Genomic DNA, 144,179 nt, shown 5'->3' on the forward strand with positions numbered 1-144,179 from the left:
TCGTAAGCCAAAAGAACAAAGCTGGAGGCATCACGCTACCTGATTCAAACTATACTACAAGGCCACAGTAACCAAAACAGCATGGTACTGGTACCAAAACACAGATATAGACCAATGGAACAGAACAGAGCCCTCAGAAATAATACCACACATCTACAACCATCTGATCTTTGACAAACCTGACAAAAACAAGAAATGGGGAAAGGATTCCCTATTTAATAAATGGTGTTGGGAAAACTGGCTAGCCATATGTAGAAAGCTGAAACTGGATCCCTTCCTTACATCTTATACAATAATTAATTCAAGACGGATTAAAGACTTAAATGTTAGACCTAAAACCATAAAAACCCTAGAAGAAAACCTAGGCAATACCATTCAGGACATAGGCATGGGCAAGGACTTCATGTCTAAAACACCAAAAGCAATGGCAACAAAAGACAAAATTGACAAATGGGATCTAATTAAACTAAAGAGCTTCTGCACAGCAAAAGAAACTACCATTAGAGTGAACAGGCAACCTACAGAATGGGAGAAAATTTTTGCAATCTACTCATCTGACAAAGGGCTAATATCCAGAATCTACAAAGAACTCAAACAAGTTTACAAGAAGAAAATAAACAACCCCATGAAAAAGTGGGCAAATGATATGAACAGACACTTCTCAAAAGAAGACATTTATGCAGCCAACAGACACAAGAAAAAAAATGCTCATCATCACTGGCCATCAGAGAAATGCAAATCAAAACCACAATGAGATACCATGTCACACCAGTTACAATGGCGATCAATAAAAAGTCAGGAAACAACAGGTGCTGGAGAGGATGTGGAGAAATAGGAACACTTTTACACTGTTGGTGGGACTGTAAACTATGTTCAACCATTGCGGAAGTCAGTGTGGCAATTCCTCAGGGATCTAGAACTAGAAATACCATTTGACCCAGCCATCCCATTACTGGGTATATATCCAAAACACTACCCTGCTTTGTGATGTGTGGATTCATCTCACAGTTTTAAAACTTTCTATTGTTTTAGGACGTTGGAAACACTCTTTTTTTTTTTTTACAGATTCTGTAAAGGGACATTTGGGAGCCCATGGAGGCCTGAATATTCCCAGACAAATACTAGAAATTATATTTATCCCAGATAAATATAAATTTTTCTGGGAATTATTATAATATTCCCAGATAAATACTAGAAAAAAGCAATCTGTGAAACTGCTTGTGATGTGTGGATTCATCTCACAGAGTTTAAACTTTCTTTTGATTCAGCATGTTGGAAACACTTTTTGTGGAGAATCTGTGAAGGGACATATAGGATGACTTTGAGGCCTATGGGGATAAATCAAATATCCCCCCAAAAAAGTAAAAAATAAAAAGCTATCTGTGAAAATTCTATGTGATGTGTGTGGATTGACTTCACAGAGTTAAACATTGTTTTTGTTTCTGCAGGTTTGAAACACGCTTTTTCTAGAATCTATGAAGTGACATTTGGGAATGCATTATGGCCTATGGGGAAAAATCAAATATCCCCAGAAAAAAACTAGAAAGAGTCTAGCTGTGAAACAGCTGTATGTCATGTGGATTCATTTCACGGACATAAAACTTTCTTTTGATTCAGCAGGTTGGAAACCCTCTTTTGTAAAATCCCCAAAAGGACATTTGGAAGCTCATTGAGGCCTATGGGAAAAACCAAAAATCCACAGGTAAAAACTACAAAGAAGCTATCTGTGAAACAGCTTTGGGATGTGTGTATTCAACTCACAGAGCCCACTGAGGCCTATGGGGAAAACAGAATATCCCCAGATAAGAACTAGAAAGAAGCTCTCTGTGAAACTTCTTTGAGATGTGTGGATTCATCTCACAGAGCTAAAACTTTTCATTGATTCAGCATGTTCAAAATACTTTCTGGAGAATCTCTGAAGGGACATTTGGGAGCCCATTGAGGCCTTTTGGGAAAAACTGAATATCCCCAGATAAAAATTAGAAAGAAGCTATCCACGAAATTCTTTAGTGAGGTATGAATTAATCTCAAAGAGTTAAAACTTACTTTTGATTCAGTAGGTTGGAAACACTCTTTTTGGAGAATCTATAGAGGGACATTTGGGAGCACATTGGAGCCTACGGGAATAACCATATATCCCCAGATAAAAAGTAGAAAGAAGCTATCTGTGAAAATTCTTTGGAATATGTGGGTTCATCTTATAGAGGTAAGTCTTTCTTCTGATTCAGCAGGTCAGAAACACTCTTTTTACAGATTCTGCTAAGGGACATTAGTGAGCCCATTGAGAAATAAACAGGTAAAAACAAATATCCCTAGATAAAAACTAGAAAGAAGCTATCTGTAAAACAGCTATGTGTTGCATGGATTCATCTCACAGAATTAAACCTTTCTTTTGATCCATCAATTTGGAAGCACTCTTTTTGGAGAATTCGTGAAGGGACATTTTGATGTCCATTGAGGACTAGAGGACAAAACAGAATATCCCCATATAAAAACTAGAAAGAAGCTATCCATGAAACTGCTTTTTGATGTGTGGATTCATCTCCCTGGGTTAAAACATTTTTTTTTTTTTATTCAGCAGGTTGGAAACACTCATTTTGGAGAATCTGCGAAGTGACATTTGGGAGACCATTAAGTTTTATAACAAAAAACCTCATAGCCACAGAAAAAAATAGAAATAAGTTTTCTGTGAAACTTCTTTGTGATGTGTTGATGCATCTTACAGAGTTAAACTTTTTTCTGATTCAGCACTTTGGAAACACTGTTTTTGGAGAATCTGTGAAGAAACATTTGGGAGCCCACTGAGGCCTATGGCGAAAAACCAAATATCCCCAAATAAAAACTAGAAAGAAGTTATCTCTGAAACTGATTTGTGATGTGTAGATTTATCTCACAGAGTGAAAACTTTGTTTTGATTCAGTATTTTGGAAACACTCTTTTTGGAGAATCTGTGAAGAGACATTTGGGAACCCATTGAGGCCTATGGGGAAAAACCTAATATCTGGAGATAAAAGCTAGAAAGAAACAATATGTGAAACTTCTTTGTGATGAGTGGATGCATCTCACAGAATTAAACCTTTGTTTTGATTTGGAAGGGAGGAAAACCTCTTTCTGGACAATCTGTGTAGGGACGTTTGGGAGCCCATTAATGCCTATGAGGAAAAACAGACTATCCCCAGATAAAAACTAGAAAGAAGCTATCTTTGAAACGACTTGCCAATGTGTGGATTCATCTCACAGAGTTAAAACTTCCTTTGCTTCAGCAGGTTGCAAACACACTTTTCAGAGAATCTGCTAAGTGACATTTTGGATTCCATTGAAACCTATAGGGAAATATCGAATATCCCTAGATAGAAACTAGAAAGAAGCTTTTGGTGAAATTGCTTTGTGGTATATAGATTCATCTCAAAGAGATAAAGCTTTTTTTTATTTAGCAGGTTGAAAACACCCTTTTCAGAGAATATTCTAAGGGACATTTGGGAGTCCATTGAGGCCTATAGGGAAAAGGTGATATCCCCAGGTCAAAACTAGAAAGTAGCTATCTGTGAAACTTCATTTTGATTTGTGGATTCACCTCATAGAGTTAAAACTTTCTTTTGATTTAGCAGGTTAGAAACACTTTTTTTGGAGAATCTGAAAGGGACATTTGGGAGCCCATTGAAACCTATGGGGAAAAACCAAATATCCCCAGATAAAAACTAGAAATAAGCTATCTGTGAAACTGCTTTCTGACGTGTGGATTCATTCTACAGAGTTAAACCTTTCCATTGATTCATCTGGTTGGAAACTCTCTTTTTACAGCTTCTGAGCCCACTGTGGACTAAGAGGAAAAAAACCAGTATCCCCAGTTAAAAACTAGAAAGAAGCAATCTGTGAAACTGTTTTGTGATGTGTGGATTCACTCACAGAGTTAAACGTTTGTTTTGATTCAGTAGGTTGGAAACATTCTTTTTGGAAAATCTGTGAAGAGATATTTGGGAGCCCATTTGGGCCTATGAGGGAAAACTGAATGTCCCCTGATAAAAATGAGAAAGAAGCTATCTCTGAAACTGCTTTCTGATATGCAGGCTCATCTCACAGAGTTAAACTTTTCTTTTGATTCAGCAGGTTGGAAACACTTTGTTTGGAGAATCTGCCAAGGGACATTTGGGAGCCCATTCCGGCCTATGGGAAAAAATCAAATATCCCCAGATAAAAACTAGAAAGATGCTATCTGTGAAACAGCTTTGTGATGTGTGGATTCCTATCACAGAGTTAAACCTTTCTTTCAATTCAGTAGGTTGGAAACATTCTTTTTGGAGAACCTGAGAAGGGACATTTTGGAGCCCATTGAGGCCTATGTGGAAAAACTGATTATCCCAGATAAAAAGTAGAAAGAAGCTATCTGTGAAGCTGCTTTTTGATGTGTGGATGCATCTCACATAGTTCAAACTTTATTTTGTTTTAACAGGTTGGAAACACTCTTTTTGTGTACTTGGCGAAGGGACATTTTGGAGCCTATTGAAGCCTGTGCGGAAAAATTTAATATCCCCATATAAAAACTACAAAGAAGCTCTCTGTGAAACTGCTTTGTGATGTGTGCATTCATCTCACAAGTTAAGAATCTGTGAAAAAACATTTGGGAGCCCGTTAAGGCTTATGGTGAAAATTCGAATATCCCAACATAGAAACTTGAAAGAAACTAATGTGATATGTGGATTCATCTCACAGAGTTAAACCTTTGTTTCAGTTCAGAAGGTTGGAAGCTGTCTTCTTGGAAAATCTGTGAACTGACAATAGGGATCCCATTGAGGCCTATGGAAAACAAAACAGAGTATCCCCAGATAAAAACCAGAAAGAAACTATCTGTTAAATTGCTTTGTGTTGTGTGGCTTCATCTCACAGTCTTAATCTTTCTTTTGATTTAGCAGGTTCCAAACACGTCTTTTTGGAGAATCTATGAAGAAATATTTGGGAGCCCAATTAGGCCCATGGGATAATATGAAAAATTCCCAGATAGAAACTAGAAAGAAGCTACCTGTGAAACTGCTTTGTAATGTGTTGATTCATCTCAGAGAGTTAAACATTTCTTTTTATCCAGCAAGTTGAAAACACTCTTTTTGGAGAACCTGTGAATGGACATTTGGGAGCCCATTGTGGCCTATTTGGAAAAATCCAATATCACCAGGTAAAATCCAGAAAGAAGCTATCTGTGAAACTGCTTTGTGATGTGTGGATTTACCTTCCAGAAGTAAACCTTTCCTTTGTTTCAGCATGTTGGAAACACTCTTTTTGGATAATCTGTGAATGGACATTTGGGAACCCATTGAAGCCTATTGGGAAAAACAGATAATGCCAGAAAAAACTTGAATGAAGCTGTCTGTGACTTTGCTTTGTGATGTGTCGATTCTTCCCAAAGAGTTAAAACTTTCTTTCAATTTAGCAGTTTGGAAACACTCTTTGTGGAAAATCTGTGAGGGGACACATGGGAACCCATTAAGGCCTATAAGAAAAAGTTGAATATCCTTTGATAAAAACTGAAAAGAAACAAACTGCGAAACTGGATTGTGATGTGTGATTTCATCTCAGAGAATTAAAACTTTCTTTTGATTCATCAGGTTGAAAACACTCTTTTCAAAGTATCTCTGAAGGGATATTTTGGAACCCATTGGGACCTAAGGGGGAAAAAAAAAACGAATATCCCCAGAAAAAAAAACTCAAATGAAGCTATCTGTGGAACTCGTTTGTGATATGTGGATTCATCTCAAAGAGTTAAAGTATTCTTTTGATTCAGTAGATTGGAAACACTTTTTGGAGAATATGTGAAGGGAAATTTTTGAGCCCCTTGTGGCCTAAGGAAAAAAAACGGAATATCCCCTGAAAAAAACTAGACAGAAGTTGTCTGTGAAACTGCTTGAAATATGTGGATTCATGTCACAGAGATAAACGTTTCTCTTGATGTGGCAGGTTGAAAACACTCCTTTTGCAGAATCTATGAATGAACATTTGGGAGCCCATTGAGGTGTATGGGGAAAAACTGGATATCCTAAGATAGAAACTCCAAAGAATTTATGTGGGAAACTGATGTGACATGTGGATTCAGGTCACAGAGTTAAACCATTCTTTTGATTCAGCAGGTGGGAAACACTCTTTTTGGAGAATCTATGAATGGACTTTTCAGAGCCCATTATCACCTATGGGGAAAACCGAATATCTCCAGATAAAAACCAGAAAGAAACTGTTAACCTGCTTTGTGGTACATGGATTCATCTCACAGAGATAAACCTTTCTTTAGATTAAGCAGGTTGAAAACACTCTTTTTGGATAATGTGTGAAGGAACACTTGGGAGACCATTGAGGCCTATGGGTAAAAATGAAATATCCAAAGAAGCTATTTTTGAAACTGTTTTGGGATGTGTGGATTCATATCACAGGGTTTAACATTTATTTTGATTCAGCAGATTGGAAACATTCTTTTTGGAGAATCTGCAAATGGACATTTGGGAGCCCCTTGAGGCCTATGAGTGAAAACCGAATATCCCCATACAAAAACTAGAAAGAAACTACCTGTGAAACTGCTTTGTGATATGTGGATTCATCTTACACAGTTAAAACTTTCTTTTGGTTCAGAAAGTTAGAAATATTCTTTTGGCAGAATCTGCAAAGGGACTTTTGGGAGCTGATTGAGGCCTATATGGAAAGGCTGAAGATTCTGAGATCAAAACTCGAACATAGGTCTTCATGAAACTCCCTTTTGAGGTGTGTGAGGTGTGGGTTCATCTCTCAGAATTAAAACTTTATTTTGATTAAGCAGGGTTAGAAACACTCATTTAGGAGAATCTGCAAAGGGATATATTGAAACCCATTGAGGCCTATGGAGAAAAACAAAATTACACCAGTGAAACAATAGAAAGAATCTATCTGTGAAACTGCTTTGTGATGTGTGGATTCATCTTACAGAGTTAAACCTGTCCTGTGATTCAGCAAGTTGAAAACACTCTTTTTAGAGAATCTACAAAGGAATATTTGGGAGCCCTTTGAGGCCTATGGAGAAAAACTGAATATCCCAAGACAGAAACTCAAAAGAAGCTATATGTGAAAGTGATGTGAGGTGTGTATTCACTTTACAGAGTAAAACCATTCTTTTGATTCAGCAGGTTGGAAACACTCTTTTTGGAGGATCTGTGAAGGGACATTCAGGATTCCATTGAGGCCTTTTGGGAAAAACTGAATATCGCAAATACAAACTTGAAAGAATCTATCTGTGAAAGTGCTTTGTGATGTGTGGATTTATCTTTCAGGGTTAAACCTTTCTTTTGTTTCACCACTTTGGAAACACTCTTTGTGGAAAATCTGTGAAGGGACATTTGGGAGTGCTTTAAGGCCTATGGGGCAAAACCGAAATATCCCGAGATTAAAAACTAAGAAGAAGCTATCTGTGAAAATACTTTGTGATGTGTGGATTCATCTCAGAGAGTTAAACCACTCTTTTGATTCAGTATGTTGGAAACACTTTTTGGAGAATATACGAAGGGGCAATTTGGAGCCCATTGTGGCCTATGGGGGAAAAAAACTAATATCACTGGATAAAAACTAAAAAGAAAGCTATCTGTGAAACTGCTTTGTGATGTGTGGATTCATCTCACAGAGTTGAACCTTTCCTTTGATTCAGCAGGTTGAAAACACTCTTTTTAGAGGATCGGCAAAGAAACATTTGGGAGCCCTTTGAGGCCTATGGGGATAAATCTAATATCCCATGTGAAACTGATGTGATATATGTATTTATCTCACAGTTAAACCATTCTTTTGACTCAGCAGATTGGAAACACTCTTTTAGGAGAATATGCTAAGGGACATTTGGGAGCCCATTTACGCCTATGTGGAAAAGCCAAATATCCCCAGATATAAACTAGAAAGAAGCTACCTGTGAAACTGCTTTGTAATGTGTGGATTCATCTTACCAAGTTAAAACTTTCTTTTCATTCAGCAGGTTGAAAACACTCTTTTTAGAGAATCTATGAAGGAACATTTGGGAGCACTTTGAGGCCTATGGAGAAAAACTGAATATCCCAACATGGAAACTCAAAGAAGCTATGTGTGAAAGTGAGGTGATGTGTGGATTCATTTCACAGAGCAAAACCCTTCTTTTGATTCAGCAGGTTGGAAACACTCTTTTTTAGAAAATCTGCAAAGCGACATTTGGGATCCCATTGAGGCCTAAGGGGAAAATCCGAATATCCCAGATAAAAACTTGAAGGAAGCTATCTGTGAAAGTGCTTTGTCATGTGTGGATTTATCTGAAGTTAAACCTTTCTTTTGATTCACCAGGTTGGAAACATTCTTTGTGGAAAACCTGTGAAGGGACATTTGGGAGCGCTTTTAGGCCTATCGGGCAAAACCGAAATATCCCCAGATAAAAACTAGGAAGAAGTTATCTGTGAAACTGCCTTGTGATGTGTGGAATCATCTCACGGAGTTAAACCACCCTTTTTACTGAGCAGGTTGGAAACACTTTTTGGAGAATATACAAAGGGACATTGGGAGCCCATTGTGGCCTATGAAAAAAAAACACTAATATTCCTGGATAAAAACTAGAAAGAATCTATCTGTGAAACTGCTTTATTATGTTTGGATTCATCTCACAGAGTTGAACCTTTCCTTTGATTCATCACGTTCAAAACACTCTTTTTAGAGGATCTATGAAGTAACATTTGGGAGTCCATTGAGGCCTATGGGGAAATACCTAATATCCCATGATAGAAACTTGAAGAAGCTATCTGTGAAACTGATGAGATTTATGGATTTAACTCACAGAGTTAAACCATTCTTTTGATTCAACTGAGTAGTGGTTGCTTTTTTAAGATTTTAGACCCTGCATTTTAGTTTAGATCACTATCCCCTAACCACCCATTTTTTAATTATTTCCCTAAAAATACATAATGTAATGAAAGTGCTTTATAAAAAATAAAATTATTTGAAATCACTTTTGCATAATTATTTAAAAATATTTTAGTAAACATAAGCACACAGGAAATCAAAGATAGGTGCCGTGATCCTAAAATAAAATAAGCTGTGGTAACAAGGCAGTGTAACATGACACAGTGTAATGTGAATGGCAGGTACCTTTGACTAGTTTAACTGAAATATTTATGAACAGATACACCTCTTCAGATATATGTAACTGTATTCCTAAGTTACTCACAGATGCTGTGTATCACAAAACAAGAAGCTCTCTTACATAAGTTATGTGCTTCCATTTGCCCTCAGCATCTACAATGAGGCTCAAAATAACTGAGGGAAGGCAAATCTCAATTTTAGTAATAGGTCTATACAACATTAGCACTTTTTAAAAAGCCTGTGACATTAGCATTTAAGATGGATATGTCTATAGTGCTTCAAGTAGTTTTCATCTCTGAAATCATTTTAAAATCACAGAATTTGAAGTTATATGCTAGAAAGGACCAATGACCTTACATGCCATTTAATGCAACACTCATTTTACAGATCCCAGGAAAACACACCTTAAAACTAATTTGTCCAAGGCCCCACAAAGTAGGTGCAGGGCATCGGGGTGTTCTTAAAAGTTTCCCAGGTGACTTCAATGTGCAGCAAGGTTTGGAATGATTGAGTTGGAGTGAAAAATCAGAATCTTCTGGGATGCTTTTCTTCACATAAAGATGCCTCACTTCCATCCCTATTTTCCTAAAAGGCTTCTCAGTGCCTAGAGATAGAGGGAAAGTGGAGATGGGAAGAAACATGTGTATGCAGACATGTATTTTGAAAAAAAACTTTGCAAAACTGATCCCAATGAGTTCCACTTATCCCATTGACAACAGTGCACTACTAACTCGTGATGAACAGTTTTCAAAATCTTTTCTTGAAGCCAATTTGCCCTATTAATTTGCTCAATAAAACTTTATTTCACCAATAGTAAATACACCAAATGATCATTACTCAAACTTTCTGATGGCAAGTTAAAACTTACTTTACTTTCAAAATAGATTTCTAAAAATTAGAATAATGAGGAAAAAAAGCATGAAATTTGTTTGAGCAGGATTAATCTTCAAAGCTACTTTTGAATTGTTGCTAACACATCAAAATCTTTTCAATTGAAAGGAAGCCAGGGATTGTAGCCAAGTAGTGTTTTTTGGTGCCAAGAAGTTTTTTGGTGTTGTGGTTTGTGTGTGAGTGTGTGTCTCAAAAATTTAAGAGATGGCTGGGCACGGTGGCTCATGCCTGTAATCCCAGCACTTTGGAAGGCTGAGGTGGGTGGATCACCTGAGGTCTGGAGTCCAGCCTGACCAACATGGAGAAACCCGTCTCTGTTAAAAAAAAATACAAAATCAGCCAGATGTGCTGGTGTGTGCCTGTAATCTCAGCTACTCGGGAGGCTGAAGCAGGAGAATCGCTTGAACCCGGGAGGCACAGGTTGCGGTGAGCCGAGATTGCACCATTGCACTCTAGCCTGGGCAAAAAGAGTGAAACTCTGTCTCAAAAAAAAAACATTTAAGAGACTTGGTTGACTACAGACATTTAGTGATTACTCATTAGGTCCCAAATCTCATGACTGGAGATAAAGTTTGAGTCCAGTTTTTGCTGAAACACAATTTCATCTCAATTATTGTTATAAGAAAGGGAGGAAAGTGACATTATGCATGTAAACTTGCCATTTCTAATTAAAGTTAAAGTTACTGATGATTGAATTAGCTAAAAAGGCTAGTGCATTCAAAACAAAATTGTTTATACTCTGGTTACATTTATGGGATGAAAAGTAAAATTAAAGATAAAGACATTAATATTCTAAATTAGCACTTTCCAAACTTTAAAAATAACACTCATAACCAAAGGAGATTATAACAATGTACACTGGACAGCCTCTATGGAGTTGGTGGTGGTGTTGGTTGTTGTTCCTTTTAAAATAAACTTCATCTCAGGGTGCTCTCAAAGCACATCTTTGTGGCACATGAAGTGTTCATGAACAATGGGAGAAACTCAAATGCAGATACACAGTGGTGGCAGAAGAGAAAAAGCTGTTCCTTCTTCCAAGACTAATGTCCAAAGTAGTACACATTGATTTAGGCCTGTAACACATTGAGAAACTAATTTTTCACAAAAAGACATTCAATAAAGGGAACCTATCCTTCTCACTGTGTTCAACATTGTTTTAAGGTATAAAGGCATCAAATAAATAGCTACACTTTTTCTGGGATTGCTTATTTGCTAACTGATTTTTCCTTCCACCCTGACGTCTAAGATTAAAAGAGAAATTGATACTTAGTATCAGTATATAGTGGACTCCAATTTTTTAAACTGATTGCAGAAGAGTACAACCAAAAGGTGAAGTACTTTTAGAATAAGGGAGTCTCTCCCTTGACAGTATAGCTGTACTCACAATTTTAATGTCATTGTTGGATGAGGCTGGCTGGCAGTGCTGTCATCAAGGAATATTTTCAAGCATGAACTGTATTGTTGAGTAAAATACTCAGTAGATACCTGAAGGGGAAAGGAAGTATAAGTTAAACTTATCAAAGTTTATTTTTTCTTGGTGAAAATGTCAAATGACAAAGCACTAAGATATTTCTTACACTCCATGAACTGCCTGAGTGTGGTATTATATGCACTCTATAGAAAACCCATTGGAGGCTCTTAACTTCCAGAGATGGTGTTGGAGACATGGGTTATAAAATGCTTCCCTTAATATGGTACCTGTCATCAAACCTAAAAAAGGATCTCATGAATTCCATTTATAAATAATGAGAAAAGTTTAAAATAAGGTTTCATTGTTTTTTTCTACAGCAATATAAAGCAGCCGAGAACTTCTATTTCTATTATTTATTTACTATGATAAAATGTAATGTACTAAATAATACTGGTACAAGAACATTTTATTTCAATGAATACAAGACTATTGCATTTACTAAGTTACTAATCCTAAACGTATTATTTCAGGCAATATTGTGACAAAACAAGTGTTTCAGATTCAGAGGCTCTGTGTGCCAGGGCTACTAGACCACCAACAAGGGAGGAAGCCATAGGTTTCTCTAGTCCTGTTTTCTTATGCGGAGGATAAAAAGAATATCACTTAAATATTCTCTGACACCCTGAAAACAGACGACAAAAATGACAATTAAAAAAATTTAACTTTCACTTCATGTTTAAATAAGACTGCCATGACATGACTCAAAGGAGACTCTCAGGGAATACTTTCCATTCATTTCAAAAGTTGATTAATGTCATTCTATAAAAATCATCTAACCTGCACCTAGGCATTTTCCTGCTCTACCCCTGCTCTCTGCCTAAAATAATGCTGTTCTCTTTCCTTGTTTCAGCAAGCTTGACTCCATCTACTCTCTTGGATCTCTTTGCCAGCAGCCACACCAAAAAATGTTTTTTGGTACACTACTTAGTCAAATTCACCACTAGCTACAAGATACTAATTCTTGCAGAGTATTCACCTCATGAGAAAGTATGCCTCTACATAAGAGTAAAGGAGGACACTTGTTCCTACCTCCAGCTGCTGAGCATAGAATTTTGAGTAAATCAAAAACTTCAACAAGTGTTTGACAAATTATTTCAGATATAATTTGGAAGGTACAGTTTACTACATTTAATTACAACAAAAACACTACTAACAGTTTGCTGTTTATAGGTATTATTTAAGGTAGTCACGGCGGTTCCAAGATGGCCAAATAGGAACAGCTCCAGTCTACAGATCCCAGCGTGAGTGATGCAGAAGATGGGTGATTTCTGCATTTTCAACTGAGGTACTGGGTTCATCTCATGGGGGCTTGTCAGACAGTGGGAGCAAGACAGTGGGTGCAACCCACCAAGCATGAGCCGAAGCAGGAGAGGCATCACCTCATCCAGGAAGCACAAGGGGTCAGGGAATTCCCATTCCTAGCCAAGGGAAGCAGTGACAGACGGCACCTTGAAAATCGGGTCACTCCCACCCTAATACTGCACTTTTCCAGTGGTCTTAGCAAATGGCCCACCAGGATATTATATACCGTGCCTGGCTCGGAGGGTCCCATGCACCCATGGAGCCTTGCTCATTGCTAGCACAGCAGTCTGAGATTGAACTGCAAGGCAGCAGCGAGGCTGGGGGAGGGGTGCCCACCATTGCTGAGGCTTGAGTAGGTAAACAAAGCAGCCAGGAAGCTTGAACCGGGTGGAGCCCACCACAGCTCAAGGAGGCCTGCCTGCCTCTATAGACTCCACATCTGGGGGGAGGGCATAGCTGAACAAAAGGCAGCAGAAACCTCTGCAGACTTAAATGTCCCTGTCTGACAGCTTTGAAGAGAGTAGTGGTTCTCCCAGCACGGAGTTTGAGATCTGAGAATGGACAGACTGCCTCCTCAAGTGGGTCTCTGACCCCAGAGTAGCCTAACTGGGAGGAACCCTGCAGAAGGAGCAGACTGACACCTCACACGGCCAGGTACCTCTCTGAGACAAAACTTCCAGAGGAATGATCAGGCAGCAACATTTGCTGTTCAGCAATATTCGCTGTTCTGCAGCCTGTGCTGCTGATACCCAGGCAAACAGGGTCTGGAGCGGACCTCCAGCAAACTCCAACAGACCTGCAGCTGAGGGTTCTGACTGTTAGAAGGAAAACTAACAAGCAGAAAGGACATCCACACCAAAACCCCATCTGTACATCACCATCATCAAAGACCAAAGGTAGACATAACCACAAAGATGGGAAAAAACAGAGCAGAAAAGCTGAAAATTCTAAAAATCAGAGCACCTATCCCCCTCCAAAGGAATGCAGCTCCTCACCAGCAACAGAACAAAGCTGAATTGAGAATGATTTCAATGAGTTGAGAGAAGAAGACTTCAGACGATCAAACTGCTCCAAGCTAAAGGAAGAAGTTTGAGCCCATCGCAAAGAAGCTAAAAACCTTGAAAAAAGATTAGACAAATGGCTAACGAGAATAAGCAGTGTAGAGAAGACCTTAAATGACCTGATGGAACTGAAAACCATGGCACGAGAACTACGTGATGAATGCACAAGCTTCAGTAGCCAATTTGATCACCTGGAAGAAAGGGTATCAGTGATTGAAGATCAAATGAATGAAATGAAGCAAGACGAGAAGTTTAGAGAAAAAAGAGTAAAAAGTAATGAACAAAGCCTCCAAGAAATATGGGACTAGGTGAAAAGACCAAATCTACACCTGAGTGGTGTACCTGAAAGTGATGGGGAGAATGGAACCAAGTTGGAAACCACTCTGCAGGATATTATCCAGGAGAACGTCCCCAACCTAGCAAGGCAGGCCAACATTCAAATTCAGGAAATACAGAGAATGCCACAAAGATACTCTTCAAGAAGAGCAACTCCAAGACACATAATTTTGAGACTCACCAAACTTGAAATGAAGGAAAAAAATGTTAAGGGCAGCCAGAGAGAAAGGTCGGTTACCCAGAAAGGGAAGCCCATGAGACTAACAGCGGATCTCTCAGCAGAAACTCTACAAGCCAGAAGAGAGTGGGGGCCAATATTCAACATTATTAAAGAAAAGAATTTTAAACCCAGAATTTTGTATCCAGCCAAACTAAGCTTCATAAGTGGAGGAGAAATGAAATCCTTTACAGACAAGCAAATGCTGAGAGATTTTCTCACCACCAGGCCTGCCTTAAAAGAGCTCCTGAAGGAAGCACTAAACATGGAAACAAATGACCAGTACCAGCCAATGCAAAAACATGCCAAATTGTAAAGACCACTGATGCTACGAAGAAACTGCATCAACTAACAAGCAAAATAATCAGCTAACATCATAATGACAGAATCAAATTCACACATAACAATATTAACCTTAAATGTAAATGGGCTAAATGCTCCAATTAAAAGAAATGGACTGGCAAATTGGATAAAGAGTCAAGACCCATCAGTGTGCTGTGTCCAGGAGACCCATTCCACATGCAGAGATACACGTAGGCTCAAAATAAAGGGATGGAGGAAGATCTACCAAGCAAATGGAAAACAAAAAAAGGCAGGGGTTGCAATCCTAGTCTCGGGTAAAACAGACTTTAAATCAATAAAGATCAAAAGAGACAAAGCCATTACATAATGGTAGAGGGAGAAATTCAACAAGAAGAGCAACTATCATAAATATATATGCACCCAATACAGGAGCACCCAGATTCATAAAGCAAGTCCCTAGAGACCTACAAAGAGACTTAGACTCCCACACAATAATAATGGGAGACTTTAACACCCCACTGTCAACATTAGACAGATCAACGAGGCAGAAAGTTAATAAGGATATCCAGGAATTGAACTCAGCTCTGCACTAAGCAGACCTAATAGACATCTGCAGCACTCTCCATCCCAAATTAACAGAATATACATTCTTCTCAGCACCACATCGGACGTATTCCAAAACTGACCACATAGTTGGAAGTAAAGCAATCCTCAGCAAATGTAAAAGAAAAGAAATTATAACAAACTGTCTCTCAGACCACAGTGCAATAAAACTAGAACTCAGGATTAAGAAGCCGACTCAAAACCACTCAACTACACGGAAACTGAACAACCTGCTCCTGAATGACTACCAGGTACATAACGAAATGAAGGCAGAAATAAAGATGTTCTTTGAAACCAACAAAAACAAAGACACAACATACCATAATCTCTTGGACACATTTAAAGCAGTGTGTACAGGGAAATTTATAGCACTGAAAGCGCACAAGAGAAAGCAGGAAAGATCTAAAATTGACACCCTAACATCACAATTAAAAGAACTAGAGAAGCAAGAGAAAACACATTCAAAAGCTAGCAGAAGGCAAGAAATAACTAAGATCAGAGCAGAACTGAAGGAGATAGAGACAAAAAAAAAAACCCTTCAAAAAATCAATGAATCCAGGAGCTGGTTTTTTGAAAAGATCAACAAAATTGATAGACCACTAGCAAGACTAATAAAGAAGAAAGGAGAGAAGAATCAAATAGATGCAATAAAAAATGATAAAGGGGATACCACCACTGATCCCACAGAGATACAAACTACAATCAGAGAATATTATAAACACCTCTGCACAAATAAACTAGAAAATCTAGAAGAAATGGATAAATTCCTCGACAAATACACCTCCCAAGTCTAAACCAGGAGGGAGATGAATCCCTGAATAGACCAATAACAGGCTCTGAAATTGAGGCAATAATTAATAGCCTACTAACCAAAAAAAGTCCAGGACCAGACTGACTCACTGCCGAATTCTACCATATGTACAAGGAGGAGATGGTACCATTCCTTCTGAAACTATTGCAATCAACAGAAAAAGAGGGAATCCTCCCTAACTCATTTTATGAGGCCACCATCATCCTGATACCAAAGACTGGCAGAGACACAAACAAAAAAGAGAATTTGAGACCAATATCCCTGATGAACATCGATGCAAAAATCCTCAATAAAATACTGGCAAACCAAATCCAGCAGCACATCAAAAAGCTTATCCACCATGATCAAGTAGGCTTCATCCCTGGGTTGCAAGGCTGGCTCAACATACAAAAATCAATAAACGTAATCCAGCATATAAACAGAACCAAAGACAAAAACCACATGATTATCTCAATAGATGCAGAAAAGGCCTTTGACAAAATTCAACAGCCCTTCATGCTAAAAACTCTCAATAAATTAGGTATTGATGGGACGTATCTCAAAATAATAAGAGCTATGTATGACAAACCCACAGCCAATATCATACTGAATGGGCAAAAACTGGATGCATTCCCTTTGAAAACTGGCACAAGACAGGAATGTCCTCTCTCACCACTCCTATTCAACATAGTGTTGGAATTTCTGGCCAGGGCAATCAGGCAGGATAAAGAAATAAAGGGTATTCAAATTAGGAAAAGAGGAAGTCATATTGTCCATGTTTGCAGGTGGCATGATTGTATATTTAGAAAACCCCATCGTCTTAGCCCAAAATCTCCTTAAGCTGATAAGCAACTTCAGCAAAGTCTCAGGATATAAAATCAATTTGCAAAAATCACAAGCATTCTTATACACCAATAACAGACAAATGGAGATCCAAATCATGAGTGAACTCCCATTCAGAATTGCTTCAAAGAGAATAATATACCTAGGAAACCAACTTACAAGGGATGTAAGGACCTCTTCAAGGAGAACTACAAACCACTGCTCAATGAAATAAAAGAGGACAGAAACAAATGGAAGAACATTCCATGCCCATGGAGAGGAAGAATCAATTTCATGAAAATGGCCATACTGCCCAAGGTAATTTATAGATTCAGCGCCATCCCCATCAAGCTACAAATTACGTTCTTCACAGAATTGGAAAAAACTACTTTAAAGTTCATATGGAACCAAAAAGGAGCCTACATTGCCAAGACAATCGTAAGCCAAAAGAACAAAGCTGGAGGCATCACGCTACCTGATTCAAACTATACTACAAGGCCACAGTAACCAAAACAGCATGGTACTGGTACCAAAACACAGATATAGACCAATGGAACAGAACAGAGCCCTCAGAAATAATACCACACATCTACAACCATCTGATCTTTGACAAACCTGACAAAAACAAGAAATGGGGAAAGGATTCCCTATTTAATAAATGGTGTTGGGAAAACTGGCTAGCCATATGTAGAAAGCTGAAACTGGATCCCTTCCTTACATCTTATACAATAATTAATTCAAGACGGATTAAAGACTTAAATGTTAGACCTAAAACCATAAAAACCCTAGAAGAAAACCTAGGCAATACCATTCAGGACATAGGCATGGGCAAGGACTTCATGTCTAAAACACCAAAAGCAATGGCAACAAAAGACAAAATTGACAAATGGGATCTAATTAAACTAAAGAGCTTCTGCACAGCAAAAGAAACTACCATTAGAGTGAACAGGCAACCTACAGAATGGGAGAAAATTTTTGCAATCTACTCATCTGACAAAGGGCTAATATCCAGAATCTACAAAGAACTCAAACAAGTTTACAAGAAGAAAATAAACAACCCCATGAAAAAGTGGGCAAATGATATGAACAGACACTTCTCAAAAGAAGACATTTATGCAGCCAACAGACACAAGAAAAAAAATGCTCATCATCACTGGCCATCAGAGAAATGCAAATCAAAACCACAATGAGATACCATGTCACACCAGTTACAATGGCGATCAATAAAAAGTCAGGAAACAACAGGTGCTGGAGAGGATGTGGAGAAATAGGAACACTTTTACACTGTTGGTGGGACTGTAAACTATGTTCAACCATTGCGGAAGTCAGTGTGGCAATTCCTCAGGGATCTAGAACTAGAAATACCATTTGACCCAGCCATCCCATTACTGGGTATATATCCAAAACACTACCCTGCTTTGTGATGTGTGGATTCATCTCACAGTTTTAAAACTTTCTATTGTTTTAGGACGTTGGAAACACTCTTTTTTTTTTTTTACAGATTCTGTAAAGGGACATTTGGGAGCCCATGGAGGCCTGAATATTCCCAGACAAATACTAGAAATTATATTTATCCCAGATAAATATAAATTTTTCTGGGAATTATTATAATATTCCCAGATAAATACTAGAAAAAAGCAATCTGTGAAACTGCTTGTGATGTGTGGATTCATCTCACAGAGTTTAAACTTTCTTTTGATTCAGCATGTTGGAAACACTTTTTGTGGAGAATCTGTGAAGGGACATATAGGATGACTTTGAGGCCTATGGGGATAAATCAAATATCCCCCCAAAAAAGTAAAAAATAAAAAGCTATCTGTGAAAATTCTATGTGATGTGTGTGGATTGACTTCACAGAGTTAAACATTGTTTTTGTTTCTGCAGGTTTGAAACACGCTTTTTCTAGAATCTATGAAGTGACATTTGGGAATGCATTATGGCCTATGGGGAAAAATCAAATATCCCCAGAAAAAAACTAGAAAGAGTCTAGCTGTGAAACAGCTGTATGTCATGTGGATTCATTTCACGGACATAAAACTTTCTTTTGATTCAGCAGGTTGGAAACCCTCTTTTGTAAAATCCCCAAAAGGACATTTGGAAGCTCATTGAGGCCTATGGGAAAAACCAAAAATCCACAGGTAAAAACTACAAAGAAGCTATCTGTGAAACAGCTTTGGGATGTGTGTATTCAACTCACAGAGCCCACTGAGGCCTATGGGGAAAACAGAATATCCCCAGATAAGAACTAGAAAGAAGCTCTCTGTGAAACTTCTTTGAGATGTGTGGATTCATCTCACAGAGCTAAAACTTTTCATTGATTCAGCATGTTCAAAATACTTTCTGGAGAATCTCTGAAGGGACATTTGGGAGCCCATTGAGGCCTTTTGGGAAAAACTGAATATCCCCAGATAAAAATTAGAAAGAAGCTATCCACGAAATTCTTTAGTGAGGTATGAATTAATCTCAAAGAGTTAAAACTTACTTTTGATTCAGTAGGTTGGAAACACTCTTTTTGGAGAATCTATAGAGGGACATTTGGGAGCACATTGGAGCCTACGGGAATAACCATATATCCCCAGATAAAAAGTAGAAAGAAGCTATCTGTGAAAATTCTTTGGAATATGTGGGTTCATCTTATAGAGGTAAGTCTTTCTTCTGATTCAGCAGGTCAGAAACACTCTTTTTACAGATTCTGCTAAGGGACATTAGTGAGCCCATTGAGAAATAAACAGGTAAAAACAAATATCCCTAGATAAAAACTAGAAAGAAGCTATCTGTGAAACAGCTATGTGTTGCATGGATTCATCTCACAGAATTAAACCTTTCTTTTGATCCATCAATTTGGAAGCACTCTTTTTGGAGAATTCGTGAAGGGACATTTTGATGTCCATTGAGGACTAGAGGACAAAACAGAATATCCCCATATAAAAACTAGAAAGAAGCTATCCATGAAACTGCTTTTTGATGTGTGGATTCATCTCCCTGGGTTAAAACATTTTTTTTTTTTTTATTCAGCAGGTTGGAAACACTCATTTTGGAGAATCTGCGAAGTGACATTTGGGAGACCATTAAGTTTTATAACAAAAAACCTCATAGCCACAGAAAAAAATAGAAATAAGTTTTCTGTGAAACTTCTTTGTGATGTGTTGATGCATCTTACAGAGTTAAACTTTTTTCTGATTCAGCACTTTGGAAACACTGTTTTTGGAGAATCTGTGAAGAAACATTTGGGAGCCCACTGAGGCCTATGGCGAAAAACCAAATATCCCCAAATAAAAACTAGAAAGAAGTTATCTCTGAAACTGATTTGTGATGTGTAGATTTATCTCACAGAGTGAAAACTTTGTTTTGATTCAGTATTTTGGAAACACTCTTTTTGGAGAATCTGTGAAGAGACATTTGGGAACCCATTGAGGCCTATGGGGAAAAACCTAATATCTGGAGATAAAAGCTAGAAAGAAACAATATGTGAAACTTCTTTGTGATGAGTGGATGCATCTCACAGAATTAAACCTTTGTTTTGATTTGGAAGGGAGGAAAACCTCTTTCTGGACAATCTGTGTAGGGACGTTTGGGAGCCCATTAATGCCTATGAGGAAAAACAGACTATCCCCAGATAAAAACTAGAAAGAAGCTATCTTTGAAACGACTTGCCAATGTGTGGATTCATCTCACAGAGTTAAAACTTCCTTTGCTTCAGCAGGTTGCAAACACACTTTTCAGAGAATCTGCTAAGTGACATTTTGGATTCCATTGAAACCTATAGGGAAATATCGAATATCCCTAGATAGAAACTAGAAAGAAGCTTTTGGTGAAATTGCTTTGTGGTATATAGATTCATCTCAAAGAGATAAAGCTTTTTTTTATTTAGCAGGTTGAAAACACCCTTTTCAGAGAATATTCTAAGGGACATTTGGGAGTCCATTGAGGCCTATAGGGAAAAGGTGATATCCCCAGGTCAAAACTAGAAAGTAGCTATCTGTGAAACTTCATTTTGATTTGTGGATTCACCTCATAGAGTTAAAACTTTCTTTTGATTTAGCAGGTTAGAAACACTTTTTTTGGAGAATCTGAAAGGGACATTTGGGAGCCCATTGAAACCTATGGGGAAAAACCAAATATCCCCAGATAAAAACTAGAAATAAGCTATCTGTGAAACTGCTTTCTGACGTGTGGATTCATTCTACAGAGTTAAACCTTTCCATTGATTCATCTGGTTGGAAACTCTCTTTTTACAGCTTCTGAGCCCACTGTGGACTAAGAGGAAAAAAACCAGTATCCCCAGTTAAAAACTAGAAAGAAGCAATCTGTGAAACTGTTTTGTGATGTGTGGATTCACTCACAGAGTTAAACGTTTGTTTTGATTCAGTAGGTTGGAAACATTCTTTTTGGAAAATCTGTGAAGAGATATTTGGGAGCCCATTTGGGCCTATGAGGGAAAACTGAATGTCCCCTGATAAAAATGAGAAAGAAGCTATCTCTGAAACTGCTTTCTGATATGCAGGCTCATCTCACAGAGTTAAACTTTTCTTTTGATTCAGCAGGTTGGAAACACTTTGTTTGGAGAATCTGCCAAGGGACATTTGGGAGCCCATTCCGGCCTATGGGAAAAAATCAAATATCCCCAGATAAAAACTAGAAAGATGCTATCTGTGAAACAGCTTTGTGATGTGTGGATTCCTATCACAGAGTTAAACCTTTCTTTCAATTCAGTAGGTTGGAAACATTCTTTTTGGAGAACCTGAGAAGGGACATTTTGGAGCCCATTGAGGCCTATGTGGAAAAACTGATTATCCCAGATAAAAAGTAGAAAGAAGCTATCTGTGAAGCTGCTTTTTGATGTGTGGATGCATCTCACATAGTTCAAACTTTATTTTGTTTTAACAGGTTGGAAACACTCTTTTTGTGTACTTGGCGAAGGGACATTTTGGAGCCTATTGAAGCCTGTGCGGAAAAATTTAATATCCCCATATAAAAACTACAAAGAAGCTCTCTGTGAAACTGCTTTGTGATGTGTGCATTCATCTCACAAGTTAAGAATCTGTGAAAAAACATTTGGGAGCCCGTTAAGGCTTATGGTGAAAATTCGAATATCCCAACATAGAAACTTGAAAGAAACTAATGTGATATGTGGATTCATCTCACAGAGTTAAACCTTTGTTTCAGTTCAGAAGGTTGGAAGCTGTCTTCTTGGAAAATCTGTGAACTGACAATAGGGATCCCATTGAGGCCTATGGAAAACAAAACAGAGTATCCCCAGATAAAAACCAGAAAGAAACTATCTGTTAAATTGCTTTGTGTTGTGTGGCTTCATCTCACAGTCTTAATCTTTCTTTTGATTTAGCAGGTTCCAAACACGTCTTTTTGGAGAATCTATGAAGAAATATTTGGGAGCCCAATTAGGCCCATGGGATAATATGAAAAATTCCCAGATAGAAACTAGAAAGAAGCTACCTGTGAAACTGCTTTGTAATGTGTTGATTCATCTCAGAGAGTTAAACATTTCTTTTTATCCAGCAAGTTGAAAACACTCTTTTTGGAGAACCTGTGAATGGACATTTGGGAGCCCATTGTGGCCTATTTGGAAAAATCCAATATCACCAGGTAAAATCCAGAAAGAAGCTATCTGTGAAACTGCTTTGTGATGTGTGGATTTACCTTCCAGAAGTAAACCTTTCCTTTGTTTCAGCATGTTGGAAACACTCTTTTTGGATAATCTGTGAATGGACATTTGGGAACCCATTGAAGCCTATTGGGAAAAACAGATAATGCCAGAAAAAACTTGAATGAAGCTGTCTGTGACTTTGCTTTGTGATGTGTCGATTCTTCCCAAAGAGTTAAAACTTTCTTTCAATTTAGCAGTTTGGAAACACTCTTTGTGGAAAATCTGTGAGGGGACACATGGGAACCCATTAAGGCCTATAAGAAAAAGTTGAATATCCTTTGATAAAAACTGAAAAGAAACAAACTGCGAAACTGGATTGTGATGTGTGATTTCATCTCAGAGAATTAAAACTTTCTTTTGATTCATCAGGTTGAAAACACTCTTTTCAAAGTATCTCTGAAGGGATATTTTGGAACCCATTGGGACCTAAGGGGGAAAAAAAAAACGAATATCCCCAGAAAAAAAAACTCAAATGAAGCTATCTGTGGAACTCGTTTGTGATATGTGGATTCATCTCAAAGAGTTAAAGTATTCTTTTGATTCAGTAGATTGGAAACACTTTTTGGAGAATATGTGAAGGGAAATTTTTGAGCCCCTTGTGGCCTAAGGAAAAAAAACGGAATATCCCCTGAAAAAAACTAGACAGAAGTTGTCTGTGAAACTGCTTGAAATATGTGGATTCATGTCACAGAGATAAACGTTTCTCTTGATGTGGCAGGTTGAAAACACTCCTTTTGCAGAATCTATGAATGAACATTTGGGAGCCCATTGAGGTGTATGGGGAAAAACTGGATATCCTAAGATAGAAACTCCAAAGAATTTATGTGGGAAACTGATGTGACATGTGGATTCAGGTCACAGAGTTAAACCATTCTTTTGATTCAGCAGGTGGGAAACACTCTTTTTGGAGAATCTATGAATGGACTTTTCAGAGCCCATTATCACCTATGGGGAAAACCGAATATCTCCAGATAAAAACCAGAAAGAAACTGTTAACCTGCTTTGTGGTACATGGATTCATCTCACAGAGATAAACCTTTCTTTAGATTAAGCAGGTTGAAAACACTCTTTTTGGATAATGTGTGAAGGAACACTTGGGAGACCATTGAGGCCTATGGGTAAAAATGAAATATCCAAAGAAGCTATTTTTGAAACTGTTTTGGGATGTGTGGATTCATATCACAGGGTTTAACATTTATTTTGATTCAGCAGATTGGAAACATTCTTTTTGGAGAATCTGCAAATGGACATTTGGGAGCCCCTTGAGGCCTATGAGTGAAAACCGAATATCCCCATACAAAAACTAGAAAGAAACTACCTGTGAAACTGCTTTGTGATATGTGGATTCATCTTACACAGTTAAAACTTTCTTTTGGTTCAGAAAGTTAGAAATATTCTTTTGGCAGAATCTGCAAAGGGACTTTTGGGAGCTGATTGAGGCCTATATGGAAAGGCTGAAGATTCTGAGATCAAAACTCGAACATAGGTCTTCATGAAACTCCCTTTTGAGGTGTGTGAGGTGTGGGTTCATCTCTCAGAATTAAAACTTTATTTTGATTAAGCAGGGTTAGAAACACTCATTTAGGAGAATCTGCAAAGGGATATATTGAAACCCATTGAGGCCTATGGAGAAAAACAAAATTACACCAGTGAAACAATAGAAAGAATCTATCTGTGAAACTGCTTTGTGATGTGTGGATTCATCTTACAGAGTTAAACCTGTCCTGTGATTCAGCAAGTTGAAAACACTCTTTTTAGAGAATCTACAAAGGAATATTTGGGAGCCCTTTGAGGCCTATGGAGAAAAACTGAATATCCCAAGACAGAAACTCAAAAGAAGCTATATGTGAAAGTGATGTGAGGTGTGTATTCACTTTACAGAGTAAAACCATTCTTTTGATTCAGCAGGTTGGAAACACTCTTTTTGGAGGATCTGTGAAGGGACATTCAGGATTCCATTGAGGCCTTTTGGGAAAAACTGAATATCGCAAATACAAACTTGAAAGAATCTATCTGTGAAAGTGCTTTGTGATGTGTGGATTTATCTTTCAGGGTTAAACCTTTCTTTTGTTTCACCACTTTGGAAACACTCTTTGTGGAAAATCTGTGAAGGGACATTTGGGAGTGCTTTAAGGCCTATGGGGCAAAACCGAAATATCCCGAGATTAAAAACTAAGAAGAAGCTATCTGTGAAAATACTTTGTGATGTGTGGATTCATCTCAGAGAGTTAAACCACTCTTTTGATTCAGTATGTTGGAAACACTTTTTGGAGAATATACGAAGGGGCAATTTGGAGCCCATTGTGGCCTATGGGGGAAAAAAACTAATATCACTGGATAAAAACTAAAAAGAAAGCTATCTGTGAAACTGCTTTGTGATGTGTGGATTCATCTCACAGAGTTGAACCTTTCCTTTGATTCAGCAGGTTGAAAACACTCTTTTTAGAGGATCGGCAAAGAAACATTTGGGAGCCCTTTGAGGCCTATGGGGATAAATCTAATATCCCATGTGAAACTGATGTGATATATGTATTTATCTCACAGTTAAACCATTCTTTTGACTCAGCAGATTGGAAACACTCTTTTAGGAGAATATGCTAAGGGACATTTGGGAGCCCATTTACGCCTATGTGGAAAAGCCAAATATCCCCAGATATAAACTAGAAAGAAGCTACCTGTGAAACTGCTTTGTAATGTGTGGATTCATCTTACCAAGTTAAAACTTTCTTTTCATTCAGCAGGTTGAAAACACTCTTTTTAGAGAATCTATGAAGGAACATTTGGGAGCACTTTGAGGCCTATGGAGAAAAACTGAATATCCCAACATGGAAACTCAAAGAAGCTATGTGTGAAAGTGAGGTGATGTGTGGATTCATTTCACAGAGCAAAACCCTTCTTTTGATTCAGCAGGTTGGAAACACTCTTTTTTAGAAAATCTGCAAAGCGACATTTGGGATCCCATTGAGGCCTAAGGGGAAAATCCGAATATCCCAGATAAAAACTTGAAGGAAGCTATCTGTGAAAGTGCTTTGTCATGTGTGGATTTATCTGAAGTTAAACCTTTCTTTTGATTCACCAGGTTGGAAACATTCTTTGTGGAAAACCTGTGAAGGGACATTTGGGAGCGCTTTTAGGCCTATCGGGCAAAACCGAAATATCCCCAGATAAAAACTAGGAAGAAGTTATCTGTGAAACTGCCTTGTGATGTGTGGAATCATCTCACGGAGTTAAACCACCCTTTTTACTGAGCAGGTTGGAAACACTTTTTGGAGAATATACAAAGGGACATTGGGAGCCCATTGTGGCCTATGAAAAAAAAACACTAATATTCCTGGATAAAAACTAGAAAGAATCTATCTGTGAAACTGCTTTATTATGTTTGGATTCATCTCACAGAGTTGAACCTTTCCTTTGATTCATCACGTTCAAAACACTCTTTTTAGAGGATCTATGAAGTAACATTTGGGAGTCCATTGAGGCCTATGGGGAAATACCTAATATCCCATGATAGAAACTTGAAGAAGCTATCTGTGAAACTGATGAGATTTATGGATTTAACTCACAGAGTTAAACCATTCTTTTGATTCAACTGAGTAGTGGTTGCTTTTTTAAGATTTTAGACCCTGCATTTTAGTTTAGATCACTATCCCCTAACCACCCATTTTTTAATTATTTCCCTAAAAATACATAATGTAATGAAAGTGCTTTATAAAAAATAAAATTATTTGAAATCACTTTTGCATAATTATTTAAAAATATTTTAGTAAACATAAGCACACAGGAAATCAAAGATAGGTGCCGTGATCCTAAAATAAAATAAGCTGTGGTAACAAGGCAGTGTAACATGACACAGTGTAATGTGAATGGCAGGTACCTTTGACTAGTTTAACTGAAATATTTATGAACAGATACACCTCTTCAGATATATGTAACTGTATTCCTAAGTTACTCACAGATGCTGTGTATCACAAAACAAGAAGCTCTCTTACATAAGTTATGTGCTTCCATTTGCCCTCAGCATCTACAATGAGGCTCAAAATAACTGAGGGAAGGCAAATCTCAATTTTAGTAATAGGTCTATACAACATTAGCACTTTTTAAAAAGCCTGTGACATTAGCATTTAAGATGGATATGTCTATAGTGCTTCAAGTAGTTTTCATCTCTGAAATCATTTTAAAATCACAGAATTTGAAGTTATATGCTAGAAAGGACCAATGACCTTACATGCCATTTAATGCAACACTCATTTTACAGATCCCAGGAAAACACACCTTAAAACTAATTTGTCCAAGGCCCCACAAAGTAGGTGCAGGGCATCGGGGTGTTCTTAAAAGTTTCCCAGGTGACTTCAATGTGCAGCAAGGTTTGGAATGATTGAGTTGGAGTGAAAAATCAGAATCTTCTGGGATGCTTTTCTTCACATAAAGATGCCTCACTTCCATCCCTATTTTCCTAAAAGGCTTCTCAGTGCCTAGAGATAGAGGGAAAGTGGAGATGGGAAGAAACATGTGTATGCAGACATGTATTTTGAAAAAAAACTTTGCAAAACTGATCCCAATGAGTTCCACTTATCCCATTGACAACAGTGCACTACTAACTCGTGATGAACAGTTTTCAAAATCTTTTCTTGAAGCCAATTTGCCCTATTAATTTGCTCAATAAAACTTTATTTCACCAATAGTAAATACACCAAATGATCATTACTCAAACTTTCTGATGGCAAGTTAAAACTTACTTTACTTTCAAAATAGATTTCTAAAAATTAGAATAATGAGGAAAAAAAGCATGAAATTTGTTTGAGCAGGATTAATCTTCAAAGCTACTTTTGAATTGTTGCTAACACATCAAAATCTTTTCAATTGAAAGGAAGCCAGGGATTGTAGCCAAGTAGTGTTTTTTGGTGCCAAGAAGTTTTTTGGTGTTGTGGTTTGTGTGTGAGTGTGTGTCTCAAAAATTTAAGAGATGGCTGGGCACGGTGGCTCATGCCTGTAATCCCAGCACTTTGGAAGGCTGAGGTGGGTGGATCACCTGAGGTCTGGAGTCCAGCCTGACCAACATGGAGAAACCCGTCTCTGTTAAAAAAAAATACAAAATCAGCCAGATGTGCTGGTGTGTGCCTGTAATCTCAGCTACTCGGGAGGCTGAAGCAGGAGAATCGCTTGAACCCGGGAGGCACAGGTTGCGGTGAGCCGAGATTGCACCATTGCACTCTAGCCTGGGCAAAAAGAGTGAAACTCTGTCTCAAAAAAAAAACATTTAAGAGACTTGGTTGACTACAGACATTTAGTGATTACTCATTAGGTCCCAAATCTCATGACTGGAGATAAAGTTTGAGTCCAGTTTTTGCTGAAACACAATTTCATCTCAATTATTGTTATAAGAAAGGGAGGAAAGTGACATTATGCATGTAAACTTGCCATTTCTAATTAAAGTTAAAGTTACTGATGATTGAATTAGCTAAAAAGGCTAGTGCATTCAAAACAAAATTGTTTATACTCTGGTTACATTTATGGGATGAAAAGTAAAATTAAAGATAAAGACATTAATATTCTAAATTAGCACTTTCCAAACTTTAAAAATAACACTCATAACCAAAGGAGATTATAACAATGTACACTGGACAGCCTCTATGGAGTTGGTGGTGGTGTTGGTTGTTGTTCCTTTTAAAATAAACTTCATCTCAGGGTGCTCTCAAAGCACATCTTTGTGGCACATGAAGTGTTCATGAACAATGGGAGAAACTCAAATGCAGATACACAGTGGTGGCAGAAGAGAAAAAGCTGTTCCTTCTTCCAAGACTAATGTCCAAAGTAGTACACATTGATTTAGGCCTGTAACACATTGAGAAACTAATTTTTCACAAAAAGACATTCAATAAAGGGAACCTATCCTTCTCACTGTGTTCAACATTGTTTTAAGGTATAAAGGCATCAAATAAATAGCTACACTTTTTCTGGGATTGCTTATTTGCTAACTGATTTTTCCTTCCACCCTGACGTCTAAGATTAAAAGAGAAATTGATACTTAGTATCAGTATATAGTGGACTCCAATTTTTTAAACTGATTGCAGAAGAGTACAACCAAAAGGTGAAGTACTTTTAGAATAAGGGAGTCTCTCCCTTGACAGTATAGCTGTACTCACAATTTTAATGTCATTGTTGGATGAGGCTGGCTGGCAGTGCTGTCATCAAGGAATATTTTCAAGCATGAACTGTATTGTTGAGTAAAATACTCAGTAGATACCTGAAGGGGAAAGGAAGTATAAGTTAAACTTATCAAAGTTTATTTTTTCTTGGTGAAAATGTCAAATGACAAAGCACTAAGATATTTCTTACACTCCATGAACTGCCTGAGTGTGGTATTATATGCACTCTATAGAAAACCCATTGGAGGCTCTTAACTTCCAGAGATGGTGTTGGAGACATGGGTTATAAAATGCTTCCCTTAATATGGTACCTGTCATCAAACCTAAAAAAGGATCTCATGAATTCCATTTATAAATAATGAGAAAAGTTTAAAATAAGGTTTCATTGTTTTTTTCTACAGCAATATAAAGCAGCCGAGAACTTCTATTTCTATTATTTATTTACTATGATAAAATGTAATGTACTAAATAATACTGGTACAAGAACATTTTATTTCAATGAATACAAGACTATTGCATTTACTAAGTTACTAATCCTAAACGTATTATTTCAGGCAATATTGTGACAAAACAAGTGTTTCAGATTCAGAGGCTCTGTGTGCCAGGGCTACTAGACCACCAACAAGGGAGGAAGCCATAGGTTTCTCTAGTCCTGTTTTCTTATGCGGAGGATAAAAAGAATATCACTTAAATATTCTCTGACACCCTGAAAACAGACGACAAAAATGACAATTAAAAAAATTTAACTTTCACTTCATGTTTAAATAAGACTGCCATGACATGACTCAAAGGAGACTCTCAGGGAATACTTTCCATTCATTTCAAAAGTTGATTAATGTCATTCTATAAAAATCATCTAACCTGCACCTAGGCATTTTCCTGCTCTACCCCTGCTCTCTGCCTAAAATAATGCTGTTCTCTTTCCTTGTTTCAGCAAGCTTGACTCCATCTACTCTCTTGGATCTCTTTGCCAGCAGCCACACCAAAAAATGTTTTTTGGTACACTACTTAGTCAAATTCACCACTAGCTACAAGATACTAATTCTTGCAGAGTATTCACCTCATGAGAAAGTATGCCTCTACATAAGAGTAAAGGAGGACACTTGTTCCTACCTCCAGCTGCTGAGCATAGAATTTTGAGTAAATCAAAAACTTCAACAAGTGTTTGACAAATTATTTCAGATATAATTTGGAAGGTACAGTTTACTACATTTAATTACAACAAAAACACTACTAACAGTTTGCTGTTTATAGGTATTATTTAAGGTAGTCACGGCGGTTCCAAGATGGCCAAATAGGAACAGCTCCAGTCTACAGATCCCAGCGTGAGTGATGCAGAAGATGGGTGATTTCTGCATTTTCAACTGAGGTACTGGGTTCATCTCATGGGGGCTTGTCAGACAGTGGGAGCAAGACAGTGGGTGCAACCCACCAAGCATGAGCCGAAGCAGGAGAGGCATCACCTCATCCAGGAAGCACAAGGGGTCAGGGAATTCCCATTCCTAGCCAAGGGAAGCAGTGACAGACGGCACCTTGAAAATCGGGTCACTCCCACCCTAATACTGCACTTTTCCAGTGGTCTTAGCAAATGGCCCACCAGGATATTATATACCGTGCCTGGCTCGGAGGGTCCCATGCACCCATGGAGCCTTGCTCATTGCTAGCACAGCAGTCTGAGATTGAACTGCAAGGCAGCAGCGAGGCTGGGGGAGGGGTGCCCACCATTGCTGAGGCTTGAGTAGGTAAACAAAGCAGCCAGGAAGCTTGAACCGGGTGGAGCCCACCACAGCTCAAGGAGGCCTGCCTGCCTCTATAGACTCCACATCTGGGGGGAGGGCATAGCTGAACAAAAGGCAGCAGAAACCTCTGCAGACTTAAATGTCCCTGTCTGACAGCTTTGAAGAGAGTAGTGGTTCTCCCAGCACGGAGTTTGAGATCTGAGAATGGACAGACTGCCTCCTCAAGTGGGTCTCTGACCCCAGAGTAGCCTAACTGGGAGGAACCCTGCAGAAGGAGCAGACTGACACCTCACACGGCCAGGTACCTCTCTGAGACAAAACTTCCAGAGGAATGATCAGGCAGCAACATTTGCTGTTCAGCAATATTCGCTGTTCTGCAGCCTGTGCTGCTGATACCCAGGCAAACAGGGTCTGGAGCGGACCTCCAGCAAACTCCAACAGACCTGCAGCTGAGGGTTCTGACTGTTAGAAGGAAAACTAACAAGCAGAAAGGACATCCACACCAAAACCCCATCTGTACATCACCATCATCAAAGACCAAAGGTAGACATAACCACAAAGATGGGAAAAAACAGAGCAGAAAAGCTGAAAATTCTAAAAATCAGAGCACCTATCCCCCTCCAAAGGAATGCAGCTCCTCACCAGCAACAGAACAAAGCTGAATTGAGAATGATTTCAATGAGTTGAGAGAAGAAGACTTCAGACGATCAAACTGCTCCAAGCTAAAGGAAGAAGTTTGAGCCCATCGCAAAGAAGCTAAAAACCTTGAAAAAAGATTAGACAAATGGCTAACGAGAATAAGCAGTGTAGAGAAGACCTTAAATGACCTGATGGAACTGAAAACCATGGCACGAGAACTACGTGATGAATGCACAAGCTTCAGTAGCCAATTTGATCACCTGGAAGAAAGGGTATCAGTGATTGAAGATCAAATGAATGAAATGAAGCAAGACGAGAAGTTTAGAGAAAAAAGAGTAAAAAGTAATGAACAAAGCCTCCAAGAAATATGGGACTAGGTGAAAAGACCAAATCTACACCTGAGTGGTGTACCTGAAAGTGATGGGGAGAATGGAACCAAGTTGGAAACCACTCTGCAGGATATTATCCAGGAGAACGTCCCCAACCTAGCAAGGCAGGCCAACATTCAAATTCAGGAAATACAGAGAATGCCACAAAGATACTCTTCAAGAAGAGCAACTCCAAGACACATAATTTTGAGACTCACCAAACTTGAAATGAAGGAAAAAAATGTTAAGGGCAGCCAGAGAGAAAGGTCGGTTACCCAGAAAGGGAAGCCCATGAGACTAACAGCGGATCTCTCAGCAGAAACTCTACAAGCCAGAAGAGAGTGGGGGCCAATATTCAACATTATTAAAGAAAAGAATTTTAAACCCAGAATTTTGTATCCAGCCAAACTAAGCTTCATAAGTGGAGGAGAAATGAAATCCTTTACAGACAAGCAAATGCTGAGAGATTTTCTCACCACCAGGCCTGCCTTAAAAGAGCTCCTGAAGGAAGCACTAAACATGGAAACAAATGACCAGTACCAGCCAATGCAAAAACATGCCAAATTGTAAAGACCACTGATGCTACGAAGAAACTGCATCAACTAACAAGCAAAATAATCAGCTAACATCATAATGACAGAATCAAATTCACACATAACAATATTAACCTTAAATGTAAATGGGCTAAATGCTCCAATTAAAAGAAATGGACTGGCAAATTGGATAAAGAGTCAAGACCCATCAGTGTGCTGTGTCCAGGAGACCCATTCCACATGCAGAGATACACGTAGGCTCAAAATAAAGGGATGGAGGAAGATCTACCAAGCAAATGGAAAACAAAAAAAGGCAGGGGTTGCAATCCTAGTCTCGGGTAAAACAGACTTTAAATCAATAAAGATCAAAAGAGACAAAGCCATTACATAATGGTAGAGGGAGAAATTCAACAAGAAGAGCAACTATCATAAATATATATGCACCCAATACAGGAGCACCCAGATTCATAAAGCAAGTCCCTAGAGACCTACAAAGAGACTTAGACTCCCACACAATAATAATGGGAGACTTTAACACCCCACTGTCAACATTAGACAGATCAACGAGGCAGAAAGTTAATAAGGATATCCAGGAATTGAACTCAGCTCTGCACTAAGCAGACCTAATAGACATCTGCAGCACTCTCCATCCCAAATTAACAGAATATACATTCTTCTCAGCACCACATCGGACGTATTCCAAAACTGACCACATAGTTGGAAGTAAAGCAATCCTCAGCAAATGTAAAAGAAAAGAAATTATAACAAACTGTCTCTCAGACCACAGTGCAATAAAACTAGAACTCAGGATTAAGAAGCCGACTCAAAACCACTCAACTACACGGAAACTGAACAACCTGCTCCTGAATGACTACCAGGTACATAACGAAATGAAGGCAGAAATAAAGATGTTCTTTGAAACCAACAAAAACAAAGACACAACATACCATAATCTCTTGGACACATTTAAAGCAGTGTGTACAGGGAAATTTATAGCACTGAAAGCGCACAAGAGAAAGCAGGAAAGATCTAAAATTGACACCCTAACATCACAATTAAAAGAACTAGAGAAGCAAGAGAAAACACATTCAAAAGCTAGCAGAAGGCAAGAAATAACTAAGATCAGAGCAGAACTGAAGGAGATAGAGACAAAAAAAAAAACCCTTCAAAAAATCAATGAATCCAGGAGCTGGTTTTTTGAAAAGATCAACAAAATTGATAGACCACTAGCAAGACTAATAAAGAAGAAAGGAGAGAAGAATCAAATAGATGCAATAAAAAATGATAAAGGGGATACCACCACTGATCCCACAGAGATACAAACTACAATCAGAGAATATTATAAACACCTCTGCACAAATAAACTAGAAAATCTAGAAGAAATGGATAAATTCCTCGACAAATACACCTCCCAAGTCTAAACCAGGAGGGAGATGAATCCCTGAATAGACCAATAACAGGCTCTGAAATTGAGGCAATAATTAATAGCCTACTAACCAAAAAAAGTCCAGGACCAGACTGACTCACTGCCGAATTCTACCATATGTACAAGGAGGAGATGGTACCATTCCTTCTGAAACTATTGCAATCAACAGAAAAAGAGGGAATCCTCCCTAACTCATTTTATGAGGCCACCATCATCCTGATACCAAAGACTGGCAGAGACACAAACAAAAAAGAGAATTTGAGACCAATATCCCTGATGAACATCGATGCAAAAATCCTCAATAAAATACTGGCAAACCAAATCCAGCAGCACATCAAAAAGCTTATCCACCATGATCAAGTAGGCTTCATCCCTGGGTTGCAAGGCTGGCTCAACATACAAAAATCAATAAACGTAATCCAGCATATAAACAGAACCAAAGACAAAAACCACATGATTATCTCAATAGATGCAGAAAAGGCCTTTGACAAAATTCAACAGCCCTTCATGCTAAAAACTCTCAATAAATTAGGTATTGATGGGACGTATCTCAAAATAATAAGAGCTATGTATGACAAACCCACAGCCAATATCATACTGAATGGGCAAAAACTGGATGCATTCCCTTTGAAAACTGGCACAAGACAGGAATGTCCTCTCTCACCACTCCTATTCAACATAGTGTTGGAATTTCTGGCCAGGGCAATCAGGCAGGATAAAGAAATAAAGGGTATTCAAATTAGGAAAAGAGGAAGTCATATTGTCCATGTTTGCAGGTGGCATGATTGTATATTTAGAAAACCCCATCGTCTTAGCCCAAAATCTCCTTAAGCTGATAAGCAACTTCAGCAAAGTCTCAGGATATAAAATCAATTTGCAAAAATCACAAGCATTCTTATACACCAATAACAGACAAATGGAGATCCAAATCATGAGTGAACTCCCATTCAGAATTGCTTCAAAGAGAATAATATACCTAGGAAACCAACTTACAAGGGATGTAAGGACCTCTTCAAGGAGAACTACAAACCACTGCTCAATGAAATAAAAGAGGACAGAAACAAATGGAAGAACATTCCATGCCCATGGAGAGGAAGAATCAATTTCATGAAAATGGCCATACTGCCCAAGGTAATTTATAGATTCAGCGCCATCCCCATCAAGCTACAAATTACGTTCTTCACAGAATTGGAAAAAACTACTTTAAAGTTCATATGGAACCAAAAAGGAGCCTACATTGCCAAGACAATCGTAAGCCAAAAGAACAAAGCTGGAGGCATCACGCTACCTGATTCAAACTATACTACAAGGCCACAGTAACCAAAACAGCATGGTACTGGTACCAAAACACAGATATAGACCAATGGAACAGAACAGAGCCCTCAGAAATAATACCACACATCTACAACCATCTGATCTTTGACAAACCTGACAAAAACAAGAAATGGGGAAAGGATTCCCTATTTAATAAATGGTGTTGGGAAAACTGGCTAGCCATATGTAGAAAGCTGAAACTGGATCCCTTCCTTACATCTTATACAATAATTAATTCAAGACGGATTAAAGACTTAAATGTTAGACCTAAAACCATAAAAACCCTAGAAGAAAACCTAGGCAATACCATTCAGGACATAGGCATGGGCAAGGACTTCATGTCTAAAACACCAAAAGCAATGGCAACAAAAGACAAAATTGACAAATGGGATCTAATTAAACTAAAGAGCTTCTGCACAGCAAAAGAAACTACCATTAGAGTGAACAGGCAACCTACAGAATGGGAGAAAATTTTTGCAATCTACTCATCTGACAAAGGGCTAATATCCAGAATCTACAAAGAACTCAAACAAGTTTACAAGAAGAAAATAAACAACCCCATGAAAAAGTGGGCAAATGATATGAACAGACACTTCTCAAAAGAAGACATTTATGCAGCCAACAGACACAAGAAAAAAAATGCTCATCATCACTGGCCATCAGAGAAATGCAAATCAAAACCACAATGAGATACCATGTCACACCAGTTACAATGGCGATCAATAAAAAGTCAGGAAACAACAGGTGCTGGAGAGGATGTGGAGAAATAGGAACACTTTTACACTGTTGGTGGGACTGTAAACTATGTTCAACCATTGCGGAAGTCAGTGTGGCAATTCCTCAGGGATCTAGAACTAGAAATACCATTTGACCCAGCCATCCCATTACTGGGTATATATCCAAAACACTACCCTGCTTTGTGATGTGTGGATTCATCTCACAGTTTTAAAACTTTCTATTGTTTTAGGACGTTGGAAACACTCTTTTTTTTTTTTTACAGATTCTGTAAAGGGACATTTGGGAGCCCATGGAGGCCTGAATATTCCCAGACAAATACTAGAAATTATATTTATCCCAGATAAATATAAATTTTTCTGGGAATTATTATAATATTCCCAGATAAATACTAGAAAAAAGCAATCTGTGAAACTGCTTGTGATGTGTGGATTCATCTCACAGAGTTTAAACTTTCTTTTGATTCAGCATGTTGGAAACACTTTTTGTGGAGAATCTGTGAAGGGACATATAGGATGACTTTGAGGCCTATGGGGATAAATCAAATATCCCCCCAAAAAAGTAAAAAATAAAAAGCTATCTGTGAAAATTCTATGTGATGTGTGTGGATTGACTTCACAGAGTTAAACATTGTTTTTGTTTCTGCAGGTTTGAAACACGCTTTTTCTAGAATCTATGAAGTGACATTTGGGAATGCATTATGGCCTATGGGGAAAAATCAAATATCCCCAGAAAAAAACTAGAAAGAGTCTAGCTGTGAAACAGCTGTATGTCATGTGGATTCATTTCACGGACATAAAACTTTCTTTTGATTCAGCAGGTTGGAAACCCTCTTTTGTAAAATCCCCAAAAGGACATTTGGAAGCTCATTGAGGCCTATGGGAAAAACCAAAAATCCACAGGTAAAAACTACAAAGAAGCTATCTGTGAAACAGCTTTGGGATGTGTGTATTCAACTCACAGAGCCCACTGAGGCCTATGGGGAAAACAGAATATCCCCAGATAAGAACTAGAAAGAAGCTCTCTGTGAAACTTCTTTGAGATGTGTGGATTCATCTCACAGAGCTAAAACTTTTCATTGATTCAGCATGTTCAAAATACTTTCTGGAGAATCTCTGAAGGGACATTTGGGAGCCCATTGAGGCCTTTTGGGAAAAACTGAATATCCCCAGATAAAAATTAGAAAGAAGCTATCCACGAAATTCTTTAGTGAGGTATGAATTAATCTCAAAGAGTTAAAACTTACTTTTGATTCAGTAGGTTGGAAACACTCTTTTTGGAGAATCTATAGAGGGACATTTGGGAGCACATTGGAGCCTACGGGAATAACCATATATCCCCAGATAAAAAGTAGAAAGAAGCTATCTGTGAAAATTCTTTGGAATATGTGGGTTCATCTTATAGAGGTAAGTCTTTCTTCTGATTCAGCAGGTCAGAAACACTCTTTTTACAGATTCTGCTAAGGGACATTAGTGAGCCCATTGAGAAATAAACAGGTAAAAACAAATATCCCTAGATAAAAACTAGAAAGAAGCTATCTGTGAAACAGCTATGTGTTGCATGGATTCATCTCACAGAATTAAACCTTTCTTTTGATCCATCAATTTGGAAGCACTCTTTTTGGAGAATTCGTGAAGGGACATTTTGATGTCCATTGAGGACTAGAGGACAAAACAGAATATCCCCATATAAAAACTAGAAAGAAGCTATCCATGAAACTGCTTTTTGATGTGTGGATTCATCTCCCTGGGTTAAAACATTTTTTTTTTTTTATTCAGCAGGTTGGAAACACTCATTTTGGAGAATCTGCGAAGTGACATTTGGGAGACCATTAAGTTTTATAACAAAAAACCTCATAGCCACAGAAAAAAATAGAAATAAGTTTTCTGTGAAACTTCTTTGTGATGTGTTGATGCATCTTACAGAGTTAAACTTTTTTCTGATTCAGCACTTTGGAAACACTGTTTTTGGAGAATCTGTGAAGAAACATTTGGGAGCCCACTGAGGCCTATGGCGAAAAACCAAATATCCCCAAATAAAAACTAGAAAGAAGTTATCTCTGAAACTGATTTGTGATGTGTAGATTTATCTCACAGAGTGAAAACTTTGTTTTGATTCAGTATTTTGGAAACACTCTTTTTGGAGAATCTGTGAAGAGACATTTGGGAACCCATTGAGGCCTATGGGGAAAAACCTAATATCTGGAGATAAAAGCTAGAAAGAAACAATATGTGAAACTTCTTTGTGATGAGTGGATGCATCTCACAGAATTAAACCTTTGTTTTGATTTGGAAGGGAGGAAAACCTCTTTCTGGACAATCTGTGTAGGGACGTTTGGGAGCCCATTAATGCCTATGAGGAAAAACAGACTATCCCCAGATAAAAACTAGAAAGAAGCTATCTTTGAAACGACTTGCCAATGTGTGGATTCATCTCACAGAGTTAAAACTTCCTTTGCTTCAGCAGGTTGCAAACACACTTTTCAGAGAATCTGCTAAGTGACATTTTGGATTCCATTGAAACCTATAGGGAAATATCGAATATCCCTAGATAGAAACTAGAAAGAAGCTTTTGGTGAAATTGCTTTGTGGTATATAGATTCATCTCAAAGAGATAAAGCTTTTTTTTATTTAGCAGGTTGAAAACACCCTTTTCAGAGAATATTCTAAGGGACATTTGGGAGTCCATTGAGGCCTATAGGGAAAAGGTGATATCCCCAGGTCAAAACTAGAAAGTAGCTATCTGTGAAACTTCATTTTGATTTGTGGATTCACCTCATAGAGTTAAAACTTTCTTTTGATTTAGCAGGTTAGAAACACTTTTTTTGGAGAATCTGAAAGGGACATTTGGGAGCCCATTGAAACCTATGGGGAAAAACCAAATATCCCCAGATAAAAACTAGAAATAAGCTATCTGTGAAACTGCTTTCTGACGTGTGGATTCATTCTACAGAGTTAAACCTTTCCATTGATTCATCTGGTTGGAAACTCTCTTTTTACAGCTTCTGAGCCCACTGTGGACTAAGAGGAAAAAAACCAGTATCCCCAGTTAAAAACTAGAAAGAAGCAATCTGTGAAACTGTTTTGTGATGTGTGGATTCACTCACAGAGTTAAACGTTTGTTTTGATTCAGTAGGTTGGAAACATTCTTTTTGGAAAATCTGTGAAGAGATATTTGGGAGCCCATTTGGGCCTATGAGGGAAAACTGAATGTCCCCTGATAAAAATGAGAAAGAAGCTATCTCTGAAACTGCTTTCTGATATGCAGGCTCATCTCACAGAGTTAAACTTTTCTTTTGATTCAGCAGGTTGGAAACACTTTGTTTGGAGAATCTGCCAAGGGACATTTGGGAGCCCATTCCGGCCTATGGGAAAAAATCAAATATCCCCAGATAAAAACTAGAAAGATGCTATCTGTGAAACAGCTTTGTGATGTGTGGATTCCTATCACAGAGTTAAACCTTTCTTTCAATTCAGTAGGTTGGAAACATTCTTTTTGGAGAACCTGAGAAGGGACATTTTGGAGCCCATTGAGGCCTATGTGGAAAAACTGATTATCCCAGATAAAAAGTAGAAAGAAGCTATCTGTGAAGCTGCTTTTTGATGTGTGGATGCATCTCACATAGTTCAAACTTTATTTTGTTTTAACAGGTTGGAAACACTCTTTTTGTGTACTTGGCGAAGGGACATTTTGGAGCCTATTGAAGCCTGTGCGGAAAAATTTAATATCCCCATATAAAAACTACAAAGAAGCTCTCTGTGAAACTGCTTTGTGATGTGTGCATTCATCTCACAAGTTAAGAATCTGTGAAAAAACATTTGGGAGCCCGTTAAGGCTTATGGTGAAAATTCGAATATCCCAACATAGAAACTTGAAAGAAACTAATGTGATATGTGGATTCATCTCACAGAGTTAAACCTTTGTTTCAGTTCAGAAGGTTGGAAGCTGTCTTCTTGGAAAATCTGTGAACTGACAATAGGGATCCCATTGAGGCCTATGGAAAACAAAACAGAGTATCCCCAGATAAAAACCAGAAAGAAACTATCTGTTAAATTGCTTTGTGTTGTGTGGCTTCATCTCACAGTCTTAATCTTTCTTTTGATTTAGCAGGTTCCAAACACGTCTTTTTGGAGAATCTATGAAGAAATATTTGGGAGCCCAATTAGGCCCATGGGATAATATGAAAAATTCCCAGATAGAAACTAGAAAGAAGCTACCTGTGAAACTGCTTTGTAATGTGTTGATTCATCTCAGAGAGTTAAACATTTCTTTTTATCCAGCAAGTTGAAAACACTCTTTTTGGAGAACCTGTGAATGGACATTTGGGAGCCCATTGTGGCCTATTTGGAAAAATCCAATATCACCAGGTAAAATCCAGAAAGAAGCTATCTGTGAAACTGCTTTGTGATGTGTGGATTTACCTTCCAGAAGTAAACCTTTCCTTTGTTTCAGCATGTTGGAAACACTCTTTTTGGATAATCTGTGAATGGACATTTGGGAACCCATTGAAGCCTATTGGGAAAAACAGATAATGCCAGAAAAAACTTGAATGAAGCTGTCTGTGACTTTGCTTTGTGATGTGTCGATTCTTCCCAAAGAGTTAAAACTTTCTTTCAATTTAGCAGTTTGGAAACACTCTTTGTGGAAAATCTGTGAGGGGACACATGGGAACCCATTAAGGCCTATAAGAAAAAGTTGAATATCCTTTGATAAAAACTGAAAAGAAACAAACTGCGAAACTGGATTGTGATGTGTGATTTCATCTCAGAGAATTAAAACTTTCTTTTGATTCATCAGGTTGAAAACACTCTTTTCAAAGTATCTCTGAAGGGATATTTTGGAACCCATTGGGACCTAAGGGGGAAAAAAAAAACGAATATCCCCAGAAAAAAAAACTCAAATGAAGCTATCTGTGGAACTCGTTTGTGATATGTGGATTCATCTCAAAGAGTTAAAGTATTCTTTTGATTCAGTAGATTGGAAACACTTTTTGGAGAATATGTGAAGGGAAATTTTTGAGCCCCTTGTGGCCTAAGGAAAAAAAACGGAATATCCCCTGAAAAAAACTAGACAGAAGTTGTCTGTGAAACTGCTTGAAATATGTGGATTCATGTCACAGAGATAAACGTTTCTCTTGATGTGGCAGGTTGAAAACACTCCTTTTGCAGAATCTATGAATGAACATTTGGGAGCCCATTGAGGTGTATGGGGAAAAACTGGATATCCTAAGATAGAAACTCCAAAGAATTTATGTGGGAAACTGATGTGACATGTGGATTCAGGTCACAGAGTTAAACCATTCTTTTGATTCAGCAGGTGGGAAACACTCTTTTTGGAGAATCTATGAATGGACTTTTCAGAGCCCATTATCACCTATGGGGAAAACCGAATATCTCCAGATAAAAACCAGAAAGAAACTGTTAACCTGCTTTGTGGTACATGGATTCATCTCACAGAGATAAACCTTTCTTTAGATTAAGCAGGTTGAAAACACTCTTTTTGGATAATGTGTGAAGGAACACTTGGGAGACCATTGAGGCCTATGGGTAAAAATGAAATATCCAAAGAAGCTATTTTTGAAACTGTTTTGGGATGTGTGGATTCATATCACAGGGTTTAACATTTATTTTGATTCAGCAGATTGGAAACATTCTTTTTGGAGAATCTGCAAATGGACATTTGGGAGCCCCTTGAGGCCTATGAGTGAAAACCGAATATCCCCATACAAAAACTAGAAAGAAACTACCTGTGAAACTGCTTTGTGATATGTGGATTCATCTTACACAGTTAAAACTTTCTTTTGGTTCAGAAAGTTAGAAATATTCTTTTGGCAGAATCTGCAAAGGGACTTTTGGGAGCTGATTGAGGCCTATATGGAAAGGCTGAAGATTCTGAGATCAAAACTCGAACATAGGTCTTCATGAAACTCCCTTTTGAGGTGTGTGAGGTGTGGGTTCATCTCTCAGAATTAAAACTTTATTTTGATTAAGCAGGGTTAGAAACACTCATTTAGGAGAATCTGCAAAGGGATATATTGAAACCCATTGAGGCCTATGGAGAAAAACAAAATTACACCAGTGAAACAATAGAAAGAATCTATCTGTGAAACTGCTTTGTGATGTGTGGATTCATCTTACAGAGTTAAACCTGTCCTGTGATTCAGCAAGTTGAAAACACTCTTTTTAGAGAATCTACAAAGGAATATTTGGGAGCCCTTTGAGGCCTATGGAGAAAAACTGAATATCCCAAGACAGAAACTCAAAAGAAGCTATATGTGAAAGTGATGTGAGGTGTGTATTCACTTTACAGAGTAAAACCATTCTTTTGATTCAGCAGGTTGGAAACACTCTTTTTGGAGGATCTGTGAAGGGACATTCAGGATTCCATTGAGGCCTTTTGGGAAAAACTGAATATCGCAAATACAAACTTGAAAGAATCTATCTGTGAAAGTGCTTTGTGATGTGTGGATTTATCTTTCAGGGTTAAACCTTTCTTTTGTTTCACCACTTTGGAAACACTCTTTGTGGAAAATCTGTGAAGGGACATTTGGGAGTGCTTTAAGGCCTATGGGGCAAAACCGAAATATCCCGAGATTAAAAACTAAGAAGAAGCTATCTGTGAAAATACTTTGTGATGTGTGGATTCATCTCAGAGAGTTAAACCACTCTTTTGATTCAGTATGTTGGAAACACTTTTTGGAGAATATACGAAGGGGCAATTTGGAGCCCATTGTGGCCTATGGGGGAAAAAAACTAATATCACTGGATAAAAACTAAAAAGAAAGCTATCTGTGAAACTGCTTTGTGATGTGTGGATTCATCTCACAGAGTTGAACCTTTCCTTTGATTCAGCAGGTTGAAAACACTCTTTTTAGAGGATCGGCAAAGAAACATTTGGGAGCCCTTTGAGGCCTATGGGGATAAATCTAATATCCCATGTGAAACTGATGTGATATATGTATTTATCTCACAGTTAAACCATTCTTTTGACTCAGCAGATTGGAAACACTCTTTTAGGAGAATATGCTAAGGGACAATTGGGAGCCCATTTACGCCTATGTGGAAAAGCCAAATATCCCCAGATATAAACTAGAAAGAAGCTACCTGTGAAACTGCTTTGTAATGTGTGGATTCATCTTACCAAGTTAAAACTTTCTTTTCATTCAGCAGGTTGAAAACACTCTTTTTAGAGAATCTATGAAGGAACATTTGGGAGCACTTTGAGGCCTATGGAGAAAAACTGAATATCCCAACATGGAAACTCAAAGAAGCTATGTGTGAAAGTGAGGTGATGTGTGGATTCATTTCACAGAGCAAAACCCTTCTTTTGATTCAGCAGGTTGGAAACACTCTTTTTTAGAAAATCTGCAAAGCGACATTTGGGATCCCATTGAGGCCTAAGGGGAAAATCCGAATATCCCAGATAAAAACTTGAAGGAAGCTATCTGTGAAAGTGCTTTGTCATGTGTGGATTTATCTGAAGTTAAACCTTTCTTTTGATTCACCAGGTTGGAAACATTCTTTGTGGAAAACCTGTGAAGGGACATTTGGGAGCGCTTTTAGGCCTATCGGGCAAAACCGAAATATCCCCAGATAAAAACTAGGAAGAAGTTATCTGTGAAACTGCCTTGTGATGTGTGGAATCATCTCACGGAGTTAAACCACCCTTTTTACTGAGCAGGTTGGAAACACTTTTTGGAGAATATACAAAGGGACATTGGGAGCCCATTGTGGCCTATGAAAAAAAAACACTAATATTCCTGGATAAAAACTAGAAAGAATCTATCTGTGAAACTGCTTTATTATGTTTGGATTCATCTCACAGAGTTGAACCTTTCCTTTGATTCATCACGTTCAAAACACTCTTTTTAGAGGATCTATGAAGTAACATTTGGGAGTCCATTGAGGCCTATGGGGAAATACCTAATATCCCATGATAGAAACTTGAAGAAGCTATCTGTGAAACTGATGAGATTTATGGATTTAACTCACAGAGTTAAACCATTCTTTTGATTCAACTGAGTAGTGGTTGCTTTTTTAAGATTTTAGACCCTGCATTTTAGTTTAGATCACTATCCCCTAACCACCCATTTTTTAATTATTTCCCTAAAAATACATAATGTAATGAAAGTGCTTTATAAAAAATAAAATTATTTGAAATCACTTTTGCATAATTATTTAAAAATATTTTAGTAAACATAAGCACACAGGAAATCAAAGATAGGTGCCGTGATCCTAAAATAAAATAAGCTGTGGTAACAAGGCAGTGTAACATGACACAGTGTAATGTGAATGGCAGGTACCTTTGACTAGTTTAACTGAAATATTTATGAACAGATACACCTCTTCAGATATATGTAACTGTATTCCTAAGTTACTCACAGATGCTGTGTATCACAAAACAAGAAGCTCTCTTACATAAGTTATGTGCTTCCATTTGCCCTCAGCATCTACAATGAGGCTCAAAATAACTGAGGGAAGGCAAATCTCAATTTTAGTAATAGGTCTATACAACATTAGCACTTTTTAAAAAGCCTGTGACATTAGCATTTAAGATGGATATGTCTATAGTGCTTCAAGTAGTTTTCATCTCTGAAATCATTTTAAAATCACAGAATTTGAAGTTATATGCTAGAAAGGACCAATGACCTTACATGCCATTTAATGCAACACTCATTTTACAGATCCCAGGAAAACACACCTTAAAACTAATTTGTCCAAGGCCCCACAAAGTAGGTGCAGGGCATCGGGGTGTTCTTAAAAGTTTCCCAGGTGACTTCAATGTGCAGCAAGGTTTGGAATGATTGAGTTGGAGTGAAAAATCAGAATCTTCTGGGATGCTTTTCTTCACATAAAGATGCCTCACTTCCATCCCTATTTTCCTAAAAGGCTTCTCAGTGCCTAGAGATAGAGGGAAAGTGGAGATGGGAAGAAACATGTGTATGCAGACATGTATTTTGAAAAAAAACTTTGCAAAACTGATCCCAATGAGTTCCACTTATCCCATTGACAACAGTGCACTACTAACTCGTGATGAACAGTTTTCAAAATCTTTTCTTGAAGCCAATTTGCCCTATTAATTTGCTCAATAAAACTTTATTTCACCAATAGTAAATACACCAAATGATCATTACTCAAACTTTCTGATGGCAAGTTAAAACTTACTTTACTTTCAAAATAGATTTCTAAAAATTAGAATAATGAGGAAAAAAAGCATGAAATTTGTTTGAGCAGGATTAATCTTCAAAGCTACTTTTGAATTGTTGCTAACACATCAAAATCTTTTCAATTGAAAGGAAGCCAGGGATTGTAGCCAAGTAGTGTTTTTTGGTGCCAAGAAGTTTTTTGGTGTTGTGGTTTGTGTGTGAGTGTGTGTCTCAAAAATTTAAGAGATGGCTGGGCACGGTGGCTCATGCCTGTAATCCCAGCACTTTGGAAGGCTGAGGTGGGTGGATCACCTGAGGTCTGGAGTCCAGCCTGACCAACATGGAGAAACCCGTCTCTGTTAAAAAAAATACAAAATCAGCCAGATGTGCTGGTGTGTGCCTGTAATCTCAGCTACTCGGGAGGCTGAAGCAGGAGAATCGCTTGAACCCGGGAGGCACAGGTTGCGGTGAGCCGAGATTGCACCATTGCACTCTAGCCTGGGCAAAAAGAGTGAAACTCTGTCTCAAAAAAAAAACATTTAAGAGACTTGGTTGACTACAGACATTTAGTGATTACTCATTAGGTCCCAAATCTCATGACTGGAGATAAAGTTTGAGTCCAGTTTTTGCTGAAACACAATTTCATCTCAATTATTGTTATAAGAAAGGGAGGAAAGTGACATTATGCATGTAAACTTGCCATTTCTAATTAAAGTTAAAGTTACTGATGATTGAATTAGCTAAAAAGGCTAGTGCATTCAAAACAAAATTGTTTATACTCTGGTTACATTTATGGGATGAAAAGTAAAATTAAAGATAAAGACATTAATATTCTAAATTAGCACTTTCCAAACTTTAAAAATAACACTCATAACCAAAGGAGATTATAACAATGTACACTGGACAGCCTCTATGGAGTTGGTGGTGGTGTTGGTTGTTGTTCCTTTTAAAATAAACTTCATCTCAGGGTGCTCTCAAAGCACATCTTTGTGGCACATGAAGTGTTCATGAACAATGGGAGAAACTCAAATGCAGATACACAGTGGTGGCAGAAGAGAAAAAGCTGTTCCTTCTTCCAAGACTAATGTCCAAAGTAGTACACATTGATTTAGGCCTGTAACACATTGAGAAACTAATTTTTCACAAAAAGACATTCAATAAAGGGAACCTATCCTTCTCACTGTGTTCAACATTGTTTTAAGGTATAAAGGCATCAAATAAATAGCTACACTTTTTCTGGGATTGCTTATTTGCTAACTGATTTTTCCTTCCACCCTGACGTCTAAGATTAAAAGAGAAATTGATACTTAGTATCAGTATATAGTGGACTCCAATTTTTTAAACTGATTGCAGAAGAGTACAACCAAAAGGTGAAGTACTTTTAGAATAAGGGAGTCTCTCCCTTGACAGTATAGCTGTACTCACAATTTTAATGTCATTGTTGGATGAGGCTGGCTGGCAGTGCTGTCATCAAGGAATATTTTCAAGCATGAACTGTATTGTTGAGTAAAATACTCAGTAGATACCTGAAGGGGAAAGGAAGTATAAGTTAAACTTATCAAAGTTTATTTTTTCTTGGTGAAAATGTCAAATGACAAAGCACTAAGATATTTCTTACACTCCATGAACTGCCTGAGTGTGGTATTATATGCACTCTATAGAAAACCCATTGGAGGCTCTTAACTTCCAGAGATGGTGTTGGAGACATGGGTTATAAAATGCTTCCCTTAATATGGTACCTGTCATCAAACCTAAAAAAGGATCTCATGAATTCCATTTATAAATAATGAGAAAAGTTTAAAATAAGGTTTCATTGTTTTTTTCTACAGCAATATAAAGCAGCCGAGAACTTCTATTTCTATTATTTATTTACTATGATAAAATGTAATGTACTAAATAATACTGGTACAAGAACATTTTATTTCAATGAATACAAGACTATTGCATTTACTAAGTTACTAATCCTAAACGTATTATTTCAGGCAATATTGTGACAAAACAAGTGTTTCAGATTCAGAGGCTCTGTGTGCCAGGGCTACTAGACCACCAACAAGGGAGGAAGCCATAGGTTTCTCTAGTCCTGTTTTCTTATGCGGAGGATAAAAAGAATATCACTTAAATATTCTCTGACACCCTGAAAACAGACGACAAAAATGACAATTAAAAAAATTTAACTTTCACTTCATGTTTAAATAAGACTGCCATGACATGACTCAAAGGAGACTCTCAGGGAATACTTTCCATTCATTTCAAAAGTTGATTAATGTCATTCTATAAAAATCATCTAACCTGCACCTAGGCATTTTCCTGCTCTACCCCTGCTCTCTGCCTAAAATAATGCTGTTCTCTTTCCTTGTTTCAGCAAGCTTGACTCCATCTACTCTCTTGGATCTCTTTGCCGGCAGCCACACCAAAAAATGTTTTTTGGTACACTACTTAGTCAAATTCACCACTAGCTACAAGATACTAATTCTTGCAGAGTATTCACCTCATGAGAAAGTATGCCTCTACATAAGAGTAAAGGAGGACACTTGTTCCTACCTCCAGCTGCTGAGCATAGAATTTTGAGTAAATCAAAAACTTCAACAAGTGTTTGACAAATTATTTCAGATATAATTTGGAAGGTACAGTTTACTACATTTAATTACAACAAAAACACTACTAACAGTTTGCTGTTTATAGGTATTATTTAAGGTAGTCACGGCGGTTCCAAGATGGCCAAATAGGAACAGCTCCAGTCTACAGATCCCAGCGTGAGTGATGCAGAAGATGGGTGATTTCTGCATTTTCAACTGAGGTACTGGGTTCATCTCATGGGGGCTTGTCAGACAGTGGGAGCAAGACAGTGGGTGCAACCCACCAAGCATGAGCCGAAGCAGGAGAGGCATCACCTCATCCAGGAAGCACAAGGGGTCAGGGAATTCCCATTCCTAGCCAAGGGAAGCAGTGACAGACGGCACCTTGAAAATCGGGTCACTCCCACCCTAATACTGCACTTTTCCAGTGGTCTTAGCAAATGGCCCACCAGGATATTATATACCGTGCATGGCTCGGAGGGTCCCATGCACCCATGGAGCCTTGCTCATTGCTAGCACAGCAGTCTGAGATTGAACTGCAAGGCAGCAGCGAGGCTGGGGGAGGGGTGCCCACCATTGCTGAGGCTTGAGTAGGTAAACAAAGCAGCCAGGAAGCTTGAACCGGGTGGAGCCCACCACAGCTCAAGGAGGCCTGCCTGCCTCTATAGACTCCACATCTGGGGGGAGGGCATAGCTGAACAAAAGGCAGCAGAAACCTCTGCAGACTTAAATGTCCCTGTCTGACAGCTTTGAAGAGAGTAGTGGTTCTCCCAGCACGGAGTTTGAGATCTGAGAATGGACAGACTGCCTCCTCAAGTGGGTCTCTGACCCCAGAGTAGCCTAACTGGGAGGAACCCTGCAGAAGGAGCAGACTGACACCTCACACGGCCAGGTACCTCTCTGAGACAAAACTTCCAGAGGAATGATCAGGCAGCAACATTTGCTGTTCAGCAATATTCGCTGTTCTGCAGCCTGTGCTGCTGATACCCAGGCAAACAGGGTCTGGAGCGGACCTCCAGCAAACTCCAACAGACCTGCAGCTGAGGGTTCTGACTGTTAGAAGGAAAACTAACAAGCAGAAAGGACATCCACACCAAAACCCCATCTGTACATCACCATCATCAAAGACCAAAGGTAGACATAACCACAAAGATGGGAAAAAACAGAGCAGAAAAGCTGAAAATTCTAAAAATCAGAGCACCTATCCCCCTCCAAAGGAATGCAGCTCCTCACCAGCAACAGAACAAAGCTGAATTGAGAATGATTTCAATGAGTTGAGAGAAGAAGACTTCAGACGATCAAACTGCTCCAAGCTAAAGGAAGAAGTTTGAGCCCATCGCAAAGAAGCTAAAAACCTTGAAAAAAGATTAGACAAATGGCTAACGAGAATAAGCAGTGTAGAGAAGACCTTAAATGACCTGATGGAACTGAAAACCATGGCACGAGAACTACGTGATGAATGCACAAGCTTCAGTAGCCAATTTGATCACCTGGAAGAAAGGGTATCAGTGATTGAAGATCAAATGAATGAAATGAAGCAAGACGAGAAGTTTAGAGAAAAAAGAGTAAAAAGTAATGAACAAAGCCTCCAAGAAATATGGGACTAGGTGAAAAGACCAAATCTACACCTGAGTGGTGTACCTGAAAGTGATGGGGAGAATGGAACCAAGTTGGAAACCACTCTGCAGGATATTATCCAGGAGAACGTCCCCAACCTAGCAAGGCAGGCCAACATTCAAATTCAGGAAATACAGAGAATGCCACAAAGATACTCTTCAAGAAGAGCAACTCCAAGACACATAATTTTGAGACTCACCAAACTTGAAATGAAGGAAAAAAATGTTAAGGGCAGCCAGAGAGAAAGGTCGGTTACCCAGAAAGGGAAGCCCATGAGACTAACAGCGGATCTCTCAGCAGAAACTCTACAAGCCAGAAGAGAGTGGGGGCCAATATTCAACATTATTAAAGAAAAGAATTTTAAACCCAGAATTTTGTATCCAGCCAAACTAAGCTTCATAAGTGGAGGAGAAATGAAATCCTTTACAGACAAGCAAATGCTGAGAGATTTTCTCACCACCAGGCCTGCCTTAAAAGAGCTCCTGAAGGAAGCACTAAACATGGAAACAAATGACCAGTACCAGCCAATGCAAAAACATGCCAAATTGTAAAGACCACTGATGCTACGAAGAAACTGCATCAACTAACAAGCAAAATAATCAGCTAACATCATAATGACAGAATCAAATTCACACATAACAATATTAACCTTAAATGTAAATGGGCTAAATGCTCCAATTAAAAGAAATGGACTGGCAAATTGGATAAAGAGTCAAGACCCATCAGTGTGCTGTGTCCAGGAGACCCATTCCACATGCAGAGATACACGTAGGCTCAAAATAAAGGGATGGAGGAAGATCTACCAAGCAAATGGAAAACAAAAAAAGGCAGGGGTTGCAATCCTAGTCTCGGGTAAAACAGACTTTAAATCAATAAAGATCAAAAGAGACAAAGCCATTACATAATGGTAGAGGGAGAAATTCAACAAGAAGAGCAACTATCATAAATATATATGCACCCAATACAGGAGCACCCAGATTCATAAAGCAAGTCCCTAGAGACCTACAAAGAGACTTAGACTCCCACACAATAATAATGGGAGACTTTAACACCCCACTGTCAACATTAGACAGATCAACGAGGCAGAAAGTTAATAAGGATATCCAGGAATTGAACTCAGCTCTGCACTAAGCAGACCTAATAGACATCTGCAGCACTCTCCATCCCAAATTAACAGAATATACATTCTTCTCAGCACCACATCGGACGTATTCCAAAACTGACCACATAGTTGGAAGTAAAGCAATCCTCAGCAAATGTAAAAGAAAAGAAATTATAACAAACTGTCTCTCAGACCACAGTGCAATAAAACTAGAACTCAGGATTAAGAAGCCGACTCAAAACCACTCAACTACACGGAAACTGAACAACCTGCTCCTGAATGACTACCAGGTACATAACGAAATGAAGGCAGAAATAAAGATGTTCTTTGAAACCAACAAAAACAAAGACACAACATACCATAATCTCTTGGACACATTTAAAGCAGTGTGTACAGGGAAATTTATAGCACTGAAAGCGCACAAGAGAAAGCAGGAAAGATCTAAAATTGACACCCTAACATCACAATTAAAAGAACTAGAGAAGCAAGAGAAAACACATTCAAAAGCTAGCAGAAGGCAAGAAATAACTAAGATCAGAGCAGAACTGAAGGAGATAGAGACAAAAAAAAAAACCCTTCAAAAAATCAATGAATCCAGGAGCTGGTTTTTTGAAAAGATCAACAAAATTGATAGACCACTAGCAAGACTAATAAAGAAGAAAGGAGAGAAGAATCAAATAGATGCAATAAAAAATGATAAAGGGGATACCACCACTGATCCCACAGAGATACAAACTACAATCAGAGAATATTATAAACACCTCTGCACAAATAAACTAGAAAATCTAGAAGAAATGGATAAATTCCTCGACAAATACACCTCCCAAGTCTAAACCAGGAGGGAGATGAATCCCTGAATAGACCAATAACAGGCTCTGAAATTGAGGCAATAATTAATAGCCTACTAACCAAAAAAAGTCCAGGACCAGACTGACTCACTGCCGAATTCTACCATATGTACAAGGAGGAGATGGTACCATTCCTTCTGAAACTATTGCAATCAACAGAAAAAGAGGGAATCCTCCCTAACTCATTTTATGAGGCCACCATCATCCTGATACCAAAGACTGGCAGAGACACAAACAAAAAAGAGAATTTGAGACCAATATCCCTGATGAACATCGATGCAAAAATCCTCAATAAAATACTGGCAAACCAAATCCAGCAGCACATCAAAAAGCTTATCCACCATGATCAAGTAGGCTTCATCCCTGGGTTGCAAGGCTGGCTCAACATACAAAAATCAATAAACGTAATCCAGCATATAAACAGAACCAAAGACAAAAACCACATGATTATCTCAATAGATGCAGAAAAGGCCTTTGACAAAATTCAACAGCCCTTCATGCTAAAAACTCTCAATAAATTAGGTATTGATGGGACGTATCTCAAAATAATAAGAGCTATGTATGACAAACCCACAGCCAATATCATACTGAATGGGCAAAAACTGGATGCATTCCCTTTGAAAACTGGCACAAGACAGGAATGTCCTCTCTCACCACTCCTATTCAACATAGTGTTGGAATTTCTGGCCAGGGCAATCAGGCAGGATAAAGAAATAAAGGGTATTCAAATTAGGAAAAGAGGAAGTCATATTGTCCATGTTTGCAGGTGGCATGATTGTATATTTAGAAAACCCCATCGTCTTAGCCCAAAATCTCCTTAAGCTGATAAGCAACTTCAGCAAAGTCTCAGGATATAAAATCAATTTGCAAAAATCACAAGCATTCTTATACACCAATAACAGACAAATGGAGATCCAAATCATGAGTGAACTCCCATTCAGAATTGCTTCAAAGAGAATAATATACCTAGGAAACCAACTTACAAGGGATGTAAGGACCTCTTCAAGGAGAACTACAAACCACTGCTCAATGAAATAAAAGAGGACAGAAACAAATGGAAGAACATTCCATGCCCATGGAGAGGAAGAATCAATTTCATGAAAATGGCCATACTGCCCAAGGTAATTTATAGATTCAGCGCCATCCCCATCAAGCTACAAATTACGTTCTTCACAGAATTGGAAAAAACTACTTTAAAGTTCATATGGAACCAAAAAGGAGCCTACATTGCCAAGACAATCGTAAGCCAAAAGAACAAAGCTGGAGGCATCACGCTACCTGATTCAAACTATACTACAAGGCCACAGTAACCAAAACAGCATGGTACTGGTACCAAAACACAGATATAGACCAATGGAACAGAACAGAGCCCTCAGAAATAATACCACACATCTACAACCATCTGATCTTTGACAAACCTGACAAAAACAAGAAATGGGGAAAGGATTCCCTATTTAATAAATGGTGTTGGGAAAACTGGCTAGCCATATGTAGAAAGCTGAAACTGGATCCCTTCCTTACATCTTATACAATAATTAATTCAAGACGGATTAAAGACTTAAATGTTAGACCTAAAACCATAAAAACCCTAGAAGAAAACCTAGGCAATACCATTCAGGACATAGGCATGGGCAAGGACTTCATGTCTAAAACACCAAAAGCAATGGCAACAAAAGACAAAATTGACAAATGGGATCTAATTAAACTAAAGAGCTTCTGCACAGCAAAAGAAACTACCATTAGAGTGAACAGGCAACCTACAGAATGGGAGAAAATTTTTGCAATCTACTCATCTGACAAAGGGCTAATATCCAGAATCTACAAAGAACTCAAACAAGTTTACAAGAAGAAAATAAACAACCCCATGAAAAAGTGGGCAAATGATATGAACAGACACTTCTCAAAAGAAGACATTTATGCAGCCAACAGACACAAGAAAAAAAATGCTCATCATCACTGGCCATCAGAGAAATGCAAATCAAAACCACAATGAGATACCATGTCACACCAGTTACAATGGCGATCAATAAAAAGTCAGGAAACAACAGGTGCTGGAGAGGATGTGGAGAAATAGGAACACTTTTACACTGTTGGTGGGACTGTAAACTATGTTCAACCATTGCGGAAGTCAGTGTGGCAATTCCTCAGGGATCTAGAACTAGAAATACCATTTGACCCAGCCATCCCATTACTGGGTATATATCCAAAACACTACCCTGCTTTGTGATGTGTGGATTCATCTCACAGTTTTAAAACTTTCTATTGTTTTAGGACGTTGGAAACACTCTTTTTTTTTTTTTACAGATTCTGTAAAGGGACATTTGGGAGCCCATGGAGGCCTGAATATTCCCAGACAAATACTAGAAATTATATTTATCCCAGATAAATATAAATTTTTCTGGGAATTATTATAATATTCCCAGATAAATACTAGAAAAAAGCAATCTGTGAAACTGCTTGTGATGTGTGGATTCATCTCACAGAGTTTAAACTTTCTTTTGATTCAGCATGTTGGAAACACTTTTTGTGGAGAATCTGTGAAGGGACATATAGGATGACTTTGAGGCCTATGGGGATAAATCAAATATCCCCCCAAAAAAGTAAAAAATAAAAAGCTATCTGTGAAAATTCTATGTGATGTGTGTGGATTGACTTCACAGAGTTAAACATTGTTTTTGTTTCTGCAGGTTTGAAACACGCTTTTTCTAGAATCTATGAAGTGACATTTGGGAATGCATTATGGCCTATGGGGAAAAATCAAATATCCCCAGAAAAAAACTAGAAAGAGTCTAGCTGTGAAACAGCTGTATGTCATGTGGATTCATTTCACGGACATAAAACTTTCTTTTGATTCAGCAGGTTGGAAACCCTCTTTTGTAAAATCCCCAAAAGGACATTTGGAAGCTCATTGAGGCCTATGGGAAAAACCAAAAATCCACAGGTAAAAACTACAAAGAAGCTATCTGTGAAACAGCTTTGGGATGTGTGTATTCAACTCACAGAGCCCACTGAGGCCTATGGGGAAAACAGAATATCCCCAGATAAGAACTAGAAAGAAGCTCTCTGTGAAACTTCTTTGAGATGTGTGGATTCATCTCACAGAGCTAAAACTTTTCATTGATTCAGCATGTTCAAAATACTTTCTGGAGAATCTCTGAAGGGACATTTGGGAGCCCATTGAGGCCTTTTGGGAAAAACTGAATATCCCCAGATAAAAATTAGAAAGAAGCTATCCACGAAATTCTTTAGTGAGGTATGAATTAATCTCAAAGAGTTAAAACTTACTTTTGATTCAGTAGGTTGGAAACACTCTTTTTGGAGAATCTATAGAGGGACATTTGGGAGCACATTGGAGCCTACGGGAATAACCATATATCCCCAGATAAAAAGTAGAAAGAAGCTATCTGTGAAAATTCTTTGGAATATGTGGGTTCATCTTATAGAGGTAAGTCTTTCTTCTGATTCAGCAGGTCAGAAACACTCTTTTTACAGATTCTGCTAAGGGACATTAGTGAGCCCATTGAGAAATAAACAGGTAAAAACAAATATCCCTAGATAAAAACTAGAAAGAAGCTATCTGTGAAACAGCTATGTGTTGCATGGATTCATCTCACAGAATTAAACCTTTCTTTTGATCCATCAATTTGGAAGCACTCTTTTTGGAGAATTCGTGAAGGGACATTTTGATGTCCATTGAGGACTAGAGGACAAAACAGAATATCCCCATATAAAAACTAGAAAGAAGCTATCCATGAAACTGCTTTTTGATGTGTGGATTCATCTCCCTGGGTTAAAACATTTTTTTTTTTTTATTCAGCAGGTTGGAAACACTCATTTTGGAGAATCTGCGAAGTGACATTTGGGAGACCATTAAGTTTTATAACAAAAAACCTCATAGCCACAGAAAAAAATAGAAATAAGTTTTCTGTGAAACTTCTTTGTGATGTGTTGATGCATCTTACAGAGTTAAACTTTTTTCTGATTCAGCACTTTGGAAACACTGTTTTTGGAGAATCTGTGAAGAAACATTTGGGAGCCCACTGAGGCCTATGGCGAAAAACCAAATATCCCCAAATAAAAACTAGAAAGAAGTTATCTCTGAAACTGATTTGTGATGTGTAGATTTATCTCACAGAGTGAAAACTTTGTTTTGATTCAGTATTTTGGAAACACTCTTTTTGGAGAATCTGTGAAGAGACATTTGGGAACCCATTGAGGCCTATGGGGAAAAACCTAATATCTGGAGATAAAAGCTAGAAAGAAACAATATGTGAAACTTCTTTGTGATGAGTGGATGCATCTCACAGAATTAAACCTTTGTTTTGATTTGGAAGGGAGGAAAACCTCTTTCTGGACAATCTGTGTAGGGACGTTTGGGAGCCCATTAATGCCTATGAGGAAAAACAGACTATCCCCAGATAAAAACTAGAAAGAAGCTATCTTTGAAACGACTTGCCAATGTGTGGATTCATCTCACAGAGTTAAAACTTCCTTTGCTTCAGCAGGTTGCAAACACACTTTTCAGAGAATCTGCTAAGTGACATTTTGGATTCCATTGAAACCTATAGGGAAATATCGAATATCCCTAGATAGAAACTAGAAAGAAGCTTTTGGTGAAATTGCTTTGTGGTATATAGATTCATCTCAAAGAGATAAAGCTTTTTTTTATTTAGCAGGTTGAAAACACCCTTTTCAGAGAATATTCTAAGGGACATTTGGGAGTCCATTGAGGCCTATAGGGAAAAGGTGATATCCCCAGGTCAAAACTAGAAAGTAGCTATCTGTGAAACTTCATTTTGATTTGTGGATTCACCTCATAGAGTTAAAACTTTCTTTTGATTTAGCAGGTTAGAAACACTTTTTTTGGAGAATCTGAAAGGGACATTTGGGAGCCCATTGAAACCTATGGGGAAAAACCAAATATCCCCAGATAAAAACTAGAAATAAGCTATCTGTGAAACTGCTTTCTGACGTGTGGATTCATTCTACAGAGTTAAACCTTTCCATTGATTCATCTGGTTGGAAACTCTCTTTTTACAGCTTCTGAGCCCACTGTGGACTAAGAGGAAAAAAACCAGTATCCCCAGTTAAAAACTAGAAAGAAGCAATCTGTGAAACTGTTTTGTGATGTGTGGATTCACTCACAGAGTTAAACGTTTGTTTTGATTCAGTAGGTTGGAAACATTCTTTTTGGAAAATCTGTGAAGAGATATTTGGGAGCCCATTTGGGCCTATGAGGGAAAACTGAATGTCCCCTGATAAAAATGAGAAAGAAGCTATCTCTGAAACTGCTTTCTGATATGCAGGCTCATCTCACAGAGTTAAACTTTTCTTTTGATTCAGCAGGTTGGAAACACTTTGTTTGGAGAATCTGCCAAGGGACATTTGGGAGCCCATTCCGGCCTATGGGAAAAAATCAAATATCCCCAGATAAAAACTAGAAAGATGCTATCTGTGAAACAGCTTTGTGATGTGTGGATTCCTATCACAGAGTTAAACCTTTCTTTCAATTCAGTAGGTTGGAAACATTCTTTTTGGAGAACCTGAGAAGGGACATTTTGGAGCCCATTGAGGCCTATGTGGAAAAACTGATTATCCCAGATAAAAAGTAGAAAGAAGCTATCTGTGAAGCTGCTTTTTGATGTGTGGATGCATCTCACATAGTTCAAACTTTATTTTGTTTTAACAGGTTGGAAACACTCTTTTTGTGTACTTGGCGAAGGGACATTTTGGAGCCTATTGAAGCCTGTGCGGAAAAATTTAATATCCCCATATAAAAACTACAAAGAAGCTCTCTGTGAAACTGCTTTGTGATGTGTGCATTCATCTCACAAGTTAAGAATCTGTGAAAAAACATTTGGGAGCCCGTTAAGGCTTATGGTGAAAATTCGAATATCCCAACATAGAAACTTGAAAGAAACTAATGTGATATGTGGATTCATCTCACAGAGTTAAACCTTTGTTTCAGTTCAGAAGGTTGGAAGCTGTCTTCTTGGAAAATCTGTGAACTGACAATAGGGATCCCATTGAGGCCTATGGAAAACAAAACAGAGTATCCCCAGATAAAAACCAGAAAGAAACTATCTGTTAAATTGCTTTGTGTTGTGTGGCTTCATCTCACAGTCTTAATCTTTCTTTTGATTTAGCAGGTTCCAAACACGTCTTTTTGGAGAATCTATGAAGAAATATTTGGGAGCCCAATTAGGCCCATGGGATAATATGAAAAATTCCCAGATAGAAACTAGAAAGAAGCTACCTGTGAAACTGCTTTGTAATGTGTTGATTCATCTCAGAGAGTTAAACATTTCTTTTTATCCAGCAAGTTGAAAACACTCTTTTTGGAGAACCTGTGAATGGACATTTGGGAGCCCATTGTGGCCTATTTGGAAAAATCCAATATCACCAGGTAAAATCCAGAAAGAAGCTATCTGTGAAACTGCTTTGTGATGTGTGGATTTACCTTCCAGAAGTAAACCTTTCCTTTGTTTCAGCATGTTGGAAACACTCTTTTTGGATAATCTGTGAATGGACATTTGGGAACCCATTGAAGCCTATTGGGAAAAACAGATAATGCCAGAAAAAACTTGAATGAAGCTGTCTGTGACTTTGCTTTGTGATGTGTCGATTCTTCCCAAAGAGTTAAAACTTTCTTTCAATTTAGCAGTTTGGAAACACTCTTTGTGGAAAATCTGTGAGGGGACACATGGGAACCCATTAAGGCCTATAAGAAAAAGTTGAATATCCTTTGATAAAAACTGAAAAGAAACAAACTGCGAAACTGGATTGTGATGTGTGATTTCATCTCAGAGAATTAAAACTTTCTTTTGATTCATCAGGTTGAAAACACTCTTTTCAAAGTATCTCTGAAGGGATATTTTGGAACCCATTGGGACCTAAGGGGGAAAAAAAAAACGAATATCCCCAGAAAAAAAAACTCAAATGAAGCTATCTGTGGAACTCGTTTGTGATATGTGGATTCATCTCAAAGAGTTAAAGTATTCTTTTGATTCAGTAGATTGGAAACACTTTTTGGAGAATATGTGAAGGGAAATTTTTGAGCCCCTTGTGGCCTAAGGAAAAAAAACGGAATATCCCCTGAAAAAAACTAGACAGAAGTTGTCTGTGAAACTGCTTGAAATATGTGGATTCATGTCACAGAGATAAACGTTTCTCTTGATGTGGCAGGTTGAAAACACTCCTTTTGCAGAATCTATGAATGAACATTTGGGAGCCCATTGAGGTGTATGGGGAAAAACTGGATATCCTAAGATAGAAACTCCAAAGAATTTATGTGGGAAACTGATGTGACATGTGGATTCAGGTCACAGAGTTAAACCATTCTTTTGATTCAGCAGGTGGGAAACACTCTTTTTGGAGAATCTATGAATGGACTTTTCAGAGCCCATTATCACCTATGGGGAAAACCGAATATCTCCAGATAAAAACCAGAAAGAAACTGTTAACCTGCTTTGTGGTACATGGATTCATCTCACAGAGATAAACCTTTCTTTAGATTAAGCAGGTTGAAAACACTCTTTTTGGATAATGTGTGAAGGAACACTTGGGAGACCATTGAGGCCTATGGGTAAAAATGAAATATCCAAAGAAGCTATTTTTGAAACTGTTTTGGGATGTGTGGATTCATATCACAGGGTTTAACATTTATTTTGATTCAGCAGATTGGAAACATTCTTTTTGGAGAATCTGCAAATGGACATTTGGGAGCCCCTTGAGGCCTATGAGTGAAAACCGAATATCCCCATACAAAAACTAGAAAGAAACTACCTGTGAAACTGCTTTGTGATATGTGGATTCATCTTACACAGTTAAAACTTTCTTTTGGTTCAGAAAGTTAGAAATATTCTTTTGGCAGAATCTGCAAAGGGACTTTTGGGAGCTGATTGAGGCCTATATGGAAAGGCTGAAGATTCTGAGATCAAAACTCGAACATAGGTCTTCATGAAACTCCCTTTTGAGGTGTGTGAGGTGTGGGTTCATCTCTCAGAATTAAAACTTTATTTTGATTAAGCAGGGTTAGAAACACTCATTTAGGAGAATCTGCAAAGGGATATATTGAAACCCATTGAGGCCTATGGAGAAAAACAAAATTACACCAGTGAAACAATAGAAAGAATCTATCTGTGAAACTGCTTTGTGATGTGTGGATTCATCTTACAGAGTTAAACCTGTCCTGTGATTCAGCAAGTTGAAAACACTCTTTTTAGAGAATCTACAAAGGAATATTTGGGAGCCCTTTGAGGCCTATGGAGAAAAACTGAATATCCCAAGACAGAAACTCAAAAGAAGCTATATGTGAAAGTGATGTGAGGTGTGTATTCACTTTACAGAGTAAAACCATTCTTTTGATTCAGCAGGTTGGAAACACTCTTTTTGGAGGATCTGTGAAGGGACATTCAGGATTCCATTGAGGCCTTTTGGGAAAAACTGAATATCGCAAATACAAACTTGAAAGAATCTATCTGTGAAAGTGCTTTGTGATGTGTGGATTTATCTTTCAGGGTTAAACCTTTCTTTTGTTTCACCACTTTGGAAACACTCTTTGTGGAAAATCTGTGAAGGGACATTTGGGAGTGCTTTAAGGCCTATGGGGCAAAACCGAAATATCCCGAGATTAAAAACTAAGAAGAAGCTATCTGTGAAAATACTTTGTGATGTGTGGATTCATCTCAGAGAGTTAAACCACTCTTTTGATTCAGTATGTTGGAAACACTTTTTGGAGAATATACGAAGGGGCAATTTGGAGCCCATTGTGGCCTATGGGGGAAAAAAACTAATATCACTGGATAAAAACTAAAAAGAAAGCTATCTGTGAAACTGCTTTGTGATGTGTGGATTCATCTCACAGAGTTGAACCTTTCCTTTGATTCAGCAGGTTGAAAACACTCTTTTTAGAGGATCGGCAAAGAAACATTTGGGAGCCCTTTGAGGCCTATGGGGATAAATCTAATATCCCATGTGAAACTGATGTGATATATGTATTTATCTCACAGTTAAACCATTCTTTTGACTCAGCAGATTGGAAACACTCTTTTAGGAGAATATGCTAAGGGACAATTGGGAGCCCATTTACGCCTATGTGGAAAAGCCAAATATCCCCAGATATAAACTAGAAAGAAGCTACCTGTGAAACTGCTTTGTAATGTGTGGATTCATCTTACCAAGTTAAAACTTTCTTTTCATTCAGCAGGTTGAAAACACTCTTTTTAGAGAATCTATGAAGGAACATTTGGGAGCACTTTGAGGCCTATGGAGAAAAACTGAATATCCCAACATGGAAACTCAAAGAAGCTATGTGTGAAAGTGAGGTGATGTGTGGATTCATTTCACAGAGCAAAACCCTTCTTTTGATTCAGCAGGTTGGAAACACTCTTTTTTAGAAAATCTGCAAAGCGACATTTGGGATCCCATTGAGGCCTAAGGGGAAAATCCGAATATCCCAGATAAAAACTTGAAGGAAGCTATCTGTGAAAGTGCTTTGTCATGTGTGGATTTATCTGAAGTTAAACCTTTCTTTTGATTCACCAGGTTGGAAACATTCTTTGTGGAAAACCTGTGAAGGGACATTTGGGAGCGCTTTTAGGCCTATCGGGCAAAACCGAAATATCCCCAGATAAAAACTAGGAAGAAGTTATCTGTGAAACTGCCTTGTGATGTGTGGAATCATCTCACGGAGTTAAACCACCCTTTTTACTGAGCAGGTTGGAAACACTTTTTGGAGAATATACAAAGGGACATTGGGAGCCCATTGTGGCCTATGAAAAAAAAACACTAATATTCCTGGATAAAAACTAGAAAGAATCTATCTGTGAAACTGCTTTATTATGTTTGGATTCATCTCACAGAGTTGAACCTTTCCTTTGATTCATCACGTTCAAAACACTCTTTTTAGAGGATCTATGAAGTAACATTTGGGAGTCCATTGAGGCCTATGGGGAAATACCTAATATCCCATGATAGAAACTTGAAGAAGCTATCTGTGAAACTGATGAGATTTATGGATTTAACTCACAGAGTTAAACCATTCTTTTGATTCAACTGAGTAGTGGTTGCTTTTTTAAGATTTTAGACCCTGCATTTTAGTTTAGATCACTATCCCCTAACCACCCATTTTTTAATTATTTCCCTAAAAATACATAATGTAATGAAAGTGCTTTATAAAAAATAAAATTATTTGAAATCACTTTTGCATAATTATTTAAAAATATTTTAGTAAACATAAGCACACAGGAAATCAAAGATAGGTGCCGTGATCCTAAAATAAAATAAGCTGTGGTAACAAGGCAGTGTAACATGACACAGTGTAATGTGAATGGCAGGTACCTTTGACTAGTTTAACTGAAATATTTATGAACAGATACACCTCTTCAGATATATGTAACTGTATTCCTAAGTTACTCACAGATGCTGTGTATCACAAAACAAGAAGCTCTCTTACATAAGTTATGTGCTTCCATTTGCCCTCAGCATCTACAATGAGGCTCAAAATAACTGAGGGAAGGCAAATCTCAATTTTAGTAATAGGTCTATACAACATTAGCACTTTTTAAAAAGCCTGTGACATTAGCATTTAAGATGGATATGTCTATAGTGCTTCAAGTAGTTTTCATCTCTGAAATCATTTTAAAATCACAGAATTTGAAGTTATATGCTAGAAAGGACCAATGACCTTACATGCCATTTAATGCAACACTCATTTTACAGATCCCAGGAAAACACACCTTAAAACTAATTTGTCCAAGGCCCCACAAAGTAGGTGCAGGGCATCGGGGTGTTCTTAAAAGTTTCCCAGGTGACTTCAATGTGCAGCAAGGTTTGGAATGATTGAGTTGGAGTGAAAAATCAGAATCTTCTGGGATGCTTTTCTTCACATAAAGATGCCTCACTTCCATCCCTATTTTCCTAAAAGGCTTCTCAGTGCCTAGAGATAGAGGGAAAGTGGAGATGGGAAGAAACATGTGTATGCAGACATGTATTTTGAAAAAAAACTTTGCAAAACTGATCCCAATGAGTTCCACTTATCCCATTGACAACAGTGCACTACTAACTCGTGATGAACAGTTTTCAAAATCTTTTCTTGAAGCCAATTTGCCCTATTAATTTGCTCAATAAAACTTTATTTCACCAATAGTAAATACACCAAATGATCATTACTCAAACTTTCTGATGGCAAGTTAAAACTTACTTTACTTTCAAAATAGATTTCTAAAAATTAGAATAATGAGGAAAAAAAGCATGAAATTTGTTTGAGCAGGATTAATCTTCAAAGCTACTTTTGAATTGTTGCTAACACATCAAAATCTTTTCAATTGAAAGGAAGCCAGGGATTGTAGCCAAGTAGTGTTTTTTGGTGCCAAGAAGTTTTTTGGTGTTGTGGTTTGTGTGTGAGTGTGTGTCTCAAAAATTTAAGAGATGGCTGGGCACGGTGGCTCATGCCTGTAATCCCAGCACTTTGGAAGGCTGAGGTGGGTGGATCACCTGAGGTCTGGAGTCCAGCCTGACCAACATGGAGAAACCCGTCTCTGTTAAAAAAAAATACAAAATCAGCCAGATGTGCTGGTGTGTGCCTGTAATCTCAGCTACTCGGGAGGCTGAAGCAGGAGAATCGCTTGAACCCGGGAGGCACAGGTTGCGGTGAGCCGAGATTGCACCATTGCACTCTAGCCTGGGCAAAAAGAGTGAAACTCTGTCTCAAAAAAAAAACATTTAAGAGACTTGGTTGACTACAGACATTTAGTGATTACTCATTAGGTCCCAAATCTCATGACTGGAGATAAAGTTTGAGTCCAGTTTTTGCTGAAACACAATTTCATCTCAATTATTGTTATAAGAAAGGGAGGAAAGTGACATTATGCATGTAAACTTGCCATTTCTAATTAAAGTTAAAGTTACTGATGATTGAATTAGCTAAAAAGGCTAGTGCATTCAAAACAAAATTGTTTATACTCTGGTTACATTTATGGGATGAAAAGTAAAATTAAAGATAAAGACATTAATATTCTAAATTAGCACTTTCCAAACTTTAAAAATAACACTCATAACCAAAGGAGATTATAACAATGTACACTGGACAGCCTCTATGGAGTTGGTGGTGGTGTTGGTTGTTGTTCCTTTTAAAATAAACTTCATCTCAGGGTGCTCTCAAAGCACATCTTTGTGGCACATGAAGTGTTCATGAACAATGGGAGAAACTCAAATGCAGATACACAGTGGTGGCAGAAGAGAAAAAGCTGTTCCTTCTTCCAAGACTAATGTCCAAAGTAGTACACATTGATTTAGGCCTGTAACACATTGAGAAACTAATTTTTCACAAAAAGACATTCAATAAAGGGAACCTATCCTTCTCACTGTGTTCAACATTGTTTTAAGGTATAAAGGCATCAAATAAATAGCTACACTTTTTCTGGGATTGCTTATTTGCTAACTGATTTTTCCTTCCACCCTGACGTCTAAGATTAAAAGAGAAATTGATACTTAGTATCAGTATATAGTGGACTCCAATTTTTTAAACTGATTGCAGAAGAGTACAACCAAAAGGTGAAGTACTTTTAGAATAAGGGAGTCTCTCCCTTGACAGTATAGCTGTACTCACAATTTTAATGTCATTGTTGGATGAGGCTGGCTGGCAGTGCTGTCATCAAGGAATATTTTCAAGCATGAACTGTATTGTTGAGTAAAATACTCAGTAGATACCTGAAGGGGAAAGGAAGTATAAGTTAAACTTATCAAAGTTTATTTTTTCTTGGTGAAAATGTCAAATGACAAAGCACTAAGATATTTCTTACACTCCATGAACTGCCTGAGTGTGGTATTATATGCACTCTATAGAAAACCCATTGGAGGCTCTTAACTTCCAGAGATGGTGTTGGAGACATGGGTTATAAAATGCTTCCCTTAATATGGTACCTGTCATCAAACCTAAAAAAGGATCTCATGAATTCCATTTATAAATAATGAGAAAAGTTTAAAATAAGGTTTCATTGTTTTTTTCTACAGCAATATAAAGCAGCCGAGAACTTCTATTTCTATTATTTATTTACTATGATAAAATGTAATGTACTAAATAATACTGGTACAAGAACATTTTATTTCAATGAATACAAGACTATTGCATTTACTAAGTTACTAATCCTAAACGTATTATTTCAGGCAATATTGTGACAAAACAAGTGTTTCAGATTCAGAGGCTCTGTGTGCCAGGGCTACTAGACCACCAACAAGGGAGGAAGCCATAGGTTTCTCTAGTCCTGTTTTCTTATGCGGAGGATAAAAAGAATATCACTTAAATATTCTCTGACACCCTGAAAACAGACGACAAAAATGACAATTAAAAAAATTTAACTTTCACTTCATGTTTAAATAAGACTGCCATGACATGACTCAAAGGAGACTCTCAGGGAATACTTTCCATTCATTTCAAAAGTTGATTAATGTCATTCTATAAAAATCATCTAACCTGCACCTAGGCATTTTCCTGCTCTACCCCTGCTCTCTGCCTAAAATAATGCTGTTCTCTTTCCTTGTTTCAGCAAGCTTGACTCCATCTACTCTCTTGGATCTCTTTGCCGGCAGCCACACCAAAAAATGTTTTTTGGTACACTACTTAGTCAAATTCACCACTAGCTACAAGATACTAATTCTTGCAGAGTATTCACCTCATGAGAAAGTATGCCTCTACATAAGAGTAAAGGAGGACACTTGTTCCTACCTCCAGCTGCTGAGCATAGAATTTTGAGTAAATCAAAAACTTCAACAAGTGTTTGACAAATTATTTCAGATATAATTTGGAAGGTACAGTTTACTACATTTAATTACAACAAAAACACTACTAACAGTTTGCTGTTTATAGGTATTATTTAAGGTAGTCACGGCGGTTCCAAGATGGCCAAATAGGAACAGCTCCAGTCTACAGATCCCAGCGTGAGTGATGCAGAAGATGGGTGATTTCTGCATTTTCAACTGAGGTACTGGGTTCATCTCATGGGGGCTTGTCAGACAGTGGGAGCAAGACAGTGGGTGCAACCCACCAAGCATGAGCCGAAGCAGGAGAGGCATCACCTCATCCAGGAAGCACAAGGGGTCAGGGAATTCCCATTCCTAGCCAAGGGAAGCAGTGACAGACGGCACCTTGAAAATCGGGTCACTCCCACCCTAATACTGCACTTTTCCAGTGGTCTTAGCAAATGGCCCACCAGGATATTATATACCGTGCATGGCTCGGAGGGTCCCATGCACCCATGGAGCCTTGCTCATTGCTAGCACAGCAGTCTGAGATTGAACTGCAAGGCAGCAGCGAGGCTGGGGGAGGGGTGCCCACCATTGCTGAGGCTTGAGTAGGTAAACAAAGCAGCCAGGAAGCTTGAACCGGGTGGAGCCCACCACAGCTCAAGGAGGCCTGCCTGCCTCTATAGACTCCACATCTGGGGGGAGGGCATAGCTGAACAAAAGGCAGCAGAAACCTCTGCAGACTTAAATGTCCCTGTCTGACAGCTTTGAAGAGAGTAGTGGTTCTCCCAGCACGGAGTTTGAGATCTGAGAATGGACAGACTGCCTCCTCAAGTGGGTCTCTGACCCCAGAGTAGCCTAACTGGGAGGAACCCTGCAGAAGGAGCAGACTGACACCTCACACGGCCAGGTACCTCTCTGAGACAAAACTTCCAGAGGAATGATCAGGCAGCAACATTTGCTGTTCAGCAATATTCGCTGTTCTGCAGCCTGTGCTGCTGATACCCAGGCAAACAGGGTCTGGAGCGGACCTCCAGCAAACTCCAACAGACCTGCAGCTGAGGGTTCTGACTGTTAGAAGGAAAACTAACAAGCAGAAAGGACATCCACACCAAAACCCCATCTGTACATCACCATCATCAAAGACCAAAGGTAGACATAACCACAAAGATGGGAAAAAACAGAGCAGAAAAGCTGAAAATTCTAAAAATCAGAGCACCTATCCCCCTCCAAAGGAATGCAGCTCCTCACCAGCAACAGAACAAAGCTGAATTGAGAATGATTTCAATGAGTTGAGAGAAGAAGACTTCAGACGATCAAACTGCTCCAAGCTAAAGGAAGAAGTTTGAGCCCATCGCAAAGAAGCTAAAAACCTTGAAAAAAGATTAGACAAATGGCTAACGAGAATAAGCAGTGTAGAGAAGACCTTAAATGACCTGATGGAACTGAAAACCATGGCACGAGAACTACGTGATGAATGCACAAGCTTCAGTAGCCAATTTGATCACCTGGAAGAAAGGGTATCAGTGATTGAAGATCAAATGAATGAAATGAAGCAAGACGAGAAGTTTAGAGAAAAAAGAGTAAAAAGTAATGAACAAAGCCTCCAAGAAATATGGGACTAGGTGAAAAGACCAAATCTACACCTGAGTGGTGTACCTGAAAGTGATGGGGAGAATGGAACCAAGTTGGAAACCACTCTGCAGGATATTATCCAGGAGAACGTCCCCAACCTAGCAAGGCAGGCCAACATTCAAATTCAGGAAATACAGAGAATGCCACAAAGATACTCTTCAAGAAGAGCAACTCCAAGACACATAATTTTGAGACTCACCAAACTTGAAATGAAGGAAAAAAATGTTAAGGGCAGCCAGAGAGAAAGGTCGGTTACCCAGAAAGGGAAGCCCATGAGACTAACAGCGGATCTCTCAGCAGAAACTCTACAAGCCAGAAGAGAGTGGGGGCCAATATTCAACATTATTAAAGAAAAGAATTTTAAACCCAGAATTTTGTATCCAGCCAAACTAAGCTTCATAAGTGGAGGAGAAATGAAATCCTTTACAGACAAGCAAATGCTGAGAGATTTTCTCACCACCAGGCCTGCCTTAAAAGAGCTCCTGAAGGAAGCACTAAACATGGAAACAAATGACCAGTACCAGCCAATGCAAAAACATGCCAAATTGTAAAGACCACTGATGCTACGAAGAAACTGCATCAACTAACAAGCAAAATAATCAGCTAACATCATAATGACAGAATCAAATTCACACATAACAATATTAACCTTAAATGTAAATGGGCTAAATGCTCCAATTAAAAGAAATGGACTGGCAAATTGGATAAAGAGTCAAGACCCATCAGGGTGCTGTGTCCAGGAGACCCATTCCACATGCAGAGATACACGTAGGCTCAAAATAAAGGGATGGAGGAAGATCTACCAAGCAAATGGAAAACAAAAAAAGGCAGGGGTTGCAATCCTAGTCTCGGGTAAAACAGACTTTAAATCAATAAAGATCAAAAGAGACAAAGCCATTACATAATGGTAGAGGGAGAAATTCAACAAGAAGAGCAACTATCATAAATATATATGCACCCAATACAGGAGCACCCAGATTCATAAAGCAAGTCCCTAGAGACCTACAAAGAGACTTAGACTCCCACACAATAATAATGGGAGACTTTAACACCCCACTGTCAACATTAGACAGATCAACGAGGCAGAAAGTTAATAAGGATATCCAGGAATTGAACTCAGCTCTGCACTAAGCAGACCTAATAGACATCTGCAGCACTCTCCATCCCAAATTAACAGAATATACATTCTTCTCAGCACCACATCGGACGTATTCCAAAACTGACCACATAGTTGGAAGTAAAGCAATCCTCAGCAAATGTAAAAGAAAAGAAATTATAACAAACTGTCTCTCAGACCACAGTGCAATAAAACTAGAACTCAGGATTAAGAAGCCGACTCAAAACCACTCAACTACACGGAAACTGAACAACCTGCTCCTGAATGACTACCAGGTACATAACGAAATGAAGGCAGAAATAAAGATGTTCTTTGAAACCAACAAAAACAAAGACACAACATACCATAATCTCTTGGACACATTTAAAGCAGTGTGTACAGGGAAATTTATAGCACTGAAAGCGCACAAGAGAAAGCAGGAAAGATCTAAAATTGACACCCTAACATCACAATTAAAAGAACTAGAGAAGCAAGAGAAAACACATTCAAAAGCTAGCAGAAGGCAAGAAATAACTAAGATCAGAGCAGAACTGAAGGAGATAGAGACAAAAAAAAAACCCTTCAAAAAATCAATGAATCCAGGAGCTGGTTTTTTGAAAAGATCAACAAAATTGATAGACCACTAGCAAGACTAATAAAGAAGAAAGGAGAGAAGAATCAAATAGATGCAATAAAAAATGATAAAGGGGATACCACCACTGATCCCACAGAGATACAAACTACAATCAGAGAATATTATAAACACCTCTGCACAAATAAACTAGAAAATCTAGAAGAAATGGATAAATTCCTCGACAAATACACCTCCCAAGTCTAAACCAGGAGGGAGATGAATCCCTGAATAGACCAATAACAGGCTCTGAAATTGAGGCAATAATTAATAGCCTACTAACCAAAAAAAGTCCAGGACCAGACTGATTCACTGCCGAATTCTACCATATGTACAAGGAGGAGATGGTACCATTCCTTCTGAAACTATTGCAATCAACAGAAAAAGAGGGAATCCTCCCTAACTCATTTTATGAGGCCACCATCATCCTGATACCAAAGACTGGCAGAGACACAAACAAAAAAGAGAATTTGAGACCAATATCCCTGATGAACATCGATGCAAAAATCCTCAATAAAATACTGGCAAACCAAATCCAGCAGCACATCAAAAAGCTTATCCACCATGATCAAGTAGGCTTCATCCCTGGGTTGCAAGGCTGGCTCAACATACAAAAATCAATAAACGTAATCCAGCATATAAACAGAACCAAAGACAAAAACCACATGATTATCTCAATAGATGCAGAAAAGGCCTTTGACAAAATTCAACAGCCCTTCATGCTAAAAACTCTCAATAAATTAGGTATTGATGGGACGTATCTCAAAATAATAAGAGCTATGTATGACAAACCCACAGCCAATATCATACTGAATGGGCAAAAACTGGATGCATTCCCTTTGAAAACTGGCACAAGACAGGAATGTCCTCTCTCACCACTCCTATTCAACATAGTGTTGGAATTTCTGGCCAGGGCAATCAGGCAGGATAAAGAAATAAAGGGTATTCAAATTAGGAAAAGAGGAAGTCATATTGTCCATGTTTGCAGGTGGCATGATTGTATATTTAGAAAACCCCATCGTCTTAGCCCAAAATCTCCTTAAGCTGATAAGCAACTTCAGCAAAGTCTCAGGATATAAAATCAATTTGCAAAAATCACAAGCATTCTTATACACCAATAACAGACAAATGGAGATCCAAATCATGAGTGAACTCCCATTCAGAATTGCTTCAAAGAGAATAATATACCTAGGAAACCAACTTACAAGGGATGTAAGGACCTCTTCAAGGAGAACTACAAACCACTGCTCAATGAAATAAAAGAGGACAGAAACAAATGGAAGAACATTCCATGCCCATGGAGAGGAAGAATCAATTTCATGAAAATGGCCATACTGCCCAAGGTAATTTATAGATTCAGCGCCATCCCCATCAAGCTACAAATTACGTTCTTCACAGAATTGGAAAAAACTACTTTAAAGTTCATATGGAACCAAAAAGGAGCCTACATTGCCAAGACAATCGTAAGCCAAAAGAACAAAGCTGGAGGCATCACGCTACCTGATTCAAACTATACTACAAGGCCACAGTAACCAAAACAGCATGGTACTGGTACCAAAACACAGATATAGACCAATGGAACAGAACAGAGCCCTCAGAAATAATACCACACATCTACAACCATCTGATCTTTGACAAACCTGACAAAAACAAGAAATGGGGAAAGGATTCCCTATTTAATAAATGGTGTTGGGAAAACTGGCTAGCCATATGTAGAAAGCTGAAACTGGATCCCTTCCTTACATCTTATACAATAATTAATTCAAGACGGATTAAAGACTTAAATGTTAGACCTAAAACCATAAAAACCCTAGAAGAAAACCTAGGCAATACCATTCAGGACATAGGCATGGGCAAGGACTTCATGTCTAAAACACCAAAAGCAATGGCAACAAAAGACAAAATTGACAAATGGGATCTAATTAAACTAAAGAGCTTCTGCACAGCAAAAGAAACTACCATTAGAGTGAACAGGCAACCTACAGAATGGGAGAAAATTTTTGCAATCTACTCATCTGACAAAGGGCTAATATCCAGAATCTACAAAGAACTCAAACAAGTTTACAAGAAGAAAATAAACAACCCCATGAAAAAGTGGGCAAATGATATGAACAGACACTTCTCAAAAGAAGACATTTATGCAGCCAACAGACACAAGAAAAAAAATGCTCATCAGCACTGGCCATCAGAGAAATGCAAATCAAAACCACAATGAGATATCATCTTACACCAGTTAGAATGGTGATCATTAAAAAGTCAGGAAACAACAGGTGCTGGAGAGGATGTGGAGAAATAGGAACACTTTTACACTGTTAGTGGGACTGTAAACTTGTTCTACCATTGTGGAAGAATCTACCATTGAGGCGATTCCTCAGGGATCTAGAACTAGAAATACCATTTGACCCAGTGATCCCCTTACTGGGTATATACCCAAGGGATTATAAATCATGTTGTTATAGAGACACATGTTTATATTTTTTGTTTAAATATATGTTTTTTTGGCATGTTTATTGTATTTTGTGTTTATTTGTGTTTATCGTGGCACTATTCACAATAGCAAAGACTTGGAACCAACCCCTATGTCCATCAATAATAGACTGGAATAAGAAAATGTGGCACATATACACCATGGAATACTATGCAGCCATATAAAAGGATGAGTTCATGTCCTTTGTAGGGACATGGATGAAGCTGGAAACCGTCATTCTCAGCAAACTATCGCAAGGACAAAAAACCAAACACTGCATATTCTCACTCATAGGTGGGAATTGAACAATGAGAACACTTCATCACTGGATGGGGAACATCACACACTGGGACCTGTCATGGGGTGGAGGGAGTGGGGAGGGATACCATTAGGAGATACACCTAATGTAAATGATGTGTTAATGAGTGCAGCACAGCAACATGGCACATGAATACATATGTAACAAACCTGCACATTGTGCACATGTACCCTAGAACTTAAAGTATAATTTTAAAAAAGTAATCACAAAAATAGAAACAAATAATCTAACTTCAGTCAGTATAAATCAGAGTATGAAAATTTATGACCTTTAACAAGAAATGGAAGGGGTTACTTAGTAGTTTTACAGTTTAATAACAAAAACTAGAAAATAATTATACTTAGTAATTTAGTAAGTCAAAATCAAAGCCTTGCCATCAAAGGTCCAGTACCCGTTGGACGCCAATGCCCACCCACTGACTTCTTCCACTCTACTTGCTGCCTTTCATTTTAACCCATTAAAAATACTAAAGTGGTTTTCCTTGTAGAGGTCTTTCACCTCCTTGGTTTCTTCTATTCCTAAATATTTTGTTTTTTCAGCTACTATAAAAGGGGTGAGATCTTGGTATGATTCTCAACTTGGTTGCTGTTGGGGTATAACAGTGCTACTGATTTGTGTACATTAATTTTCCCTCCTGAAACATTGCTGAATTCATTTTTCTGTTCTAGGAGCTTTATAGAGGAGTCTAGAGTTTTCTAGGCATACGATCATTATCATCAGCAAACAGCAACAGTTTGACTTCTTTACCAATCTGGATGCCTTTTATTGCTTTCTCTTGAGTGATTGCTCTGCCTAGGTCTTCCAGTACTATGTTGAATAGAAGTGGCGAGAGTGGGCATCCTTGTCTTTTTCCAGTTTTCAGGGGGAATGCTTCCAAATTTTCCCTGCTCAGTATTATGTTGGCTGTGGGTTTGTCATAGATGCCTTTTATTACATTGAAGTATGACGCTTGTATGCCAATTTCACTGAGGGATTTAATTATAAAACGATGCTGGATTTTTTCAAATGCTTTTTCTGCATCTATTGAGATGATTATGTGATTTTTGTTTTTAATTCTGTTTATGTGGTGTATCACATTTATTGACTTGCATATGTTAAACCATCCCTGCATCCCTGGTATGAAACCCATTTGATCATGGTGGATTATCTTTTTCATATGCCATTGGGAACTACAAAACATTGCTGAATGAAATCATGGACACAAACAAATGGAAAGACATCCCATGCTCATGAATGGGTAGAAGGAATATTGTGAAAATGACCATACTGCCTAAAGCAATCTAAAAATTCAATGCAATTCTCAACAAAATACCACCATCCTTCTTCACTGAAGTAGAAAAAACAATCCTAAAATTCATATGTGACCAAACAGAACCTCACATAGCCAAAACAAACCTAAGAAAAAACAACAAATCTGGAGGCATCACATTACCTGATTTCAAACTATACTATAAGGCCATAGTCACCAAAACAGCATGGTACTGGTATAAGAATAGGCACATACACCAGTGGAACAGAATAGAGGACCCAGAAACAAATCTAAATACCTATAGCTAATGATCTTCAACAAAGCCAACTGAAACATAAAGTGAAGAAAGTAAAGTGTATTCAACAACAAATGGTGCTGGGATAATTGGCAAGCCACATGCAGGAGAATGAAACTGGATCCTCAACTCTCACCTTACACAAAAATCAACTCAAAATGGATCAAGAACATAAATCTATGACCTGAAACCACAAAAACTCTAGAAGAAAACATTGGAAAAACCCTTCTAGACACTATCTTAGGCAAAGACTTCATGACCAAGAACCAAAAAGCAAATTCAGCAAAAACAAACAGGTGAGACTTAACTAAAGAGCACAGGAAAAGGAACAATCAGCAGAGTAAACAGACAACCCACAGAGTTGGAAAAAATCTTCAGTCTGTACATCTGACAAAGGGCTATTATCCAGAATCTACAAGGAACTCAAACAAATTACAATTTACGAATTACAATTACAAAAATGTGGAACCAGCCCAAATGCCCATCAATCAACAAGTGGATAAAGAAACTGTGATAAACATATATATATATATATATATACATATATATATATATATAATGGAATACCGCTCAGCTATCATAAGGAATAAATTAATGGCATTCCCAGCAACCTGGATGGAACTGGAGACTATTATTCTAAATGAAGTAACTCAGGCATAAAAAACTAATCATCTTATATTCTCATTCATATGTGAGAGCTAAGCTATGAGGATGCAACAGCATAAGAATGATAAAATGGATTTTCGGGACTTGGGGGAAATGCTGGGAGGAGGGTAAGGGATAAAAGACAACAAATTGGGTTCAGTGGATACTGCTCAGGTGATGGATGCACCAAAATCTCACAAATCATCACTAAAGAACTTACTCATGTAACCAAAAACTACCTCTTCCCCAAAAAACCTATGGAAATAATGAATAAATAAAGTACAGGATTCTTCTCAGCAAACATAAATAAATAAAATAAAAACTGAAGTATATGTTTTTATCTCTCCTTTTTGGCAGGACAAATTTTAGATATGTTTTTAAAGAATTAATAACTTTTTTCCTTTCTCTGAGACAAGATCTCACTTTGTTGCCCAGGCTGGAGTGCAGTGATGCAATTATAGTTAACTGAAGCCTGAAACTCCTGAGCTCAAGCAATCCTCTGCCTCAGCCTCCTGAGTAGGTAAAACCAAAGGTACATGCTACCAAGCTTGGGTAATTTGTTATTTAACCTTTTTGTAGAGATGAGCTCTTGCTATGTTGACCAGGCTAAAAATAAACAAATCTTAATTAACTTAAATATTTCTAACAGTTTGGGCATTCATGAAAACAGCTCCATCTATGTTGTGAAGTAATGGGATCATAAAGTTTGAATGAAAATATTAAACAAGGCTTTAGGAGATAAGTATAATATGCTTAGGATAGATACATAATTTTAAAAATTGTCTGGATTAATATCATTAATTATATTGAAATTAAACTTTGATTTACATTTACATGTAGGTCCTAAATTTGGATTAAATATAATAGATTGACCACAGATTTATTTTCTCACCCTCTGGAAGTCTCATTAGTCATAAAATAATGGTTACACACAGGAACAGGAGAGGAGGTTGACAGAGATAATTTTTAATAAATGCTGAGACATAGAAAGTAGATAAAGGAGTGGTAAATAACACAAAGCACAACTTTGGTGCCTGCAGAAAGTGACTGGAAGAGAAGCAAAGCAGTTTGTCTTGCAGAACTAAAGGCAGGCTGTGAACTTAGAGGCAAATGGCACTTTGGAAAGTGGGGTAAAATGTAAAACAAACACGAGCAAGGTCAGTTGAAAATCTCTTACCAGAGCCCCAAGTCCACCTGTCCTCCCATCTGATAAGAAACTTAGATGTGTGTTGTCTGGATATATCAAACCTGATAATTTCTGGCTCACAGATACCATGGCTTAAACTTGAAATATCAAGAAAACTGTACACCAAAAATGGAACTCCAACTTTCTTCCCTAACTCTGCTTTTGGAAACCAAGTAGCCATGCTTTTACTTCCCAGGCAGGAAATTGGGAGATCATTTTCAGAAGAAACTAAACTGTCTCTAATAAAGATCTACAGATAATACACTGAGGTCCCCAAAATGGAAAGCTAGTTTGGCTTCCAAAACCTCACACTGAGTGCTACCAGTTGATAGAAGTCCTGCTTCCAAATAAAAAAAGCCAGGGACCACCACACATTGGAGGGAAGCCTCCAACAAAAGACATCAAAACAACAGAAAAAAGGGATTCATGGGACCAGTCAAAATCATGAGCAAAACTTTTTTAAAAATCTTAAAACACTCTTAAAAAATATAAAATTCAATAGAAATAGTAGAGGATAAAGTCACAGAATATCCCAGAATTAGAATAAAAAGACAAACTGAAAATAATAGAAAGGGAAAAATTAAAAGCCAATGCAGGTATACTGGTCTAAGCAGCCTAGCGTCTGAATAACAAGACTATCAGAAAATAAGGAACAGAGAAAATTTAAAAAATTCTCAAGAAGTGATAGTCTGCAGACTTAGTAGCCCCAATAAAATGAAAAGATCCTTACCAAGCTGTTATTATGAAATTTCAGAATCTCAGAGACAGAAAAGCTCTTAAAAAGCCTCCACAGATACTTAAAACGTGGTTATAAAAAATGTATCACACAATGGCAATAGATTCAAGAGCAACGCTGTAATGAGAGCACAATTGCAAAATATCTTCAGAACCATAAAATTTAGATTCAACCTAGAGGTTTACTTTCTATCAAAGAGGAGGGATTTTAAGACTTGCCAGATCTCTGAACATCTCCAGCCAGGAAAATGTGCTTAAGTACAACTAGAGAGGATAACAGGACAGCGGGAAACAGAATCTAGGACTCAGGCAATCCCACACAAGACGGCAGTTATGTGAGATTCCAAAAGACTTTAAGGAGCTAGCACAGAAAAGCAGACATCGAGCATATCTAGGGAAAGGCACTCTATACTGAACTAGGATGACAAAAGGCCAAATAAAGTCGCCCAACACCCCCGCCCCCCCAAAAAAAGGAACAGATGTGTTTTAGCAGGTGGAAAATATCTTTGAAAGGCAAGTGATAAATGTTACAACACTTGGGGGGAAAACAGCTGTTAGAAAACAGGCAAATGAATACAATCAGAAAATTAGCTTCATGCTAAAAAATAATTGATGTGAAAGCAAACAGAGCACACAGAGGCTACTTACTATATTTGGATGGATAAACTAACATAGACTAGGGAAACAGAAGATCTAGGAGAATTGCAGAAGTGCTCAGATTTCAAAACTTTTTCAGAGAAAGAATGAAGGATATGTAATGCAGAGGCACAGTGAAAACACCAAATGACTTAACAGTGAATAAAATTTGCATAGTCATAATTGTGTAAATATTACTGATTTAATTTAAAAATGTGCTACAATTGGAAGAAACACAGGGAGAAAAATAAGGTCATGGTGTAGTGAAGAAGGTATGCTTTCACCTGCTATGACAGAAAGTCAATAGACAGTGCTAACAGTTAACTTAGCTATTCTATTTTTGTTATTTCATTAAACATGAGATTAAATATGTAAAGCAGATCTTTATACCACAACCAGACTATTGAAATTTAACTTAAATGTCAGAAATCCTTAAAAGATAGACACACTAAGCTGAAGACTTTTCTGGATAAATTTGATACTTAAGAAAATACAAGAGATTTAGAAAATCCACAAAAAGATCTCCATGCTATCACCACTGGGCCCTATTATAATTTAAAGGGATCAAGAGAGACATACTTTTATGTCAAGCTATCAATTTCTTAACATCTTGACTGTTTACTTACATGGTTTGTATAGTTGCTTTTTCTTTTTTCTTGTATAAGAATGAAAAAAATCTGGTCACTTCTGATACAAATACCATAAAATAAAAGTAGTTGTTAACATCTTATTGATTACTCCTATGTAAAATGAGAAAATATTCCATTAAAAAAATTATTTTCAGCAATTTATAATTTAAATTATCTAGCACGATAAATCTCATAAAGTAAAATCTAAAAACTTAATTTTACTTTTTGACCTTAAACTAGGTCAAAAGTTTTTTGTTTCTATTACATACAAATGAAAGAATACTCCTGTACAAAAGTAAAGGGCAAAAAATTAGGCCAGATGAAAAATTTAGCTAATAAAAAAGTTTAACTGTTGCATATATGATCCATGATCCATTAATATTCTCTCATTGTGTATTTACACATAGCTTACTTTGATTATCAGACTCTAAGAGCTAACAGCTGTGAGAACTACTTGCTGGCCAGGCACCTATCTCTAGATGCATCAGAATCCCTGTAAGCATCTTGAATCACACTTAGTGGTGGTCATCTACTAATATGTCACTCAAAATGAAACAAAACAAAACAAAAAAAGGTCTTTACACAACTGTAACCTATCTTAAATTTAAATTTTAAAATTATTATACAAACCTAATTGGACATGGTGTCTGCTGCACAAGAAAAAAAAATCACTTTTTTCTTAAAATAGGCCAGAATAATAAAACTTCCAACAGGGACTTGGGCCATGCTTTGTTTCCTACACTGCCTCTGCCTTTGAGGCTGGAAGGGCCTTGCAGGCAAACATTCCTACCACTGAAGAGTGAGGGACATGGAATAGCTATTGTTGTACTGCTTCCATGCTCTCTAGGTGTAGGAAGCCCATGCCTCTGGAAGGAACTGGGAATTACAATTCTGATATGGATTGGATATGTTCCCCCTCCAAATCTAATATTAAAATGTGACCCTTAAGGTTGGAGATAGGGCTCAGTGGAAGGTGTTTGGGTAATGGCAGTGGATTCCTTACTAATGGCTTGGTGTCATCCCCATGGTAATAAGCAAATTCTCATTCTGGTAGTTTAAAAGAGTGTGGCACCTTCCCCCTTCCCCTCTCTACTCCCTCTCTCACAGTGTGGAACCACCTGCTTCCCCTTTGCCTTCCATCATGATTGTAAGCTTGCTGAGGCTCTCACCAGAAGCAGATGTTGAAGCCATGCTTGTACAGCCTGAAGATCTATGAGCCAATTAAACCTCTTTTTGTTATAAATTAACCAGCCTTAGGTATCTCTTTATAGTTATGCAAAAATGAACACAAATTCTAACCAGAAATAACTGACTCAAGATAGGCAAAGTCTACTCAAACTACAAAAAGAAAAGTTACAAACTCCCATATTTTACTGTGCTGCATTACTTCCCATATTATTATAGGTCCTCACCTGTATTCTTTCTGCTTAAATCAACTGGAAAACTTGGCTGTGTATGGCTTTTTAGCAAACAAATGAGGATTTATCATAACACTAAGGAAAATAAGCAAGAGAAGGGCATGTTTAAATTTACATTACATCAAATGAAAAGGTTAATAACTTAAAAGTTTTGAGTAGCATAAACTTGGATGTGATAAACGCATGTGGTCAGAGCACTGTGTAACAGGAGGCCAAAATCACAGGTTCAATCACCGAGGATGAACAACTATTTTTGTTGTTGTTTAAATGAAAACCAAGCTGAAGACTAAGTTCTATCATTCATCTTTAAAAGGTACTCTTTGAACGAAGAGAAAACGGACAAAGAATTATAAATAAAGGTAAACCTATGACTCCTCCATCACATGACAAATTAATTGTGTTGATAAAAAGATGGCAAAATGTATAAACAAGAAGTTTACATGATTTCACTAACACAGTAACAACTAAAGGAAAGTATATCACATGTTAAAATAAGACAAGTAAACGTGAAAAGTTGAAACATTTAAATGTGAGTTTTTCTAAATTATTTCTAAAATACATCTGATCAAACAAGGGTTTTCACTCTTTTTCTTGGTGGAAAAAAACAATGCTGTCTCACCATCTGTTTGAGAGCTCTTCAGGAATATTGTGCTTGCCTCTGGTTGGTCAGAAGGGTTGGACTCCAAAGATGTATCTATAGAAGGAGAAAAGAAAGATGTGATCATTTATAAAAATTTATCAACTCTATTTGACTGCTGCATTTAGGCTATCTCGCTACCTCCACTTTTGTTCTTATTCATTCAAATGAATGTATAGACATAAGATGGAGCAAGGCAAGATGGTGCATGCCTGTAGTCCCAGCTACTCACGAATCTGAGATGGGAAAATCCCTTGAGCTCAGGTCAGAAATTTGAGGCCAGCATGAGTCACATATTGAGACCCTCCTTTATTTACAAAAAAAAAAAAAAATGAAGAGGTAAATGTTGGTTTGAGTTGTGTAAAATCCACTTTGCATAAAATAAATCAACATGGCAGTACATTTCAAAAGACTGGTCTATTTTATAGGCAACAAACAAGATGTATTCTGGAGTTTTTAAATTTTTTAAAAAGTAAATTCAGCATATCTGTCACTTCCATGCCATTGTGAGGGCATGGAACCTTAGTTCTGTTGAGTAGCTGTCTTCCATAGTCATGTGAGATCTCTAAATCTTCATTTCTTCATTAACAGTACATAGGGAGAACATACACAGGCCTTATGTGTATTGGAAAGGGCCAAATGAGACATACATAAACTGTGCTGTAATCCTAAAGAATGATAATAAAGAGCATTTTTGGGGCTCTCATCCAACACTATCCATCTACTAACTGGTGTGTAAAATCACTCAGAGGCTTTCCTTACACCACCAAGTGGAGTATAAATTCACACAAGTACTTACATGCTTTGTGTATAAAGGTATAATCAATTAATTTCCATAATATATTTGTTTATTCTAAAGCGATCCTTAAATACCTTGAAAAGTGAGTATAGTACTTCCAAGTTACAAAGTCACCCTCGTCATGAGTCTTAATTACCCTACCTCTTAAAAAATTAAGAACCCAACCAAAGTTTAAATAGAAGAGCTATAATACATTTCCTCTACAGTAATAATATCTCTGGCATTTAAATGAAACCAATGAACCAACTCAATTTAATGTCTTTACAATACAATGTTTTCTATTTTTGAAATTTATTTTTATTCAAGAACCATATTGTTACCCAGAATTATTTTTATTTAGATTCATCTCTTTGCAAAGTTTTAGAGGCATACCAACTAATTGTTTTCTCTTTTCTACCCCCTCCCATCCCCCTGCCTCCCCAAATTAGAGACTGAAAAACTCCAATTTTTTTTATCTTTGAACAAGATGCTATTGTCAAGAGGGGGAAGGACAAAGGGGGAGCTGTGGCAACAAACACTCTTACACAGGCAAGGTCTGACATTTTAACCTTCAATCTTTATATTACACATTCAAAGTCTACATTTATGTTTCATGTCTTTTGAGAGTTTTGAGCACGAACCATCCCCACCTCTTTTAGAACAAGTAGGTAAATAAAGTCTGTTAAGGCACCAGAATAAATCTGGAGACACATTTTGTGTTAAAGTAAGAATTTTAAAGTAATCAGAGCCTCATGGGTAAACTCCTTTGGGGGAACCCCCCCCAACAACACACCCAATTTTCTGCACCCCTGGCCATGACATTTCACACCTTTCCCAATTATTTTAAGCACCCCCCATTTTCTGTCCTTCTGTGTTCAAATTACAGTTAGATGAAACTAAGCAGCTTCTATCAAGGTGACTTAAAGCAGCCCATTAAGAATACCATATAGTCTTTCCATGGCAACCTCCATTCTGATTTTAAATAAGAAATCCCCAAATATTTCAGTATGAATTGTCCTGAGATTTAGCTACTTTAACTAAGGAAACAAGCAATTACCTGGTTCCTTCACTTAGGTACTATCTTGATAGGTACAAAGAAAGAATGATATTGGTAAAGGAAAGTTGGGATATTTGAATTTTTATTGAGAGAAGGGAGATAATATTCCAAAGAAGCCTCCACAAAATCCCATAGGATAATAAATAGAGCTACAGACAAGAAAAGCCATAAATAAATGGTCCCATACCAGCCTGGGAGAATGATAGGAGGGAGAAAGAACTGGGCATTTGGGAGGGGAAGTGAAAGGAAATTGACTTGACTCTGTGGAGAAAGACTAAGTGGCGGGAATGCAAGGCAGAGCCAGCCTTTGTTCCTGGCCAGCCCTGGGAAAGCTAGCTACAGGCAGAAAGGAGCTCAAAGTGGGGGGTGCCTCCCAGAGGACCTTGGGGACAGCAGCAGCCAGAGGTGTGCCAAGGGCACCTGTCACCTCCTTACTTTCAGGCATCTCCCGGTCACAGATGTGGTGCACATGGAGGCCCTGAGATGACCAACTTCTAAAGTCCTCTCACCAGGCTCTACAGTGAGAGCCACCACTGCTCCTGCCATCATGTCCCCAGCTGCTGCCTCATAGATCTCAGACTCACAGGGACACACCAACCCCTGGTGCTGGTCCAACTCGGGGCTGGTCCTGGGGCACACAAAACAGGTCAGTATGTTCCCCATGGGGCACCTCTACTCCTGTCACCACCTGTGCCTCTGCTCACAGCTTTGGCCACACACTCTCACCGCCCTAGGTTGAGGCTATGCTGCACCTGCAGATACAGTCTTATCTGCTGCTTGCCTGCCCACTTCACAGCCCAGCCCCAGCCGGGGCTCGGGCCAAGGCCCTCACCCTGCCACCTCCCCTAAGTTGATTTGTCTGGGAGGGTGAAGAGCAGCTGGCTTATTTAATAGGCTGTGAACCCAACAAGCACTGAAAGACACGGGACATTTTTAGGGGTTTTCCTTAGTTCAGATAAAGATGGGGTCCTTGTCACATGGTCATGAAATATTAGGCTCACAGACACTTTGAAGGGTGAGAAAAATGGAATTTATTAAGCAAAAAGGATAAAGGGGAACCAGGGCCCCTCAGCAGTTTGAGAGTCCTGCTAGCATAGGCTTCCTGCTTCGCAGATTGAATTCCAGCTTCCACCCAGGAAGGGAAGGGGCCAGGCTCCCCGCACCGTGAACTTCCCAAGGCCCCACCCCAGTGCACACTCCTCTCAGTGTGCAGGCCAGTGGGAGGTTCTCTGATGGCCCCTTTTTACTCAGCTGCCTCATTCCTCCCTCTAAAGAAGTACATCTAACTACCATTAGAATAAGGATACTGCTTCCTGCTATCAGGAGCAGTTTGGGGAAAACAGTACTGAGAGTCTCCTCAGAGGCCCATCTAAGGGTCCCTAGCAGAAGGGGCCAGTGTCTGAGGCTCCAGCTACATGGCCATTCAATGTTTGGTGGCTGAAGGTGAGAAGAGACACAGCAGAGAAGACATACAGTGGAGAGGGTGAAACCCCATCTCCACTAAAAATACAAAAAATTAGCCAGGCATGGTGGTGTGCACCTGTAGTCCCAGCTACTCAGGAGGCTGAGGCAGGAGAATCACTTGAATCTGGGAGGCGGAGGTTGCAGTGAGCCAAGATTGCACCACTGCACTGCAGCCTGGGCAACAGAATGAGACTCTGTCTCGAAAAAAATTTAAAAAAGGCCAGATGTGGTAACATACACCTGTGGTCCTAACTACTTGGGAGTTTGAGGTGGGAGGATCATTTGAGCTAGGGAGGTCAAGGCTACAGTGAGCTGTGATCACACCACTGCACGCTAGCCTGGATGACAGAGTGAGACCCTGTCTCAAAAACAAAACAAAACACACACAAAAAAAAACTTATACAAAAGATGGAAAGAAATAACTAATAACCAAAAGAGAATATAAGCAAAATATCAAGATCTTTTTCAGCAGTGCAAAGTTTCAAGCAGAGATTGGGCTGTAGTTTTTAGTTGTAGGTTTTCCTAAGCCAGAAGGAGGGATGGGGGAGGATTTAAGGCTTATCTGAAGGAGTATATGTCAGGATCTTTAAATAAACGATATCTTCTCTCATTTTGATTAGACTGAAAGAAGTCAGTTAACTTATCCACATACAAACAGGGACCAGAAATCCAGTCCCTGACTCTGATGACTCTAGCACGACCCCGTGTTTTCACCTAAAGGAAGAACAACTTTGAGCCACAGTACCTTTATCTTTAGTATGCATATACTTAGCAGCCACAGTACCTTTATCTTTAGTATGCATATACTTAGCAGATACTTGGGACTTTGAGAAACCAGTCAAAGCCCTTCCCAGCAAATGCTTTTGAAAAAGTGGGGCATGAACAACCTGAGTAATTTTATTTCTGATCAGAACAATGTGAGGCCAGGCACATGGGTTCACACCTGTAATCCCAGCACTTTGGGAGGGAGGGGGGAGGATCATTTGAGGCCAGGAATTCAAGACCATCCTGGACACATAATGAGACCCTGTCTCTAAAAATTAGCCAGATGTGGTGACACATGCCAGTAGTCCCAACTACTCAGGAGGCTGAGATGGGTAGATCACTTACGCCCAGGAGTTCAAGGTTACAGTGAGGTATTACGGCACTACTGCACTACAGCCTGGGTGACAGAGTGAGATCTCAGCTCTAAGAATAATAAAAAGAAAAATAAATGCTATGTGACTATAATAAAATAAGAATTTCTGACTTATAACTGGCTTTTGAAGTAGTTTAAGAAGAGCTTCCCATAAGTTCTGAGAGCTCTGGGATGGCAGGGAAGGTGTAGGTCTGTGGATGTCTTCTGCCCATTCTGATTACTCCAGGTTACAAAAACCCTCAAGGTCCAGACGTTGGGAAATGTGTAAACTGTAACAAGGGCTAGAATTTGTAGAGGACCAGAGTCCATGCTTGCCAGCATGAAAGGGTTCAAGTTCAATTTTAAAAAAAACAACAACAATTGAACCCAGCAGGTGGAGGTTGAAGTGAGTCGAGATCGTGCCACTGTACCCCAGCCTGGCGACAGAGCAAGATTGACTCTGACTCTCTTTCTCTTCTCTCCTCCTCCCCCACTCTCTCTCTCCCTCTCTGCCTCTCTCTCTCTCTCTCTCTACTCCCAACCCCCCTCTCTCTCTCCCTCTCTCTCCCTATATATATATCTCACCATGCAGGCTTAACACCCTTACCTATGGAGTCAGCCCAGTCACCATCATTTAGATCCCTGCTTTACAGTTACAGCACATTGGTGTATAAATAGTTATTTTAGAACGTAGTAAGATTGGAAAATAATAAACTAGAGTTTGTGCTTACTTTTATGGATGACATAGGACCACTTTCTGGAGGTGTAGGATGTTTTCTAGCCTTATGCTCGATACACATTTCACAGCACTGGTAACCACCCCGTGGGTTCTTCTTGCCTGCTACCCAGATAGAGCCAATTTATTGAGACACGGGAATTGCTATAGAGAAAGGGTTTAATACACATAGAGTTGGCTAAACAGGAGACCAGAGTTTTGCTATTACTCAAATCAGCTTCTCTGAAATTCAGAGACTAGGGTTGTTGAAAGATATTTAGGCAGGCAGGAGCCTAGGGAATGGAGAATGATGATTGGTTTGGGTCAGGGATGAAATCACAGGGAGTTGAAGCTGTCCTCTTTGGCTGAGTCAGTTCCTGAGTGGTGGCCACAAGACCTGATCAGCCAGTTAACTGATCTGGGTGGGGCCAGCTAGTCCATCAGAATGCAGAGTCTGAAAAATACTCAAACATCAATTTTAGGTTTTATAGTAGTAATATTATCTATGGGAGCAATTGGAGATGTTAGGAATCTTTTGGCCACTGGCTGCCTGACTCCTGAGACATAATTCTTAATCTTGTGGATGATTTGTTAGTTTTACAAAGGCGGTGTGGTCCACAAGCAAAGAAGAGGTTTGTTTTAGGGAGGGGCTATTATCATGTTTACTTCAAAGTTAAACTATAAACTAAATTTCTTCTAAACTTAGTTCAACCTACACCCAGGAAAGAACAGGGCAGCTTGGAGATTGGAAGCAAGATAGAGTCAGTTAGGTCATATTTCTTTTGCTGTCACAGTTTTTGCAAAGGTGATTTCACGCAAAGTATGCACTTTACAAACTTACTTTGTTTTTAGCAAAAAGTAATTGAAATCACTTTTGCTTAGTGTGCAAATTCATTTTTTAATGGAAATTCTGTACTGCCTTTGATCATTCTAATGAAATCATCTTGCTTTTTACTCACGTGAGTTGACATTATCTGGATTTATTCCTTATTTTGGATTTGGACTGAAAGCTCTTTTTACATTTTAACCTGCTGTCATTTGCCTGAAAGTAGTGGTGAAGGGTGCCTCTTTAAATGCATTTACAACAAATTGCTTTGTTGTGAAGGGGAGGGTAAAACTGAAATTGGTGGTGTTTCCTTCTCTCTGTGTCAAAATTGTATTTTCCATTTTATGCATCTGGTGAAGATAAAGATTTTAATGTTTAACTGCAAAGATCTGACTCTACAGGGATGTACTTACTCTCTCTTTTTTGAAAATATAATGATTTCACAGTCTCCTGCCTTGAACACACTACATTTGGTAACTGTATTTCTTGTTTTATCAAGTCATGTATGACTTTTCTGCTTCTTCCCTGCCTGCCATAATCATCTTCTGACCATCTGGAAAACCTCTGATCCTCTATGCAGAGTCCATTTAAACATTTTAGTACTAGAAGAGTGAAAATCTTGTAAAAATATAAAATTTTTTTCTATTGTTACACTGGGAGCAAAGGTAAAATATTTAAATGTGCTTTCCTGCTGAGTAAGAGTTTTAGAGATTGCAGGCTTGCATGCAGAATTCTGAATGGGGACAGCAGTTCCAATGCACCTAGGGAACTGGAGAAAGGCTGCAGGCATTGTCAGCAAAAGGGACTGGAGTGATTTGTTGTATTCCGTTTATTTTCAGAATAACTCCTAATAAATATTAGAGAGGCATACTCACTCTTCAAGGCATTGGAACAACCTGCATGTATTTTGGGAGCAATTCCTGGAAGGGATTTCTGTTTTAAAATCAAGACATTAGCCTTTGGGATGTCAGATTCCTATTGATAAATTGAGGAAAGTGACTATCAGGTGTCAACTTTGGAAACTACAAAAAAACAATTACCTAAAGGGAGGATAATGAAAATAACTGAGGATATAAATCACCCATCCTCAGTTTTATGAGCCACACATGTGACTTTTATACTTCCATTAATCACAAAGCTTATAATTTTATGATCAGCAACAGCCGCCTGGAGTTTTTTTTCCCCCCTTCTCTCTATTTTCAGTTTCTTCCTTTATCTGTTTTGTTTTCTTTTTATTAAAGAATAAAGCATTTTTTAGCGAAGATTTATGTTAAATAATTATAACAATAATAATTTACTGTAGTGTTAGTACATATTTTTGTTAATTCAACAAATATTTATTGACTAAATGCCAGGCATGGTTAGACATTGTCTAGTGGAAGAGAGAGACTATCTGCCCTTGTGGAGCTTTGAGTCTAATGGGGAAGACAGATAATAAACAGTAATATAGATAGGTAGATAAATAGATACATACATACACACATACATGCATCTATATATATACATATGTATTAGTCCACTGCTATAAAGAACTACCTGAGACTGGGTAGTTTATAAAGAAAAGAAGTTTAATTGACTCACAGTTCTGCATGGCTGGGGAGGCCTCAGGAAACTTACACTTGTGGTGAAAGGCAAAGGGGAAGCAAGGCATGTCTTAAGTGGCAGGAGGAGAGAGAGAGTGAAGTAGGAAGTGGATATAAATAACACTATTAAACTATCAGATCTTGTGAGAACTCACTCACTATCATGGGAACAGCAAGGGGAAATCCACCCCCATGATCCAGTCACCTCCCACCAGGCCTCTGACAAGTGGCGATTACAATTAGAGATGAGATTTGGGTGGGGACACGGAACCAAACCATATCACATAGATATATAGCTGATAAATAGACAGATGCTAGAAAGTGATAAAAGCTCTGAAAAGAAGAAAGTGTAGCACAAGCACAAAGAAATCAATAGGAAGAGAGAGCAACTGCGGGCATCTTTAAATCGCGTATTCAGACAGCCCTGACAGAGTCTGTGGATTTTGGACAAAGACTTGAAAAAGGTAGATATCTGGGGAAGAGGGTTCCAGGTGGAAGAAGGGTGGTGACATGGCTGGCATATTTGACGAATAACAGGAGGACTGTGCAGCCAAGGCAGAGTGAACAAACATACATTAGATGAGATCATTTATACCAAGAATGTGTGGTATGCCTAGTGCCTGGTGCGGAATCAACGCTGCAAAGCTGTGAAGCCCTGGCTCTGCCTTCAGCCAGCTTTGACGCCAACCACACCCATCACACATGCAGACACTTCCCAAGGCAACCAAGGGCTGGTGGCTTCTAGGTGGTCTGTGGAATTTTTGTACTGTTGACATTTGTTGTGTTAATGCCTGTGGCTTTCATAATGCTACTTTACATTGTACCATCTCATTGGTGTTTTGATGAGCAGGGTGTCTTTTTGCCTGTTAACTATGGTGAGGTTTTCAGTGAAAAAAGAGAATCCCTACACAACTGTGTAGGGGTGAAGAGAGAACTTTCCCTTCACCCTCTAAAGGATTGTTTAAAACTCAAGTCACAAAAGGTTGATTAATTGAAGAAAAGGCATAAACATTTATAAACATGCACACAAGGGAGAACCACAGAGTGATTACCCCAACCACCAGGGGAGTGTAGAAGCTTATATATCATCTTGATGTACAGAAAAAATGGGGGTTCAAAAACAGGTAATGATGGCAGAACAGGTTATGGGAGGGAGAGAAGAGGAGGCCTGGCTAGCAAAGGTAGCAGCCCTCAAAAACAATAGATGGGGCTGGGCGCAGTAGCTCACACCTGTAATCCCAGCACTTTGGGAGGCCAAGGCGGGTGGATCACCTGAGGACAGGAATTCGGGACCAGCCTGGACAACATGGTGAAACACTGTCTCTACTAAAATATACAAAAATTAACTGGGCATGGTTGCAGGTGCCTGTAATCCCAGCTACTTGGGAGGCTGAGGCAGGAGAACCACATGAACCTGGGAGGTGGAAGTTGTAGTGAGCCGAGATCATGCCATTGTACTCCAGCCTGGGTGACAAGAGTGAAACTCCATCAAAAAAAAAAAAAAAAGAGAGAGAGAGAGAAAGAAAGAATAGATGGTAAACGCTTTTTTTCTTCTTAAACCTTTAAAGGTGTCAAACTCTCCATTATTTTTCTTTTAGAGTGGGGCAAGGGGAGGCCTGGCTCCATCAATTTAGATTCTCTGTAGGTTTCAAAGTCCTCCACAAAAGACAGCTTTGCAGAGTTACTTCTGTTTGCTGGGTCTCTGAGCAAGCAGTCTCAAACTATGTCAAAGAAATACATTTTGGGTAAAATATTTTTATTTCTTTCGGTTGATAGAGAATGTTTTGTCCTACTGCAAATAGTTAGCAGATCTCTGATGAGAGGGAATTTTGAGAATTTGGGAATCAGTTTCAGAACCTCTGATGAGAGGGAATTTTTCCTGCATCCTTTTCTGTCTTTGAAGTAGTGGTTTTCAAGTTAGCTGCATGTTAGAATCACTTGGAGAGCTTTAAAGAAAATATTGTTACCCAGGCCCCACCCCAAATCAATTAAATCCCAACCTCTGGGAGTGGGACCTGCTATTAGATTTTAAGCTCCCCAGGTGATTCTAATGGATGCCAGGGACGAGAACTCCCACTGGTCACCGAGGTTGATGCTAAATATATTTATTTTTTTCTTATGATACGTTGGCTTCTGCCTCTTCATATTATCATGTCTCAAAGGCTCAGAAGACCTTGGAACTTTCTGCAACACTTCTCAATCTTCTCATTCCAGCTCTATTGGTGACTGGTTCATAAACTCCAGGTCCAGAAGCAGAGCTGGCTCATGACCAAGCTTTGCTGTGTGCAGCAGCCTTCTCAGATGCTTGCTCTGGGCAACCACTCTTCAGATGCAGCCCCGCAGGGCTCTGAAAGCAGAGTGTGTCCTTCAGCACCCCCTTTCCTGAAGTTGTAGCCAGCTCTGCCAGGCTGCCTCCACCACTTTCATGGCATCAGCTAACCATAGTGCTTCCATTTTCATCAGGAGACTTATGCATAAGCTTATATTTAAAATGTGGTCAGAAAAATGTCTACAAGTAGATATTTGAGCTATACTTCATGTTGCACTGTTCAACATGAACCCCTAATTGACCCACTTCTAAAAAATCACCTGCAATATAATACCATCAATAAATGGATGCTAATATTTTGTATTTATATTTTAAACCTATTCATACGTCTCAGTGTATGTGTGTTGTAAATCAAAGATGACAGAGGCAAGTCACAATTATTTTAAGAGGTTTATTTGCCAAGGTTAAGGACATGCCTAGGACAAAAGAACACAAAATCATAGGAAAAATCTGTGGTCTGTGCTTTTTTCCAAAGAGAATCTGGGGACCTCAATATTTAAAGGGAAAAAAGCAGGTATTGGGGGAAAGAGGAAGAAGAAAAATCTTTTTAAAGGGTGGTAGATAAAAGTGGCAAGAGGTTGCATCCTTTTTAGTCTTGGATCAGCATTCTCTGAATCTACATTTTACATGTGAGAGGGGGTAGAGGAATAGTCACTTATGCATTCAACTTGTCCTCAGTGAATCTGCATTATTACATAACCTTAAATAAACAGAGGGTAGAGGAGGCAGTAAGATAGGCATTTGTCTCAGGTGAGTGGAGAGATGACTTTTCAGTTCTGTCCTTTGTCCCATACCTGAGAAGATCAGCGATGAATTTACACGGTCAGAGTGAAATTCAACAGAACTGCTTTAGGGTAAAGATTGTGGGGCCAACCAGGAATTCCCTTGTGGGAAAATTGTGAGGGAGGTATATACCCTTTCATCTCTGTAACTGTATTATTTAGGAACAAAACTGGGGGACAGGTTTGCATGACCCAGTTCCCAGCTTAACTTTCCCCTTTGCCTTAGAGAGTTTGGGGTCCCAAGATTTATTTTTCTTTCATAGTATATACACACACAATCATTTGTATGCACACATATACACTTATGGATGTGTATTTGTAAGTATCAGTATTTATTTATAGTGACTATATATAATCTTTCCAAATAATCAGTCTGGAGGTCAGCTGAACTTTCTTAGACGCTTTTTATCATGCAGTTGTGTGTTTTTTCAATGGAGGTGAGAGATGTTAAAATGATACTGTGTTGATAATGTTATAATTGAAGCTCTAGGATTCTCTCCCTGGCAAAATAAAAAGTGGGTGATTCAGTGTTGTCTTCAGGTTATTTTTCTTTAATTTTGCTGGTCCATGATATTTAAAAACAACCACAAACAACCCTGGGAACTGTAAGTTAGGCTGGAAGCCCCCATGCTCGAGGAGGGCTTCTCTGGAGCCCCTCCTGCCCCAATTCTGCTCATAGTCCAAGTCCCTCAGTGACATCAGGGGAGACTGAAATCAGCAAGACAGAGTCACTTGCCTCCACCCTTTTCCCCAGGACATCCCAACACTCGGTGTAATTTCATGATTTAACCTCTCCTACCTCTGTGCTAAAATAAAGTATTACTTTTCTCTATCCCTCTCTTCCCTTTTCTCTTCTTGTTCCCCCTTTTTGAAGTAAAAGCAACATTCCCACAATTTTAAAAAGTTATAGCCTAGATGAGGTGGCTCATGCCTGTAATCCCAGCACTTTGGGACGTCAAGGCAGGAGGATCACTTGAGCCTAGGAGTTAAGGACGGCCTGGGCAACATAGTGAAAGACCACATATTAAAAAAAAAATTAAAAAATCATAAGCCCAAAGGTTATAAAATCCTTTTTCTTGACCAGCAAACTTGACATTTCCCTTTGGCAGGCATTCCACATCCCACGTTGGGATTCACAAGGTACAAGATGGTTCCAGGAATCAAGATGCAAACTAAGAAACCAGTTGGCCTAACAAAGTGTCAGGGCTTGCTGGTCACAGAGCTCTCCTTCTCTCTCCCGTCGGCACACTTGTTTGGCAGCTGGCCCAAGAGTGTCCAGGTTCTGGTAGTGCCCACTGGCAGCATTTGGCAGCTGTGACAGCAGAGGAGTCAGAAAAATAGCAAATCTGGCCTCCCCTCCTGCAGGAGGAACACGGTGGGACTTAGGGTGCTGGCTTTGTAGAAGAACATGCCCTCTGCAGGCCATCCCACCTCTTGTCCTCTTTTTATCCTGGGCAAAGAAGTGTTTTAATCCCAGCCTGTCTGAACATTGCCCTTTCTTCTTCACTCACACTCTCCTTCACAGCCCCAGGGCACGTCATTTTGTCCTACACAATGCCATTATTACTCCCTTTTTGTTTTTCTTCTTAGGCGAGCCACTTTTAAAAAATATTCCAATGTTCCTATTCCAAACTTCTTCTCCCCTTTCAAGCTCAGATAAAGGCATCGATATAAGCAAAGCTTTTTTAATGCCTCCTTGACTAGGTACCCAGTACTAAGTTCCCAGAACTGCAGTCCCATGAACTGTACAAATAGACAAAAGCTAAGGCGGGAGGAGCAAAAAGCCGCGGCGACAGGGGCAACAAGCCGTGGCAGCGGGGTCAAACAGCCACGGCAGCAAAAACCCGCGGGGACAAAAAGCCGTGGCGGGGGTGACAAAAAGCCGCGGCGGCGGGGGCAGAAAGCAGCGGTGGCGGGGGCAAAAAGCCACAAAAACCCGCTGCGGCCGGACAAAATAGTGGAAATGGGATAGAAGGCCAGCACAGCTTGGCATTCCTGGAGTGTGATGTGGAAGGAAATGTGCAGCGGAAGACAAAGATGTAAGTAGGTTTCACTCAGTGCAGCTAAGAACCCAGATGTTATCTTGATGTTAGTCTATCAGCTAATTTTTTGTATTTTAGTAGAGAAGGGGTTTTACCACGTTGGCCAGGATGGTCTCGATTTCCTGACCTCATGATCCACGCACCTCAGCCTCCAAAAGTGATGGGATTAGAGACATGAGCCACAAAGTGCTCAAAAAATCTATTAATTAAAAAATGTGTATAGCCGCCTTTAATCTACCATGTCCATTAGCAGATAAATACTATAAGCAAAATAACAACAATGAAAGAAACATAGACTTAGATACTGTGATTTATTTAATAAAAATTTGAAAATAGACCAAATTACTGTATGATAAAAAAAAAATCTGTTACTATTGAGGATGAAGGTTAGTGTTGGAAAGGGGCAGGAGAAGTATCACTATTTTTAGTAATGTTCTATTTTCATACATGGTTATAAGCAAATACATGTGTTTCATTAATCAAGCTATCCATATTTAATCATTGTACTTTTCTGCATGTATGATATATGTCAATAAAATATATACAGCAAAAATAGACAAAACCACAAGAAGACATACACAAATGTTAAACCTAGAGAGAAATTTGAATATAAGTAATTCTCTGAGTGACTGGTTGAACAAACCAAAAAATAATCAGGATGGAGAGGTTTGGAAAAGCATGATTAGCAAAATTGACATATCTGTCTTTTAATATAGGCAGAAACATAGTTAGATAAAAAAAGGACTTGTCTCAGAGTATGATTTCTGAAAATAGTGGAATCGAGTTTGAATCTAGTAAGTACATATAAATAAATGTCTTAAAACTCCTCTTACGTTAGCTAATTAAGAAATATTATTGTAATAGATATTAGAAAATATTTTAATAAATTGAGTGGATTTCACATGCTAAGGAAATGATCTTACTTGCATTTGATAGTTCAATTACATACATATATACCTATAGGTAGTTTAAAATATTTCTAATAACCTTATATACTTTTAAAAAGCATTGATATCTGTTTGCACTATCTGGTCTCTAGAGTACACACACAAAACATGATTATAGCTCTTCTGCTATAAACTTTAAATGTCTAATTAATACAAAAATCTAGAATGAGAAGAGTTCTTTGCATTTTTTTTTTACCAAATAGAATATAGGAAAGATAGCAGCAAATATACCTGACACACTTATCTGTGAGTATGGTGGTAGCCTTTTTATTTTATTTTATTTTATTTGAGAGAGGGTCTCACTTTGTCACCCAAGATCGAGTGCAGTCATGTGATCAGAGCTCACTGAAGCCTTCCCATACTGTGCTAAAGCGATTCTCCCACCTCAGCCTCCTGAGTAGCAGGGACTGCAGGTGCATGACACCATACTAGCTAATTTTTGTAAAGATGGGGTTTCACCATGTTGCCCTGGCTGATCTCCATTTCCTGGACTCAAGAGATCTGGCGACCTTGGCCTCCCAAAGTGCTGGGATTATAGTTTTGAGGCACCGCGATCAGCCCAGCATTAAAAAAGGCTGACTAGAGATCTTTATCTATGTATATCTATATCTGTCTATAAAATAAACATATGCGTTTATTCTATAAAAATATATATTATTAATATTATATAAAAATTTTTTTCAAGGTAGAAATATATAAAGAGGGTGCATGTAGAGCCTCGGTCATTGTGTAGTGAAGCTCAAGGCCTCTGAAGAAATGCCCCTTGCCTCTTTTGTCTGGGCTAGAATCCGAGAAGGGAAAGCAGCAGATGCACTGGTTCCCAGGTTCTTGGCATCCTACAGAGAGGAACACGTTTGAGCTAGGGTAGCGTTAAACACCCTTGTTCTTACTCTCCTGTTTTATGTAGTGAGCAGAGACTAGCTTCATGAGAACAGACTGTGACAGTCAAGGCTGTCTGTTATTTTGTGCAGCATTAATTGAGAAATTCTAGCACCTGAAGAACTCTGGGCCATTTGAGGGTAGGTGCAGGGGAGGAAAGGGAAGTTTGCATCCCTCCTGCTGTGGAGAGAATCCGTGGGAAGCACAGACCTTGTCCTAACTGAAGGCAGACCCCTTGCTAACCAGCTTCTCATCAGCCAACCCTGGATGAGATTCCATGTCTATTTACTAAATAATCCTTATTGCTTTTCTTCATATGGGCAAAGTATGGTTTACAGGGAATATTGTTCCTTTGAACACCGATCGTGCAAACCCCTTCCTGTTGTGGGAAAACAGGCTTCCATATGTGTCTTATTGGGAAACACTTAGGCAATTTCTATGTTTTTACTGCATCTATTTCAGGGATATGGGAACTGAATAGTGCCCATCAAAGGCTCACCTGCTGTTGGAAATTGATCTGAGAGCGCGGAAGGACAGAATTCTTTCTTTGTTCCTGGGCAGCGGTGGTTGAGGGATCATTTTGTGGCAGCTACAGTGACAATGATGGAGGCAGAATGGAGGGCTCAGTAGCAAGACAAGGAGAGAATTGGCCTCACAATGGCAGCATTGCAGGGGTGTGCTCTACAGAGTATTTGCTCACATGGTTTTGGGCATTGTCTCTAACTACATTGCTTCCCCAATAGGTTGACCCATTCTAAATAACTCCTTTTCTCTTTAAAAAAGCAAACTTCATTTGTATGACTTGCAATTGTAAATGACACCAATTGTCCAGCTATCATTCAAATTCTCTGTTTCTTAATCCTGCCTTTTCTTGATGTAAGCAACTTTCCCCTAAAAAATTGGACAGTTTGTTGCTTACTCATTGTCTTTACACATTTTAAAATGTTGCTTTATGCCCCCAATCCCTAACTACATTTTCAATGTTTTGCAAGTGGGGTCCATGTGTTCTTGATTTACATGAAGCTCAAAATAATGGTTATAGTAATTAGTACTTCATAATTAAGCAAAAAGCGCTTATTGAAAAATGACAAAACTATACATAGAGATGACAACATGGAGAAATATTTCCTGAGATCACAAAGTTATGGTGTGACAGAACTAGAACGTTGAGAAGAGACTCTGTGTTCCCAATCATTATTTCTACCACCAGCTTTCTATTTTGATGTTAATAATGTTCTTATGTGGGAAACCCTACATATTTGCCAATGTTTAGTTCATTGCCAAAGAAATAGAAAGAGCTTCAAGAACACCCTAATCTTTAAAAAATAAAATATCTATAATTGGCCATATGAAAAAAATTGGTACTTGACATATACTGAGATCGTTATATTTTGTGCGAGACAAATGAAGTCATAGAACAGAATGTGCTTTAAGTTTTATGAATAGTGCTTGCGTGTGTGTGTGTATATAGATGCATATTAGGCCATTGAAAAGTTTTATTATTCTTTCCAGGAGAGAGACTGCCAACTTTTGAACCTAATTAGAACAAGTAGATTGCTTCTTCATATTTTTATTAAGGCAAAGAGAGTCTAGTTAAAAATAATTCAACTTATCGTGGAAATGCTATAAATTGCTGTGAAGTGAGTTGCTGGCTATGGCTTGTCAGAGGAAATATATTGTACAAATCTTAGGGGAGAATTAGTGCTTATGCATTAAAATCAAATCATCTTGCAGCACATCAAAAAAGGTTAGATTTTTAAAATAATTTCAAAATCATGAAAAGAGCAAATATGCTAAACAAAGAGCCTAGCAACCCTCAATGACCAATTCCCCTTTTATATAGTTTGGTATCTGAATTAGGATCCCAGAATCTACAAATTCCTCTGGGTGTGGGTGCTGCATTTTGAGGATTTTATAACACTGCCATCACCAAGCTCTCTTTTGATATTCACTTTAAGGAGATAATTTACGGGCAACCAGAGAGCATAAACCAAAGTAGATATCTATCTAGATAGATAGATACATCTCCATATCATTGACAGGATACCTTCTGGCCGAGTGTGAGTACAACCTATGGGTGTGGTTGGAGAGAACATGTGTTCCACCTGAATGGCAGATCAAGATTATTCCTTCTCATCTGCTGCAATGGCTCAGTGTGTTAAGGAGAGGAGCGAGACAGCAAGAACTGCATTCATTCAGTCATACAGACCAAAAGGAGGAATGTCGCCCAGCCCTCTAAACTGACACAGAACCCAGCTCATGTCTCAACTGCTGCCTCTACTACTTAGAAAGAAGTAACTCCGACAAATCAGGGTTCTGGACAAGTATATTTTCTTTGATCTTATACAAATAGATGAAGATGTACTTGGATGTTAAGAAAAATAATACTATACAAAATCAAGAGTAAACAGTCGCCCCTAGACTTAAATTAAGAGTGTGTACATTAGATAATTTAATCCAATGTATCAGGTAAAAACTTGAACAAACCTTTCGGCCTCTTCCATCAAATTCAGGGAAGCATGTCCTCCACAAAACAGAATCAAAATATAAATGAAAGACTGGCTTAAGATGAAAGGAAACCTTATAAATGAAAAGAAGCCAGATGAGAGGCACTTAACTGATAATGAAAAGAAACTGAGTGGACAAAATAATTATGAGAAGATAAATCTTCAAATCAGAAAGAGGGAAAAAAGCTCATTTGATACTATGGGAACTCAAAAGAGAGTGAACACAAATGTGAAAATTCCAAGAGTATAGAAAAGTAGCATAACTAAATTAAGAGCATGAGAAAATGTATACAATTCTGAGTAATAAGAACAGAAATCAAAAGTTAGTATTGTATGTTATATTTTAGTAGAGCAACACTGAAGACGAATGAAAACAAGAGATAATATTAATTATGAACATATGGAGAACAGAATAATATTTTTAAAATTTTTAGTTTCTAAGTTTACCTGAAATTTTAATTTTGGTTTCTTATGTAATACCAGAGTTATTAGGAAGGTATTAGCTAATAACACTTTTTTCAGTGATATTTTAAGTATTTGTCCTAGAAAAATTTCTATTTTAAAAAATGTATATTTAAAAATACATTAAGTGTGTATATACATCAATCATATGTATCGATTTCTGTTTTTTTGAATTGCAAATGAAATTTGTAGTTTTGTGTTCCTGGAATAAAATAAACTTGAATGGATTGTAATATATTATTCATGCTGTAAATCAATATATTTGAATTCTTTAAGAATGTTACATTTATAGTTAACAGATATTGACCTATAAATGTTCTTTCCTATAATGATGCTGTGAGACAACCTAAGAAGAATTAAAATTTAAATTCATGTCTTCCTACTTTTTCCTCTGTTCTCTCACTGTAATATATTTTAATTACAGATGGAAGAACAGATAGATGTTAGATAAATAGGTATATAATAGATAGATCATCCAAAATTCTTATTCTTATGGTTTTATGTAGTCAGTATTTACCTCTATTTTTCTACATGTTTATCCTTCCAATTTAGTTCATTACTTCCTGCACCTTTGATGTCATATACATAAACAGGAAATAACACATGGTGGCCAGGATGTAGAGAGAGCCACAGGACTTGTGAATAAAATCCACAGGCAAGGATGTGGCGATTCGTTTTGCAGTATTGGAGGGAATGCCAAACCCTATGTTTGCTGTGGAAAAGAGTATGGTAGTTCCTCAAAACATCAAAATGGTATTGCCATATGATTCAGCAGCGCCACATCTCAGGATAGCAAAAGAATTGAAAGCAGAGTCTTGAAAAAATATTTGCACATCCTTGTTTGCAGCAGCGTTATTGGCAATAGCTAAAACGTAGAAGCAATTGAAGTGTCCAACAACAGATGAATGGATAAGCACAATATGATATATGCATACAATGGAATATTATTCAGGCTTAAACATGAGGGAAGTATTCTGACATATGTTGCAACTTGGATGAAACTTGAGGATATTATGCCAAGTGAAATAAGTTAGTCAGTGAAGGACAAATACAGAATAATTCCATTTGTATAAGGGACTTAAAGTGGACAGAATCACAGAGATAGTACAATGATGGTTGCCAGAAGCTGGGGGGAGGAAGAAATGGGGAAGTATTGTTTAATGGGTATAGAGTTTCAGTTTCACAAGATGAAACGAGTTATGGAGATGGATGGTAGGGACGGCTGCACAATGTTATGACTGTATTTAGTACCACTGAACTGTGCACTTAAAATGGTTAACAGAGTACATTTTACGTTATGTGTATTCTACCACAATAAAAAAATAAAATACCTTAGGAACATTTTCATGAAAGAGTCCACATAAAATTCATTTTAATGCACGTGTTTATGCATAGCTTTCTATTTTTCTCTTTTCTATTTATATTCCAAATTAGAATATAATGCTAATCAAGCATAGTGGCTGTGTTTCTTGCTTCCTCTAGTCTGCAGGTAGCATACAAATGTAATAAACTACTTATTCATGTCACGTCTATTTATTTTCTGCCTTATACCAAGCTTGTGGGATTCTCTTAAATACAACGTTTTTATACATACACCTAGGCAATACCCATTAGCATCGCCTTCCTAAATCAGGGGAAATTGAGCCTCTGTAAGGTGGAGTAACTTCCTAAGATACAAAACTCAGCATTAAAGTCTGTATACTTCAATATCCTGCCCCCTTCTCATTTGTCTTTACTACCTTTTATGTATGTGTTAGATGTTCAATAAATTCTCTTTTTTAAACTGAATTTAAGCCGTGGAGCAGTGTTTTGTTCAACAATAAATATGATATAGGACACTCTTCCTCCCTTTCGTTTATGATGCAGTTCATGAAAGAGAGAAATTCTTTCATTGTGCTAGAAGCTTAAAGTAATGAAAATGCCACATTCTTCATTAAACAGAAACTGAAGGGAATCAAGGTGAATTGCATGAGATGTAGAAAACAAGTGGGAAAAATCTAGTATAATTTGCCCTTTGTGTGCCTTTATTATTTAGCGTTTGAGTAAATGTTTCCTCCAAATATCTTCCCATCTTAATTCATGTCTATAAAGTAGACATTTATGTCTCACCTTGTCAAGAAGGGCAAACTCTAACATAAACATTTCCCAAAAACGCTTCCTGCTAAAACGTAAGCTCAGTCTGGCTAGAAATTAAGTTCACTTCATACAGATTAATTGGTAGCTAATCTTTTCATGCTGTTCTCTGAACTTGAGTGAAAGCTGTCCATCAGGCATACAGGGAATGACAGAAAAAGTGACAACAGAAGATGAATGCTATGTCACTAACCTTCAAATATGACCTTCCTTTTCTTTTAAATTCTTGATATCTTAAGACTTCATTAATTCATCTCTCTTTGCCTTGGTTCAACATTGTGCTATACCAAAACTCATGTAAAACAATGATCTAAAGTAATAAAAATGGCATTTTTCTTTCATGTAGATGCAAGCTAACTGGCATTTTTACAATCAACATATTTCCTTTGTCAATTTTTCATTCTGTATTGGAAGTAATTCATGGGTATTTCTGAAGGGAAGAGGGTGTTTCTGTGTTCGTTGTGATCCAAACTGTTTTTAGACCTAGTGGCGTTTGTAAAACAATTTGTGCCAGCTGACCAAGGACCACTGTGGCAGAAAGCAGCAAACTTGCGTAAGATATCACTGCCTCATAAGTTGGCTTTGAAAGCTAGGGGCTTACTCTATAGTCCTATGAATCAAAGACATTGATAGATGTAGTATAAGATTACAATCATATTTTCCTTTGGACAGTCACATTATAAAGCATGATGTATTGCAATTAATCTCAATTAGCTGATCACAATTAAAATTAATAATGTTTATTATTGCTGATAAGCAATCATGACTCTCCTGTTCTCAAATGTGCAAGTAATTCTTGTAATTTTAATACAAATTTGCATATTATTAATAATTGATTTAATCTCATTGTATTTGGTTCATGGACCCAATTTATTAAAATATTGATAATGGGGTAATGATTTGTCTCCCCATTTCAATTACACTAAAAGCCACAATTCTTACAATGGTCTGCAAGCCCATCATGATCTGCCGCATGTTAACCGCCCAAATTCTTTTATGTCTTCACCCTTGATCTTACCAGTGTTCCTGGCCACCTCACTGTCCTCTGGACATGCCAACACGCTGCTGTCTTATGACGAAGACTAGTTAATTTCTTGGCTTGGAAAGATAACCCTCCATATATCCATTGATCAGCTCATTCAACTTCCTCAAGTCTTTACTGAAACCTCACATTCTCAATGAGACCTATTCAGTATTTCAAACTGCCTCCCAGTTGCAACACTCCAAAACCCCTTACACTTCTGTGTATTTTTGAATGGATTTATTGAGATATAATTTACATAGTGTAGAGTGCACACATTAATGTCTACAAGTCAATGGCTTTTCGTATATGCACAGATAAGTGGAGCCATCATCACAATGAATTTTAGAGCATTTTCATCACTTCAAAAAGAAACGCCACCTTCTTTAGTTTTTAACCTCCTATGCACCAATCCCCTCCTCAATTCTAAGCAACCATGAATCTGTTTTCTGTCTCTATAGATTTTCCTATTCTATTTTCATCTAAATAGAATCATACAATAGGTGGCCTTTTGTGCCTGGCTTCTTTCAGTTGGCATAATGCTATCAAGGTTCATATACGTATTGGTACTTGATTTCTTTTTATAACTATAATATTCAATTTCATGGATAGATCATTTTGTTTATCCAATAATATTTTTATTGACATTTGAGTTGTGTTCAGTTTTTGGCTATTTTAAATACTGCTGCTAAAAATACTTGTGTACAATTTGTGTTTGAACACCTCTTTCCAATAAACTGGGTGTATACCTAGGAATAAATTTCTAGGTCATATGACAATTCTATGTTTAATATATTTAGAAGCCATTGGAGTATTTTCCAAAGTGGCCAATTCTATCCATAGAGTGTCTAACTGTGGTTTTAATTTGTAGTTGCCTGATGAGTGATGCTATTGAGTACGTTTCTATGGGATTATTGACCGTTCGTGTATCTTCTTGGGAAACACATCTATTCCTATCACTTATCAGTTTTGAGTTGGGATATGTGTTACTGAGTTAAAACAATTTTTCTATATTCAAGATACATATATATACAGACATATAGATATGTGTTTTTCAAATATCTTCTCACAGTTTTTGAGCTGCCTTTTGACTTGCTTGATTGTCCTTTGAAACACCAATGTCTTTAATTATTAAGAAATTTTAAATATCTAATTTTTTTTGTTGCTCATGTTTTTGGCGTTACAGCTATTTCTTTGCTAGATCCAAAATTCTGAAGATTTTCCCATACGCTTTATTCTAGCTCTTGCGTGTATGTCTTTAATTCGAGTTAATATTTTTGTATGCTTTGGCGTAAGGGTTACAATTTATTATTTTGCAATTGGTGATCCACGTGTACGTTGTTGACCCAGTTTGTTCAAAGACTGTCTCTTCCTCATTGAATTGCAAATGGCACCACTGTAAGAATCCATTGACTATAGATACACAGTTTTATATATGGACTCTCAATTCTCTTCCATCAATCTATATATTTTTCCTTCATCCGTATTGTGTTGTCTTGATTACTCATGCTTTGCCTTAAGGTTTGGAGCACGGAGGTGTGAATTATCCTAATATGTTTTCTTTTTTCAAGACTATTTTGGCTATTTTGAGTCCCTTACAATTCCATGTGTATTTTAGAATCACCTTGTCAGTTTCTAGACAGAAGTCTGTTGGGATATTTGTAGGGATTTCATCAAATCTGTAGTTCAAATTGTAAAGTACTACAATATTAAATCTTCCAATTCATGACTGTAAGATATTTGCTAATTATTTAGATCTTCTTTAAACAATAATTTTTAATTTTCAGAGTAAAATCTTGTATCACATTTTCCAAATTAATTATTATTTTTTCTGATGCTGTTGCAAATTGAAATGTTTTCTTCATTTCATTTTGGGGTTTTCATTGTAGGTGTGTGCAATTGATTTTTGTATATTTATCTTGTATGCTGTAATATTGCTGAAATAATTTACTAGTTCTATTGTTCAGTGGATTCCTTAAAATTTTCTATATACAAGAATGTTATTTGCAAATAAAGTTTTATTTCTTCCTGTTCAATATGGGTGACTCTTATTCCTTTACTTGCCGATTTGCCCTGCATAAAATCTTTAGTACAGTGTTGACTAGAAGAGGTCAAAGTATATATCTTATTCTTATCTCCGACCATTGCAGGAAAGTATCCTTTCTTTCACCACTAAGTTGAATGATTGCTGTTGGCTTTTCACAGGTGCCATGTATCTGGTGTAGAAAGTTCTCTATTCCTGGTTCATTGAGTTTTTATTTTTATTTGTAATCATTAAAGCATTTGGATTTTCTTAAATGTCTTTTCTGAATCTATCGATATGATCATGCAATTCTTGTTTCTTATTCTATGGATAAGATGTATTACCTTAATGGGTTTTGGGCTGTTAAACCAACCTGGGATGACTAGTATAAATTTCACTTTGTCATAGTGTATAATTCTTTTATATGTTGCTACATTTGATTTGTTAGTATTTTTTAAGGAATTTTGCATTTATACTTATAGTAGTTTTATTTTTCTATGCTATTTGGACTAAATTTCGTATCAAGGTAACACTGGCCCCAGAGAATAAATTGGGAAGTGAATATTTCTCTTTTTAAAAAAAGTTAGTGAAGAATTAATATCAATTAGTCAATACCAACAAATATGATTAATATTATAAGTTATTAATTTCTGTAATTTTTATTTTCTTCCTTCTGCTTGCTTTAGGTTTACTTTGCTATTTTTTCCAGTGCCTTAATGTGGAAGGTCATCTTATCTCATCCTTTCCTTTGTCTTTTCATTTTCAAAATAGTGTCTTTTTAGCATCAGGTGAGCTCGCCAGGTTGGTAGTACTCCATGTTTATTGCTGTAAAAAAATGGCAGGTAATATGTCCTGAAGACAATGGAAAGTTAACATTCAAAATCCTCCTAGATTCCACCTTATGTGATATGTCTCTTCCTTTGATTGGTCCTAATTCCTACCCTTTCTCTATTATAAACCATGAGTACAATGGCATTAAATGAGTTCTGTGAGTCTTTCTAGTAAATTCTTGAAACTGAGGGTGTTCTGGGTAAAACCCTGAACTTGCAGTTGGTGTCAAAAGTGAGAATCGTCTTATATGGCCTCTTCCTTTGAACTTTGCAGCTGGAGCCAAACACTGCACAATTTGGGCCAGAAGTCTCGTGTTGACTTTGCAGCCTAAATTATCTTGTAGTTTGTCTAACCCTTAATAAATTTGCTTTCATCAAATATTGTGGTTGTTATCCAAAAATTACCATCATGTTTTTTTTTTCCAAATAACTAACATTGGGAGAAATAGCCAGCTGAATCTGTAACTCAACAGAAACAAGTGATCCATATACCATATAAGTGGCCATTTAATTTTGCCTCCTTCCACCAAATCTTAGCAACCTCAACCATTACCATGAACCACTGTAGGCCTACAGGCTACAAACAAACAAGTGTCTTTTAAAAACAATTCACACTCCCATTTGATAAATTTCCCAGCAAAGAGATGCCTACTTTAACTCTATGCAAGTGGGTCATATTCGAAAAGTCTGGAGATATTGTTCATGTAGTGTGCAAAAATCCTCCCAGCGATGCCAACACATTCTCCTTCCCATGATCTGCTTAGTTTGCAAACATGTTCAGGTCATAGGTGAGAGATTTGCATTTCACAGTACAACAATTTTATGGAAGGCATTGAAACTTAGATTGAGCATTTTAGTACAGTCACGCATCACTGAATGATAGGGATAAGTTCTAACAGATGCATCCATAGGCAATTTCATCATTTTGTAAACATCACAGAGAATATTACAAACACTTAGATTGTACAGCCTACCACGTCAAGGTTATATGGTAGAGCTTCTCTCTCCTAGGCTACAAACCTGTGTACTACATTACTGTACTGAATACTGCAGGCAATAAGAACACAGTGATAAGAGTTTATGTATCTAAACATACTTAGACATAGAAAAGTATGTAAAAATATGTATTATAATCTCATGGACCATTTTTGTATATGTAATCCATCTTTGACAGAAATGTTATTATGCATTACTTGACTCTATGACAAAAATAAAACAACACATTGTAAAAAATGTACACATGTACCAAACATATTAATATTATAAAAATAAAAATATTCAGTGTAAGAATTTGTAGTGATCACAAAATATTCACAGCTTATATTTTAGTACAGTTGCAAAAGCCTAGTGCAATTACTATTTATTTCTGTGTGTATATTAAACATGTATATAATAAATATTTTTCAGGTTCAACAATATATATCAATCCTACTGGCTCTTATAAATATTAGTTAAAATCAATTAGTAAATTCATGTGTATATATACATGTGTATACTGATACACATGTGTATCAGTGAGTGTGTGTGCATGTATGGGTGTGAATGTAATTGTATGTGTGTGTAAATGTAATTGGATGCATCCTAACATTTATCCTTACCTACAAGATTTCCAATATTCATTTATTATCTTTAGATGATGTGCATTTAAAGGTTTACCAAATAAAACTCTAATCGTGGAAAATATCAAGATGTTATTAAATTCACCTTGGGCACATAATTGTTTCTTTAAATGTATGTTTCTTGAAAAACTTGCATTAACGCTCAAGCACAAAATAATTTTCTAAATAAAAAATGAAAACATTTTCTCAGTCATTAATTCTTAATAATTATTTCTCTCCAATAATTAATGTGAATTGATTCTTAATTCTTAACTATAGAATAATGTTGCCTTTCAGAGCTCTGAAATTTTTGCATGTTGTATACATTTCACTAACTAGAACAACTTCTGAAATATTGGCATTAATTAATGTCACTCAGCAATTATTGATTTCAAAGAAGTTAAATACCATTCATATTCTGAATCACAAGTGTATTTTGGCATCTAATTTAATCAAGCTCTTTGTATCATCATCTACACGTTAATTACTTAACAAACATTTCTCGGTGTGAGAAAGATTGAGCAGGTTATTGTGATTTGTTAATATGCAACTTTTGCTTAATCTAGAGATAGGCAATGCTCCCTGTAAGGGACAAAGAGAAAAATGAATGAGCAATAGAGATGTGACAGGCATGGAAAAAGACAATACATTTATAAAACAAATAGGGCCACAGATGACGATAATGGGGATAAATCTTGAGATAGTGACTCAGTTTATAACCGCACTGTATAATAGAGCAAATCATTTGCTAATTTTTTTACAAATGGAATTTAATTTAATTAAGATGAATACAGTATTTTAAACAAGGCTGGTCATCTTAAAATAAAATAGTGGAATAAAGTGATAAAGCCAATGTAAAAATCATAAACATTTTATAAAGAATTTTTTCATGTAATTTAATATTTTTGTTTATTTAAAATCACCCTAATCAAAATAATATTATCTTAATTAACAAATAATCATCAGAAATTTAACTGATTTTTACTTTATAATACTAGGTTTAAAAATTCTTTTTATTTATTTATTTATTTATATTTATTATACTTTAAGTTTTAGGGTACACGTGCACATTGTGCATGTTAGTTACATATGTATACATGTGCTATGCTGGTGCGCTGCACCCACTAACTCGTCATCTAGCATTAGGTATATCTCCCAATGCTATCGCTCCCCCCTCCCCCCACCCCACCACAGTCCCCAGAATGTCATATTCCCGTTCCTGTGTCCATGTGATCTCATTGTTCAATTCCAACCTATGAGTGAGAGTATGTGGTGTTTGGTTTTTTGTTCTTGTGATAGTTTACTGAGAATGATGATTTCCAATTTCATCCATGTCCCTATAATGGACATGAACTCATCATTTTTTATGGCTGCATAGTATTCCATGGTGTACATGTGCCACATTTTCTTAATCCAGTCTATCATTGATGGACATTTGGGTTGGTTCCAAGTCTTTGCTATTGTGAATAACGCGGCAATAAACATACGTGTGCATGTGTCTTTATAGCAGTATGATTTATAGTCCTTTGGGTATATACCCAGTAATGGGATGGCTGGGTCAAATGGTATTTCTAGTTCTAGATCCCTGAGGAATCCCCACACTGACTTCCACAATGGTTGAACTAGTTTACAGTCCCACCAACAATGTAAAAGTGTTCCTATTTCTCCACATCCTCTCCAGCACCTGTTGTTTCCTGACTTTTTAATGATTGCCATTCTAACTGGGGTGAGATGGTATCTCATTGTGGTTTTGATTTGCATTTCTCTGATGGCCAGTGATGGTGAGCATTTTTTCATGTGTTTTTTGGCTGCATAAATGTCTTCTTTTGAGAAGTGTCTGTTCATGTCCTTCGCCCACTTTTTGATGGGGTTGTTTGTTTTTTTCTTGTAAATTTGTTTGAGTTCATTGTAGATTCTGGATATTAGCCCTTTGTCAGATGAGTAGGTTGTGAACATTTTCTCCCATTTTGTAGGTTGCCTGTTCACTCTGATGGTAGTTTCTTTTGCTGTGCAGAAGCTCTTTAGTTTAATTAGATCCCATTTGTCAATTTTGTCTTTTGTTGCCATTGCTTTTGGTGTTTTAGACATGAAGTCCTTGCCCATGCCTATGTCCTGAATGGTAATGCCTAGGTTTTCTTCTAGGGTTTTCATGGTTTTAGGTCTAACGTTTAAGTCTCTAGGAATCCAACATACAAGGGATGTGAAGGACCTCTTCAAGGACAACTACAAACCACTGCTCAAGGAAATAAAAGAGGATACAAACAAATGGAAGAACATTCCATGCTCATGGGTAGGAAGAATCAATATCGTGAAAATGGCCATACTGCCCAAGGTAATTTACAGATTCAATGCCATCCCCATCAAGCTACCAATGACTTTCTTCACAGAATTGGAAAAATCTACTTTAAAGTTCATATGGAACCAAAAAAGAGCCCGCATCGCCAAGGCAATCCTAAGCCAAAAGAACAAAGCTGGAGGCATCACACTACCTGACTTCAAACTATACTACAAAGCTACAGTAACCAAAACAGCATGGTACTGGTACGAAAACAGAGATATAGATCAATGGAACAGAACAGAGCCCTCAGAAATAACGCCGCATATCTACAACTATCTGATCTTTGAAAAACCTGACAAAAACAAGCAATGGGGAAAGGATTCCCTATTTCATAAATGGTGCTGGGAAAACTGGCTAGCCATATGTAGAAAGCTGAAACTGGATCCCTTCCTTACACCTTATATAAAAATTCTTAACTATATTTTTAATCATATATGCTTATATGTAAAATTGACATAGGATATATGTTTACATGTTCACAATATTATTGTAATTGTTCCTATGCATGTGGTTTTTGAATAGAATTAATAAGTACTTTTAAAAGGTATCAATTTTAATGATATATATATTTGATTTTTCTTTCACAAAGCATACATATATTGATAGGTAATAATATGAAAATCTTCTAAAGACATTGCAGGAACATGAAAATGTAATTAAATACTCAATAATTTGTAATGTTTTATGTAATCAGAACACATTTAACTGAAAATTGCTTTTATGTAATACTCAAACGAGACTAAAAACATTTTAACTAGTGGAGTAAGTCTTCAAATTGATTATCTGAACTATATAATAATAGAAACTTCAGGCACTCAAATATTTGAAATGCTACAAAATATTTATATAAACTAATATTTAAAAATTTCTGTTTGTAGAGTGCTACACAGTAATCAATATAAATGACATCTCAAGTCTTTCTCTAGCTTTGACCACATTTACCTCCTAATTTTAATTATTAATATGTTGGAGCAGTACATACAACAACATTCCGATCTTCCTTTTTAATGAGTAAAAATATATCCTTTGAGACAGCATTAAAGAAAGAGCACCTTGTATAAATTCAATGCAAAGAGACAAGATATTCTTGATTCTGAAGTCTTGTTCTTTTATACAGCAATGTAATTAATAATAAGAAGAAAAGCAGGACATAGATGTGGAGTCTATTTTAATCAAAAATTTTCTATAGATTTTGATGATAAAATTTAAAAATCTACTATATTTAGTTAGTTAAAAAAACTAGGTTGTGGGAGCATATTTGGTCAATAAAACACCCCTACAAAATGCTGACAAGAAAAAAAGTTAGGTACCACCTTTCTTCTCTGCAGATGGCCTGAGATGGGTTAATTTGAAAGAATGCTTCCAAACCTGTGGTGACCCCTGAGAAGAGCATAATCCACTGCTGTCTCCTACATTCAGTTTCTCAGTTTGTGCTCTTTTAATTTTGGAGGGAGGGAAGCCAGTCCTTTCAACCGATCTTCAGCATGATGGCAGAGCCAAGGAGTGCGGACAGGTGGCAAGGTGTCTGACTTTGTTCCAGCAGCCACTTGGGCTTTCTCTGGGTCTTCTGTGCCCTTCGGATAGCACCACTATTGAAAACATGTCTTTGTAACATTCTCTATGCCAGGAACTCCCAACACATTTTCCTTGAAACTGAAGAAATGAATAAAAATAAACCAGGAGGTGTGCTGTTTGTTTCTGTTTCCTCCTTTCTGCAGCCCTTCTTGATCATCTAATATTTTTAAATACATTGTCGATCGCCAAAAGGAACATAAGGGTTTTATTGATTTGTAGCAGATGTATTAATAGCCCAGCCCCTATTCTTTACCTGCAGCTGCTTGGAAGAAAACCATTCTTAACACTCTACAAGGTCTCATCTCCAGAATTTGCACCTGTTTCTAGCTGAGGGCTTTCTCTAGCAGCACGGGAGCTTGATACTGGGCATGAAGTGGGAAGAAAAGGTGAGGGTAACTAACAAGAATATCCCTGGATTCAGTGATGTAATTCTGAGACATGTTCTACATAGCTTCCCAGAGAATTAAGCCCAGATATCTTACACAGAAACTTACCTCTTAGCACGTGTGGTATTGGCTTTTCTATCTTTCCTGTTTTAGTTTGTTCTCTCTTCCTTCTCTCACTTTCACTGTGTCCTCACTCCTGCATTAAGAATACCCAAACAAATACATTCATTTTTTTTTAGACTCTCAGAACACAGTTGATAGTGTAACTTGTAATCTATGATAATCAGCTTGGATGCTATACTGACAGGAAGATGGTGAACTCACCATGTCTAATTAAGATAAAATATAAAAACATATTGATTCATGTCCAAAGATTTAAAAAACCTAAGCGGCAGTGTCACAATTTCTTCTTTTTAGTTTACATGGTTTCTTAAATGCCTACAATTATTTTAAAGGAAGCCTTGAGTCTAGGAAAAATTGAGACATATGGAATAAATTACTAACCCATTTCTCCTTGAAATCCATTAGATGCTTGATGATTTCTCTCATATATTTCTGAATTGAAAAGCTAGTTGTGAATTACTTTTATCAGCATATCCTTATGTAATATTTTGTTTTTACCAGTGAATTGAAGGTTTAAAGATTAAATTATTCTATCCAGAGAATAAAAAGCATTTATTTCACAAGGAGAACATGTGTGTGTTGACACGACATTTTAAAATCTAGATTTTAAAACAGGTCCTATATAGTTTTGAGTCGATTAGAATATGTTTGTATCAGTCTGTCTACAGTTTTACACCTGTCAAAATGTACTTGAACTACAACAACTACCTTGAACAATTTTGAAATTTATGATTCCTCTGAAACTGATTAAAAGAATTATGGTAGAGTGAAATTCTGATTGACATAATTTGGGAGAGAAATTATTCCTTGGAGATCAACCCCTGCCAAGATAGTTTATAACGACCTTGAGACTTTTTGATTTACAAAATTTGTTATATAAAAAATACTAAGACGATGACAGATAATACACAGACTTTAATTAAAATTGTACTATAATTAAATGTCTAAATAAATTAGAAGGGTACGTGGTATATTTAACTGTATGTTTACATATCTTAATTGTGCATTTTATTCCTAGGGTTGCTTTTGCTTTAGTTTGTAAAACGTTCTTATTTTTATGATAATGTGGTATATACTACATAAAGAAAAATCAGGAAGTAGAAAATGAAGAAGAAAACATTAACTATTGTCATCCAAATAAAAATTGTGCAATCTCTAAGTACATGAACTATGTATTATTTTTACAGCATGTACAATATTTATGCTTCACAGGGTGAGGTAGAGACTGCAAAACATTGAACCTGGGACAAATAAGAAAGTAAGGAAATTTTCACAACATATTAATATTATAGAAAATGTTGAACATAACAGTTAAGATACAAGTAGTGAAAATGACAGTATTTAAGGAGATCTAGAGAATTTAATCTATATCTGTAATGTGTGAGAAGTATTAGAATAATGCTTGTATTTCTGGATTGGCATCGATTTCTATTGAGACTGAACACATAATAGAAGTGAGGGAAAAAGAATTTAAATTGTGGATACTTGAGTTTTATACCTAGGAGTTCGAGAAATACATCTTGTGACTATCAAAGCAGTTGGCACAAGAGTGTACGAAATTCCCTAATTGTGCCTATGTGGAGAATACATAGACAAACAGAGAATAGCCAAACAGAAATAGCAAAAAAGCACAACTAAATTTTACCTGTATTTTTAGGTAAAAGCCAATTAGAGTAGGAAAACATGAAATTTGTGTTTTATCAAAATTTTTCTCTTTCTCATAATATAGTTGATTATATTACTGGAAAAAAATTGAAGCATTGGTATGTTCACAAATAAAAGTAAAATATAAGGTCAAAACCATGGGAATGCAGGAAGCAGACAAAATATACCTAAACACCGAATCTGATTTTGCCCTACGGACATGTACCAAAATGAATGAGTGCAGATTCCTACTGTCATACATCACATAAGACAGTAAAGAAATACATAGTTTTTCCCAAGATAGGGCATCACACAGGAGCTCCTCCCTAAAGCTAGGACCAAAATTTCTATCCTCAGTATAAAGAAGACTCAGAGGTAAATTAGTCCCATTTCACATTCCCTGGAAACGGCAAATAAAAATGACTTGAGATTGGATAGATTTAAAGAAACTCAATCATTAATAATTAACAGCAATTAATTTAAAAATTGTTTAAATGTGCAGTCCAAACATACGTCCAAACACCTTTAGGCCAAGAATTAACGTAATGTGGTCCCAGAATGGTGGTACCTTTAGTAGACTCACAAAAAAATTCAAATTCTCTTTGGCAAATTTTCTTCTTACTAATCCTCAAAAGTGCACAAAAATAATTTTCAGAGAAAAATAAATATTTGTCATTCAAAGGCATCTTAGTATGCAAGGAAATGATATTCCACCATTTGAAAGGGAAGTAGAAAAAGAGTACAAACAGATCCAGAAAGGTTCATTAGTAGAAATATCACTGTTAGATTATAAAGCATATTTGCTGTAAAAAATTTAAAATAAAATGAATATATTTTTAGGAGACTAAAAAATTGATGCAGCAAATTTGAAAAGCAGTTTGTATAAAAATATAGTATTTTAAATTAAAAACTCAAAAATGAACTCATCAGATTAGAGATGGCCATGGTGAGAGTTCATAAATATTTCAGAATGCATTACAGAAAATTTAAAAAAATGCAAAATGTGGACAGAATCATGAAGAGACATGGAAGATACAGTGAGAAAGTGTAGCATGTGTTTAGTGAGTGTTCTCATAGAAGAAGGGAACTGGGAAGGGACAATATGTGATGGTATTTTGGCTGAAAGTTCTCTAGACTTTTGTAAGACATTAATCCACATGTTCAAAAATTCCATGCATGCTAAGCAATCTACAATGGAGATAAACCTACACCTACGTATCTCCTAGAGAAATAGTAAACAATCAGGAAGGGAAAAATATTTCAATTAGCACTAGAAAAATCAAATTACCTTTAATCATATTGAAATCTGAAAGAATGAAAGGTAAAATAAACAATATTATTTGTTAAGAATAATAATGCCATTCTGAAATTCTCAACCAAGAAAAATATTCATCAACCTATGGCTAAATAACTTATTTAGAGACAAGAAAAAAAAGGCCACCAGCAGAATTCCACTAAAGAAACTAAAGAGAAACTCTGAAAACATGCTTCAGAAAGGTTGAAGTTCTGAAATCAAAGAATGAACACAGAGCAAAATATATTGTAAACATACAGATAGATCTAAATAAAAAATTAGGTGTTGAAACAAAAAGATATTTAAAATTAGATAAGCACGGAAATATGTATGTTAGGAAGCAACTTATTAGGGCTGAAGTATTCAAAGACCCCTTAATTGTCTGACAAGGGCAGAAAGGTGAGTATGACTTTGCAACTTTTTTTTTTTTTTTTTTTTTTTTTTTTGCTTAGGAGTCTCACTCACTCTTTCGCCCAGGCTGGAGTGCAGTGGCGCCATCTCGGCTCACTGCAACCTCTGCCTCCCAGGTTCAAGCAATTCTCCTGCCTCAGCCTCCTGAGTAGCGGGGATTACAGCCGCGTCCCACCATGCCTGGCTAATTTTTGTATTTTTAGTAGAGACGGGGTTTCACCATGTTGGTCAGGCTAGTCTCCAACTCCTGACCTCGTGATCCACATGCCTCGGCCTCCCGAAGTGTTGAGATTACAGGCGTGAGCCACCATGCGCGACCGACTTTGGAACTGTAATAAATTCACGGGACATTATGCATTTCTCTGTTGTATCTATGAAAACAATAAAAATAAAAGTCAAAATTTAAAAACAAGAAGACAGACCCTGATAGGAAAAAAGAAGCTTTATATATATATATTACAAATTAATAAAACAAATTAAATATAAATGATCAAAGATTAACTTAAACCTAAGTAGACAATGTTTTTGTTAAAATACAAAGATCGGCAAAATTAAAAAATTCCGCCTCTATCATAGTTACGAGAGGCAACTAATATATAAATTTTCAGAAACTTTGAATTTCAAACAATACAGATAGTGTGGGTATATATGATATACATGCAAACATACTACATGAATATAATTTTTTAAAAAGTTGCTATGTAGACAAAATAGAATATAAGTTAGAAACATTTATTAAAATAAGATAGTCTAACCAGTGTAATAAAAGTTTTAAGTTATTAAGAAGATGTGATGACTTAAATGTGCATTAGCCTAATACATATATACACACACACCACACACTCTCTCTCACACACACACACAAACACTTATTTAGAGAGAGTCAAATTATATAAAGCAAAAATATCAGCAAGTAAGTAGAAATGGATAAGCCCCCAAATTATTATAGACATTTCAAACACACATCCTTCAGTAATAGATACAAGAAGAAATTAAAAGAGTAAGTTTTAAAAGAAGCTACTAGATTTTAAAAAGGGCAAATGTTATATAAGGAACATGAATATTATAATTTATGTCATTTTCATGTTCATACCGAATACTTACAAAAATTAACATTTTCTAGGCCATACCACAAATTCAAACAATTTTCACGGAAATAACGTGACACAATATATTTCCTAAACAAACAGCAATGAAGGTAAATATCAATACAATAAAGAAAGCAAGAAACATAAGGCTAATAATATTGGTTGGAAGATATTTTAATGACTATTTAAATATTTTAAAGGTGAATTGTCAATACAAATGAACCAAACACTTTTGTAAGGCCACTAAGATGCATGTATAATGTCTAATGCCTCCTTTTATAAGGAGTCAATCTGTAACATCACCTGGGCTATTTGACAACTTCAAAGTGAATGTGAGAAGGAGAGAAACAGTGAAAGAGAGATATATAAAACCAGTAAAATAAACATAAAGAATGAAGGAAATATCCAGGCGCCATGGTTCACGCCTGTAATCCCAGCACTTTGGGAGGCCAAGGCAGGTGGATCACCTGAGGTCAGGAGTTAGAGACCAGCCTGGTCCAACATGGTGAAACCCACTCTCTACTAAATATACAAAAATTAGCCTGGCATGGTGGCATGCACTTGTAATCCCAGCTACTTGGGAGGCTGAGGTGGGAGAATTGCTTGAACGTGGGGGCTGGAGGTTGCAGTGAGTAGAGATCACACCACTACACTCCAGCTTGTGTGACAGAGCAAGACTTCGTGTCAAAAAAAAAAAAAAAAGAAGAAATAGTACATGAAAAAGCAGAAATAAAGCAACTGAGTATATATTTAAAAATGCAAAAGCTCACTTTTTCAGAAAAATATTTAAATATTAATTCTAAGAAATATCTAGGTAGACTGATGGAGAAAAATACAGAAAATGCACAAAAAGAATTACCTGGAATGCAAAGGATATAAAATGTCAGCAGTTGTGGATTTTATATAAACAATGACTTTGAGTTCAACCATGATGGGGTATATTGAAAAGAATCTCTCAGAAAAAAAGGAAAAGAAAACTGTTATAAAGCTATGTACAAAATGTTAAGCACTATTGAAATCTTCCAAATCTACCAGTTATGGAGTCTTGGACTAACTCTCTTGAAAAGAAAAAAAACAAAACAAAACAAAACAAAAAAACCTAAAAACCTGGATAAAATAACCTACCGTGGGCACTGGCAATGCAACCAAGCAGGTAGGACCTGGGTGCTACATTCTGTTTGTCAGAACACGAAGCATTCATACACTCTTCTCACCCTCACTCTCACCTTTTAATCTTAGATCTACTATTAAATATATTCAACATTACTATCAATCCTTTGGTCAAAATTTCTTTACTCACATTGTGCTTGATGCACTTGGATAGACCGTTCAAGAAAGTGTGAGTAGTGAATTCTTCAAACTCTTGCATATTTAAAATCACATTTTTGAGCCTTGATGCTTGAAGTGTAGCTTGGGTAACGGGTGGGCTTTAAGCCAATTTTGGCATGCAAGGGGTTGAGTTTATTAGGCATCAGCACCTCTGAAAATCGTGGGGATGCAGGCTTAATTTCAACACTCTTCTTAATACTTGAAAGACATTATATAATTCTTTAATAAACTCCTGTGTCTACAAATGGTTCACATTAACTCAATATCCATGATTAAACATCTATAAAATCAAGGCACTGTTATTTAGTGGAGATTTGCTGGCTATTCTATGAGAGGAGGTATTGTTATTGTAATCTCATCCTCTCATAAATGTGTGTCATATTACTCATAACCAGCCCTTCATATTCTATTCCTATTTTGGTATTTTAAAATAAGATATCTTTGAAACACTTGAATTCAAAGAGGGAATCTGAATAGTTTTTAAAAGGTCAATGAAATGCCGTTTCTTCATGCTTGAACAAATAAAAATGGACTAAAGTGCTTCTCTTCAAACTTTCTGGAACATTTTTTATCTAAATTCTGAGAACAATCGCAATAGGTTTTAACCACAAATGTGAGAATAGTCTAAATGTTAGGGTGGAAAAAATTTTTAAATAATTTTATAGTAATTTTTTTCATCATAGTGACAGTGTGCTAAATTTTTTAAAGTCAAATATTACTTTAGACATTTAAGTCAAGATTCTAAGAAGCTGTTTTAACGTCCAAAATTTAGTTTCATATACAATGATATTATATCTATATTTGCATATAAAATTAATATATGTAAGCCATGTTTCAAATAGTTGAGATATTATTATATCAAAGATTCTTGATTATATAAAATGCCAATTACTTATAGGCACACATGCTTTAAATAATTACAAAGGCAGTTGTGGTTGATTCTACTCTTGCTACTGGCATTTGTATGGACATACTATTATGGTCTGAAGAATATTTAGGCAAATGTATCACTCATATGATCAGAAGAACAATGCAAGATAGTTTATATCTGAAGGGAAAAAATATTTATATGGTTCTGAAAGCCTAAATCATTAACAACTTGGATAATAATTAGCATAAAAATACACAAACATGCCCTCTTCCTAGCAGTAAGTACACAGTGACAACAGAATCAAAGCATGTGGCTCCTCTTCTCTGCCCTTTCTAGATGGCACAAGTCCTCATGAATCTAAGGGCAGTCATAGGATGGATTAGGGTGACCTGCCATTTGTATGCAACTAATCTCAATTTTGGAAGTAATTAAAGTAAAAATATATTTTTAAAAGATAATTTCAAATTTCAGTGCAAACTAGCATGGTTTCACCCCTTTTCTTTGTAACATTTTTTCTAAGGTTGGAAAAGTAAGGTAGGCTTTAGCACGATTTTTAATAATAAGTTTTCAAAGTGAGACGCAAAATGGTGGCGCCAACACATTTCAAGTCTGCTACATTTTGCATACATTTATTGGAGAAAAGACATTCTCATCATTTTTCTCTTACGAGAAAGGAAATAACATGTACAGTTGACCCTTAAGCAACACGGAGGCTGGGGTGCTGGCCCCCCTGTACAGTAGAAAATCCACTATAACTTTGACTTCTCCAAAACTTAACTACTAATAGCCTACTGTAAGCCTTACAAATAACACAAGCAGTCAATTAACACATATTTAATATGTTATATGTCCTATATACTGTATTCTTAACAAACATGCCAGAGAAAAGAAAAAGAAAATCATAAGGAAAATATATTTACTAGTTATTAAATGGAAGTAGATGATCAAACAGATCTTCATCCTCATCCTTTTCATGGGCAGGGTGTGGAGAAAGATATAGAATTGTTGGTTTTGCTAAGTGGACCTGCACAGTTCAAACCACTGTGGTGCAAAGGCCAACTGTATAGCCATTGAATAGCAATTTATTTTTAGAAATTAACCTCACTAAAATACTCTTAGAAGGATGCCAAGAAAAAAATGAATAAGTATGTTTGGTTCATCTATTTCATCATTTCATTTCATTTCATCATTTCATTTCCTCATTTCATCATTTCATTTCATTTCATCATTTCATTTCCTCATTTCATCATTTCATTTCATCCTTTCATTTCATCCTTTCATTTCATAATTTCATCTAATCATTTCATCTCATCATTTCATTTCATCATTTCATCTCAACATTTCATTTCATTTCATTTCATCATTTCACTTCATCTCATCATTTCATCATTTCATCTCATCATTTCATCTCATCTCATTATTTCATTTCATCTCATCATTTCATTTCACCTTTTCATCTCATTTCATTTCATCATTTCATTTCAGCTTTTCATCTCATTTCATTTCATCATTTCATTTCATCAATTCATCATTTCATTTCATTATTTCATCATTTCATCGTTTAGTTTCATCATTTCATTTCATCATTTCATCATTTGACTTCATTTTATCGTTTCTTTTCATTTCATATCATTTCATCATTTCATCTTTTCATTTCATTTCATCATTTCACTTCGTCATTTCATCATTTCATTTCCTCATTTCCTCATTTCATTTCATCCTTTAATCATTTCATCTCATCATTTCATCCTTTCATTTCATTATTTCATTTCAACATTTCATCTCATCATTGCATTTTGTCATTTCATTATTTCATTTCATTTCATCATTTCACATCATCTCATCATTTCATCATTTCATCTCATGATTTCATTTCATCACATCATTTCATTTCATCTCATTTCATCTTTTCATCTCGTCATTTCATTTCATTTGATCATTTCATTTCATCAATTCATCATTTCATCATTTCATTTCATTATTTCATCATTTAATCATTTAACTTCATTTTATCATTTCATTTCATCTTTTCATATCATTTCTTCATTTCATCATTTGATCTTTTCATTTCATTTCATCATTTAATTTCATTTCATCATTTCACTTCATCATTTCATTTCTTCATTTCATTTCATTTCCTCATTTCATTTCACCATTGCATTTCATCATTTCCTCATTTCATTTCATCATTCCATTTCATCTTTTCATTTCATCACTTCATCATTTCATTTCATCTCATCATTTCATCCTTTCACTTCATTATTTCGTTTCATCATTTCATCTCATCATTTCATTTCATTCCATCATTTCATTTCATTTCATCATTTCATTTCATTTCATCATTTCATCATTTCATTTCAGTGATACATGTATTTAAGTGCTAATATGATGCCCAGGAGACACGCTATTTCCCTTTGTAAAAACACCTCCTTCAACAAAAGGCAACCTCTCATGGCTGGCTAAGTCTAGAGGGATACCAGGCTCTCTTCAACCACCCAGTTTGATTTGGAACCTCAAACAGCACCTCAGTTTCATAAAAAGCTAAAACATAAACACAACACTTGGTTGTAAGTGAGACAACAGTTTCTTGTCTCTTTCTCTGCTCAAGGCTTAAGGCCGTGTCTCCCCAACTACGTTCAGTGGAAGAAAACATCACCTGGACAAATAAGTTTGAGAACTGTTTGTGCAGGACTTCTGAGAACATTTAAAACACAAATCCTCATCCGCAGGGATCTTCAGGAGGGAGATAGCTGATGCAGCACAACTTTCTTTCACAGGAGCATCCTGCAGAATACAGTATGAGTTACAGAAAGGCTGCACTGAGTCTTATTAAGGGCCCGGGCCTTGGTGGAGGTTGGGTAGGAGCTTTCCAGATAGCATCTAATGAGCAGGAACATTCAGGTGGCTTTTTTTTCTCCTTATTGGCAAAACTGTGTGTGCACCATCAATGAAGCTGGTCTCCCTTATCCATATCAAAACTAAACCCGAATTAATTGGCTAAATTGGGACTCAACACCTCCAGGAGCCACACGGAGGAAAGCCCCACCAGACTTTAAAGTAGTTTACCTCATCATATTTGAGGAAAGCAAAACGCTTATGACCAGTATGCTGCTAATACAAGTCTACAGATAATGCTGTAGGAAACATTATTTTTCCCAATCATAGCTGGCATAGTCCACATTTTGCATTACACTTTCCCCCCTTTTTTAAATTTTAAACACAGGTCTTTCTCTCTTCTTTTTTAAAATTTTAATTAAATTATACAAGACGGAGTCTCAGTATGTTGCCCAGGCTGGTCTTGAACTCCTGAGCTCTAGTGATACATCCATCTTTGCCTCCCAATGTGCTGAGATTACAGGCCTGAGACACTGTGCCTGGCCTTAAACACAAATCTTACTTCATTCTTACAATTACCCTGAGGTTAGAAAAATGGAAGAGGAAGAAAAATGGCAAGCAGGTAGGCTGACTTCGGCTTCATTACTTGGAAGGACAATTTGCTCGGTTAAAACCCACTACTGCCCACAAAGGCCAAGAAAACAGAAAAATACAGACTTATATAAATAGATTTTATATGTGACAGCAGTTTGAATGGAGACTTTTTCAATGCAAATGACAAAAAGCTGTGCTTGAGAATAAATGACAACGATTTTTTTTTATCTCAACAGCTGTCCTGAGAGCATATCTCTACATCCCTACCTGCATTCTGGAATCAGGGAGAAAGCCAAAACGGACGACAAGACACTAGATCAGCTGTGTCCAACCCTTTGACTACAAGAACTTTTCCACCTATCTGTGGTGGTGGGTATCATGAAAATTATGTACAAACCTTTTTTTTTTTTAAGCTCATCAGCTGTTGTTAGCATTAGTGTATTTTATGTGTGGCCCAGGAACATTCTTCTTCCAATGTGGCCCTGAGAAGCCGAAAGACTGGACACCTGTGCACTAGATCAAAAGTCTACTCCTTCTGGAAGCAACTGTAAAGAATTTCTGACATTATCTTGACATGAAAACCAATGGATAGTGGGACAGAATGCAAAATCTTCAAGAATTTTTCTTGTTGGGTTTTTTTTTTTTTTTTGAGTCAAGGTCTTGCTCTGTGGCCCAGGTTGGAGTACGCTGGTGAGATCACAGCTCAGTGCAGGCTCAAGTGCTCCTCCCACCTCAGTCACAGTAGTAGCTGGAATTACAGATGCACGCAACCACCCCTGGCTAATATTTTATTTTTTGTAGAGACGGGGTCTCACTATATTGTCCAGGTTGGTCTCAAACAACTTGACTCAAAGTATCCAGGACAGGATAACAGGTGTGAGCCACCACACCTGGCCATGTGCATGAACTTTTAAGACAAACACAAGGCCCCACAAAAGTTAAGGTTTTCCCACCTAATTTCCAGGGGATCTTTCGGGGCAAGGATAAGAAGCCCTTAAAAGTACACAGACAATTCCAAAGATTCAAGACAGTTCATTGGGGCTGAGTCAGCCCACTGGGCAGACTGACCTTCAAGAAAGGCCCACCCATGACATACACCAGATGTCTCTCCAAGAATCTCTCCAGTCCTCAGGGTCCCTAAGGTACTGGACAGAGCTAGGAAAGCAAACCCATTTCCTTCTTCATGCAGGAAACCCCTTGAGGTCAAGACCCCACAATCAGACGAGGATAGAGTGGCTCACCCTCAGTCAACAGGCCAGACTCAAGGTGGTATAATGTCTTAACCATGGGTGTGGGCCTCCAGGTCTCACTCCCAAGTCAGTGCTCCTTTATTAATCAAACTTTGTTAATTCTCCTTTACAGGGGCTCCTGGCAAGTCAGTTCTCCCTCAGGCCTTCGGTTTCCTCACCTACAAGATGAGAGAACTGGACCTGGCAGCATCACCCCCGCCACCGCCCTCCTTCTTTTCTCCCATCGCCGCCGCACGCAGGGCCGCTCTATGCAAGCCGCAGCGGCCCAGGCAGGGGTCTCGGGCGCCTAGGCAAGGAATCCCCGAGCCTGGAGAGCTGGACCAGGAGCGCGCCTCGGCGCTGACCCCGCCAGGACGCTAGTAGAGCTGGCAGCGGAGTCTGCCGCTCCCGCCCTCAGAGCTGCGGTGGCGAGCGCAAAAAGTCGCAGCAGCGGGGGCAAAAAGACGCGGCGGCAGGGGCAAAAAGCCATGGCGGCAAAAAGCGGCGGTGGCGGGGGCAGAAAGCTGCGGCAGCGGGGACAAAAAGACTAGGCAGCAGGGGCAAAAAGTCACGGCGGGAAAAAGGCGAAGCGGCAGGGGCAAAAAGCCGTGGCGGCAGGGGCAAAAAGACTCGGCGGTGGAGGCAAAAAGACGCAGCGGCGGGGGCAAAAACCCTCGGTGGGAGAAAGCAGCGGCTGCGGGGGCAAAAAGACGCGGCGGCAGAAAGCCGCTGAGGCGGGGGGCAAAAAGCCGCAAAAGCTGCGGCGGTGGCAGGGGCAAAAATCCGCGGCGGCAGGGGCAAAAAGCCGCTAAAAGCCGCGGTGGCGCGGGCAAAAAGCCGCGGCGACGGGGGCAAAAAGCTGCAAAAAGCCGCGGCGGCGCGGGCAAAAAACCACAAAAAGTCGCGGCGGCAGGGGCAAAAAGTTGCAAAAAGCGGCGGCAGGGGCAAAAAGTTGCAAAAAGCAGCGGCAGCGGGGGCAAAAAGCCGCGCAGCGGTAGCAAGAAGCCTCGGTGGCGGGGCAAAAAAGCGCGGCGGCGGCAGCAAAAAGCTGCGGCTCGGGGAAAAACCCCGCGGTGGCGGGGGCAAGAAGCCGGGTAGGCAAAAGCCGTAGGGGAGGGGGCAAAAAGCCGCGGCGGCCAAAACCCGTGGCGGCGGGGGCAAAAAGCAGCGGCGGTGGGGGTGAAAAGCCGCGTCGGCAAAAGCCTTGGCGGCAGGGGCCAAAAGCCGCGGCAGCGGAGACAAAAAGTCGTGGAGGCACGGGCAAAAAGCAGCGGCGGCGGGGGCAAAAGGCCATGGCGGGGGCAAAAGGCCGCGACGGCAGGGGGCAAAAAGCCGCGGCGGTGGGGGGAAAAATTCCGTAAAAAGCCGCAGCGGTGGGGGGAAAAGCCGCGGCGGTGGGGGAAAAAGACGCAGCGGTGGGGGAAAAAGCCACGGCGCCAAAAAGCAGCGGCGGCGGGGGCAAAATAGTGGAAATGGGGAAGAAGGCGGCACAGCTTGGCATTGCTGGAGTGTGATGTGATAGGAAAGTGCAGTCGAAGACAAACAAAGATGTAAGTAGGCTTAACTCAGTGCAGCTAAGAACCCAGATGTTATCTTGAGGGTATTAACTAAAAAGCAGTTTAAATCAGAATGGCACATTCTGATTTGGTTTTTGTATGTTCACATTTGGCAGGCATAGATACTGTTTGAAGAGAAGAAACTCAGTAGATAGAGGTAACAAACTTAAATATGTGCCAAGTCTAGAAACAAGAGACTAGGGGGATAAGGATCTTTCAAAATAAAATGCCAGATTTGAAAACTGATTGGCTGGGGGATGAGGAAAAGGCAGGTCTTTAAGGTCAATCCCTGTTTTGCTTTAAGTTGTTAGGGGGTGGTTTTATCACATATTGTAGAATATGTCATTTCAGTTTTGAACATCTTGAGTTAAATTGTCCTAACATATCTTATGAATTTGATTTTGTTCCCTGGGAAGCTAATATTTCAAAAACTGAAAGAGTATAGATTTTCAACTTGTGTCCAATTTATAAAATTATCTCTAGGCTGCTGGTTTCAGGAGGAGGCTCATGAATATTCTATTTGCAGAGAATATATCAGGAGTTAACAACAGCATCAATATTTGTGGACGACCAGTTAACTAAGCCACCTCTTAGTGTATTTAGATGGGAAATCTTAGCTGAAGATATTCAATACTGAACCAGCAGCGACTAAAAAATTCAATATTTAAGTATATTTCATTGTAATTAATTTGAAATTAAGTAGCCATATACAGCTAGTATTTACTACATTGAGCAATGCAAATAAGAGGACAAAATTAATAACCATCTCTAATACCACATGCCAAAATCCTCATCAATTTATTCTAGCTAAAGGAGTTTATCAGAAGCAGCAATTGAAAGCACCAACTAAACCAGTTGGGGTTAATTCACTGTCATTATCTCAGAACCATCTCTTCTCTGAACAAAACAAGTAGAAGAGTTAATCGTGAATCTCCGTTTTCCTTGCCTAATTTAAGGTTTTGATGTTGACGCTAATTTGTGAAATCCCTCCTGTGGTGTGATATTTCGTTTTCCTTGCTTTTTGTTAGGAGAAGAATGATTCAGCTCTTAATTTAAAATTATGTTTCTCCCTCCTAGGTTGAGTGAACTTAGAATGCATTCTCTGACATATCCAAGTTTTTGTTAATATGAATTTGGGGGTAAAAGCATACTAAATTAGCTAAGACTCCTTATTCTAGGCTTGACCCTGTGTTCGACATCTTTTGAATTTGTAGTTGCATAGGCTGCTCTCTGACACTGGTTAGTGATCTGGAAGCTATAATAATGTTAGGGGAGGTGGTGTATGTGCATTAGGGGTATCCTTGCAAGGAAAGACTTGTCTTATGTCAATAAGTCTTTTTTTTTTGTGCACAAGAAAGTCAATGTTTGAGTCTTCTAAAATCGTCCTATTTCCAAGTTGCAGAGTACCATCGATTCCTAAACAAAGATCTAATTTTTGACTCAGAGACGTGGCAAGGTAGTGAATCACCATTATAATTTAACAATCTTCAAGATAAAATTATCTCTCTGATATTTAGATTTTGCCCAATTATGAAGATATTTGGGTGTTTCGTTAAGAATGGAAGACTCTAGTCTCTTGAGCAGAGACTATAAAGGCCTCAGATGATCATTTATAATTTTATGCTCTTTTCCTCAACACCTTCAACACAGTTGGAAGCAGCCAATATTCCCCAGAGTTGTTGTGTTTTTTAAACCAAATGCATGGTTCAGTGGTAGAAAACTGGGCTGATCCAAGCTGTTTTCAGTAAACACTTCATTTCAGGTGACCTATTTCATATTAAATAATCTCTAGATCCTGTCTTCAAAACTAACTAGATCAGATAAACTACCCTAGATTTTCCCCTTTTAGGGTCTGTTAACTGCAGTCACTTTTGTGAAAATGATTGCAATGAAAAGATAGAGTTATAGATGGGGAAAATGTTTTGACTAATTTAAGCATAGTGGTATTTCATGTGAGAATTTAAGTTATACACATTTGAAAATTATAATGGAGTCTCTTGGCTGAGCTTTAAAAAAAATAGCATTTAGGCTAAAAAGGGAACTGCTACTTCTCCTAAAATCAGAAAGATGTTACAGTACTTCTCCATTCTCTAGAATTATCAGGAAGCACCTTTGTGATGATTTACTTTTGCTCTTGGGAGTGTGAACTTGTGTAGTCGTGGAACCATCAATTAGAACCCAAAATCATTCGTTCTGAAAACAATATTTTTCATAAATTTGAAAGTGAGAAGTTTTTATCTTGCCATTTCCAAGTAACTCTCTTAATAAGAGGCATCAGCATGCTTCAGTGACAGCTGTCACCTTCCAGTGCTGAGAGTCATCTTTAAGTTCTCCATTTCACTCCCTACACTCCAATTTAGCTGCAGTTCTCTTGGCCAGTCCTATGAAATACATCCATGGCCTAACGTCTTCTCACCACTAATACCACTCATACTAACAGCATTCTCACCTAAGTCACTACGTTTTTTCTCTGGATTACAATAGCCTCCCAATTTATTTGCTCACATGACCTATTTATTCTACACAGTGCACCAGATACACCCCTTTGAAATGCAAACACAAACATGTTATTCTCTGGTGAAATATCTCATGTATTCCTATCGCATTTAAAATTAATTCAGAATAATCCCATGATTATCAAAACCCTACATGCTCTTCCACAACATGGTTTACTTCCAAGATATCTCTTCAACTTTTTTTTCACTGTACTGAATTGGTGACTAATGGTCATATTTTTGTTTTTGCTCAAAAAGTCTTGACTTGTAAATTTTTCAGATTCTCCTTTATCCACAGGTAACTCTTTCCTCATAAGGCGAATTGCTTGCTTCCTTGAGATCTGCTCTTAAAGATACCCTTTATTTTCTACCTAATATTAATAACTTTAATCATTCATTATTCCATTACTGTGCTCTATAGCGTATGCCATTTCTGTTCTTTGTCATGTTATTAACTAAATTATTTATTTGTTCCAGTAACATATTCCATAAATATTGTACACATAAAAGTTATGTTATTTATATTGCTGTATGCTCAGCTGCCCAACAACAGTTTGAGGATTAACATATTTGTTGAATGCACAAATACATTCTTTCACAAATATTAGTTTAATAATTTTATATTAAACTCCCGATACACTTACAATATGAATTAGATAACTCAGAATAAACATTCCATTGGAAAAAACCAAACAATTTGTTATAAAACATCCTTAAAAGCATCAGAAAGTTAATACAGCAACGAAGAATTACAGGACCAAATTAAGAATGGTATGGAAGCCTGTTTGTGAGGCTTATGTTTGGGTTATCTCTTACTTAGAGTGACTATAAATCTCCAGAGAGAACTAAAGGGATAAATAACCATATGTACTAACATGGTAAGGGTATTTAAACATCTCTTAGTAATTGAGAAAATTGAAAGAAAAGAGAAAGGGAGAAAGAGAAACAGAGCGAAAGGGATAATGGAGGAGAGAAACGAGAGAAAGGAAGAGGACAAAAAGTAAAGAGGAGGAGGGGGAGGGAGGAAGAAAGAAAGGTGAAAAGAAAGAATGGTAAAGTTTTTAACAACATAATTTAACCTTCCAGAATATGAATGTTGGTCTATTTGATGATGTCCCACAGATTCCTTAGTCTCTGCTCATTTTTTATCAGTTTCTCAGAGTCAATATTTTCCATTTTCTTATCTTCAAACTCATGACTTCTTCTGTATGTGCAAATATACTCTTAAATCCCTCTGGTGATTTTTTAATTTTTATCATTGTAGTTTTCCACTCCAGAATTTCTGTTATCTCTTTGTTGATAGTCCTACTTTTTAATATTTTTTTCTGATTCCTTTATCTCTTTGTTTCTGTTTTCCTTTTCACATTTGAGTATAATTAAGAGAGTTGTTTTAAAGTCTTTGTCTAGTAAGTTTGATGTCTGGGTTTCCTTAGAGATATTTTCTGTCAATTTATTTTGTTCCTTTGAATGAGCCATACTTTCCCATTCTTTGTATGCCTTGTAACTTTTTGAAAATTGGACATTATAATAATTATAATTACTATGTGGTTACTCTGTAAATCAGACCCCCCCCTACAAACACACTAATGTTTTGTGGTTTTAAGTTTTATTTACTTATTATTGTTAAGGTTTTAATTTTTAGTGAAATTTTCCAAAGTGATTTACAAAACTGTTTGCTTTATAAGGTGTGGTCACTGAAGTCTTTTTGTTTCCTTAACAAATGTTAAGCTAATGTTTTGACAGTGATTTTCTTGTATGTCAGGAACTAAGCAAACAGGCAAAAACAACAAAAAAAGAAAAACAAGGAATCATTATCCAGCAAAATATGTCTCAAGGCCATGCAGACTGGCTTTGTGCTGGGTTCTTTAATGACGGCACAAAGTCTGTGTTCACTCTTGCACTGAGTGAAGTTCAAGTTCACTCTTGCACAGAGCTTGCACTGAGGGGAGTGTTCAGCCAAGGTAAAAATGTAGGGTCTTCTTATGACATTTGTCATCATGTGGCTTAACCTATGCATACATGTGACTTTCTAGACTCTCCCATGTCCGTGAATGATTTTGAATGTCTTAGTTTTCCAAATACTCTTCTCCAACTTTTCTTCCTGTGCTGAAGGTGATCTACTATATGTGTAAACTCTAATTTTTGCCCTAAGCATCTGTGGTTTGTTAGATCTCCTTGCAGAGTTTCTTAATAATGTCCATTCCTTATCTCTTCTGTATTCTAGCAACGCAGAAGAAAAAAAAAGCCTTTCATTAGTCCTTTAGGTATCCCCCAGACCAGTCAGAACAGACACATAATAATTTGCGGGTAAGATCTTCTCTTGTTCCTATGGACCATGGACCAGGGTTCCTCACTGGGAACGTGGGCTTCTGACACTTCAAAACTGCCAATTTGCTGGGGCAAAGGCAAGTTAAAACTTTCATAAAGTTTTCAAGTTGTCTTTTTCTTGAGTCTGCTTTCACTTGGTTGTTGTAATCTTTTGACCATTTTCCAGAGTTTTGGCAAAGTTTATTCGGACAGTTTCTCTTAGTTGTTTGATGTTTCTGTGGGGAAATGAAAGATTGCAGCTGTCTCCACTGCCATTTTGCTGATGCTCCTCTTTTGTCAATTTTTGCTTCATGTTATTATGCTTTGTTATTAGTTCATGTATTAGTTTTCTAGGTCTGCCATAACCAAGTAACACAAACTGGGTGCCTTGAACAACATACATTTATAGTCTTATAGTCCTGGAAGCTAAAAGTCTGAGATTGAGGTGTCAGCAGGGATGGTCCCTTCAAGGGCTACGAGAGAAAGTCTGTTCTATGCCTTGTTTCTAGCTCCTGGTGGTTTAGTGGCAGTCTTTGTCATTCCTTGGCTAATCTCTGCCCTCATAATCACAAGGTACTCTCCCTGTGTGTATGTGTCCCTCTACTCAAATTTCTTCTTTTTATAAGGACATCAGTCATATGGAATTCAGGCTCATCGGATTTTATCTTAACTTGATCACCTGCAAAGAACCTATTTCCTAATGAGGTCATATTCAGTGGTTAGGATTTCAGCATCTATATAGAGGAAACAATTTAGCTCCTATCTGTGCATACATGATTGTAATAGCTATGTCTTCTGAAAGCATTGACCCCCTTATTACTACAATATAAATTTTTAAAATACTATTCACATTTTTAATAGTCTATATCATGTGTTATGAGTATAATGAGTTCAGTGTTCTTATGATTACTCTTTGCATGATATTTTTTGTCATCTTTTTACTTTCAATCCATTAGTATCCTTGCATCTCAGCGTATATTGGGATCACTTGTTTTAATCCAGTCTGACAATCTCTGCCTCTTGATTGGACTTTAATCTGCTCACATTTAATATTATAATTGGTATAATTCTATTTATGTCTGCCATTTTACCGTTTGTTTTGTATATTTCTCAAATATTTTTCTTTATTGCTTTATTTTGCAATGAATGAATATTTTCTAAAGCAAGGAACTTTAGATTACTAATGAATTATTTTACTATTTATTTTTGAGAATTTTTGTTGTTCTTATAAGTTTAACATATAAGTATATGGAAAATTAATTTTTCAAATCGTCTTCCAATTTATACTAGTAAACTTTTAGTAATACATAGAAACATCATTCTTTTATGAATCTCTTTTATTTCCTCCATTTTAAGGTATTATCACTTTACACATTACATCTATTAAAGTTACAAAGCCAATAATACATTTTAGTAATTATTACTTTACCATCTAGAGGGATTACCTTATCACAATACATTTTTCTTCCAACTACCTCCTTTTTGATGTTACTGGAAAATATGTTATAGACATGTTACATTTCTACATGTCAAATACTCAGCAATACATTATGCACATATTATTATTATTATTATCATTGAGACGGAGTCTTCCTCTGTCGCCCAGGCTGGAGTGCAGTGGCACAATCTCCGCTCACTGCAAGCTCCATCTCCCGGCTTCATGCATTCTTCTGCTTCAGCCTCCTGAGTAGCTGGGATTACAGGCGCCCGCCATCACGCCTGGCTAATTTTTTGTATTTTTAGTAGAGACGGGGTTTCACTGTGTTAGCCAGGATGCTCTCAATCTTCTGGCCTCGTAATATGCCCGCCTCGGCCTCCCAAAGTGCTGAGATTACAGGCATGAGCCATCGTGCCCGGCCATTATACACATATTATTTTATAAACAATTTATGATAAAGAGAAAACATGCATTTATACTGTCTTTTATAATGTTAATATTACCTATAGCAGTGCTTCTTTAAAAATGTGGATTCAAATGACTGTCTTGTGTAACTTGCTTTTAGCCTTAGGAATTTATTTTAGTTATTTTTTGTTGTTGTTGTTGTTTTTTATGGTAGGTCTGCCAGCAACAACTTCAGTTAATATTTCTATTTATCTGGGTAAGTCTTTGTGTTATCTTCATTTTCAAAAAATAATTGCTGGATAAGGAATTGGTGGCTGACAGTTTTTTTTCCTTTGCATCTTTTGACTATATTATTCTACTGCCTCTTGCTTCCATTGTTTCTGTTAAGTCAGCTGTTACTCTTACAAAACATAGGTGCTCAAAAAATAAACATGTGCATGAATATAATATTTACAGCAGTAATATTCATACAGTCAAAAAGTGGAAACAATCCATATGCTTGCTGACTTATAAATGGACACCCAATTTCCAGCTATAACAAAGAATGAAGTACTTATACATGGTATAATATGGGTGAAATTTGACAGCATTATGTTAAGTTCACAGAAGGACAAACATTACTTGATTTTATTCACATGAAACATCAGGAATCGGCAAATCAATTGGGATATAAATCAGATTAGTGGTCATTAGGGCTCAGGGAAGCAGAATAGGGTGTAACAACTTTATGCAAAATGGGTTGTTAGAAGGGACATGATGAAATTGTCCTGGAACATTGTGAATATACTAAAAGCAATTGCATTGTATGTTTTAAAATGGTTAAGTTATTAATTTTATATTATGTGATTTTTGCCTTAAAAAACAAAAAAGAGAAAATAGCCTAACTGTATATACAAAAAACTCAAGATGTGTTACAAATTTATATGTGAAATCCAAAATACTATAATATTTAAGGAATAGCTAAGTAGAATAACACTGAAATTTAACATAATGAAATATTTCCTTAAAAAAGAAAAAAGCACGGTAATTAAAAAGGGAAATATAGTTAATATTTTTTCTCTCCATTAAGCATGCCATTAACTGATTAAAAAATCAAGCTGCAATTATGTAAACTACATTTTCTGAAACCATAAAGAAAATAAGAAATGAAAAGGGATTTGGGAAAAAAATCCAAAGGTACAGTCAACTACACAAAAAAAGCTTAGTCTCATTAATCATAATTAAAATGCAAATTGTAACTGAAATAAGATAAAACTACAATTCAAAGAGAGAGCCTAAAATTTCAACCCCCCAAAAATTCTGGGTTTTGCAGAGCTGGGATGGAGTAGGGCTCCTAACCTTACCACAATGTAATAACCAAACTAACTTCAAAGTCATGATTTTATTTTTATAGCAACCAGGTTGCCAAGAACTCAGTCAAAATGTGAGGGAAAGCAAGCACCTGCAAGGAGAAAGAGGACAGATGCACTTACATAGGACAGATGCAAATAGACACCACTATGACAAGTAAAGCTGGAATAATCAATAAATTCCCAAGGACAAAGTGGGGCTGGTCAGATTGGGAGACGGCTGACAGCTGCAGAAGTTGGGAAAGATCCATCATCTTGAAAATTTTTCCCCACAAACCCACTGTGATCTGTCAAGCAATTGGTAAGGAATCCAAGAGAGTCTGTATATGATACAGATCAGGGAGAGCAGAACACTTCGGAGGTGACCAGGTCTTGGGGGCCGAGCCCTTATGAATGGGATTAGTGCCTTTATAAAAGAAGCTCAATGGAGTTCTTGTGTGCCTTCCACTGTGAGGACATAGAAAGAAGGCACCATCTATGAACCATGAAATGGGCTCTCATCAACACTGAATTTGTGAGCATCTTGACCTGAGATCTTACAGCCTCAAGAAGTGTGAGAAAAGAAATATCTGTTGTTTTTTAGTCACCCAGTTCATATTATTTTGTTATAAGAATCCAAATAGACCAAGATATTCCACTTAATATGTAGGGGAAGGTAACAAAAACTGACACACCTAGAACACTCCTGATGCTGGGAGTATGAAAACAGGAAAAACAAAACAAAACTGCTCTTGAAGGTGATGGAGGAATATCACTGAGCTTATCAACACAGCCAGGAAAAGAACAGAAGTGTGAGAAGTCTACATTCCTGAGATCCTGAGGAAAAGTACCTGCATAAGACTGAGATGAAATTACCTACCCTAGTTATAATTGAAATCCCAAAAAGAAAAGAGGAAAAAATAATGGAGCAAAAGAAATATATTTCAAAATAACTGCCAAAAATATTCTAAAATAAGTGACAGAAAATCAAACTTCAGATATAGGAAACTCAGAGAATGTCAAATAGAACAAAAAGAAATAAGAATTCCATCTTGGAAAATCTTTAAAAATCAACTCTAAATTTTATATCTTGCTCCAAATATATAGAGATATAAATAGGCTATCATCAAGATATGGAGAAAGCCATATCATGGAAACACTAAAATAAATCTGTGGAAGGACTACATTGATATTAGACACACCAGAGTTCAGAACAAGAAATAGTATCAGAGATGAGAGATAATAGATAATATAATAATCAATTCTCAAGAAGATGTAAACATCCTACTAATTAGGGTATGCAGCTAACAACAGAAACTCCAAATACATGAGGTAAAACATGAAAGAAATCAAAGGTGAACTAGAAAAATCTAAAATTATATTTGCAGACTTCAAAACTTTTGTCTTAGTAAGGGACAGACTGGGCACAGACTCAGTAATCATATGGAAGATAAGAACAATATCACCAACAAGACATCCAATCTTCAATGGCAGATACTCTTTCCTTTCAAGTGAAAAAAAAAACGGTATGGCATATTCTCTAACAAAACCAGAATTTCTAATGTTTGCGGTCTTCCTTCCTTCTTTCCATCTTCCTTTCTCTTCTCTTCCCTTCCCTTCTTCCTTCCTTTCTTCTTTTCCTCTTTTCTTTTTTCTTTTCCTTTCTTTTTCTTTCTTTTTTTCCTTCCTTCCTTCTTTGCTTCCTTCTTTCTTTCCTCTGATTCTTCCTTCCCTCCTCCCTCCCTTCCTTTCTCCCTCTCTTCTTTTCTTCCTTCTTTTCTCTTATTCTTTCTTTCTCACTTCCTTGCTTTCTTTCTTTTTTTCTCCCGTCCTCCCTCCCTGCTTGTCTTCCTTCCTCCCTCCCTTTCCTCATTTTTCCTTCCTTCCTTCCTTTTCGTCTTTATTTTCTTTCTTTGCCTTCCTCCCTTTTACCATTCTCTCTTCCTCCTTTCCTTCCTCCCTCCTTCCTTTCTTTCTTTCTCACTTTCTTTCTCTCTCTCTCTCCTTCTTTCTCTTTCTTTCTTTCTTATGTTCTTTCTTTTTTCTCCCTTCCTGCCTTTCTCCCTTGCTCCCTCCCTCCCTTCCTTCCTTATCTCATTTCCTCCTTCTTTTCTTTCTTCTTTCATTCTTTCCTTCCTTCTTTCCTTCCTTCTTTTTACTTTCTTTCTTTTCTTTTCTTTCTTTCTCTTTACTACAATTCATATTATTTAAAAAAATTAAGACACGGAGGAAGAAAAATAAAGAACACTTTAATCTGCAGGTAAATAGATTATGTCTGCTGTAGACAAAAGGATGCCCTCCCAAAAACGTTCATGTCCTAATTCCCAGAGTCTAACATACAAACATGTTGGGTTACATGGCAGTGGAAAATTAGATTTCAAGTGAAATTAAGGTTGCAATAAAATGATGGAGAGATTATCTTAAATGGTTGGGATCAATGAAATCACAAGCTTCCTTATAAGTGAAAGAAGAAGGCAGAAGAAAGGCAACCATGGAGGTGGTGGCATGAGAAATTACTCAACATCACTGACTTTTAAGATGCAAGAATGAGGACCCAGCGCGGTGGCTCACGCCTAATCCCAGCCCTCTGGGAGGCCAGAGTTGGTGGATCACGAGGTCAGGAGATCGAGACCATCCTGGCTAACATGGTGAAACCCCATCCCTACTAAAAGTACAAAAAATTAACCAGGCATGGTGGCACGTGCCTGTAGTCCAAGCTACTCTGGAAGCTGAGGCAGGAGAATTGCTTGAACCTGGGAGACAGAGGTTGCAGTGAGCTGAGATCGTGCCACTGCACTCCAGCCTGGGTGACAGAAGGAGACTCTATCTCAAAAAAAAAAAAAAGATATAAGAATGAGGTCATGTTCCAAGGAATAAAGGTGGCCTCGGCATGCTGAAAAAAATAAAGTACATAGACTCTGCCACAGAGCCCTCAGAAAGACTGCAGCCCTGCCCAAAACTTGATGTTAGCCCTGTGGGTCTCATTTAAGGCTTCTGAACTCCAGAACTGTAGGCTTAACCGTCACTTTATTGTAAGATATAAATTTCATGATAATTTGTTACAGCAGCAAGAAGAAGTTTGTATAGTAATTGTATCATGAAAATGAGAACCATAATTTACAACTACTTTTAATACTGCACTTGGATGTTTGAAATCATGTACGTGGAAATGATCTCTATGTGTATGAGGGAGGATAGCAAATTGATGCCAAAATAATGCAAATGTAATCTTACACTCATTTCTATGTAGGTTTCATTTAATCTTTGAAATTAAAATGAAATTAAAGGATTATGATATTTTGATGAGATTAGACTAAAATGAACCGTAACAAAATAAGAACTTACTTGTATTCTTTATATGGTCAATAAAGAAGTGACAGTGGAAAAAAAAACAAGGTCAAATGAAGGTGATGATTTAGGAAGTTGGAAAGATAGCCTAAACTACAAAATGGTATATAACTAGTGAACACTTAGACACACTGATTGATGAACTTCAGCTTTTGGCTTGGTGAGAGCATAAAATGAGAGCAGCTGAGGTTTGCAAATTTGCAGTCTCCTTGTGAAAAAACAAGCGAAAACACATCTCAGCCTAATAAGATTTATCTACTAGAGAGTCAAGACTTGATCCATTTGTCCTTGTAATTCAAAAGCTAATTCAAATACTGATTTGATATATTGTGTGAACAACCATTGCTGATTATCCTTGCATACCTGGCATTCTCTTTTATCTGATATCTAAAATATTTGGTAAATCCTGGACTTTCTCTTTTTAAACCCAGTATGGTTTAATTTCAATCTTAGAACAGTTGTCTTTGAGAAATTCTTCCCTCTACTGCATCTGTGAATGGTCATAGCATGGTTACGTACATACTATCACCACAGAGAACATTTGTTGAATTAAAGCCAAAGTTTAAAGCAACAGCTTTAACTCACTGGTTTTACTAATGTTTTCCTCCCCAATAGCCACAACAATATTGATACCGTCACATCTTTTAACATAAAGCTTGGTGTTGTCTATTTTTCAGGTGCTGTCATCTATATGATCTCAGTATTTTAAAAATCAGCTTTCAGCCCATATGGTGGCTCATGTTTGTAATACCTGCAGTTGAAGAGGCTGAAATGAGAGGATTCCTTGAGCCCAGGAGTTCCAGAGCAACCTGGGCAACATAGCAAGACCCAGTCTCTATCAAAAGTTTAAAAAAAAAAAAGGTGGGCATGGTGATGTGCACCTGTTGTCCTAGCTATTTGAGAGGCCAACGTGGAAGGATTGCTTGAACTTGGGAGGTTGAATCTGCAGTGAGCAGTGATTGCACCACTGCACCCAAGCCTGGGCAACAAAGCAAGACCCTATCTCAAAAAATATATATAATACAAATAAAAATCAGCTCTCATTGATTTCTCCATAAATATGCACAGGTGATGTCCATGTAGACATAAATAATAATATATCTGACAATGGGTCCATATGATCTTCAAAATGTAAAATGCCTATCTGTAATTGACTGCTTAGTCTCATTAATGAATATAGATTCAATTCTAATTTCTTGTTCTAGATAAATTAAATAATCTAGCTTTTCATTTCAGTTATTTACTGATAACAACAGGAAGAATGACAAGATATCTATTCTGGAAAATTACTCTGGTGGGAGTAAAGATGAAACAATGATAGAATTGCATGGAAAACTAGAAAAAAGTATGGTCTTCCGATATTCTATCACAGCATATACAAAAGGCCTCATAAAATCCAGATATTTTATCTAAAAATGTTATTTTCATCTTAGGAATGATCAAAGCATGAGACTAGAATTGTATTACAATGACTGTCACAGGCACATGTGCTAAAAAGGAGAGGAAAACATCATTACTGATATTTTAAACTTATGTTTTACTTTCCATCAACATGAGCCTCAACTTGATATGATGTAGATTGAAGGAAATCACTCATAATTCCATATGAAGAAGGCCTGTGATATTTTATGGGAAAATATATATAGAAAATGCTAACAGAAACCCTATTAAGCATTAAGCTTTATGGAGCAGAGACAAATCCAGTGGTGAAAGATACACACTCGAGTTCTGTTTGTTGACTTGGAACAATACGGTTTAGAGGTGACTGGTGGGTGAGGAGAACATATGCAAGTTCACCAAACAGAAAAGCTGAATGGGGCAATGCCTCTTCCTGACCATATCTCTTACTCAGATACCTATGTAATTTATTGTCCAGTAAAGGGTATATTTAAAAATCATATTAAAAGTCATGCAATGAAGTTGTCCAGGGAAATCAAGACTTAACTGTCTCACTCTGACAATAATGAATAGGGGGATTCCCTCAAGATAGACTAGGACATGAGCCCACACTGGCAGGTAGTAGTACCAGAAAAGAACCCATGGAAAATCTTTACCTTATGCTTGAGATAGGGACCAGGCTAAAGTGAAAGCCAGACATAAAATTTTATCTAAAATATATCCACAATCGAAGAAAATATGTGGTGTACAGGCATAGAATGTCTTTACTGGATCATTAAAATAGTAAGATAAATTCAACTTTTTACATTGTTTTCTTTTCCTCCAGTTAGGGCTTGAGGTTTGTCTCTGGAGAGTGGCTGTCAATTGGAGCCCTGCCTTTCTGGGGTTCTGGGCAGGGGGTTGTGGATGCTTAACATGTGCCTTTCACAGGACACTTCCTTACCCTAGCAGTGGCCAGGTGTGCATCTCACGACCAGGCCTCCCTCTCACAGAACATCTGTTGAGACTAGGAGATGCCTGGTGACTGTTGCCTGACCTGTGTCCTGTGTATTTCTGACAAGAGCCACTCTCAGAGACCCTGGCCAGGAGGAGAGTTAGGTTCCAGTGTAGGTCAGCTCAGACACACGGAGAGCACAGGACCAAACATGGGAAATCACAGAAGTGGTTTTATTACTCACAGATCCAGAGAGAAGAGGGTAGCTGAGAAGAGGGTTTAGCTGTGTCCCCAGCCAAATCTCATCTTGAATTCCCACATGTTGTGGGAGGGAACAGGTGGGAGGTAATTGAATCATGGGGGCAGGTCTTTCCCATGCTGTTCTTCTGATAGTGAATAAGTCTTACAAGATCTGATGGTTTTATACAGGGGAGTTTCCCTGCACAAGCTCTCTTGTCTTGTCTGCTGCCATGTGAGATGTGCCTTTCACCTTCCACAATGATTGTGTGGCCTACCCAGCCATGTGGAACCGTGCGTCTATTAAACCTCTTTCTTCTGGAAATTACCCAGTCTTGGGCATGTCTTTACCGGTGGTGTGAAAATGGACTAATACAGTAGCACACCTCATAGGGCTGAACAAAATGGGGAAGACGAGTGGGGAGCAATAGAGAGAAAAGGGGTCTGTGGGACTCCAGCCTTTACTGGGCCCAGAACATTACCCAAATAAGTTTTCCACGGGGCTCTAGTCAGTGGGGTGAGTGCCAGCAGGCATATTTCTTGACTCTTGCTGCAACTGAGCAGGTCACTGTGGCGTGTGGGGGCTGTCCATGTGGGCTGTAAGGTCTGTGGGGTGAGTCAGGTAGGTTGTATCCAAAGGTTCCATAGTGGGTAGTCACCAGGAGGAGGCAACTGTGTAGGGTCAATATCTGGGCCAGCCACACTGAGGAACTGTGAGGGTTAGAACTGGAAATTGTCAAGGGAATCTGAACCCAGCTACCATATGAGAGAGTTCAACTTACGTTCAATGTGAATGCCATGGCAATATTAAAAGGTAAGAATTCGCTCCATATGTGCTTGAGGTAAATAGGAGAAACCTAGAATTTATGCAAACAGTAAGAAGTTTGGATGCGTTTTCTATCACATATTTTAATACTAGCAGCATATTATATATGTCAATCCATCAGGCATTCAGAAGTACATGCTTATGAAAATTTTTTGCACCATCAGACAAAAGACAAGGGTAGAAGACAGTTTTAACCCTATAAACACTACTAAATTAAAAACAGAAGGACCTTTATGTCCTAATATATCTATGTTGTGAAAGGCTGCCCTGTGAAATACGGGATTTCTTAAACATATTTTAAAAATCATAGGTGTCAATATTTTTTAGAAATCCATTTAAATTTTCTCTTGCTACTTTACAATGCCTATTTATTTATTAAGTGGTTTTGCTGATTTTGATGTATATCCTAAACTTTACATTTTCTTTAAAGTATGTTTTATACAACTTTACGTAAAATGTTTCAGTATCTTCACATTCTCTCCCTGTCCTTTTGTTTTGCTCTTATATGGTGGCCTTGAGTCTTTTCTCTGGCTTTTCAAACCTAGTAAGACGAAGACACTAAAGTAACTTTGCCCGTGGTTTGGTAATGCCTTCTAAAGCACGTCCTAAGCTCTCGTGCATACAGGGGTCTCCTTTGAGATCTATGCTTTTGAGATCCCATATACCTAAATTCCAGTACTCCAAATCAGTACTTCTCAGTTTTAGTTACTAAGTTTAAAAATGTATTTTAATAGCAAGTTAGTTTAGTGCACTCTTACTTCTTTCTTTGCTGCTGGTATATGTGTATATTCCCTTAAATGAATCTTGGAATTTATTTAAAAATTTTAAATTATACTAATGAAACTGTATATTGTTGTGAAATCATAGGTGATTTTGGAAAGAATTTGTCTTTATGATACTAAATCCTTTTTATCCAAGAATCATATGTGACTTTATATTTATTCCAGTCTATATTTATATCACTGAGTAAATATATAGAAATGTAGATACATACAGCTGTAGTCATAGACAGATACAAATATAGATATAACATGTTAAATCTATATCTATCCCATATAACAGCTCCCTTAAAATTTTTGTTTTATTTCCTATATAATTTTAGATTGAGCTTGAATTTTCCTTGTATAAACAAGCAAATATTTATACTAGTTTTAATACTGAGGTTTAGACATTCTATCTTATTTTAGCATCGAATATTTTCACAATGATTATATTATCTAATAATAATGTAACTGTTAAAAATATTTAAAATTTTACCTTTGAATTATTTTATTGTTGAATTTAAATTCCTTTAAGTATGATAGTAAATTTCTATTTTATGCTTTCTCTATGAATATGCAAACTAATCTATCCACTTCTCTATCTCTATGTAGTGACATATGAAAATCAAGCCTCTCTTCTTCTAATAGACATATACATATTTGCATATAGAATATCAGACTCTTTATAGCATTTAAAATATTTAAAGACATGAATATTACCTTTTAACAAATATATTTTAGCATGTACTGAGAATCCCCTATTTATTGTTTATTTGGGGTAATCAATATGATTATTAATATTATTGGATCACCAAATTTGGAATCACACTTTCATCCCCAAGGTGGATATTTGTTTTTGTTTTTTGTTTTTTTTTGCCAATTTCTTGTCTTACTGTTTCAAATATTGTTGGATATTATTTTTATTTTATTTGGCATTTTAGTATCAATATTTGTAAGTGATGTACTCTACATATTTTTTCTTCAATATCTGGTGGGTTTTATAATTACTGCTATATTGGATTTGTAGTAGACATTGACAAAAATTATTTCTGTATGTTTTATAGCTGTATGAAGGAATCCAATATATTTTACCCCAAAATATATTTCCTTGCTATATTTCAAAATGGCTATTCAGAAGGGCTGGAAATGCAAACTTAGCTGCAAAGCTGTCTTGGGGAGATTTGCATCTGTAGAGAATCTACTTTGATGCAGCCAGGCTTTCTCTGAGGTCTGCTAACTTGTCTGGATCTAGGAAAGTTTAACTGAGCGTCTGAGGTCTCCAAAGGTCTGAAAGAAACATTTTCTCTCTATTCTCTCTAAGGAGTGCTCCCAGTGAGGTTTCACCTACGTAATAAGTCCACTGTTGCTAGTCAGGGTCCTTTTCTCACATAACCTTTTTTTTCCCATGTGATCCATGACCCCATTCTTTCTGTAAACTTCATTTGGTAGACAAGCTTCTGCACCCATCTTGTGTCTGGGTCTTCATTCTAAGGGCTCCAGTGTACACACATTGCAGAAACCTGTATGCCTTTTCTACTGTTTATCTGCCTCCTATTAGTGATTTTCAGGGAAACTTCAGAAGGAAAAAGGGACATTCTCCTTTAGCCTATACTCAGACAAAATCCCCCAACATTTAACTGATTCCTAATAGCTTAAAATCACTTTGAAAAATCCATATATTTATAACCTTTTCTTCCCTCTATGATTTCTGGTCAGCTTGGGTTTTGTTTTTTATTCCATTTACTTCATCCTCGAAAAGATCTATTTTATGTCTATTTATTCTCATTTATTGACATTGAGAAAAGAAAATAACTTTCATGTGAGAAACGCAAGTCCTTTGAAATAATCAGGCCCAGAGAATTATTCAAATGAGACAGCAGTTCTGTCCTGCTCCTCTTTGAGCTGTGTGTTCATCTAGGCTGCTTGTTGTTGCCACAGTAGCTATAAATTAACCAATAACGCCACACCAGACACTATAATCCACACCCAATAATAGTGTAACAGTGTATAGCCAGTCACTAATAAATGTTATTTCCATAAGCCAATGAGAATTTGTGACAAACCTCTTTGCATCATCCCACTTCTGGACCCTTTTTTGCCTTTAAGAAACTGCTTGTTGCAAAGCTCCAAATGGAGTTCATATCCAAGGATACTTGGGTTTGTTTCTTCCAGGCAGCTGTCCCCATTTTGGCTCAGGTAAACTCTTTGAATTACGTTTTGTGCTTCAGCCTCTTCCACTTAGATTAACAACATGCATTTGTGTCACCATGTACAGCAATTAAAGTGTTTACACTTTTCCCCTCGAGGGCACTGATGTGTTTTCCTGAGCACTTGGAATAGTTACATAGTGTTTACTTTCTATATTATGGTTTCTCAACCTTGGTGTACTTACCTTTAGGACCAGAGGATTCTTTGTTGTGGGAGGCTGCCCTAAGCAATGCTAGGTGATTCGTTTGACCTCTAAATTTCACACCTCCACCAGTCTTGACATCCCCACAATAATCCTAGACATTGACAAATGTCTCCTGGGGAAAACTCTCCACTGGTTGATAGCCAAAGTTCTTGTAATATTGGAATTGTCAATTGAGTTTTTATGTTATCCAAAGCAAATATTTTTCTTTGTTTTTAAACATCTACTTCCATCTACTTATCTACTTATTTTTACTTTTATTTGTAACTTAATTCCATCAAGGAGAGAGAGTGCATTTTCTGTTATGCTAAATTTTTGAAGAATGTATTGATTTTTTATGACCTGATATATGGATGATATGTAGATATTACATGTTAGTATTATCAAATTTCAGGGCGATAATAAAATAAATACTTATAATATTTATATTATCACTTTATATTAGTTATTTTCTTTCTTCACTACAGGAGTTTTTCAACCTATAGGCTATTTTTCAATTCTAGGTTATCGAGTAGATTTTGAAATGTTAAGATTAAATATCTACTTCTCAAGCATTCATCTTTGCAAATGAATAAATCCCAAGCTCTTATACTGCACATCATATAAAGGGCAGATTAGTTAATATATGGTTCAGAAATAGTTATGTAACATCTATAAGAAAATTAAAAATTTAGATCCTTAACTCAGATAACAATAATCCAAATTAAAATTTGATTTAATTACATAATTTAAAATGACACCAGAATACTAGTAAAAATGTAGATAAGTTTATATAATCCTTTTTAGCTGAGGACTTTATTAGCATAAATTCAAATACAGGAGCCAAAGTAAGATTGAGACCTATAGTCAAAGGTTAAAGTGTACACATTATAGGGGCATGATTAATCTAATTTAAAGCATAACATGGAGAAAAATTGCAAAACATACATGTTAATGAATTAATTGTTAATATCTAATCATTAAGCGAGAACAAAGGTAAAGAGTAGGTACACACACACACTACTGCAATATTGTCAAATAAATGTGATGTTCAGCTACACTAGAAATCACACCTGTGTTTTCTCCACAGAATAGTAAAGATTAAAAATCACAATAATATTTATTTTACATATGGAGGTAAAGATACTCAAAATATTATCCTAAAATACTTTTTTTTTGAGATGGAGTTTTGCTTTTATTGCCCAGGCTGGAGTGCAATGGCACAATCTTGGCTCACTGCAACCTCAGCCTCCCAGGGTCAAGTAATTCTCCTAGCTCAGCCTCCCATGTAGCTGAGATTACAGGCATGCGCCACCACACTTGGCTAATTTTTTGTATTTAATAGAGACGGGTTTTCACCGTGTTGGTCAGGCTGGTCTCGAACTCCTGACTTCAGGTGATCTACCCACTTCAGCCTCGCAAAATGATGGGATTACAGACGTGCACCTGGCCAACTTTTTGACATATTTCAAGATGGCTACACGGAAGACTGGAAATAGCTTCTTCTACAAGAATAGCTGAAAAGTTGTGTTTGTTGGGAAGATTTGCATTTGTAGAGAAAATCTGCATTGATATAGACAGGCTTTCCCTGAGATACTCCCTTGTCTGTGTTTAGGAAAGATTAACTGAGTCTGGCACGTTGACATTTCTAAAAACCATTTCCTATCTATACTTCCCAAGAGGAGGGCTGCTCCCTGTGAGGTTTCATCCGTGTAACAAGACCACCTCTGCTGCCAGGCTCCTCTGTCTTCCTTGTCTTCACTTGTCTTCCGCAAAGGCTGATTGATCAATGTACAGGTCGGTGTTTTCTGTAACCTCAAGACAGCATAGGCGTGTGGACTACCCTGCCTTTCCTGGAGTTTTTATAAATATAGTATATATTTGTATATCTATTTATAATATACAAATATTTGTATATATATTTATATATATTATGTAAACTCCAAGTGCATACTTGTGCACATATCTGTAAACCTTTTTTTCCTGTTGATTTGAACATTATCAGTTTGTTTTATAGACTGAAATAATTAAAGCTTCAAGGGAAAAATTTAAACTTTCCTATAGAGAAAAGACAAATATATAGGTGACAAATAATATTTAGAGTGATAAGGTGCTTTTTAAAGGTATATTTGCAATTTGTGTCAAAACATTTAAATATACATTTGTTACTTTAACTATAAAATTTCAAATAATTTAAGCTAAATACATAGTATATGCAGAAAATTTAGCAATGTTTGTATGTAGCACCTTACTGTGCATTACTGTAACCAGCTGTCAAATATAAAGAACTAATTAAGGTAGCACCTACTTTTCAAATATCTCATTTTTATCACAGACCTATTAAATAAGACAAATAACATATAAACTTTGTTTTTAAATTTACAGAATAGTAGTTTTCAGAAGATGGTTTATTTTAGCAAATTCCATCTTCACATTGTGCTATGCTTTTATGAGTACCAGCTGTTAACGGATAATATTTTACTGCTGAATCTATCGTGTGTGATATAATTGCTCACTATGTGCCTTAAAACTCAAGTAATATACTTATTTTCAACTTGCAGCAAATTAAAATCTTATCAGCCATTTAAAAACTCCAGAGATGTCTTCTTCTGGTTAATTATTTTAAACTTGCATTTTTCTCTCTATGTTTTTAGTGAGTTGTCTTATCAAGGAGAAGAACTCAAGCTGATTATTCTTTTTTTTCTCTTCCATCCACCTCGCAGGTGTGTTAATAATTTCATTTCTCAGAAAATGTTCTTTCATATCCATCTTACAAGATGAGAGAGCTTTTAAAATCTTCCATTCGGATGTGATATGAGTAATGGAAAACATTCCAGCTTCATGAATATGGTGATACAAATAGTTATCCGTCTAACCTCTTTCAGTGCCAAATGTATACTTTAGTCAGTGAATTACTCGGTTGACTGGTAATTTCTTCTGAAATCACAAATGAGAGGATCAGAGATCTGGCTGTTGTCTGTACCGCATAAGACTCCCAGTGCAGACAATTGTTTCTATGGAGCACAGATAGTTGAAAGGATTGACTTCCTGCCTAGAATAGTTTCTGTTGTGCTTCTTATCCTTCTTGTGGAGATTTCAGATTATCTGAATTGCTTTTCTATCTTAAGAAAAAACTCAACAATTCTGCCACCTGAGAGGAATGTAAACTGTAGGAACTTAGCAGAACCAATCCGTAAGGTTTTTACATTGTTTTTTGTAAAATGCAGCTTTGGTGACTCCATCACTAACCTTTTCTATCCCTCATTGCTCTTTCTTTGACTGCAATAGGATACCTCTAGGCAAATCTGTATTCCCGAGACAGAGTGCCGTTTTGGTTAGCTATAAGTACACTCAATGGTAGGTGGAAATACTAGTTTTTATCTACGGTGAAATTCCATTCTACTACACTCCATTCCACTCCACGCCATTCAATTCCATTCCACCCCATTCCATTCCACTTCATTCCACTCCACTGCACTCCACTTCACCTCATTCCATTCCATTCCACTCCATTCCATTCCACTCCACTCCACTCCATTCCACTCCATTCCATTCCACTCCAATCCACTCCATTCCACTGCACTCCACTCCATTCCACTCCACTCCATTCCACCACATTCCATTCCATTCCATTCCATTCCATTCCATTCCATTGCATTCCATTCCATTCCATTCCATTGCATTCCATTCCACTCCACTCAATTCCATTCCACTCCATTCCACTCCACTCCAATCCACTCCACTCCACTCCACTACATTGCATTCCATTCCATTCTAAATCCATTCCATTACATTCCATAATAAATCCATTCCATTCCCTTCCTTTCTTTCGACAGGATTTCACTCTGTCACCCAGGATGGAATGCGGTGCACAATCTCAGCTCACATTTCTTTTCACCATTCCATTCCATGCCATTGCATTCCATTCTATTCCACTCCACTCCACTCCATACAATTCCATTCCTCTCCATTACATTCTACTCCAGTACCTTCCACTCCACTCCACTCCATTCAATTCCATTCTACCCCGTTCCATTCCACTTCATTCCACTCCATTCCACTCCACTTCACCGCATTCCAATCGATTCCATTCGATGCCATTCGATTCCATTCCATTCCAATCCATTCGATTCCATTTGATTCAATTACATTCCATTTCACTCCATTCCATTCCACTCCATTCCACTCCACTCCACTCCACTTCATTCCACTTCACTCCATTCAACTCCATTCCACTGCACTCCAATCCACTCCACTGAACTCTAATCCACTCCACTCCACTCCATTCCATTCCACTCCATTCTACACCTTTCCACTCCATTCCACTCCACTCCACTACACCCCACTCCAGTCCACTGCACTCCATTCCATTCCATTCCATAAGAATCCATACCACCCCATTCCACTCCACTCCACTCCATGCTAATCCACTCCACTCCATTCCATTCCATTCCATTCCATTCCATTCCATTTTAAATCCATTCAATTCCATTCCTTTCTTTTGACAGGTTCTCACTAGGTCACCCAGGCTGGAGTGCAGTGCGCAATCTCAGCTCACATTTCACTTCACCATTCCATTCCATTCCATTCCATTCCATTCCATTCCATTCCATTGCATTCCATTCCGCTTCACTCCACTCCACTCCACTCTGCTCAATTCAATTCCTTCCCATTCCATTCCACTCCACTCCACTCCATTGAATTCCATTCCACCCCATTCCATTCAACTCCACTCCACTCCACACCATTTCACCGCATTCCATTCCATTCCACTCCATTCCATTCCATTTGATTCCTTTCAATTCCATTCCAATTCATTCCATTCCATTCCACTCCACTCCACTCCACTCCATTGAACTGCACTCCATTCCACTCCACTCCACTCCATTCCATTCCATTCGACTCCATTCCACTCCACTCCACTCCATTCCATTCCATTCCACTCCATTCCACTCCACTCCAGTCCATTCCACTCCATTCCACTCCACTCCATTCCACTGCACTCCATTCCATTCCACTCCGCCCCATACCATTCCACTCCAGTCCATTCCATTCCATTCCAGTCCATTCCACTCCAATCCAGTTCATTCCAATCCACTCCATTCCATTCCACTCCACTCCATGCCACTCCACTCCAGTGTTCTCCATTCCACTGCAGTCCACTCCTTTCCACTCCATTCCTTTCCACTGCACTCAACTCCCCTCCACTCCACTCCAATCCACTATATTCCATTCCATTCCATTCTACACCTTTCCACTCTATTCCACTCCACTCAATACCATTCCATCCCATTCCATTCCACTCCATTCCACTCCACTCCATTCCAGTTCTCCATATTCCATTCGATTCCATTCGATGCCATTCGATTCCATTTGATTCGACTCGATTCCATTCCATTCCATTTTTTCCATTTGATTCCATTCAATTCCATTCGATTCCATTTGATTCTATTCCATTTGATTCCATTTATTCCATTCGATTCCATTCTATTCCATTCCACTCCACTCCACTCCATTCCACTCCACTCCATTCCACCCCATTCCATTCCACTGCATTCCATTCCATTCCATTCCATTCCATTCCATTCCATTCCATTCCATTCTTTTCTTTCGACAGGATCTCACTCTCTCGCCCAGGCTGGAGGACAGTGCACAATCTCAGCTCACATTTCATTTCACCATTCCATGCCATTCCACTCCATTCCATTCCAGTCCACTCCATTCCATTACACTCCACTCCACTCCTTTCATTCGAATCCACTCCACTCCATTCCACTGCATTCCAGTAAACTCCACTCCATTCCAATCCACTCCATTGCTCTCCACACCATTCCACTCCACCCCATTCCATTCTATTCCATTCTACACTTTTCCACTCCAC

Source organism: Pan paniscus, chromosome 8 (assembly GCF_029289425.2).
Source record: "Pan paniscus chromosome 8, NHGRI_mPanPan1-v2.0_pri, whole genome shotgun sequence".
NCBI lineage: Eukaryota > Metazoa > Chordata > Mammalia > Primates > Hominidae > Pan > Pan paniscus.